Source organism: Brugia malayi (assembly GCF_000002995.4).
Source record: "Brugia malayi strain FR3 genome assembly, contig: Bm_v4_Chr4_scaffold_001, whole genome shotgun sequence".
Lineage (NCBI taxonomy): Eukaryota > Metazoa > Nematoda > Chromadorea > Rhabditida > Onchocercidae > Brugia > Brugia malayi.
The window spans coordinates 7,524,435-7,646,330 of NW_025062478.1; the positions used below are offsets into that span (position 1 = coordinate 7,524,435).

Sequence of the window (121,896 nt, forward strand, 5' to 3'; positions counted from 1 at the left end):
GAATATAGTTTTACTCTACAAAAGCTCCTTTTCAAATTTATATTTTTCAATTTAATATATGAAAATGATGAGAAAAAGTGAAATAAAAGTTGGAAAGACGCAAAAAAAGTTGGTTAGTGAAGTTAATTGCGAGAATTTATTCATGCAAAAATGAAGTTAAAGTATTAAGGATTGACAAATGTCGGTTGTTCGATTGGGATGAAGAAAGAGGACGCGTGACGGTCCTCATAAAATAAATAGCAGTATTTATAATCAATTTAAAATGAATTATACAAGTTAGAAAGAATTATAATAGCGATGAATGGTGCAGAGCACACTTCTTTCTCGAATTTCCCTTCAAAAAAGGAGAGATGTTTTTTTTATGGAGGACAAAGTGCTTTAGGAATCGGAGTGCTTTTTTTGATCACGGAAGTGAAAGGAAGATGGTTGTTATCAAGTATCGAAGGACGTAATCAGCTATCTACTTCACTTCTTTTCCCCTCTCTTATTCTTTTGAATAAAACTCCACTGTAATACAATTTTGTAAATAACTTTATATTCTGTAATCATTCAATTTGTCTCTTTATAGCAAGAATCATTGCTGTTATTTATTATTATCATTGCAGTCAGAATTTAATTTCAATTGCCTGCCATTACAACTTTACTATCAGCATTCTGTTAATACATAATCATTATCTTCATTACCATAGTTATCAGTTAAATAATTACCAGCTGATAAATTCATCCTTAGACATCTAATTTCATCTCTTTTTGTAAAAAAAAGAATGAGAATGACCATTGACGAAAATATAATCTGGCGCAATTTCCACTGACATATGTCTTCCGCTCTTCACTTCATTCAACCTCATTTCAGGCATAATTACTTTTTTTTCATTCGCCCTCGATCATTATTACCTTCGAGAAGAACATATCTCCAAGGCATTCTCCTGTCATTTCTTGTGACGATAGATCGCTTTCCTATTGTCTCGAAAATTTTCAGACTTAAATCTTTAAGATTCACTTTTCACCATTTTAAATGCTATGAACTTAATTTAATACTTGGATTCAACACTTTAAAATAAAATGAAAAAATCTTTTAGAACTTTCAACTTTCGAAAAAAAGCGCAGCTCAATTCCTTAACCAAGTGTCAGATATTGATAATATGAAAGTTAACATTGAACAACAGACTTTTGAGTAATATTTGTGTCTTATCACAAATATTTCAGGTTGTCCTACATTAAAAGAGATTAATTTTGAAAGTTTTCATTTTCAGAGGGACATAAAATAAATGGTTTCAATAAAGAACCAATGGTTATTTCCCTCGTCTCATTATCAAGTTTTTTGTTACAGAAAAAGATGCTATTAACCGAAGTTGTTGGATTATTTATTTGTTTATTTGTCAAATTGTGTTCGATTGCTTTCATAAATATCAGTGTTTAACTGCATATCATTTCAAGAATTACTTTAAATAAGATCAATAGACTTTCATAGCTAAGCTTGATTCACTTATCTTTTTTGACTTATACATTCTTATTTTCGATCATGAAACTCAAAACTTCCAAGTAAAACAAATCGTAGCCAAAATAGAATACACTAAATATTAAATTCTAACGAGAAAAATTCAATGTCCATTGTTTATTGTTTCCTGTCATGTTAGTCCATTAATTTTTCTCATTAAATTTTGTTCAGTTGTTGTTAAAAGAAGAAAAAAAAATTGAGAAATTGTTAAGTGATAAATTGAGGATTTGTTGTAAATGCAATAGAGGAAATAATTATGTGATTTCAAGTTCTTCAAAAAATATTCCGGGAACCAATCGAATCATTGCTTGGTTGTTGTGTTGAAAAGTAGGCAAAGAAGATTTTAATTGTTCTAGGTTGAAAGTAGCTTTTAAGTAGCCAGCAAATTGAATTTTGAAATTGGAGTCCATAAATCTAGCACTTCAAAGGACGTGTCTATACCTCCCACATAGTTTCTCACTCCAAACCATTCCATCGGCCGATGTTGCATCATTTAGTCCAATTTACGCATCCGATTTACCTTTCCAGCAAATCCTATAATATTTATTCGAATATTTTTTGTTCTTTTTTCATCCCAAATTAACCGCTTTGTCAGTTTTAGTATCAATCCTTAATTACATTCTAAACTATTCTTAATACTCAAATATGTGCTGATGCAATTCTACCTTCTCTCTTTAAGAATAGAAAGAAAAAAAAAAATTCTTTTTGAAACATTCTTTCATAAATGCAAGTCTATTTTTAATTTGTGGAAATTTCATTTACAAATGAAATAATATTTATTTCAATGATACTGCGAAAACTTTGCCTTCGAAATCAGTGAATCGTTTTCACGTACTTTAATGAATTTTCGCATGACATCTTATGTCATCTTTATAAAACAGTACAACTTTTTAAAATATCCTAGCATTAAAAGCTATAATTCGTCAAAATGAAAGAAAAAAAATAGTGATGGTTATTGGGAAATTTTTATAAACATAGCATTAAGTTATCGAACTTGGCCTATGAAAAAATGGAAGGCATACAGAACAGATAAATTAGCATTAATAACAGACAAATTGTCCTACGGTCAATTTATTGACTAATATTTTCACGGCACTTTATGCTAATCCGACAAACTCGAAAAATTTTTTGGAATTAATTATTCCAATGTTAATATGTAGGTACTTGTCACAGATTATCACGGATATATAGATAGCTTTTTTCTGTTCTTTGAGATCATCGCATTTATCAGGTCTTTAGGCTCTTTTGTTCGGATCTTGTATTTGCCTGGAAATCTTTCCTCATAAAAGCTTTCACTTCAGATGATTTGATCTCAAGTCTCAGTTAAATCTTAATCGTATATTGAAATGTTAAAATTTTTCCTCATTTATTGAAGTTTTATAACGAATGCAATCTCAGGAGATTAATAATGATTTATTGCTATTAGCTTTGTATATTGATCAAATTGATCAAGCTTAATAGTCCGATTTATGCAACTTTCTTTAGTTTTTGAAGTTCCTATTTGCATTTTGCTGTTGAATTAAATCAATTTCTGATGTGAATTTTTCAAACAGCCACTTCTCATTTCATATTTTCCGACAAATCCAAAAAAAGCATTCAGATGAATCAGATGATTGTAGTGGACTGTAGTAAAAGCTTCTATCAACACCGTATCACGATTTTCTCACATGCGCTACGGCTAAAATTTCTGAAACACTCACCAACAGCAACCCTGAGAAAGTAGTATTTCCTCATAAGGATCCGCTAACTCTTTATTATTTACCGACATTTATTTTATTATTAACAGCTTCCATTCTCATCAATTTTGTTATCATTTTGTAAATTCCATAATATTTACTATTTTTTTATTAGCATAGCAATGGAATTATGAATGTTGAAGTTATTCTGATTTCTGCTCGTTAGATTTAAAACTGAAGAGCTTCTCCTCCAATCAAAAAAGTTGAATTTATTCATCAGAGAGAAATTATCTTTGATTATTTAAGAAAAGACTTAGCGAAAAAACAACTCTGTGAAATGAACTGTTGCAAAGGCTTGAAATGTCACATAAACTTTCATAACCTCTTTAGTTACTCCAAAACTCAATTCGTTATTAAGTCTCTTCTAGCTAAAATAAATTCTGACATTTGCATTTGAATCATGCAATAGGAATTCTTTTTTTAACTTTAAAGTTAAATAATAATTCCATATTTATAATATTTTCGTAAACAGCGAGTTATTCTGTTTCACACTACATTAAATCAAAATTTCAAATCGATTGAATTTTGAAGTTAACGATGCATCAAAAATTTAGGAATCTTCATGTAAATATTAAAAATAGATTTCAAGTCAGTAATTTTTTCACTAAGTAGTAAACATTCAAGCTTTATTGTTCCTTGCTAGCAAACTTTTCGCCCACCTAAAATTTTTTTGAGGAAATTAAAATCTCATTCTTTCCTCTTTCAATTTGCTATCCAATTTTCGGAAGGAGATTATTGAAGAGTAGTGATGTCAAAGAGATTACTCGGACATGCAAATCGATAAAAACAGTGTCGTTGATGAGATAATTGAGGATTTAGTTGTCATGCCGTATCGCTGAAGTTCTTCTACTGTCGTAGATATATTTTCAATATGTTTCACGTGACTACAAATCAAAATATTAAAATTAACTCATTTTTATTCCAAATGTTTCATTATCCATCCGTTTTTCTAATTTTTTGTATGAATCGCTAAAAAATGAAAATTATCCAATGATTAATTTCGTCCCACAAAGCCATCATTAATTTCATTCAACTGTGCACTTTGCACTTGGGCCATTGTAATTAACTCAATCGTATAAGCATGATGATGTGTTTGTCTGCTCGATGTGGTGCTCTCGGTTATATCAGTTGTGTGTATGGCTATGCTGGAATTTTAGCTTCTGTCTCAATTTAGTTTAAATAATCGAGAAGCAATGCTCATAACATACCATATATGTATATATTAGCTACAAATATTGGCAGGATCAATATTCAGTATTTTGATTAATCAAACATTCTCGATCTCTTATATCAAAAAAATCTGCAGAGTTGGTCTTGGTTCCATTGTTTTACCATAGTTTATGCCACAGATAACTTTCAAAAGCATTTGACTACTTTATACCCTGAATAGTCTTTTAGGAATGTTAAAAACAATAACCATTAGGCAAATGAAAGACAGCACAAGATGGAATGGTTTCAAATTTTCCACATGGGTCACGGTCAAACTCCACAACGATACTTGATTCTGTCAACTTAATTACAATTAATCTTGAATATTGCTGTGCAATTCAAAACTGCGATTAACGTATAACGAGTATGCTAATCTGGTGAACAGATACTGCATGCGGCTTTTCTTTTGAAGTTACATAATTCTGCCAGTGCGCCAAAATGTCGCGTAAGGAAGCAAATCCTTTTTTAATTAGAGGAATTTGAATATTGGAGCAACATTCTTTTGCATGATACAATTTCAAAACCCATATATCTCTTTCAAATTTGTTTTGAATTTTTCTGAAACTTTAAAAAACAGCATTTCCTTTAAGTTCCAATCAGAGTTCGACTATGATGCTAGGCTAACCTTTCATATTTTGGTCTTACATGCATTTGAAATGACATAATATAAAAACAATCCTTTTAATTGGTTAGTAGGCGGCTAGCAATTAAGTTCGCTAATATCAAATAAATGAATCAACAAACAATTAGAGAAAAAAGAGGACTGATTCAGAAGAAATTTATGAACCACCACGACCTCAGTCCTCATTTCACTGCATCTGATGAAATGAGTCAGCCATCAATACATCGGTACCGTGTAAATGAGGAAGAATCTGGTGGAAAAGTTGAATGATGAGAAAATAAGATAGGAGTGTGATGAAGTATCAGTCACTGATCTGTTTCAATTTGACACAGACGAAAGTGAAATACCGATATCATTGATTAAGTCATCTTAATCAAATTGAATGCTTGTCTTTGATCTTCCCGTTTTTGTTATTGTTCATTTGTAAGTATGACCTTTTCTGTAATATATTCCTAAACTAAAAAGCTGAGCTGTCGAATTTCAGCAACGCGACCTTTGTTTTATATAGACAGGTCTTTTGAATCACATACTGAATTCCGAGGGATGTATAGTTCTGGAATTTTCCTTCACTTAGATTTCTGTTAAAAGTATGCATGAGACTTACAAGTACTCAAATTCTATCAGATCTACTTTCAATATCGAGCTAGTTTGATCGTTGGTTTTTGATCGGTATTCTTCTTAATGCATGATCTGTTGCCAGTACACCAGAAAATTCTAATTTTAGGAATGACAGCAAAATGTATCTTCGATCTTCCCGGTGTATCATTTAATATTTCTGATGATAACGGATAACGGTTGTTGATTACATTTTTTGCACAATGTATTTAATATGTTTGTTCCTTTTTCAAATTAAACTGCGCAACAAAATTTTGAATTTCTTAGCACAGTTTAAGGAATAATTTGAAAGTTTTGCGTCATTTGGGTGATTTTTTATAAGGAACTTAATGATATGATTGGTCGATCATCATGATAACAGGGAAAGAATTTGATCATTAGCGATATGTACAGAGAGAGAGAGAGAGAGAGAGAGAGAGAGTGGAGAGGACGATAAAGTTGAAGAGATATATCCATTTTTTGTAGTCCTCATTCCAGTATCAGTATGACCTGAAAGCGTTTCTTCCCACTCCGTTGCAGCGGTAAGGTCACGAGTGGATTTCAGGTTCAGTAAGGGAAGGAAGAAGAAAAATGGTTCCCAACGGCCATCTGTCGTTTTGCCCTGAGTGCAAACACAGTATGAACGCCTCTTTTCACTCCTCTCCCTCCACGGCCCTCTCCATACGTTTACATTTCCTGCCACAGAGGCGGGCGGTATTTTCCCGAAGGCGTGGCGTGCATGTATTATTGGTGAACAGTCCTGGAGATGGGCAAATACGGACGCGTGGGGCACTATGCCACACTATCCTGTATCTCTCTCCTGATAAGGTGGTGTATTTACTTATAATCAAATTATCCCTTTACTACTTTCTAAATCACTCGATATTTCATTTAGTTCATTTTTGAGTGCTTAATTGGTTTCCACTTTCATCATGAAATGTCTCACTTATCAAGTCATTATATCTTTCATTTAAGGTGATGTCGGGGCAGGATAATATCCACAAGATTCAGATTCATCTTATTTCTCATTTACTAATCCCTCCTTCTTCTCAATTGTCACTTCAATTTCTCTTGCCAATTTAGAAGTTCGCCATAGAAGTCCGTACTCTTTCCCGCTCATTCCCGAAATTTTTTCTAGACAGAATGAAAACGTTCATGTATACATAGAAAATATCCCTCCTGTTATCGTGAAATTTTGCTGCGTTTTTTTTTTTTTTGAGATATAGCACGTAGAGAATATCCGATCTTCCGAAAGACGGAGAAACGAGTTGATGAATTGATAATTTAGTAAGGTTATTATTCCATGATAAACAGAAATGATATTAAAACTTTATTTTCATTTCTTTTTGTGCACTTTGTCATAAAAACTTTTATCGACTTTCAAAGGAATTGCTGAAATTTCAACGTTTACTTAATTAAATTTCATGGAATTTCTATAATTTCTGCAGAATTTGATATGCGTTTCGAATTTTTTTAAAAAAAAGAAGAAAAAAAAATTTTTTTTCCTTATGTCATGAATGTCTTGCTCCTATTTTGCATAAATCTTGAATTTTATATATTTTGTATCTCAACTAATTTGTAATATTCAATTTTTATCTTACCCAGTTCAGTTCTAGTAAGATGAACTTTAACATGAAATTTGAGTAGCTGACCATCCGTTTTGATTATTTATCAAATATAACTTTGCTGTGTTTTTAATTTGGCATTTCTCAGTAACATTGCCATAGTTGTGTCCTTTCAGCGTTTTGGCTAAGCTTATTCTTTATGCCAACTGTTTTATTCTTTCAATCTCTGATAAAGGAAAAACGAATCTTTTTACTTCATTAAGTTGAATTCTCTCTCAGTGTTAACATAAGGAATAGGAGTTGTTCTTTTTATTATAATTTTATGAGACCTCTACACTAAATTTGTAGCATGAAGAATTGAAAACCATATTTAGTTTTTTTTTTTTTTCTTTTCCTTCCATCTTATTCAAATGTGAGATGTTTTACATCTTTTTTGTTCAACAAAGAAATATGTCCAGCGAAATTATAATTAGTATTAATTAGTATATAGAGAAAACACAGTTGACCAATACATCAAAAAATTTAGGAAAAAGTTTCAAAAACTTTCAACGAAAATTTCATGTCTCTAATATCAACAACAAAAGTGCATTAAAATTTATGATGGAATTTTTCCTTCTTTAGAATTTTTTTCTTCTTTTGCTTAATTTAATTTCTCAATTTCATTTATCCAATTTAAACCTCTAAATTTTCCTGAATTAGAAAAAAGATCTTGGTGGAAGAATAGATTTATCACAGAGTTATTGCATTGGTATAGATTTTTCCATTGCGATATTCAATTCCTCAATTCCATAGATATTTACAATAAAGTTAGCTCATCAATGGCTTTAAGTAGAAATGAAGTAACAGTAAAAGCGGTCTTATAGTTCAGCTCTGAAACCATCATATGTTTCAGAGAAATACTTTTTTGTACTTTAAACTTTAGAAATTTTTTTTTCATTTTCGAATTTTTCCCAAGCGATCTACCACTGTTCGTTCAATGTTTGCCTTGGAATGTGCGAAATTTCCTTCATATCTTCCATGAGTTGACTAAATTTCAGAGTTACACACTGGAATGCAATGGGACACTGTCACTAACTATTACGCATTGGACATTCAGACTTCAGAATAGAGTAGACTTAAGAAAATTATATATAAATATAATTATAAATAGACGACTAGAAGTGCTTCAATTCACCGACACTTTGTTGGGTTCGCAACATATTTTCTTTTTGGAATATATTTGAGTAGTTCTTGCATTTTTGACTGGGTTGAACCTGAAGGTTAAAAAGCAGCAACAAAAAAAGACGCACTGCGAGTTCGTTCGCAGCACCAGAATGCTCCATTATCGCGTATCGCCAATCTATATTATGATTATGGGATACAATATTCTTCGTTTGGTAAGGTGCTTTTGAATTTAAGATTTAAATTTAATTATTCCCTTGGTTAGCTTAATAATCATTTAAATTTGCTATTTCTCAAGGATTTTCGTCGATATTACTTGACATCTTTTGTAATGCATTGAATCTAGCACGTTTTTATTGTTTACTGCTACATTCATTGTTTAACAAATTTTTTTATTTGTTGAACTGTCCATTAAGCATTTAATTGTACGTGCTAACGTTCACGTGTTACACGTTATTGTATAAGTTCTATTGCACGAAGAATTCTCTGCAAAATAACATACAGAAGGATTGCTTAAAGTATTACTTATGCCATTGCGGCATCGGAAACAAAACATTGAGCCATTGATTAGGCGAAAAGATGTAAAAGAGGGGATGTTTAATCATAATCACTGATAATATAAGTATTTTCTTGATCAGAAAGCGATTGCTTTATTCAGTTGTGTGGAAAACGACTAAAAATTTGTGTCTGTTTTTCCCAAAGATTTTTAAATCAGGAAATTTCCTAAATCTTTTCAAATCAACCAATTATTGGGTTTTTTTTTTGCAGTGTTCTTGTGCAGGATCGTTCGAAATACGATTGGTTTCGTTGACAGTTGGCTCGAAAGAGGAGTTTCGTCCTGAATTAAGGATTTGTCTGAAGCATTTTGAAAAACGCATTAGCTATAATGGCGAATGTACATTTGGTGAAGTGACACTTGATGCGGAACGGTTACGTAACGGAACAAAGATTGAATTCCAGTTTGGTTGGCCAGTATGTGCTTATTTACTTTTTTCCTTTTTAGTGCCGACTGAAAGTAAACCTTTTGCCTGAGTGGTATTGGGAAAAAGTTTTTAAGAGCGTATGAAAGAATACATCCATCATTTAGTTTTGAGATGATATTCCATCGATTACTCCAACATGAATTATGGGAAGGAAGAGGTAAATCACATAAAGTTGAAGTGGAAGGTGTCGTTTGATGATGGTGACTTTTTTTATTGTGAAAATTCAAAAAGGATATCTCATTTACTCCTGCATGAATATAATGTGCACTTACCATACTTTTAATCTGTGAGTGTCATGGAGCTCATAAGCAACAGTTTCTATATATCAAAAATTTTAAAATACTGCAAATGAGTTAATGACAGTGTAAAAAATGAGATAGTTTATGATAACCATTAGAAGATCATTAGTTGTCGAGGAAATTGACTGGAATAGATGACAGTTGTGAACTGTTTCAATACACCGGATATGCAGTAAATTTCCACCGTATTTTCGCTGCAATTTGTTTCACCGCACGAGGTACTTTCAATGAGACACCAATATAATTAGAGTTAAGAAATACTCCAATTTCTTCCTATGAGAAAGTATGGATTGTTGACATTACCGCGTGAAACAACAATATCTTCCCAACAACCATTACTGTTTCAACACGTTCGCTGTTAGGTGTTATGCATGTATTATGTTCTTTTCGTGCTTCCCTTTTTTTTATGAGATTTTCGAGGGGTGAGGGTGACAGCAAAACTGTTGCTCTTTCATGCTTCATCTATATCCTTTCAACATCACTCTATCACACTAACGTCTTCCAAGGTTCTTTCTCACGGGTTTCTAGTAAATGCATTTGTATAGTGCAAAGTTTTGGCAGAAATAGTATGACGGGCAAAAACAAAACTGAGAGGTGCAGACATTTGATGTGCTTTGCATGAATCTCATGAAGGGGAAACATTCTACATATATTGTGAGAGTGTCTAATGTATTTATATGTGTGAAAGTATGCTCAATCCTATGAACCGCAGAAGTGTTGGCCTTATTTTGTTAAATTGATTGGTCAATAAATACAAGTTTTAAGATTTATGTGGAACTATTCGGTTAAATTAGTTTATTTTCTTTTGAGCCAGAATGGATGAATGGTCGAGGAACATGTTTATTCATAATGTTGAATCTTTAATTTTAGGAATCGTTTACGTTAATAACGGAAGCATGGAGAACCACTGGAAGTACGTTTACTTTTCTGTAATTTTTTTTCAAATGTTTTTTATCAAATCTTTCTATTTATCCCTTTAGCTACTCTTTTATCTCTGCATTTTACATATAGAAAATCAGCAACAAGGTGTGAAATTATTTAGCTGTGGAAGTGAGCAGTGCAACTGTTTATTCCGGATTAATTTACTAAGTCTCTACTTTTCCACCTCTTTATCAATTACGGCATCTTTTTGATGACCTTAGCTCAGTTAGTTATATCAGCAGTGAATCTTTGCGGTTCATTACTTTTTTTTCTGTTGTCAAATCTTAATAATCTATCTCTCTCCTACGCTCCATTTTCATTTCCTTTCCCTTTACCTTATGTACTTTGTAAGAGATTAATGCGTACAGAGATAAACATATAGTTATTCATGATATTAGCTCTCAATAACACTTAGAAATTAATGTCGCACTGAGGCATCTGAATGACTTGAGTGAACAATAAAATTTGTGACGCCATTCAGACTAGAATCAGTCCTTGATATTTTGTGGACAAATTCCTGAAATTTCATCCTTCTAATTCCAGATTTGAAAAAGTTAATGTCTCATAATGGCTTTCAACGTGAAAGTATACCTTCGGGCAAAACTTGGATTGAAGAAACGCTTGTTGGTACAAATGGTTTTCGAATGAGGATCGCTTACAGGATAACATGTGCTAATGATTATTATGGACCACGATGTCTTACATTTTGTCAGCCGATGTCTAGTACTGTTGGTCATTTCCAGTGTACATCGAATGGGTCATTAGCGTGTTCACCTGGCTGGGAAGGATCAAGCTGTGACATTGGTTCGTTCCACAATTACCCTTGCGAAATTATGAATTCAATAGAACATAACATAACAAGTTCATTTATTATTCTACTAATGCAAATTACTACAAATTGCACTACTGCAAATCTGTGAAGATAAAATTGTTGGTAATTTGGAAGGAACGATTTTGAATCAAAAAACCGTTTATGTGGGTCCTGAGACAAACCATCTTGTATAATTGCTTCTCATACCATATTCTTAACTAACCAAAACAATATGGCATAAGATTGCGCTTCACATCTCAAAATGTAGTATCCTTATTTTATGTTAACAATGATTCCTTTTCGTTTTAACTTTTTTTATAATAAGCAAACTTTAGTTTCTTTTTTCAAGCTTGAGCTTCACAGTGAACTTAGTTTTATTCTAGTTTTTGGCAAACAGTACCCGAGATATTGATTGGTAAACAGTACCCAAATTAGAATCAAAAGCAAATTGCATTGAATGCTATTGCTATTATTTACTCGCTTTCGTAGGAATGTAGATCATTGTTGATATGCATAATATAATTAAACGCACTTCTTTTTGGCTCTTCTGAATATGAAGCACCTCTCAAGGGTACCTTACCCACCATTATATTCTTCGTTTACCTCTCATAATTCTTTTTGTTTATTAACTGTACTAATGCGCAAATAACGAGGATCGTATTAACATTGATGTTACTTTCTTTCATGCAAAAGTATTAGTTCTTAGAATTTTACTAAAGTTTTTCAGTGTCATGTACTAAACTAATTACCGTTTTTTTCATCTGAAATTTGAGGTACTTTTTCTGATTGGCAGATCCTCGCTGTCATTAATGCGATCGTATTTTCTTGCCTTTTTCGAAGTAATTTGCCATAGCCTATTAATAGCTAGTAATTTATCTCAAATGTTAGAAGATATTAAAATTTATTCAAATAGGTGGAATTTAGCTAAGAGAAATAGCTGTTCTTCAATAAATTCTTAGTTAGTAAATGCCATTTTAATATAGAGAAAACAAGCTAAGGTTTAAAGGTGCATGTGTTACATAATTTTGACGCAAGTAGTGTGAATAGTTAGCAATTAGTATTGCTTCGAAGGCCATCTTCCATTGTATTTGTTTCTTTCTTTCCTTTGATTTTTCATTCTAGCTTTTCTGACCATCTGCTCATCTATCAGGAAAACGAGTCATTAATATCATATAAATGAATAAAAAAGACTGGTCACTACTGCCAGGTACAGAATCGTCTGAGAGAGAGAGAGAGGCGCATAAAAAAACCTTTCTTCATATGGTTTCCGACTTGCAAACTTTTGTGTTTTTTCTTCTTCCATTCCGATTTATGAAATATTTTAGCCAACCTGAATTACAGCGTTTATTTTTCGTTACTTTTCTAACCTAGTATAATTAATACAGCAAGAATAATGCAATCTTTAACTTGGAACATCAAAAAATGCTTTTACTTCAAATCTAATAATTCCAAAAATCTATGGATTTAAGCTATACAACTTTCTTGGATCCGTTTATCTTCGAATTATTCCTTCATTCTTCAACTTTCTCAGTAAAGTTTTTTTGCCGTTTTAATAGACGAATTATGACTGAATCAAAATATATCATCAGTTTTCACTTGTTTCGCACTCGCGTGATAGCCAAATTAAGGGTTGAAAGTTTTGATTAATGAAGAGATTGGTAGTTGTTTGACTGAAAATTATTTTCAAATGCAGTAAACAATACGTTCAAGCTTCAGCACGTTGCGATAATTGCATCAATGGTGCTTGCGATCGACCTGATTCATGTCGCTGTAAAACTGGATGGACAGGACCAAATTGCGATCAAGTGTGTTTTTTAGGTTTTCGCAGAAATCTCAGAAAAAGAAGAAATAATATAATTCAAAGACACAAGTGATTTTTTCTAAATTCAAGAAATATTCAATGTTGAATGCTTATGCTTGCAGTGTGTGCGATATCCGGGTTGCAAGCACGGCACCTGCAAAACGCCCAATCAGTGTATTTGCGATGAAGGCTGGGGAGGACATTTTTGCAACGAAGGTATTTCAAGGTTTACTGTAGTTCAAATCGGAACTTATAATTTTCAAACACACCAAACATTTTAGAATTTGATTATTTTTTAGATTATTAATGATTGAATATTTAGCAAATACATTCATGAAGTGTTGGAAATAGTGTTCAATTTAAGAATTTTCTAAACATCATATACTAATATACCCATGCTCAGTACTTGCTATTAGTACTCTTTTAATAAAGTTCAAAATAACAACTGATTTTGTGGTTTTAGAGAAGAAGTATTTTATAGATTTGAATTACTGCACACGACATCATCCGTGCAGAAATAATGCGACATGTAGGAATACAGGTCACGGACAGTATACATGCGAATGTCCAGATGGATATACAGGAACGGACTGTGAAATACGTGTACAGAACTGCTCATTACAGCCATGCTTAAATGGGGCTACTTGTTCTGTATGTATACTTTTATCTATAAATTTCAGGAATCGATTGTTTGAAGAACAGCAGAAATTAATTTTGATTATGTGTTGCCTGCTTGTGAGGATTTCAATGTTATTTGTTAAATACTGTTTTGATTTTGTGCCTTAAGGATATGCCTGGGAACACCTATATTTGTACCTGTTCAAAGGGCTTTACCGGTCGCTACTGTCAAGTTGCTGCTACCTCGTGTTCAGATTCACCCTGTCAAAATGGTGCTACTTGTGCGGAAATTGGTGGAGTCTTCCTGTGTACTTGTTTGCAAGGATGGACTGGTACTACCTGCGATATCGAGATCAACCCTTGTGATAAAGTCCATTGTTTTAATGGTCAATTTATTCCTATAGTTTCTGAAATTTTTTTTCTGAAAAAAAAAATCTTAACGGGTAAATATAAAAGCCATTCCAGTGGTTAGGTTTGATACTGCTTACCATGAACGAAATGCAACAAATTGACATAAAATTGCTGTCTTTCAAAACACTGTGATACGCGATACAGTTCAGGTTGCAGGTTATGTGTAGTATTTGTCGGTTAGTATTTATAGTCACAGCAGGGTGGAGCGCTTGCTAGTGCTAGTTGGATTGCACAAAGGTTTTCCGACGTGTTCGCCTGCTGAGTGTAGGAAGAGTGTATTGTTGTAAATGTTCATGCTTTTAACATTAAAAAAGCAATTAGTAACAAAATAAGTTTGTTGCTGGACCTGTTATTTGTGGAATTTTCCTAAAATTCTAATTTAAAAAAATCGTGCTCTATGTTGTTTAGTTGATGAGAATTTAACAGAGTGCTTCATTACATGGACCTCCCATACTACTCAACCTACTGTTTTGTTTTCATTTTTGAACTGAAAAAAAATCATGCTGAGCTGCCATATTGACCAAATTAACCTTGGTTTGATGGGGATATCGTATCGAAGTATTACCTTTATTTTCCTCATCGTGCTTTCTTTCCTTTTTTAAAGTAATTTTCAACTTTTTTCTGTCATCTTTGAATTGGAATTATGGGGGACATTATAGAATTTCCTTTCTTTCAAGGCCACTTATTCAATTCATTGTTGCGCTTTTTGGTAAAGTTGATTTAGCCAACCACTCCAAAAAAATGATTTAAGTAACCGGTGTGGACATTTACTAATAATGACTAATTTTTACGTATGATACGTACTTCAGGAGGGAAATGTGTTAAAAAAAACGTTGCCGGAGACTACGACTGTCTTTGTCCACTTGGTTTCACCGGAAGACACTGTGAGGAAAACTCCAATGAGTGTGCACAGGTAAGTTTGACTACTTGATTGCTAATTTCAAAGAATTGTTTTAATACTCGTTTTTTCTTTTTACCTCGTCCTTTGTTATGTACTTCGTTTTCTTCTTTTCCTTTTTCTATTACTATTACCGCTTTAGAGGATTATTTAAAATCTAAATGAAACTAACACTCAAGGGTTTGCGAGCGTTTTATGGTTATTTTAAATTTCGCTCAAATTCGAAATGGATTTTTAAAATGGAGTATTTGTAGCTCAATCCATGTATGAATGGCGGCCGTTGCATTGATGAAGTGAATAATTACAAATGCCAATGTCCAGATGGATATAGCGGTACATTATGTCAAGATTCTGTCAGTGCTTGTTTAAATGAGCCCTGTATGAACGGTGGCCAATGTATTGACATAGAAGGTGGAGGATACTATTGTAAATGTCGCATCGGATTTAGGGGAAGCAATTGTAAAATTGCTGAAATTGGATGTCATCGCAGTTCGTGCAGGTACATTCATGTTATAAGAAAAAAGCTCTTGTATTGTCTGGATTTTTCTTTAACGCTTTTTTTATGATCAAAAGAAGATTTAAATTCAAGATATTAACTACTTGGTCACTAAATACCATTTATAAGTAAAGCGCTAAAATTCGTTTTCAATTCAGATTTATTTTATCTTACTAGTATCAGTCATTCTCGCATTTGTAGCAACGGAGGTACCTGCGTCGACTCATTTCAAGGCTTTCGTTGCCTATGTCCACCGTGTTTCTATGGCGAAAGTTGTTTACATCTTCAATCAGAATGTCAACCACTTCAACACTATAATCGTACCAGAACTTTTGTCGTAAAAATCGAAAACGAACAACAGGTTATCATTTATGTTGAAAAAGTGCAGATAGCCATAACTGTGCAGTGAAGTTACAGACTTAACAGTAGTTTTCAAAATTTTTAAACACGGTTAAATCTACATAGAAGCTGTCAATTATTCACACAGTTTCATTCGTATTATATAAGTATAACTACACTGCTTTACTCCTAAATTTTATGTCACCAATATTTCAGACTTCAAATGGAGGATTGAACTTCAGAGACATGTTACTCATATTACTTTCTTCGTGTTGTATTCTGGCACTAATGTCTATCGTTATTATTTTTTATCGACAGAAATTAGCAAAGAGAACTTCTTCACTAGATCCAACCTTCCAGAATGACCGGAATTCAAGAATACTTTCGAAATATTCCGAACAAAAGCCATGTTTGTCCATATGCACAAACTTAGATGCCGAAATCAATTATTTTGAACGAGACGTGACAAACAAAATTCAGACAGTGAGTTTGTTTTTGAAACTTCGTGCAATATTTGAGTTTCTGATTCAATCAGTTCTTGTATTTTAATAAATTATTCATATAAAAGTGGAAGGAATTTGTTGAACAAAAATTAATAAAACTATAAAATAGAATTGTAGGAGGATTACATTAATGAAAATAAAGACGTATGTAATTGCATTTTTTATCATTAGAAAGCCATAGTAAAGTCTCACTCATTGTCACTGTACGTTCAGATAAAAGAAACGACAATTTGAATAGATTTTTTCATGTTTTAAATCTTTATATTCATTTTCATTTTTCCCATTTCAACAATTTTGATTCTTACAAGGATTTGTCTAAAGAATGTTTAAATTCAGGCGTTAAATATTGTGTGGTAATGCTAATGATAAAAATAAAAAAAGAAAAGCAACATGAAAATTACACCAATTTAGTTTCCATGGAACTTTGCTTGAACAGTAGCAATAATGCAAAAATTTTTGATGTAATTTAAATTGAAAATGTTTTGTTTCTTTATTTACAGATATCTGGTAAAAAAAAGTTAGCAGCTCATCCAGGTTGTGAACATCTCGATTATAATGAACGCTATGCGATCGAACCTACTGTCAACATGATGCTACCATCATTAAAAAATGTGGGATGCTGTAATAAGGTGGTTTTTTTATTCTTCAATTTGGAGAAAACATTGAAATTTCTCCTTGTTTGCATTAAAACACAGAACTAATGAAGAAATTCGCTAAATTACTTTTTTTTTTTTTTGTATATTTTCTACTGAGCTCCATATTAGGTGGATATACGTCATTCAAAACGTTTCGAACATTCACCTTTACCAACACAGTTATGTGAAGACGGTGGTAGTTACTATGAAGAAATTGATGGTGAATTATCAATACCGGAAGTGATATCGCAACAAACAAATAACGAGTCACAATCAAATATCGTCAACCGTCGGGTAACTCCGGATAATAATTCCAGACAGGTGCAAGATATCATTCATAAGGTAACCGATATACAAACTAATTTATAAGTTCCCTTTCTCAATCTCTTGCACAAATAATATGTTCATCTTTTATCTTTCAGTTCTTGAGGCTTAAATTAGTGAGGAAAATACAGAACTGTGAGTTGCTCTAAAGACAACTGATTATTCAATAAGTAAGACTTACAATGTTGGAAAGAATTACACATTAGATAATTTCTATTAGCCAAGTAATTGCTTACTTACAATCGAATATACTATTTGTTTAAATGTTGTTTAATTTTTTTAATTATTTATATGGAGGTCAATGATGTTGTGACTTTTTATGCTGCCACATGAAATTATAGTTGTATGTTGTTATTTCATTACTATTCACGTTAGTGTTGCATATTTGATGTTACTTTGACCTAATTGCTTGTGTTCATTTTATTTGTATGGATCTCGTTCGTTTTCCAGCCAGTGTGCCTCAACTTAAATTGGTTGCGTGCAAAATTTTCAAATGGTACTTATGCGGATTTCTTTTTAAATCTTAGTTTAGTCCATAATAAAACTGGTGATGATTTCATAGTCTTTTGGAGATTAAATTTAAGTTCTGTAAAGAAGGTTTCGGACTTATAAATTTAAAGTAAATTGGTTTTCGTAGAATATCGTTTTGAAATAGATCTCTTGAAACTGTGATGGTTGTTAATTGGGTGGCTTTTACTGTGCATGTTAGCACTATTACTGTCCTTTTATTTCATTTTTTTTCCCTTTTCCTTACAGTGCCTATCATATGTTTTTTTTTTTTTTTTTTTCTTCATATAAAAATTGCTTCCTTTTTTTTATTGATTTCTTTCATTATGATTTGTTTTATTTCTGCATTGTTAAATTTTCCATTTTCTGAAACAGACCTATCTTTCATTGTAATGATCCATGTTTGTAAACTAATTCTCCGGAAATCATCTCAGAATTTTTAATTTTCCATGATTATATTTTATAGAAAAAATTCGAGAGTCTTACAGGTCCAAGACATCACACTAAAAATTTGAGAGTGTTATAGGTCCAAGAGAACACAGTAAACTATGGGGTCGGGTGGTTAAAGAAAAATTCATTCAGTTCCGTAAACTATGTGGAAGTGAATAGTATGAGCTCTTCATTTTTATATTAATTGATTTCCAAAAAACGATTTAATATTTATAAATCAACTTTTAGCCATTAATAATGTAAATAATGAATTTAATTGTGCATATATTTTTAATTTGTATTAATTTTAAGCAATCCTTTTTAAACGCCTTTTTTCACTATTGATACTTTGTGTCTTCTCAGTTACAAAATGCCTTTGAATGGAAGGGAATTGAATGCTGTAGGTTGACTATTTTAGCTATATTATTGATAAATGATATAATGATGGAATAGAGTAATTAAAGATATTGAAACTTTCGCATAATATTGCTTTGAAGTATATCAAACATAAAGTTCTTGTTGTGGCATTCAATTTTTCTTTTTGTTTCCAATACTTTTAGCTATCTTTATTGGCCACATTTCTAAGAATTGCTTTACTTGTAAATATCTTTTTCACTGTTGTCTATTGGCAGCATGTGGTTATTTTTTTTTCTTTACATTTCACTTGTTACTTTTATATAATTATTTCAAATAATACGTATTTTTTCTTCTTCTGACGCCCTAAATAATCATTGTGGAGGTTTGATGAAAAGTTTGAAGCCTCTACGGTTCGTATTTTTCCTCTACTCTTTCAGTAATGATTTGAATTCAGTTTTTAAATCACTAATAATTGTGTCGCATGAATTCCCATAGTATAAACACTCTAAGATCATTCGTTCATATGTTACACCTTTCTTTTAAATGGCTAACCTGCGGTTAACAATTTTGTGTTTAGTTAATTTTGGTAGCAGGGGATACATTGTATATCAGTAATTGCTGGAAGAAGTGTTTATGCACCGTGATAGCTTCCGTTTTTGAATTAATTATATAAGTATTTCTGGGTACTGAAATGTAATTAAGCTTCGGGCCTCACGCGCTTCATTTCCAATACAAGTTGACTGTGAAATTGCAGTAGTTTAGCGGGTTAAAAAGTTTCGTTTCAATTAATGTAATGTTGCGGTAGAGACGAGTTTGTTGCCAAGTGCAGAATAATTGTTAGTAGAACGGAAGTTTCTTTTTTGAATGCTTGATGGGATGGCTTTGACGTTGCCGTTTTGATTGTTAACAGTGAAAGAAGTCTACCATTAATGTTTAGTGTAATACATGTGAAGGAACGATTCTCACACTTTTTCAATTAAATTACATCATTTAATGGTTGATAGTAGAATTGAAAGTGATAAGGAGAAAATGTGATCTCAAGTTGGATTAAGAGTAAAAGGAGGGACGAAGTTGTTAGCTCTATGCAAATTTGCTGTGGTACTTCTTACTTAATTTGTCTTATTTAACTTATCATGAGCAAAATGATCCTTCCTATAAATTGGAAGTAATTTTCGAATTAATAAGTGCATTTTTATAAAGTCTATGACATTTTTGGGATTTACAATCAAAAATTTCTGGAGTTGAAATGTATGTGTTCGTGCGATTGCTTTAATTTTAAATAATATTTAATGGGAATTTAAAAGTTTGTTTGATATGAGGAAATTACTGGGATCATTAGATTTGTCGAGGACAATTTATTCATTTAGCAAAGAGTTGAAGTTTTATGGAAATATTAAAAAGAGGAAACGCTGTCGGTAGTTGATGGCCGAGTGGTAGTATAGTAATACTATGCCATCAGGCTATGGTTCGCTGTTTACCTCGGTCGGTGATGAATAAGTGTTACCGCCCCAGACTGAATGTTGGTGTGGAATGGTATAGTTCTGTAGACCAGAGACCGAAGGGAGAATTCTCACGGTAGCATTTTGTTGAAGCTTAGGTGATAAAGTTTATGGTGATGGTACTATCACTATCCTTAAGGAATGGTTGGGACTGCAGAAGCTATGGGCTGGAAGTAAATATCGGGAACTACTTTACTAAAATTTTCATTATTAAAAAATGATTGATGAGGAAAGAGAGTTCACTCAGCAATAACTTACAAACTACACGGATTTCACTGTAAAAATGAATTAACATCTGTATGGCAAGTAATGGTTGTTGCGCACATCTGTTCCTTATTTGCTCTCTAGTTGGATGAGGATGACCTTTCCTTAGCAAGTAATGTTCAAAGATTTAGCGACAACCAAAAAGCATTTTGCTTCCAAAGGATAAATCAATCAGATTAGCACTAATCTAATTAAAAGGGGTCAAAAAACGGACAAAGGTTTAGAACTTTTTTAATGGTGTGTTAATAGCAAGCAACACTCATGAAAATAAGCTTTGTATTGTTCATACCGCTCGCTATGTAAATATAAGTTATACCTTTGTACTGCCGTTAAATAAGCATAATATCCGGAAGAATGCATGCTTTGCTTTTAAATGCTTTTTGTGCCGGAAGAAAAGGATGCATATATGGGACTTAATTAAACATTACACGAAAGCTTAATGACCAGTTTAGTTTATTTTCATATTTCCTCATTTCATCACTTTTTACTAAGACGGAAGGAAGTCGTCGAGCTGTTGAAATAACAGGGCGGCAGCGAAAAAAACTGCTCAAACATCTGCAATCGCAAATGACTAAAATACATTAAGCATCATGAAAAAAAAAGTGTTTTCAAGATTAAAAGGCTTTTTTTGAAATTCGGGTGTGAGGATTGAAATTTTAAGTCGCAAAAAAGAAGACAGGAAACAAAAAGTGCTGAAAACAGTATCTCATTATCGAGTCCTCACAAGGACTCAATGTAATTCACACCTTCCGGTCAAAGCTAATTTTTCCATTCCCCATGATTTTTAGCAGGAATTTTTGATATATTAGGGACTGTGTTAATCAGTGAAACTGTCAGAAATGCTCATTATACTTTATAATGGATGTCCCGCTGCTTGTGGAGCGAAATTTTCATACTGGGAAATTCCTTATACCAAATGGTATAAGGAATTAATGAAGGAACACAAATCATCAGTACAGAAATCATCAATAATTTTTTTTTTTTTTTTCAAGAAATCATCAATAATTTTTTTTTTTTTTTCAAGGACAGAAATCATCAGTAATTTTTAAACTAATCAAGAAGAATTAAATTTGCATGGTATATAATATCAAATCTTCACAAAAAACAGCAGCATTAAAAAGTTCGTTCTTTTGACTCAAATAGAATTAAAAGAAAAATAGAGTGGACAACTGTTCTAATGAATGCAAAAAATCCATTTTATATATTTACGCGTGCATATTTGCATACTTTCGCATCTATTTTTCTACAGTTCATTGATAACAACTAATTAAGGGATGGTAGTAATTAAGGTAATGTAGTGGTTGAAAATAAAAGAATCGCGTCGCATTATTGATTTTGAACAGAAAAAAATATGGCTCTAAGCTGTGGATGGCATACCCCGCACCTTTAACAATACCTAAAATGAAGCCAGACATTCTACTAAACTCCAAATTAGGTTGACCTTAAGGTACTTCGGTAATGACCCTTTCCATCGGAGAGAAAACGGTTATGATCCGTGGGAGAAACAAAGAAAAGGGACCAGCTCATCTGCAGTTTATAGGAAATTATGGTAAACAAAATTATCAAACTTCTGACTGTAGCTAATTTCATAAAATTATAAGAAATCGGTTCTTCTATTAGACTGAATCAAAGCAAAATTTCAATTGCTAAAACTATGCTTAAAACTTCTTTGAATGAAATTGGTGATTGAATAGAAATTTATAAATTAAGCGCTAATTTTTTTTTTTTTTTGAATTCATCCAATGTGAACACCCAAAAGCTTAAAAACAGGTATGACAAGAATCGCTAATTTATGATTAATAATGCAGATTAAGACTAATAGCGGTTCTATGGTAAACGGGAGTGTTGTAAATGATGATCGTAAAAAGGTCGTAAACAGTGCAACTGCAGTCTTGCTTTGAATGTGCCAACCACTTGCTGATTTACATAAACATATCTTAATCCATGTAAACATAATCCTTTGCTCTGATCTTTTTAATGAGCATGGGTTATTGAGTGAAGAAATAAGAAATCTAGGGAGGTAATAGGAACATTTTGAATTATTTCCATACCATATCTCAAGGATGAGAAATTCTGTTGTATTGATTACAAAATGATAAACGGTAAGCTGCCGGATTACATATTATGCCATCGAAGTGATTGTTTGCTAATGAAAATTTCCTGAGTTATTCTGATATAATAAACTGTTTTGATGGTCCGGACATAAACAATATTAAAGTTAGATGCTATTTTGAATTAAGTATTAATTACTATCGATGTACTCACCAATATTTACGCAATGCCATCGATTCTCAACGAGTTCAATCGCCAGCTTTTATAAATCCGTTTAGTTCAATGGAAGATGGAAATAAACAATGGTATGTGCCATTTCGGACCATGAATTTAACGGAAGCAAAATATGTTGCAAAGTGAAATTACTTGTTAGGTTTTTTCTTTTTTGATTGCTGTTTTTCAACTAATTCATTTTTAGACCATACAATGTGGCATTTTTTGGGTAATTGACTTTGCTGAATTTTGCAATGATTGCATGAAGTTTGATGATGTTAATTACATTGTGTATTTTGATGATATTGTAGAGATTGTTGTTGTTGTAACTGAGACTGTTCTTTCGACTTGTTTGATTACACGAGAGGCCTTCATTTCTGATTGTTTGGTATTTGTTCTGTTTCCATCATATAATTCCCATCCAGTCACTGCATATGTTTTCCACAGTTGAATAGTCTGATCGTTGCTTTGTGATCCCTTGAGATATCTGCTGCTAAACGAACATCTTTCACCAGAAACCTATTCAAAATGTTAGTTGCAAACTGTTGAGTTTAAATTAACAATTAAAATTTGTATTTGAAGGTCGAATTGTGGCAAAATCAATTACTAATGACAGGAAAATAAAGGGAGTTGAGACAATAAAATAATTTTACACTACCAAACTCTGTCAGTTTGCTTATAGTACAACTGGAAATAAGACGAAAAACCTTTGTTTGATCATAAGGCATCTTCTTCGGTTTAATGATTAACTTATACCGGTAATATTGAAACGTTTCTTGATCAGCTACTTTGGCCCGGAAACGATATATTTGTAAGTGATTAATTAGCAACTCATCACATTTAGCAGATAGTGGATGTTACGAAATCACATCAAATAGCCTCGACATGACAAAAAATGACTCTAACATGAATAAGCTTGACAACTGTTCCATTCAATTTCCTTTATTAATAGGCTTTGGAATATTGATATCGTGATGATGCTCTAACAACCTTTCCTTCTTCGTTTGTCCCATTTCCGAATCAATTGAAGATAGCGTAGCTGATACACATTATGACATATTATGGTCATCATATTCTTTCATTAGTATCATAGCTCCTAGAACTGCTATTTTCTTATCTTTCTTTACTAACCATGTTTTTCCTAAATAATTTACCAATCATAATTGTCTGTAAGTTGGCACTTTTATCTGTAAAATCTTCTGTGCGTAACAAGTGGTATAATCATTTAGCGACTAACTGAAACGTTTTAAAACTTAAAAGTTAGAACCTTGAAATAAACATTTATACCAAAAGTGTCAATCATGCACAAGCATTCAAAGGTTTTGTGTTAGTTATAGTTTCGAATTGTTTATATTTCTCTGAGACCAGAATGTAATATTAATTGCATGGTTTGCTTTAAAAGCATAAAAGATTTATAGATAAATAATATTTTGGTTATTCTGGATAAAAAAAAAAATTTAGATTCTCGGACATGAAAAATCACGTAACAAAGTAGGCAACATTATCACGGATTTTAGCAAGAAATAAAAGCAGTAATATTGACAGCTCAACTGTGGTCACTAATTTAAAGCATCAATAATTGAAGGACAATGTCAAATCATAAATTTTGCAGCCTTTTCCGTTGGACTGTTGAATGCAGAAGGTGAATGAGATGAAAGAACCGGACGTTGAATCACAGGATTTTCGTTGTTTACCAGCTTTTTCGGAGAACTATTTGTGATAATTTGTGTAGCAGCAGTTGACTCTAAACCTTTGGAACATTATGTTAATGGCAAGAAGAGATAAACATAAAGTCGGTTTATTAAATTTTAAGAAACAATATAAATAAGAAGAAACAAGAAGATAGATCGAAAGCGTTTTCCAAAGTTCAATGATTTATTTCATACACGCATAAACCTTCCTATAAATGGCTTAGTTAGAATAATCCAGATAAAGCAATTTAAATTATTGTTCTTTCTCGAAGTTATTAAACCATTGTTTACCTAACCCAACTTCAAAAACTGCAAAAACAGCTAGAATAAAATAACGAAAGTGGAAGAGAATAAGTGAAGAAAAATTACGCCGACAATATCTTAACTTCTTTCAACCCTTTTAATAGTGTAACATTACTTACTTTGTGTCAGTAATAGTGGATTTCTTTCACTGTCCGTAGCATCTAACACTGTCTCCATAGCATTTCGATTATTTTTCTTTTCAATAGTTTTTTTTTGGAGCAATTTTAGGTTGGAATCGTTGTCGAACTGAGTAAGGTCTAAATCACCAAGCTGCTTATCTGAAAATCTCAATTTTCCAGTTTGAATCAATACTTAAGTTGGAAAAAGGAAATCATTTTGTATGAAAAAAAAAAGGATAAACAGCATAAATTCATTGCATAAGTGCTGTTATGAAATCAAAGTATGAAGAATCAAAGTGCAGTTTCTTGGTGCTAACGCTGACATTATATTTATTTTCTGATTTTTTTTTTTTTTTTTTTTGCAGCACTGAGAATTCTATTCTTCATGTCTATAAAGACGTGAAATATTAATTAAAGTGAAAACAGTTAACATTAGCAACAACATTAATCAAGGTAAGTTCAAAGTGATGCCTGTAGGTGGTGACCATATCGTGGCACTTGCTGGGAAAGAGCTGCAACGCCGTATTTGCGGCTCAATACCAAAATACGATTTCCATAACGCAAATATCAGCTCATTACCAAAAATAACACCAGAATGGAGTGTTATCATCCGTACCACAAACATCCCATCATTCTTTAAATACATATTTATGAATCGCTTCACATCTTCCTCGCTTTCTACAAATTAATAATACCGATCAAAATCAATACTAGATGAAATTATTTCTGGAAAGTGACTTCATTCCATTTGAGCATGAGAAGCTGTTATACACTGAAATGTCCAATCGACTTATGCGCATATAAAGAAATGATGATTAAGCATCGGCCTTTTAATCACTAGGTTAAATCAAAAAATACAGAATTTGTTTCTGAAAATTCGTCTTCTTGAGTAATTAAAATTTCATTTAACTTAATAATATCGAAAGAAAACATCTGCTTCTCCATGAAATTTTGAAACCTAATCTGTACTAAATGCAACCCACCATTATATTCTTATTAATTAAGCAAATATTAACTGGACTAGTACTTGGTGCTGAAACCAATAAACATTTAAAAGAAATTGAAACTAATTCTCAACTTTGCACACTCACCTTGAGCATCAAAAGGTAAATCACTCATTTCCAAATGACGAATAACAAAATTTCGATTAGGATAGGGCACTAAACATACAGCAATCCAGAATATCAGACTACCAGCAGTAAAAATTATTAAAGCCAAGTACCTGTAGTTTTGAAAAAAAAAAATAAGGATCTCATAATGTAAATATTCTGATTGTGTCAATTTTATCTATAGAATTAACAAACATATAAAGATGATAGTGATGGAAATAATTACTATACTGTAAGCAACATTCTTCTGAAAAACCGAAAGCAAATCAGCCCTTATAGTAAATTAATAAAATAAAGAATATGTAACAGTATAATTTTAACAACATACCAAAACCATAAAAATATAAAAATTTTTTCATTGAAAATATTAATAACAAGGACGCACTGTATGGTGTGCTCTTGAATATTTCCCATCACACGAACCTAAAAATAGTTATATGAAAAAGCTTTCAACTGCTGTAGATAGGATCATGAATTTCAAAAATCCTTACATCAAAATCACATAGTGATACTCGTGGAAACATTCCCGACTGCTCCCATGTTGTACCATTTAACAGATCAAGTGCTGCTCCTAAACCATACCAGTTGTAACGATCTGTTTCAAGAAACCTGAAAAATTATCACGCAATAGAAGTTTAAATTTACTCTCTCTCTAATCTTATGATGTTTTTTTATCCAAAATTTTTGTTCGACATATTTTTACCAAAATAAAGGAAATGCAAATTTGCATTTCTTTTGACTAACAGAAATAACAAGAGAATTAACTTTAATTCGTTTAAATTCTCAGTAATCACTAAGTTCACAAAGATGAAGTCATATACAAAACCAAATCTCAGTTTAGAAAATTGTTATACGGAAAACCATCTAACCAACTTGTTCATGATTAGTAGTTGAACACAAGCGTTGGATAGGTAAAGCAGTTTAGTAAGTACATATGTATAAGTGACAAATGAAGCTGTATATGGTATGTTAAACACTCTTAAATACCGGTGAGGATGAATTTGCTTCTTTCGCAGTCTTCGATGAAACCTTAAAGCCCCCTAAACATGTGAAATCTTAAGCATCATAGCCATGAAAAGTTTTATTTGTTCTGTTACATCACTACAAAATGATTAATTTTAACAAAGGTTATCAATTAAGAAAAAAATCTGTTTAAAACTTTGAGAGACTATTAAAGCACTTACATGTAAGTGCAGAGTAAGTGATTTAATATTGGCTTTCTTTATTTCTGGTTTGATGTTATTCGGATCAGAAGATAACTTTACAATTTCATGTAATTTAATACCTTAAATAAGTAAGAATTGCAGTATAAGTCAAAACCATAGAGTAGTGCTTTCGTTAAACTAATAATTATTACTTCGTAGTTAAAATTTCGTAGGAAACTTTAACGCTGAAAACTTTCAACTGTTGAAAACCTCATACATACTTCATATCAAAAAAATGCTTGTCAATTATCCTAAGTTAATACTCCTATCTATATTCCCTTTAGTTCAAAATATGATAGGCTCCAGCGTTAAAAAATCATTGTTGATAGTTTTATTTGTGATACCAAATAATTCGTTTCTCCAATATCCAGATATGTTTATAATTAACAAGAACATACCAGAATGTCCAGCCATATATTTCCACACTAGACTAGGCAATCGAAAGCAGGCTGCTTCAACTAATAGGAAAAATGGCACCCACTGGTAGTAGGATATACGCCGTTGTTTTTTCTCCGTGGTTGGTACACCGGCAACTACTTCACGTATTGGTATATAATACGTATTTTGGGCCCAACAATAGTTCTCTGCATACTACAAAAAATCATTGTTTTATTTCAATTGAAAATTAAACCTACCCAAATTTCAGATTTCGTAATTCATCAATTAATTCGATAAGTCGGACATGAATCACGACAATGTAAGTATCATTTAATGGTAGAAAACAGAAGAGGTGACAAAGTTCTTTTCTGAATTCTCTGGATAGAGAAGAAGTTCCATAACTTCAATGTCTTCCATGAGAATAAGTTTACAGACTATTTAACAAAAAGGATAGCAACTACTCGCGTATAAAAACAAATCTCTTTGGAGTATTTGTAAAATTTAGTAATGTTGCTAAGAACTGCATAGAATATAAATAATGATGTTACATATTGGGAATCATCATTTTCTAAAAATTAGAGGAGAAGGTCACAAAGAGAAGGACGCAGCAAGACGCACTGTAATAAGCTGTAATATGAATGTGTATATATATGTATAACGATATGTATAATAAAATCTAAATGAAACTTCGTTGGCTTTCCGTTATATCGTTAAAGAAGCTGCAAAATTTTATTAAAAGTAAAATGATAATATAAGAATGTTGAATACTAAAGAAATTTCTAGTTTTAAATAATTATCTGCAGCGTACATATGAGACTGGAATATTAAATTTAGATTTTCCAAGTAGCACATCAAAATTATACAGCTTACCGGTTCACTACACTAGATCAACATTTCATCGAAATAATGCAAGCCTCATGCTATAAGGACAAAGAAGATATTAAAAATACTTCCATGATGGAAAAGATGTGTTGAACATGGCAATATACTGCAAGCGTTAAAAAAGAGATCATGTTATCGTGTGCATAACTAGCTAAATGAGAATAATGCAAAATTCGTATCTGAGAAAAACTAAATTGGGCAAAATTATGAAATCCAATAAGCGAAAATTTAATTATTGCAGATAAAAAAGAAAGAGGAGTGAACATAAAAAGATTTTAAATTGTAAGGGTTTCGTATCTTTTCTCTATTCTGAAAAATTTGCAAATCGGAACAATACTTACCTGTTCCCATGATCCACTAAAGATATCAGGTACCAAACATTCCACCGGTTTTCCACTAAACTGCTGAAATAAGTCGAACCTGACAAAAAGTAATGTGAAGAGAAAAGCTGAACTCCAGCACAGACATTAAGTTCAAGAACTAATATCTGAAGATTTGAAAAGCCTAACAATAAACATTTTCTAAATTCTTCTGCCACAATATAACACTCTTAAAGTCTATTATGTAACATAAATAAAAACATTATAGTTAGAAAAAAAACTTTGATAATAATAAAACGTAAAATTACATTGGAATGAAAAAACTTCCCATCATATGCAACAATATATGGATTAATATTTCAGAAGGAAGAGAAGTAAATAGGATAGTAAGCAGTACAAAAAAAGTTTTCTTTTTTAGTACCTAATGAATAAATTTTGTCGCATTTAAATTGAATCTTATTTAAAAAGTACAATGATAATTAAATTGTTAGTTCAATTATAGTACAAAAAAAAAAAGATTTACTTTGAAGCTAACGAGGATAGAGAATGCGATAAGAATGTTTGTAGTGAAATAGCTATGTAATCGATCGACAAAATCCCAATCATCTATGTCGCCAATATAGCGAATCATCGATAGTACAGCTGTTAATACCATCTTTCTTGGCTTTCTTCGTTGGTCGAAAGTAACAATCAAAAACAAGTCGACATTCTACAGCGTATGACGATATTTTATGTAAACCAATATCTGTTGCATATCTAAAATTGATACAATGGTTTGGTATTGCTTTTTGGTACAACGATGGTTGAATAAAATGAGATAGAACTAAAAAGGCCAAATTGCAAGTAAATTGCGCAAATTTTGGGGAAAAACCAAGCAAAGCCAACAAATATTGAGATATTATTATATTAAGAAAAGAGGAGCATATATTCATATGACTGAAATACCACTTGTTTAGAAATTAATTAAACCTAATCAGTTCCTCTAAATCCAAAACATCTAACCAAACCAATCAAAATTAATTATAACAAAATTAAAATAAGTCGCTAACGACCAACAACAATGACAACAAATTTCAAGCATACGTCGGACTTTTGGATGACTGGGTTGAGTGTGGTGTTTGAGAAAGTGATGTGTGTTGGCCCATTTTGAACAACTACTACTTGCTAGACTAGAACCTCAGTTTCATCCTTCCTAGATTTAAATCTTACAAATACTCAGAAGTTGTCATATTTAGCAAGACTATTTCTAAATCACTCATATCAAATATTTTAGCAGAAACATAAAGGGGAAGATTTCAACTTATTGTTTTACCTTGGGATAAACTAATATTTGCTTTAATGCAGAAACAACTGACACAATAATACATATAATCAGTGATGATAACTATAGACACAGGCAATCCAGTCTGTGAAGTGTAATTTCATTCTAATTTTCAGGAATGGTCAACAAAAATAATTTTTCTAATAATTTTACTACTAAATACTTTTCATCCCATAGTTACGATGAAAGTATGCTTCCGAAAGACACAACGTAATCCATTAACACTTTTTTCAAAACACATTCAAAACAGTAATTTAGTTGAAATTATGTTTCTCCTAAACAATATCGTACCCTACAGTGCTAATACTTTCATTCCACCCTATTTGAGATCGAAGAAATGTTTAACTGTACGACGACTCAGTGCATGACTGATAGATACACTGCTGATACAATGTGTCATTCTCTACGGGATTACTAAAGTATTGGTTCAAGTAACTAGATCAGAAATCCGAATCTAAAAATATTAAACAGGTGCAAGTATTACTGAGCAAGCTTGATTACAGGAAGGTTTGTAGGTGATAGAGTGCGCCTGAATAGTTCCTAAGCGAAATAACAGCTGAAAGCAAAGAAGATCCATTTCGAACACAGCAAAGTGAATCATTCCACTTTTTATGATGGCACGAAAAGTGTACTCAATGTCAATTCGATGGAACGCAGCAGACAACAGCTTTAAAGCTCTGAATTAATAAAAAATTAAAATCATGTAGGAAATACTTTTATTTTTAATTCAATAGAATTTACACGAAGTTTAAATCCAAAAACAGCACACTAGAATAATGAAACTATTGTTCACTTCTCATCGTGCGAAAAGTTCAGTTTCATTTAAAATCCAATTTGTCCGAATTTGCCCTTTTTATTTTCTGCACTTCTAGTAACTCATTACACCATCCAGAATCCAAAGGTTGTTCAAAGGAAAGCAGCAGTTAGCTTTTGCTGTTATGATAAGATCTCTGAGCTATGTTCGAATCAGTAAGATCTTTTACTGCATTCATTTGGAAATATTTGAAAATATATCATATTACGACAGGTAATTTCATTAGTATTGTGTTTGACCTATCAGTGCTTATACATAATAGATATATAGTGAAGAATAAAAATTACTCATCAATGTATCATCGATTATTTATTCTTTATATAAGTCGACAAATAATATCGATAAAAGTCAGTTGTCATAATAATGATTACGATAGCGTACTTTACGGAACTTCTCTTTTTAGTTTTTTCGCAAATTTTTGTAATGCTGGTAGAATGATTTTTTCCTCCACAATATTTATACCTTCAGTTTGTGGCAAATATAAATAAATGCAGTAGATGCACTGTAAAACATAACTGCATTGTCATCAAAGAAATACCCATCATATTTAAATTCGTGCTCACAGTCGAAACAAGTAACTGACTGGCCTCTCTAAATATTATGCAACTTTTTGACGAATTCAGTTTTTTAAATATGCTTGGGATGGATTATTAAGCCATACTACCTTAATGATCCAATAGAAAGGAACAAATTCCATTATCCGTTCGGCGTAAAAATCACTGAATGTGAATGCCTTATCCGTCAGTTTCTTTTCCATAACCGAAAATGGAAACAGTGTTTTTTCCTTCAATAACTTATCATTCTTTTTTAAAATAAAATAAGGATAGAATACTGGAGATATGCAACTTCTATAATTCGATCAGATCGATACAAATTGTTACATGATTCATATATATAAAAGGACTACGATCCTAAATGTAGAAATATACCTGAATGCTAACTATTGCTGGATAAGTAAAACAGATGATATTGCACAGGAGACCAGCTTCACTGCCAATAATCATATAAATAGCCAAAAAAGCTAACAAGCCATAAACAAACTGAATGTGATTAATTAATAAATACAGTTATGCGTAAAATCTAACGAAAATGACAAGTTTCTATTATTTCTATTGCAAAAGTGACTGGCTTCTATTATTATCTCCTATCCTATGATGTGGGAAGATGATACATTTTTAAAATTTCGAGTTTAAAAAATCGCACTAAATTTTGAAATTTGAAGCAAAAAACCTAAAATTCCAATATATTTCCAAAATGTACTGAAACCAAGGCAAATTTTCAGCAATTATACATGTTCTCTTTTGACACCACTTTTTTCCTCTGCATTTTTCACTTGAACGTCAAAATCCGGTGGCAAATTATACAATACTTTGAGCAGTTCCGGATGAATATCATTCATCGAATTTATTGCTGGATTTCTTTCTCGATTTTCCCTAAAAGTAATAGGCTATGGTCTGAGAAGTTCAGGACAAATGTACGAGCCAAACAGCATAACAGTCATGAGAAGACCTTGCTTACATTACACATAATCCAAAAAGAAGACAATATTTAGAATAAGGAATGCATTTTATAGCCTTAGAACTCAGTATATGCAGATTTTAGTACTGGTTTTCAGGTTATAATAAAAGACTCAAATTTTGTAAGAGAACTTTTTTTCCTAAGGCAAATGGCACAGTTGGAAGAGTTGAAGATCTGAAAATATCATAGGTTAATTAGAATTCACAGAAGAACAGAACAGTGACAAATAAAAAGAAATGTTCACGGGATGAAAGTGAAGATGGTATTGCCAAAAATAAAATGAGATCCAAGTGAAGTCACCATTGATCAATTATAGCTTCGTTGGTTCGCCCATATCTTCACTAAGTTTGCCTTCATGACTGCTAGATGAATGCAATAGTCTCAGAGACCGTCAAAAATTTAAAATCTTCCTTCTATTTTTTAAATAAAAGCCTTAGAGAACAAGAAATAAGAGAAATCTCATAATTTGCATTCATTTTCGGGAGGGATTGTTCCACTCGTTCTGGTAGCATGCAAGATTTCGAAGTGAGCCAAGAAAAGCAGCCGAACTGTATTATGCTTTTCCAAGCGCTAATGTCCACAGATGCACATAGTAATCAAACTGTAATTTTTTTTGCAGTACTAACAAACATGCGATGCTATGTGTTGTTAATATCAACATCAGCTATCACCAGATCTTCAAAAGCTATAAAATACTTCCTAACAGCGAGAGATACGACAGGGAGAAGAAGGGATGGCATGTAGTGTTAAGCTAGAAGTGTTGCCTGTCGCGAATATCGATGATACCTCCTCTCTGGCGGGTAACAGAAGGGTGAGAGTTGTTTTGCCAAGTTCGACATTGTTATTTCTAACTCCGAGTAATGGCATGGTCAGTTTTTTAGTAGAGATGGAAGAAGAAGGACAGGACGCTTACCGTATGACTACTCGTGGCATCACAAGGCACTACGTGGATTCACCAGTTTCGGGACACGTGGACAGTACCCATAGCTCAATGAGTTTGTCACACATCTCCTCGTACGTTATTTTTATGATTTTTCTTTGCTGTGTTATGTCATTTTATAATTTAAAGGTATTGTTACATGCATCGTGTCATCATTATTAAAAAGCACTGTTTTCTAAGTTTTCATACAGTGGTTTTGTTCCATGATTGGCCTATGTCAAGGAGAATGCGCCCAGCATTATAAGGAATTAATCTGACTTTAAAATGCCAAACTAACAGTTAGCTTAGTATCTTGATTAAAGATTTATTTGTGTTGTCTACTTCTTCCTTTAATATGAATAAAAACATGACAATGTTCTTTTTCATTATATTTAATGTTTCATGATGACTTGTATCCTACTTCAGTTAAAGATGTATTACTTGATGAAGTCTCTTTACCGACTCCGTGTTTTAGGGAAGATGAGCAACAGCATTCCGAATTTCATCTGGAATCATCAACAGACTCCCTGTTTCGAACACCATCGCTGACCACACGTGGTCGAAAACGTCGGTCATATGAGGAAGGTGTCGCTGTATCGATTGAATCACCAACCATTGTTAAGATTTTTTTTTTTTATGTCTTGTATTTCGTATTACTAAAGTTGTTTTCATAGAATGCTTATGTCTGGACAATTACGAGTCCTTATCCGTTCAGAGCAGAAGAGGACGTCCTCGAGGCAGTACGCGACCTCGAGGTGTTGGTCGTCGGGCGAGCGGGACATATTCTCAGGAAGATGCTGATGAAAGCAGTTTGTTCAGTATGGTTAAAAGTGGCAAAAATTTGCATGTAATAAATGTTTTTCATTAACGGTAGAATATCCAAAAAGAGGTTTTTTGCTACCTAATATAGAAAGCTTTTGGATGTACGAGTAATAAAATAATGTAATTTTCGTCATAACTAAGGTTTTAACTCACCAGTAACAAAAAATGTCTTTGATATGGTTATGTAAACAAATTTCAGACTGTAATTGATAATTGGATCGAGGAGTATGAAAGGCATCCGGACAATGCTCTTGTACAATTACAACAGTTTTTCATCTCGTGCTGTGGATGCAAGGGAATTATTTCGTCCGTTATGCTACAAACTATGGAGTATAGGTGATTTTGGCATATTTTCTTTTTATGATTTAAATGAATAATAAATTTGGATGAATTACAATCATTTCTTAGTTTGTATTTGGTATGCATCATAATTTATATCTTTTAATAAGAACGTAACATAAACATTGATGTACGTCATCACTTTTCTAAACTATTCGTATTTCTTTAATTTTGAAATTTTAGTTTTAAAAAATTTTTGAAGTGGGATGAGATAAGAGTGAAGTTTGTGGAAAGAAAAATTGTCCAGTTTTTAATTGCAGTGAAATAATTCGTCAAATGACCGATCAGTTTGATGAAGATACTGGTGACTATCCTTTAGTGATGCCAGGGCCTTTGTGGAAAAGATTCAAACAAACGCTTGCTGATTTTATTTTAGTAACTTTTTCTCTTAATCGTCCTTGAAGCGAAAAGAAAACAACTTTTATTTAAAACTTTCTTGGTTTTGGAGATCTAGAAAAAGTAATTCTGTTCAGCTGTTTATAGATTTAAGTGATGATCAGCGCATTTCGAAATAAATTCATAAGTTTGCATTGGAATAGTTTTTTTTTTTTTTTTTCAGAAAGTAAAGTTAAACTTATTTAACGAGAAAATAATTTCTCATTAAGGAGATGAAACACTGTCCGGAAATTTGTTAATTTGAATTTATAGCTTTTGGTCAATAAATGCAAATCAAGTTATGTGTTCGACCAACGTCTGATGGATAGTGTTATCCAACTACTTACTGGTCTGGCTGACAGTCAAGTGCGAGCATTTCGACATACATCTACATTCATAGGTTTACATCAGATTAGTTTCTTTGAAGAAATATCGAATTTAAGCTTTTGCCTTAGAAAATGCTTTGTTTCTGACTAAAGGAAATAAAACATCGCTTGCAGATTTGTTAATGCTTTTTTCTTATCATAACTTGGACATATCTGAATGGTCGTAGTCGTACTTTTCGAAATTTTAAGCGATTTGGTAATAATGAATTAACTGGGTATATGTTTCAGCCATGAAATTATCATCTGCACTTGTAGATGTTGCTTTGGAGTTGGTGGATCTGAAAGCAAAGAATATAAGACAGGTGCATTGCTTTATAATCAGTTTTCAAATCTTTTTTACTTTTACTTTTTTTATTAATTTTATTTTACAGGTTGAAACCGAAAAGGCAAAATTAAAAGCTGAAGGACCGAATAGCCGTCTTGATGTATTAATCAATAAAAAGGCTGAGGTTGGTTTTTTATTAATTTTCAAAACCTTTCTTGGATGTATAGTGCTTTTACTCAGTTCTAGATTCTATCTGTTTTGAATACTTCAAAAGTAATTTTTGAGCTATTCTATTCATTCATTTAGCGTAGCGTTTATCTCGTTATATTGCTGTCTCTTATTATCGATAGTGTGAGAATCAATTTTTCCTTTTTTTAGATTGATGATAAAACTGAAGATATCAGACAAATGCTAACCTACATTTTCAAAAGTGTCTTTGTGCATCGCTATCGGTACTTGGAATTTGCTTCTTGAGTTTTATTAAATTTTGACTCATAATTCTTTTGATAATATTTTTTTTTTTTTAAAAAAAGGCCTTGAAAACTTTTTGCTTACGAGAGTAATTTGGGTTTTAAAAGATGATTTTTGTATTTGCTAAAATTTTGGAATTTTTCTACAAATTAGCGAGCATGTTTTAGTGATGTTGTACCTGATATCCGAAGTATCTGCATAAATGAACTTGGCCAGTGGATGTCGGTCTACCCAGACCATTTTCTTGAAGATTCATATCTCAAATATATTGGCTGGTCTTTATATGATAAGGTAAGAATACCAAAATGATGTATTATGAAACATCATTGCTACCTGTTGTGACCTTCCTCTTCAGATGAGCGATGTACGTTTAAAATGCATTTTGGCACTTCTTCCACTGTATAGCCAACCGCATATGGCGCAGAAGTTGGAACTATTTACAAATAAGTTCAAAGATCGTCTTGTTACCATGGTCATGGATAAGGATAGTGATGTTGCAGTACGTGCATGTCAGCTACTGACAGAAATTTATCGTATCTATCCTGCGGCTTTAACATTAAAAGACTGTGTACCCATTTATGAGATGGTGTACTGCAATCATCGTGGTCTTGCTCAGGCTGCTGGGGAGTTTCTAAATACAAAAGTAAGTTTAAAAATTTCTGTATCCTTTCTTTTTTTGTAGCTTTCATAAATTAAAAATTAAAGACCAAATTTTTTGTTCAATAGTTTAGGATCATAAGATTTTACTTAGTGCAGTGCACTCTATTTATGTTTGTCTAACAAGTAATATGTCTTGGTAACTTCCAGGTATTTCAAAATTTGCAAGTGCTTGCACCAGAAAAAAATCGTGCCAGCGACAGCGCAAAGCAGTTGATTATTGATCTGGTCCAGTTCTTTGTGGAAGGCGATGTTAGCATGTTAATGCTTACAATTTGTTTTTTTTTTTAGTTTGTTAAATGTCTAGAATTTATTCTTACTTGCATTGTAGTGCCATGACCATGCAGCCTATCTTGTTGATGCTCTTATTGACACTAATCCAATGATCAAAGACTGGAAAACAATGTCAGACTTGTTATTATCTGGTGAAGGTTGGTAGCATTTCTTTTTTCGACCATAAAAAAGTGATATATTTAAAAAAGGGGAAAAAAGGAGAGTTGAAATATAAATGTTGATAAAGTGAGAAACTTATGATTAGCGTTTTATGCTGCGTCTCCTAACTTCTGAGCCAAGTTCATATATTTTTGGAAAATAAAGACTATAATTTTTTGCTGTAGTATTACATCACTTTAGCTGAAGGTTTCGAAAGTGAACTAATTGAAGTATTGGTTTGTTCTGTAAAACAAGCTGCTTCTGGTGAAAGTCCAATTGGACGAGCGCATTTGTCGAGGAAAGGATTGGTTGTTAATAAAGATGTTCGCTTGTTGCAAGAGGATAGAGCTCGACTTTCAGAAGTGCTTATTCCTCAATTGCCACAACTTCTTCAGCGTGTAAGTGTTTACAACATTAATCGATATATTTGTAGGCGTCTTCTCTTAATTTACTGCGGCTCATGGCTGTGTCTGAATCTGCAATAACATGTTTTGTAAAATATCGGTATTAGTTATTTGATTCTTCCTGCATTATCAGGCATCTTTTTCAGTTTATAGCTGATCGAGACAAAGTGGCAAATCTAATCACTGTACCACTCCATTTTCAACTTGATATGTACATGGCTAGTAGACTGGAAAAAGTAAACACTACGTTTTATTATTTTTTTAAAATTTTTCATGGTGCAGAATTCTTTTGTTTGAGAAGCAAACCTGCTACATCATTTTCTTGTTTTCCTTTTAGCATTTGGATGAGTTAATGAGTATTTTGGAAAGCATCGTTGAAAAACATGCAGATGATGAAATTCTTCAGTGCGTTGCAGAAATAATGTCTTACTTCACAACCAATGTTGCTGTAAGTCTTTTTATGCAAACACTTTTTGGCTCAGCTTTGGCATAACTTTCGACATGGGTTGAATTGAGACAGTATCTGAATATTTTATTATCGCCGCTGCAATTGTCTTGGTCTTTGGTACACTACAATTACGAACCACAGCGTGTTGATTTCTGTCCGTTTTTATCATATTTTGAAATTTGAAGTTATTTTTAGTTAGAAGTGTTTTTCATCCTTCTATATTCTTTTAACATTGGATTTCATTAGAGTTAGTTTGAGCTGGAATAACAATCTACTAAATTTTATCGGTGTTGCAGGTAGCACAGCATACAGAAACACACCATTTAAAAATGCTGGATGGTTTGGCTTTACAGTTGCGACATTCTATACAGCATTTTCATAGAGAGCAAACAGTGGATGAAGAAGACGATGCAGCTATGCTTGCAGCTTTTCGTAAAATTACGGCTTTTGCAATGCATGTTTTCTATATTTGATCTTTGCAAACTTTTACTTGTGCTAAGAGGAGAGGAGACGAAAGAATTTTTTTTTTTAGGTTTGAAGATTTGAAAAAGTGGCAGTTGTGGGATGTCGCACTTAGTGTGCTGACAAATGCAGACGATAAACAAGTATCACGGGATGTTGGCGAGAAAGCCGTTATTCTGCTGTTTGCCACTTTAAGCTGGGATATAAATCGTTTGGTTACTGAACAGGAACCAAATAAAGCGGTTAATTGTTGTTTCAGATTATTTTTATTCTTCAACATGTGGTTTTGTTCCAGGTATGATTGAGAATATAACTAAAGTATGGTACTAAAGAAGCATTACGTGCAATCTAGCTTGTTTGTATCTAAAAAGTAACTAGCTGAGGAAGGTTGTTTTCGATGTTTAAAACATTTTATTTTCAGGAAGCAATAAAGAAATTGCGGAAGCATAGGGATCAGTTCACTGCATTGGTTACATCAATAATGATGAGTGGTGCATCGGGTGTTGAAAATGTCAGTGATTTTATTTCTTTTGTTTATGTATTCAATTAATAACGGTGTTATCGGTTTGACCACTCACAAATTGAAGGCATTCTTGTGTTTTGTGGATGCTTTAATGATGTTCAATGGACTACCTGATAAAAGTTTGTCAATCGAATTGAATAGAGATATTACGCGAGCACTTTCAATGTTTGTAGAAGATAACGTTTTTGTGGAGGAGAATGATGCAGGTAAAACATTTGGTCATTCTTAGCAATCACTTATATAGTTTTAAAGGAACAAATTTAACTTTCGCTTAAGCGTTTGTATTGAAAAATTGAAGATATAGGGATAAAACATGGTTGTAAAATCTGTTAATGTGTATCCTTGAAGTGTCCACTATGATTTAAAATAGAATCATTTTGATTCTTTTTGGTTTATATTTGTTGATGACAATAGTGATTTAGAACGATCTCTGGATCAACAGACGCAAGTGGAGCTAATGCATAAGCGGCGCAAAATATTAGTTCAATTTTGTAAGCTGATATTGCATGGTATCCTTCCAATTTATGAAGCCTGCATAGTATTACAATTCTATACAAAGGTATTTGATTATTGGTGCTTTTTATCTTAACTGTTTATTTTGATTTCAAGCTCATATTCGCACATTCTTATGTATAATTACAGTTTTATACCGACTTTGGTGATATTTTAAAAACTTTACTTACAAAATGTCGTGATATGGACCGTTTGAGTTGTGCAAGAGCAGTAGCAACGGCGCTTTGTCATTATTATGAGGAAATCAAGGTATGACGCTCTAAATTTGGATGGTTTTACTTGGTTTCTTCATTTCACTGTTTGCATTTTTAAATCATTATTTATGAAGATTTTTTGTGAAATATTCCTTTTTTTTTAACTTTCAGGTAATGATTATGTCTTATTCTAACCTTTCCGTTTTAGCGTGCTTCCGAAGGGAATTGTATCGACCCAAATTCAGATGATTTTGCTTCCATTCGTGATCTGGCAAAGCGTTTTTCCAATCTGTTTGGTTCCGATCCAGTTAAAAGTCGTGAAGCTTTAGCTATTATTCATAAGTAAGATATCTAGACGATATTTAACTGTTACGTCTGCTAGCAATACCAAATCGTTAATTAAGTCCAAAAAGTTTAGCGACTGAATTTTCAGGGATGGTATCGTGTTTGCTCTAAGAAACGATGAAAGCATAAATCGAGATATGCCGCATACAAATCTAAGCTTTCTCGAAATTTTGTGCGAATTCAGCAGCAGATTACTCCGACAGGACAAAATTTCTGTGTAAATCTTTGTAGTACAAGAAAAAAAAAAAAAAGTGCTGAAGAAATGGATTCAAGAACTAAATAGCATTTGAAATGTTGCGATATGTATTCCAGTACACTGGGGAGTGTTTTGATCTATAACCATCAGTGATGGTAGATGAGTCAATAGAGTCGTTCTTAGATTAATTAAAGGAACAAGCTTTTGTTTCTGAGTTTCTATCTTAACTTTTGTCTGTTTTCAGTCTTCGATATTTGGAAAGACATGGTGAAATGTATGCTAAAGAAGAACCATATATAATTTATAAAGCCTCTTTACAAGTAAAATTTTAATATTCTGCATTCTTTATATTTTATCATAATGTCTAAAGGCATGGAGATATAGTCAGAAATTGTTCCTATTGGTTCCTAAATTTGATAGTGTGTATATTAAAATATTCAGCTGTATAATGACAGAGTAAGCGAGCAACTTGTAAAATAAAACTCATGTGTTCATTTTGCTTTACCACAGAATTAATAGTAGCATCATCTTGACTTTGTATATAGATAAAAATTTACCAAGAAAAGTTGGATAATGTTTTGCCAAAAAAAATTAGCTTTTAGGAGCGTAGTGACGATGTTTCGACTGTTCGTAATTTAGCTCTAAGGGGGCGGAGTCGAGGTCGTGGACGAGGGAAGGGTACGCCAACGTATACACCAGCAGCATCTGTGTATGGAGGCGATGACTAATTTCGAAATCAAAGAAATTAACGAAAAGGCCATTTGCTTTTTTTTAGTGAGTTTTTTAAATTGATGTCACGGTACATTTTTGTATGGAGAAAAATATGACTCTGTTTACTTCTGTCAATAGTTTTGTTCGTTTTAAGTGAGCTCCAAAAGTGGAAGTGATGTTCATGTTTAATTCAGACATGAGCAGTCCTAACTGTTATCTAAATCTTAGTAAACATATGCATTCATAAGTTATCAATTCCATTATCTACCCAGTAATTCACTTATCTATTCTCTCAAGCAGTGTAGCAGTTTTTTTAGCAAAAAAAAAAAAATCCAAATCTAACTCCTCATGGTCTATGTAAATCGCTATTTTGCATAAAGCTATTGCAAATATTATTATTGTGAAAATCGTGTTTCCAGTGCAAAAGAAAATATCTTGTTTCCTCTTTGTTTTTATTTTTATTTAAATGTCAGCAATCAGTACACTTAGTTTAGATGTATATTTTGTTAAGTTTGATTCACTTAATTGGGTTCTTATGAAAGTAATTGTCGGTTTTATCTATGTTATTTAAAAAATGTCAGCAAACTTTTGCCCTAGTTGGAATGAATGATGATTAATGATGCGTTTATATTATCTGTTGATTGTACGGTAGAATGTGTTACTTGAGAATTATTGTCTAACACATATTATTTTGATGTCATCAGGCGATGTTATGTGACTCCTCATCATTTGCCTCTAAGAATTGTACTTTCATGTGTGTTTTACTGTACCTGAAGATTTGAAATCTCGAATATTGGAAAAAGGGACTTTCAATTCCATTAAAAATAGATTTTAAAGCCATTTATATTTTTATAGCTTTTTGCAATTCCGGTTTTTATGAAGCAGAATTCCGTATTATTAATAGAGATAATCTATGATATGGTATTGCTTTATTTCATTATTCCACTATAGTTTGTCTTGAAAGTTTTAGCTTTTTGTGACAGAATATACTTTCCGTGTATGTTTAAATTTATATGTTAATGGGGATAGGGTGCGTACAGTATTATGTAGCATGCCATATCAGAGAATAATAAGCGATAGGTGGTTACAAGACGGCATACATTCTTGCACTTCTAGATGGTTTGTATGTCCATTTATTTACATCATGTCATGTATCTCCAGTCTTTCTGTCATTTACTGCATGTTGCAAATGCCTTAGCGATATGAGAAATGGATGTCAGACTAGGAGGACCCCATCATTTGTCCTTGCTACGCTAATTTTCTGATTATTTGCCAAGATGATTTGTTTGGTTTCTACAATGGAACGTTGATCACTGCAAATGCACTGTAGATATGCTGTAATAGCATTAAGATAACATGTGGTGACTGGTTTATCAAAGTATCTCTGCTCGAAATTTGCTGTAATATGCTTTGCTTGTGTCTTAATTAGCTATTTAACAAATACTGGTGGAAGAGCAAAATTTTCGGGACTGCGAAACGAATTGAAAAGCGGAGAAGGTGCAAATAATGTGAGGTAATAATATGATGACGTCGATACTGTTACTGCACTGATAAGGGACAGAGGAACACTACCGCATCTGTCATGTGCGAACGGACTCTTGCGGTAAATCTGTGTCCGGATGGCTCCATGCCAGTGTTTGTCTGGCCCTCAGTCGTTGCAGATTATTCTTCCTGCCAGCATGCCTCTGAAATTTGTCTCAAATCTGACCAACAGAAAGATAACTTCTCGATGTCTTTCAAATTATTGTTGGTAGAATGGATAATTCAATTTTGGTCACAAATTTTATGTACTTTGGCTAAATTGTTCTGCCAATTTCTTTTATACCTGATGGAAAAAAGGTGGTGAAGGATTGATTTGATGGGTCATAAATGTTCGTAATCTTTTTCTTTATTTAAGTATATCTGAGTGCATTAAAGTCATACTTTTTCTAGCCATCAATACTTTCTTAGAAGGGAGTGGATAGGAAGGCTTTCTGTTTACTTAAAGTAGTTTTTCGATTTCGTAATTTTAAAACATACAGTTTCAGTGCTAGAGAAAATATAACGAAGAGTATATGGAAATCTCATTTGATATTGCTATTCAGGGAAATGTCCCAAAATATGCGGCTGGGATGGAACAGACATCCATTCTTCAGTATTTTTTCTTTTTCATTTCAACTTCCCATTCTTATTAACTGTTGCTTGCTGCAGACTGATGTACTAATTATTACTCTTCCAAGGATGCTGTTGTTTTCTTCCATTATTATGGTTGCCACTTATGTACTGATTCTACGTCTATAGTTTAAAATAAGAAAATTTTTAAAGTTTGAAAATTTCAGAAAATTATGGATTTATTGATTTTTGAACGTAAGCGTGGAACTGTAAGGAATTGTAAAAGACCTGTATCTGTTCCGATTGGTAAATATTACGGGACATTGAAAGGTGAACAAGTTATAGTGTCAGATTTGAAATCAGCAGATGATTTAAATGCATTTGGATGTTATGGTGAATTTTTGCAACGACGTGAGCCACGTGTATCAATGGAATGTTTTGAAAGTAATGCTCATCAACAACACCAGCAAGAAAGGTGCATTTAAAAACCTTACCTCACTGATTGTTTTAGTCACAATAATCTCAGTTAGCAGTACGTTATCAGATTTACTTTTAACGAAACCTTGATTATTTGTTGATGTGAAGCATACTGCTACTAAAAGACAAGAGAAATTTGTAACCTTAAATTTCTAGTTTTTTTTTAGTTTCCTTGTACCATGAAAACTTCTCAAAACTTTAACTCCTGATATTTGAGAAAATCGTGATTTTCTCGTTAATTTAAGGCATCTGTAAATAATTTTTCTACTTGTTCCAACTTTTTTGTTGATTATTTTTATAATGCTACAACCAATTATTTCGATTCCTGTCTCCGTTTCTTTATACTTAAAATTTTTGTTCTTCTAGTTGAAATATCTTTCAGTTTTGTTTTGAATTGTGCTTTCTAGTGTCTTAAATTGATGCTGGCTATTTTATTACTATTTTCATTACTATTTTATTTCGACATGGACAGACGAAAATTTTTACTCATGCTTCCTTACTTGGTGAAGTCAAATTGGCTGATAGCATACGCAGCACTGAGATAAATTAGACGATCATCAAGTAGTTTCAAATTTGAATAAAATTTCTTCTCTAATATGTCAGATTTTCTTGTTTTTAATCTTACTGCTCAAATTATGTTCCATTTTCCATAAAGCCACTTCTTTCAAACATTGTCGGACTTATTTATCATACTTATTTAATTGAACATTTTCGCTCTTTAACAGTAGGAATGTGTCGACTACTCTATCCATGAAGCAGTTTTTCTTCTTTCTGATGTCTTAAATGATATTCCATGCCATTCATTTCCGTGATTATATTACGTAATCCGAGATAATGTGAGAAATAATTGGTATTGCTGAAATTATTACAACAGTTAAACGATTAAGTTGACTTACTACATTGGAATTTATATTTGGAGTACTTTTTCAACCAGTAGATGATATAAGACTGATGGAAAGATACTTCTGCAACTTTCTAATCACTTTCATCCTATACATCTTATCTATTTTATTTAATATAAAGATAACAGACAATTAGTGTACACAACAGTTGAAAAAAAAAATCTATCACTGATTTTCTTTGTTTTGAAAATCTCTTCTAAGGTCGTGGTTACAATAACTGATAACATAGTCTTTGCATTAATCATTAAATATCAATTTGTTTTCTACTCGTTATTAACACTCTTCCAAAGTCGTTTTATTTTGTATTATTAACAGTTTCTCTTTAAAATGTTAACAGTTTCTCTTTAAAATGTTCTTAAATTTTAAAGGCTCGTCAAATCGAGAAATAGCAGATAGGACGCATCGACCCAGGCAAATAGTCTTTTTAGACAATTGTCACAACCATTATTTTGTTAAAGTAATTTTTTTTTTTTATTTTGTTAAAACACAATCATTATTTGTAAAACATATTTTTCTTGTGGCTTACTGTTTTCCTGTTACCTTTTTCTTTTCCATTTAGTTTTGTCCCATTATGCCAATATCAAGCCAATTAACTGCTTTTAAATGGAAAATTGCTTCCCAGTCCATGCATATTTAGTCCCATTTCAATCATGCTATCTATTCATAGCTGTGAAATTATGCCATAATAGCTGCCATCCTAACTTTTGTTTTGTGTTTTTCTTTTTTGTATTTTTTAATTTTCAGTGCATTAATATAACCGTCATCAATTAGATTCCAGGCTTTTTCTTTTCTTTCTCTCTCTCTCTCTCTCTCTCTCTCCCTGTCTCTTCCTTTCTATGAATTCATTAATAATGAAAAGATGAAATTAGATACGAACATATATTTTATATTATGCTTTTGTAGTTGATTTGGTCTTCGGTCGATGAAGAACTTAATTGATAGGAATGATTTTATTGCAATTTCTTACCACGGATGCAATTTAATGTAGAAAGGAAAGTAGATTTTCATGAGAGATTCGAATCCACAACTTTTTTAAATACAAATTACTGTGTTTATACGATATTCAATATGTGTAAATTTGATAATAAGCTAAGTTTACAGGAGCGGAGTAGGTACTGTAATGTAGAGGATCGAGTATGGACTATCTAGTATCCATTTATCAACTTCTTGTCTTATCATAAGCGTCGCTTATCACTTATCAACCTTTTCGTCTGATATAATCGTCAGCACAATTACATTTGTCTGCTTACTTCTTCCCATTTCTTTCTTGCTTTTTTTCCTATGCGTATTTACTGAGTCGATGCTTTTCGAAAATGAAAAGCTTGAGACACTGTATTGAAGTATTAATTTTTTTTGTTTACTTTCGGTAATTTAGATAATTCTTGTTTACTTTCTGCTTTGATGGTGATCTCTAACCGAAGTAGAATGACTGTTGTGATACTTGGTAGCCGTTTATCAGAAATCAAAACTTGTTTGACAAGAAATGACTTCTAATTGTTATTTAGCATTCATATTGTTGAATTGTTAATACCATTATCCGGATATCATCTAAAATTTATTGAGTTTTGCCAATGAAAGTGTAGCAAGTCGTGGTAATGTCAATCATCTGTTTTTATGATACGTTAGATCCATGATCGGTCATTTTCTGAAATCAGTATTCATGTTTTCTGAACTTTGACACAAAATGGAAATGGTAAGTGTGCTTTCAGTTCGTTTTTGCGTAGACTAAAAAAAAATCGTTAAATCATATAAAAGTATTTTTAATAGATAGTAACCAAAACGACACCTTCTTGATTTGAGCATGGCTTTTGGTAAAACAGAGTTGCCAATACCATTGTCCAACAATTGAAAGAATAGTTATCCAATATTTGGTCTTTCAATTTTTTACAGAGTTATCTTCTATTCATTCCTTCTGTTAATGCAGATGTAGAAACAGCAATGCTGCACTCGCTACATCTCGGGAATATGTAGATGTTCTCTTCTCTACTATGATTATTAATCTTAAAAAAAAAAAAAAAGAAAATGATTGTTCCATGTAATTATCATGAAAGGATTTGGCGCAACTGCCTTTTGCAATGTTTAGTTTGTTCTAAGTGCTTTTTCTTTGATTGTTCCTAATTTTTTTTTAAAACCCACTTTGGTCTGACATTTAAGGCCTTTTTAAGCACTTCCCTATTTTGACTGGAATGATTCGTACAGAATCTTTCCCACCTTCCTTATTTTTCCTCTATTTTCTTCCTACAGTTGATGATGCTAATGTTAACAACAGTCTCTCCATATTATTTGAAATACGTTACTGTATAAAGCGACTTTTTATAAAGTTTTCGTGATTGGAAAAATTTTTTTACTAATTTGTTTGTTGCTCAGAAAATACGTTAGGGTATTTTAGATCAGCTAAAATTTGGAAAAGATTATGGCCAACTGATAACTCTCTTCGTTTGAGTATGGAGGAAGCAATGTATCTCAGTGCGGAAATCGGAGTCTTGCAAATATCTGCTGATAACGGACAAGGATGTATGCCGGATGAAGTATGGAAGACATTCTTTGGTTGTTATGGAATTCGCTTTGTGAGACGCTATGCAACTTACCGGTATTTTAGACATCAGGGTTGGGTCGTGCGATCTGGCATTCATTGTGGGGTGGATTTCATGCTCTATCGTGATGGACCCGAATATTATCATAGCAGCGCGGCGGTTCGAATTGTTTCTAAAGGAAGTAAACGTGATGCATCAGCCTTTATCGCACTTAACAGGGAGTTGAATAGTATAAAGAAGACATTGATAGAAGTATTAGTGGTTGTTCCTGAAGACTGTAATATTGAGAGCATCGATTCCATCCGCTGTATTTCTGTTATACACTCCAGTGCCCTCACATGGAAGACGTCTGATGATCGATGATTTTTTTCTTCTCGAAAAATTAACTCCAAATTTTCCAAATATCACACTTATGAATAAATAAATGAACCATTTGAAAGTTATGAAAAAAGTATCATAATAAAATACATTTACTAATTTCTTAATATTTTCTTGGATAGTATGCTTGATGACTGCTGGATGATTTAAAGATATCCTCATCCAGTGTTTAGAGGCTGTCTTAACTCTTTTAAAACTAGCCATCAAAAATAACCGAATCTATATCAAAAATTCTTTCTTTTTAGTAGTTGTCGCTTAAGTTCTTGCAATGAAGATTAATTTAATTTCATTTGTGAGACTTAACAGTGTTCCTCAGACGATGATTACTTCTAATTTTTCAACTACTATTTTTGTACCGTTATTTCTATCAATGTTGCCATCTGTTTTAGTGTATATTAAATGAAAAGGTAGCAGAAGTGTGTGTGTGTGTGTGTCATGGTGTTAAAGCCATTTTGCATCTTGCTTGCTTCTTGTCTTTTAAGTCAACCTTGCTTTGATGAATATGACTATGTACTATACCATATTCATTCATTTGTGTTATTTTAAAAAGTATTGTGATTTTCTGTTGTATAATTTTCGTTGATCATAAAATCATTTGCTAATTTTTCTCGTTGATTTTCGTTTGGCACTACAATTTCCTGAATTCGCTTTTTAATTTCAATTGTTATCCAATCTAATTATATCTTCAGTTTCTTCAGATTTAAGCTTCATTTGTTATATTATCTTTGGGGGTAGGGTTTAGACTGTTATTTTATTTTATTTTTTTTTTTAAGAAATAATTTTAATATTCGAGCCATATATGTAGTTGTTTGGGTAGATTAAATAAAAATTCGAGAAAACAGTTCCCTTTTCAGTGCAATGAATGTGCAAGTTTACGCCTGACATGATCGGAAAAGAAGAGGCGTTGGCTTTGGATATTCTATTTTTCATTTAGCATTGTTAAATTTCTGTCTAGTTTTGAAAGTAGACGAAGAGTTATTTATCCCGTTCAGTGACCGGAAAAGAGAAATCATCATTGGGCCGCGTTAAATTGGTCATAGTTTTTTATACCTGGGCATTGTTCGTGTACATACAGCATTTTCGTTTGTAACATTTCTCTGGGGTGTTGTCAAGGTGGATGGAACGGAAGACGGAAGGATTGAGTTTTTTCTGTTAAGTGGGAATTTCTTATTCTCCGAGCGGAGCTGTCATACTCTTGAGCTCTTTTGTATTCAGTGATATGCCAAAAATGCATCTATCGCCATTTAATATGCAGTACAATTTGCTGTCATAAACTTGTTTTGAATTAAGAAGGTTCTATCGTAGATGATTTAAAGATTTATGTTGTGTGATAAAATTAAATTCTGTAGTAACGGAATATGCTTTAAATAATTCTAGTGTTTTTGATAATTTTATTCTGTATTTCCTCATTCTTTCCCACTTTACCATCTTTCCTGTTCAAAATCTATTACGTCTCCAAGCGTCCCTCCAATTTCTTCTGCAAATTAAGAAATATTAGTTGATTTTTTTTACAGATTAAGGAAGGATAATTTTACAAAATGCCTTTGATTGATATGGCAGAAGCTGTAAGCCGTGGAGACATTATTGTCGACGAAGTAGATGCCTTGAATGCTGTAAATTCTGGGAAATTGAGTGAAATTGAAACTGCTCGGTTTAGTCCATTGGTTATTGAGCATTCACGACGACGAAGTAGCGGAAATGGCTCTACAATTAATCATGCAGGTTGCTTTTTTTGAACCCATGAAGTAAATTTTTATTTGCTATTTTGTTATTTCCATCACTTTACCACATATGTTTATGCGAAGCAGCTGGAAATCAATATTTATAGTTCGTTCAAGAGAACTGTAAATATTAAACATTGATTTTAGCTCTAAGCTTTCTAGAATAACTAAAGAAGCGTTAAGGCAAATGTTGCAGATATTCATCACTTGCATTTCGTATGCAGTGTTATTTGTTTACTGCTAACAGTTATGTTAATAAGTTTCAATTATCTTTTTCAGATCCATTACCATATTTAGATGGTACTGAGCCAGGAGATACAAATGGGGCTGCAGGAAGTGATGATGAACATACATGGAACAATGTATTGGTGGATGAAGTTGATTTCGTTCATGCTGTTGAACGGGGTCGTATTAATGGGAATGATTTACATATTATGGGCTGCCGAAGCAGTGGTTAGTTTAGAAAAAGAAGTTATCGCAGCATGATGGTTTTGTCAAGATTGATAATTTAGAATTTCATATTTTATTCCAAAATTCGTCTGAATTTTCATACCAATAATTCCAGTACAGTACGGATGACTGATATTCGAGCAAACTGCATTCAGGATACTCTTTCTTTACACTAAGTTCATTTGAAAAGTGAATTGAGTTTAGAACCGTAAATTATATTTTATTTTGATATTGTCAGATGATACATGGATCCCTCAGCGTGTGGTAGATGATGTGGAAGAATTTGGTGATATTTCACATGATGAAAATGGTTGGAATAGAGTTTTGGTTGATGAAGTTGACATTCTTCATGCTGTCGAACAAGGATCCAGGATTGTTAACCGTAGTGAATGTCGTCTCAGTTATATACATCAGGGTATGTTTTAGATTTATCAATTGAGAGTGAAGATGCTTTTTTAGGCTTTTAACTATACTTGGGCTTCGGACATAGATTTAAATTGCGGAGTCTGCCTGACTAGATTTCTAAAGTCTTCTTTATAAAATTTCGGAAATATAGATATGACGCTATCACTTATCTGAGTCATTCGCACATTACGTTTGTTAGTTTAATTTGTCTTTGAAATATTATTTAATTAGTTGTTGATAGGTGTTTATTTAATTTTTAACAGAAAATGGAACTGAGAGATCTGAAAGGAACAGTAATATAATTCAAAGAGAGGAATCAACAACAGTGAATGGGGAATCATCATTTGAAATTGATAGGACGATTGGTATTGGCCGTCCAGATAGAGGCAAACAGTAATTTTATCAAGTGCCTTATTTGATAACTTTTTCTCTTATTAGGTTTGTTGTTCGCTTATTCTGTTGTTATTCTTATTTTTTTGTGGACATCAGCCATGTTTAAGAATTTTCATAATGTCTGACTTGTTCAAGCTTTGTTAGTTTTTGTTTTAAGTATGATATCATATGATGAGGCTAACATTCTACTTTACTCATTTAAAGCACAACATGTATTTGTCCGATCGCTGCTGTTTCATTTCACTCATGAAGTTTATCAATGTTTTATAAGCAACCTTTTCTTTCACATCTTATTCGTCTACCTGTTGTTGTTGGAATGTTATGTTAATAGCTGCTAGATAATATTTGGTTGGTGGAGAGTTCTTCTTTCGCGCTAATTACCTTTAACTGTGTGGTAATTTCCGGTAATGAATACTAGCTAGTTGAGTTGAAAATAAAGGTGGAGAAATAGCGTGAGCTGATCATTAGGGGAGTGACTGATTATTGGATGTTGTGTTCGAAATCATGTTGACATACATGATTCATTGCTGTGGAAACTTCATGTAACTGTGGGTATTGTTTTCACTTCTCATGCATCTTTTATACATCACCATATATTGTTTCTAATTTTACAAATTACGCAAATGAAATAGTAATTAAATCAGTGGGCACAAAATGCTAGACAGCTTAAGGATGAAGCAACATCCATTTTGTCTGTATAAATGATTAGTTTTTTAGCATTATTGTAAGTTGGCACAGCTCAAAATATCTGTTTGTTTATTCGTTATCTAATGTGGTATTTGTTTTTGTAACCATCAGAAAATGTCTTTCACCTGAACTGCTGCGTAATTCAGGTTGGTTGCCTGAAATCTTCTCAACTTTCATAATTTGCTATCTTTCACTCGTTTTATAATTGTTACTGTTTTCGATAATTTTTCTCTAGATCAAATTTTTAAGTAGACATCATAGCAGAAAAATGCCTTCTCTGCATTGGCATATACCACAGTATTTCTATAACTTACTGAAAGGAATTTTCTAACAAGCTTTATTTAGAAAGATTATAAGACTTGTTGTACTTATTTGCTTTGAAAAAAATTGACTGAAGCGAATTTCTGTTTTTGACAGACATTGAAACACTCCTTTCAATGTTGAATGGAGTTCTTCCTATTTTTTATTAGATTATTGTCGTGAAGTTTTCATATTGATAGTTTATCAATGATATTAAAGTGGCTGCGCATGTTATGGTATTACGCGATATGCTTATTTATATTCCATGTTGGAATTTTGCATAATTTTGCCTAGATGAGTATTCATTATCCTTATTCTTTATCTTTATTTTGCTTACAGCAAAGTTTTGGTCGTGGCGCGAATTCGTTTATTCTTCAGTCTGTTCTGTTTTATAAAAACAGTCATTTGATCATATATGTGTTGAGAGCATCTGCTGTGCTATGAACCAGTCAGTAAATTTTTCTTGGACCGTATTAGCATTTGTTATGGCAGTCTATGATCTTCTTCATTGTTTATTATTGCATAGTCATTTTATATCTTTTGAATCATGGTGATTAATTTTAAGGAACACCAATTAATGGAAAACGACCATACTCCAAATAATCAGTAGTGGTGTTTTGGCTATCTCCAGATTCTTAATTTTAAAGTTATTTGACCTGATAGGAATTTCCAAAATAAATTGAATTTGATTAAAATGTAGCACATATTTGGATTCAGAGAACTAATTTTGTTGCTCCCTAAATTAAGAGATTGAAATCTGAAAATAAATTATTATTCGCATTTTCTTAATTTGTTATTAAGGAAAAATGAATATTTGAAAATATCCCATTTCCTAACGAAAGTAAAGATTAGTGACATGTAGAGGTTGTGTTAGCAGGATCTCTTTAAACATTGGCAATACTGTACAAGAGGCTCTTGGTTCGAAATGTGCTTGGGTTGGTTTGATTCAGCGGTTGCAATTGTCTAACAAAATTGTGATATCAGTTGCAATTGATATCACAATTTGCATTTTGCTGATTAAATAAGGATATCAATAGATGATGATGCATCGGACATTTTCTCGTCATCGGTTAGGATCTCGTCATGGAAACTTATTTTTGCTTCTTCAGTATCGCCCGTTGAATCTTTAAGGACTTCTGTAAGCGTTTCTTTCTAATATTTGAATTAGAATGGTATATTACCGTTTGTTTATGTTTTAATCAATTGTGGAGGAGAAGTCTGATTAATCATTTAAATCTTAGAAGGATTTACGAAACGAAAAACTTTGCTTTATTCGCCGTTAGTCGAAATTAAAAAGCTCTGCTACATTATGCAGCAATTACTTACCTTTATTAATAGATGCTATGTGACTGTCATCCTTGCTAACTCGTCCAATTTTAAGTGCATCAATGAAATCTACTTCATCCACTAATACTTTATCCCATCTCGTTGTTTCAAGTGTGTTTTGTGCTGATTCCAATTTTCCGCATGGGTCCGAAAGTTCTATTTTTGAAGTTTGGGTTTAGTTTTCTCAGGTATTTGAATTTGAAAATTTTCTAGTTTGTTTCGCACACCGAGAAATATTCTTGAAGGCCAAGAAATGAAAATCCGTAAGTTGTCTTATTGCAGGCTGCCATTCTATCGATTTCAGTTGAAGAATGGTATGACTTGAGAATTGAGTTTTATTTTACTGTGTTAATGTTCAGCAGAGATACTTGTTGATTTTTAGTTATTTGTAATATTTAATTGATAACTTAGCTAGCAGGCAGATTAAAATTGGTCGACAGTCCGACAAGCAGATCTCCTTCAAAAAGCTATCAAGAAATGCAATTCTTATATTCTAATGTATAATGATGAAATGATGCTGTACTAATTAAATAACAAGCACAAAAAGAAATAATAAATGACATTATAGAGGATTAACATTAAGTAAATCTTGAAACTGAGTACTTCAGCAAGTTAGTTTAGAATAAAAAGTTGCGAGTTCATACTTTTGTGTGACTTAGAATACTCCTCCAAAATGGCACTAAATCGAGCACCATCACTTGCGCTAAGTCGCCCTTTCTCGACTGCTTCAATAACATCAATCTCATCTACCAATATGTCACCCCGAACCACCGCTTCTGCTAAGTCTGCCATCGATATCTAAGTTGGTTTAATAAATATCCATAGCATACCAAAAACGAAAGCAATATATTTTGAAATGATTTGCAATACAAAACTGACCCACCGATTCTGACAAATTTAGAGCAAGAAATGAGAGATAAATGCTTTTCTTCTTTTTTTATGAAAATCTGACAATAAATAAAGCGAGCTTCTTGAGTTGGAAGGTATATTTATTTATACACCTTCTACAAATGGTTTAAGTTTTTTGAGATTATTTTGAGATTGATTGAATTAGAAAAGTGCATGGAGTTCAATTTCCATCATATATTCACGAATTACAGTGTCAAGTATTTTATAACTTATTGAAGTTTTCAGTTACCCCAGCTGTGGGATACTCAAACATTGATTTTTTAAAACTCAGTGGTCACAGTTTAGATTGGTGAAATTAAGAATTCTCTTATTTTCACTTTTTTCTTGCTGTTAAATCATCATCAAGAAGTTAATTTATAAATATAAATGCAGTAGAATTTATTTCACACAGATTTTACTTTTTGTATAAATATTTCGAAGTGATTAAGTTTTGATTCGAATTTATAATTCAATTTAACTCATTCTTGCTGGAATTGTTGCAACATATTTTTTTCTTTAATTATCTATTTGAAACCTAGACTAGATATTGCAAAAATCTGGTTGATAATACCTATTTCTTGCGGTTTTTCCAATTACATTTTCGTTCTTTTTACTGATATTGTAATTTTATTACTGCTTGAAGTGGCACTTGTAAATCTGACTGAACAGATTTCCCAAACAGATTTTTAAAATTTATGCCGAATTATTTCTTTACAAATGTAAGAAAATACAAAAATTTTACTTACTTTAGGGATTTCCTTTACAAGCGAATCATGTCGTTTTCTGAATGAAATCCGATGTTAACCCTTACTTGTAAAACATTTTCCTGATACAACGTCATCAGTTGCTTGCATTTTCTCATATCCATGGTAACGAAATAAATAATCAGCAAAATGTTACACGTCCATTGTTCTTAGCTTTGTTTTGTTTTTTTCTTTTCAGAAAAATGTTATGAATTCGTTTGCAACATTTATAGTATTGTAGCATATGATTGTGGTTGCTTTCAAGATATATATAATTTCTCTTTATGAATAACAAAGCAGGTCCTCGAATAGACTCCACGACACCCACATCATTCTACTGCAGCCCTAAAAGTAAGTTACAAAATAAGTTTCATATTTGTGCTTTTTTAAAAGTCATTAGCTGAAAGCTGCTTACGAGTTCTGCAGTTGAAATTTCATGGCATAGAACTCAGTATATGTACTCTTATAATATAATATTAACTTGAGAAGCACACGCAAAGAGTTCATCCGTAAATAACCTTCTCGACGCTCTTCATTTTTGAAAAAAAGTTTCGAAAAATTCCAGTAACTTTGATCTAATAAATTGAAGTATTAACATTTTAGGAACTTAGGTGATTTTTATGGCTTCTATTATGTAAAATGAAGTACTAAATTAAGAATATACATTCCTCAGGTTATCATTATATACCATTCGCCCAAAGGAGATTTCAGTTGCAGTCAGCGAAATTTAAAAGACAAACTGGCAATAAGGTGATTTTATAAGATACTTCTAAAATTTTTTCCTGATTGTATTCCCAACATTTTTATTCCTCAAAATGAAGCTAAAATTAAGTGTAAGAAAATTTGAATCATTAAATACGAATTGGTCTATCAAATAAAAAATGCAATTGTAAAAGTTGGAGAACTTTAGGGCAAATTTTTAAATTGATGTGATGAAACAGCTTAATCCCTACTCAATAAGTGAACATCAAGAGTTGTGAGCCGTCCTTATTTGTTTACAAGGCAGGACGCAAGCAGTAAGGATTCACCAGTATTGTCAGCAAGTTCCAAAGCAGCATTTGCAAACACAAATCAATCAAATCGACCAGTAAATTTACAATTCAGAAATAATCAATCACAACTACCCAATCAACAGCTAAGTAAGGCAAGCATTTTAACATTGTATCAGCGAACTTGATTGTGTTTCTTTTCTATTTTGAAAATTTTGATGAAAAAATACCCATAAGAATCTTCCAGGAAATGAGAAAAGTAAGTATGATTATCAACGTGACTATAATATCTTCATTTTCACTCTCATAGTATCATTGGAGTAGGGCCGTTCCTATTTAAAAGAAGTTAAAATTCATCTTTTCATTATATTTTATCAAGAAATCAAAAAAATTTAAAGTTTCACTACTCTAGTCGCACCTTTGAAAGTCTAGTTTTATAAACAATTTACATATAAAGAACTGATGATTTAGTTTGTTAGACAACAAGTAATGATAAAGCATAGCTGTAGATTGAATTTATATAACAACACTACTTACAGAAATTAATTAATTTACCTGAGTCAAAGATCCGACCTCAAACATTAAAATTGGTTTATAACAATGACGGCAAAAAAATGCAAGAAATATTGGATCAGTTCAAAAGTGAAATCCTTGATGATATCATCCAGTGTGGTGTTTACACGGATAGGTATAACTATTATTCTCTTATTAATGAATCTATTTCTATTAATAATAAATAAAAATGTTGATGACAATGGCTAGCACTAGATTTGCCTAATCCTATAACAAAAAAGATGCCTGAGTTATGACCTATTTCAGTGTTATCCAGGATTGTATTTCAAGGAACGTAATGGAAAATTCAACTCTTCCAATGGTTTATTTGACATTACTCTTCTTAGAAATTATATCTTCCAATTTTAGTACTATAAAATTGGCATAATATTTTCTTGGATATCCATTACGATAAAAAGGGATATTAATAGCTTCAAAGATTGTGTTACATAAACTCTTGGCTCCACCTATATTTGAATAGATCAATTAATTGATAAGTGAAAACTTGCAGGCGAATTTACTGGAAGCAGTTACTGGATTACTCAGAGATATTGGTATATTCAGCATCGAAATGAATGAGATGACTTGGATGGCGAGTTCAGAAGTTGTTATAAATGATTAAATTCTTCATGAATAACTGCGATGATAAGATCGTCTGATTTTCCGACTGTCATTAATTTCTGTCTATTTTATATAAATTAATTGCCTGTACGAATTGGAAGTAGTTACACCAGCTTCTGAATGAATTTTCTAATTTATAAGAAATCATTAAATAATAATGTTCACTACATTTCAGCCTACAGGTGATGGACTGCTTGATTATGAGGACGAAGAGTTTGAGAGTGATGAAGGTGAATCTTTATCTATGATTCGATCTGTAGAAAGTGATTCAGATAAATTGACAAGAGAAGATAAGTCTCTAATATCGAATTTCGGATCAGTATCGGTCAGGACCACTGATTCATTGATTATATCAAGCATTTCTTCCATAACTGATACATCTCATTAAACGCACATGCAATGCAAGGGAATTTATCTGCTCTCCGATAATATTCTTTATCAAACTGTATGCTGAATTTGCTGAATTCACAGTTTCTAATTCTAATTCAGTAACACTTATTTTTGTTATGCATACAGCACATGTGATAACTCATGAGCTTTTTGTGAATTGAGAAATGCATATTGTTGAGTAATTATCATAAGGTGAATAAATATTCGTTAATCACCTGAAATTGAAATTTCCAACAAAGAAGCTTCAAAGAAAGAAAATTAACTGAATCTAATGGTAATCTCTATCTTGTTCGATCAAACATAGACAATTTCCTTTTTTATCTATTATTATCAGATTCATTGGATGATGCTAAACCTGTAAATGATAAGTTATCAATCAGTACACATCACATTGACATAAATCAAATACGCACAATAATGGCGGTCTTTTATTCGCGAGGTAGAATATATATTTTTTCATTGAAGAATGGAAAATGTCTTCTAATGAGTCGCAAATGAAAGTATGATAGAGACATAGGAATGTGAAATTATTATGTTCTGCTGTATCAATCATTCTTACAAAACAATATATTTCCTTTTCCACAGATGCTTATTATAATCAGTGAGTTTTTTGCTTATTATCAGACAGTAATCATCATTGTTACTCTACACCCAATTTAAATCATCAGAAGACAAATGATACTTTCTTGAAAAAATAGCTTGTAAAACAGAATTTGGTGTTCAAATCAATATTTGGAAGATAAAGTGAAATGTGTTTGGTATGGACGAGTAATACACGAATTTTTGACAACGAATTTGAAAGTGCCTTAAATGAGTCTCCTAAGTGCTTTAAAGGAACAATTCTTTCCTTAAATCAATACATGAAGATTAGTCTCTTTTGTTTTGGTTTATTCTCTATCTTTTCATTTTCCTTCTCCCTCTTCTTTCTCGACTTTCCTCCCAGAACTGATGTCAAGCATAATTTCAGCACTGACTTTCGTCATTTGCATAGGTTTGTTGTTCGATATTTGAATTAATCATTGAGATTAATGATTAAGTCTCTAAACTGAATCATCGGAATTTATCGTAAGTTACAGTAACAATTCATTCATATGCTGACTACCAGACATTTTTTTATTTGATTTATATAAGCATCAAAGATAGGAAGGAAAAGTATCATTGGTGACAATGTGACAAGAGCTATTTATAAACTAGCTTGAAATGAATTCCAGTCTTTTTATTTGTTACTCATTAAATAATGGATCAAAATAAGTTTGAATTATTCATTTTTTTTTTTTTTTTTTTTTTTTGCGTAAGTAGCTTTTATTGTCAGTGAATAAGCTGTAATTGAAGTTTTTTGATACTTCTAGATCTTGTTATTATCGCTTACTGTTACTTACCTTTGAAAAATACTGAAAGTGGTGAATTTGGTCTCAAAGACAAATATGGCATGCCGTGCTTATTGCTTAAATTCTCAGCTCAGTTATATAATTTCAACTTAAATGGTACAAATATTGCTGCTAAGGTAATGTGTGTTTCAAATGCTCGAAAGACAGGTAGAGAAAAAAATATTATAATCGGAATGAGAACTGAGAATCTGGAAAAATGACGAATAAATTTTTCTTTCTTTTTGAGATTATTTTTTGATAAATGTCGCAGAGCATCGAACTTACTTTTTTTTTATAAAAATTTGCATCTCTTCTTGATTGGTCTAATAAGTGCTTCAAATTAAAATGTCTGTTCAGGTACCCGAATTAACATCACCGGAAGTGAAATTGAGTGGATATTGTGGTGGTAGTGATGACACAAACAACAGTAAAGTTGAATTTAAGGCAAGTTGGAAAAAAGAGGGACGGAGGAAGCAACTTATCTTATCCTTCGGAACGGTAAACTTAATGTCTCCTCAAATGAATTTGCATACAAAATATAAATCTTTTTTTAACTCACCCAATAAATGGCCACAAAAATAAGTGAGCACAAAAAAAAAATCTTTCTTTCAAGGCTTATGTGGAAGATCCAGTAAATCATCTAAAAATGCTTCGGTGGCAATTGAAAATGGTTACCTATTCTGAATCATATTCCAGTAAGCTAAATCCTTATAAAATCAGTTTTTGCTTTGTTTTTTTTTTGTAAATAGGTCTTTTTTTTGTTTTCAAGTTTCTTAAAGAAATCGCACAAATTTTTGAAGGGCAATCAGTCGAATTTTCATCGAAAGAAGTGATGATGAGCGCTCCGCTGAAGCAGAAATTTATTTGTCACGACAAACTAAATCTAACACTTACTAATAGACATTTCAAGGACTATATCCTCGAGCTGAATCCAGAAATTAGTGCGCAACCGTACCAAGTCACTGGCAAACATCCAAACCGTACGCTATATTTTAGTACTTGTTCCATCATTACTAGCTTTCCTTAGCTCACACATTGAAAAATTTCTTATTTCAGTATTCATCTGTGGCAGCACACGGCGACGAACGCTGGCGAAAAGTTTTGAGAGTCGGATGACAATTTTTTCTGGAATAGTCCTTTGCATAACATCGATTTCGCTGATAGTTGGATACAGTTTCCGACGACAGTCACATCCTACTAGAAAGAAACTTTATGAATCACTCACTTAATTTTCTCTCTTATCCTTTTTTATAAACATAGTTACGGGATTTAATTTAAACTTTATGGCTGTGAAAGAATGAAATTCAACTGCAAAATAATTTAAATGATGCTTTTGTCTTTTATAAAATATTATTATCACAAGTATGTGCATAAAATGACGCTTATTTTGTTGATAGTTCATCATAGCAATGTTTAATCTAATTTGCAATCTTTCCTTGCAGCGACTTGATAACTTTTATTACAATTTACACTTTATTCACTGAGAACTTCCTAAAGCAAAGCCTTATCGCATTTGTTGACATATCTTTCAACAAATGAAGTATTAAATTTCATCAAAAATATTTGAAAATTTATGACAGTGAAAGCATCAATATAATTGCGGCATTCGAGAAAGATAACGTAGCAACAAAAAAAAAAAATCAAGTCAGCAATGTAATCGAGTATCAATCACACATTAAAAAAGTAGAAGCAATTTTAGCCTACTGACATACGTGGATTTTCAATTGAAAAACTTTCGTTTCGATTTACTTCCTCCCCTTTCACCTTCTTCTCCTGCGTTACCTATAATATAAATGTGTTTATTTCTCGTAAAAAATAAGTTTATTTGATTTTTATTTAACTTAACAATACTAGCTCTAAAAAAAGACAAAATAATACAATATGGGGCATTCCGTTTCTTCTTGGATTCTAATGAACTCAAAAAATATTTTTAAATATCCATTTTGTAAAGAATGAATAGAAAAAGTCAACAGAGGAGAAGGAAGTGGAAACCAGAAGCATATTACAAGAAAAAAGTATTAAAATTAATATTTTGAAATAAGTCTAAATATTCGGGTGAAGAATTTTCCTTAATTGAGCCGATTTGTTTGTGCAATAAATTATGGCATTTTCGAGGATTTTTAAGCTTAAGAATTAATGACTTAGTTAGTTTTGGATATAATAAAAATTCTGAATCCGAATTTTTTTGATTTGATAATTATTCAAAAGAATTTAAAACTTCGATGGTGAGTCCGAAAAAAATGAAAAATACCTTTGTCACGTGGAAATAACTGCCCGGTTCAGAACCAGTAGGTCGTATCACGAGATCGGCTGTACTACGAGCTTCGCCGGCAATATTTTCGGCAAGACAAGTGAATTGTCCACTATCAGCCATTTCAACTCTAACAATAATCATGGAATGTATGCCATTACCCTCCTAAATAAAATCTTGTTGTTCACTAACAGAATCTAAAAGATCTAAGACTTAGTCACACACAAAACAGCAACTGTTCTGTAGTGTGCCTTCTCAACTTCGTCTTATAATCATTTCTAAGTTTTGTAAATCATTAATCTAATCACAGTACTACTGCTACAGTAAAATAGAAAAAGAAACAGCGACTGACATCGATGAGGCGAACTTCATCACAATGTGGAATAACCAGACCATTCCTCATCCAGGTTATTGCCGGTACTGGATCACCAGTTACCTGAACGGTCCATTTCAATTTATCACCTTCTGCGACTTCTTCGCTAATTAATCGCTGTACAAAGTCAGGTGCCACAGTTTGTGCTAAAACGCATAGTGGAAATTTTTTAAAAAATATGAAAGCAGCTCCAAATATAAAAACAATTCAAGCGGCTCAGTACAGGACAGGTAGACAAAGCGCACTCAATTTATCTTTAAGATTGAGCTAAGTAAATGAATTTAACAAAAGAAAGATTCATTCTTTATAAGCGAGCTCCTAGCTATTTTGTTACCATTGGGATTGACGTTTAACACTAGAATTACAACAGGAAATATAAATTTATCAAATTAAAAATTAGGAAAATAAAGAAAGTGCTACAACATACGCCTGACAACAAGTTGGGCACTTGATGTGGCGACACCGGATGAGTTCTTGGCGGTACACATATATTTGCCGGAATGTTCAAGCTGTGAAGTAGGAAAGGTCAATGATACATGACCACCTATGTTGGAGAAAGTTAATTCAGGATTGGTGGTTTTAGATATTGGAACACCGTCTTTCTTCCAAGTAACTTCAGGACTAGGCCATCCTTAAAATATTGCATAGACTACTAATGTATTAAAATTAAGACTAAAGACCAAGAATTTAAATCTGATGCTATGAACAGAAAGAACCAATATATATATAGTGATAAAAAACGAATAATTTTTGCTCTTTGAATTTCGGAAGCGAAAATAATCATGGTCTTTCAGCTTCATATATGTTTTGAGACTGATGGTAGGAAGTAGAGAAATAATTCTACTCATTTTGAAAAGTAAAAAAAAAAGTGAAAAGATGTGGTATAGAATTGCCTTCTGTGACATTCCACGAAGTAGCCACGTTGCCCAATTAAGAATGAATTGAAATCTTAACATTTTAAGAGTATGCACAAACAATTTTTGCTTTTTCTGCAATTTCTGCTTGTAAATTATTAAAAATATCCATTGTATTCCTCTATTATTGCACCCCATATATTATCGTTATTATAAATCTTCTCTCCCCGATATAAAAGCAAGTCTGTCCAGACAAGGTTTTATCCTCGATAAGCTCAAATTCCTATGTATTTGCATAAACTGCTAAACTTTATTATTAACAAAGAGGTGCATTGTCATTCTAAATTCACATGTAGCTTCATAAATACATCTTTCCTTTATGCATTTACATACTGGTACTGAAAGCTATTTTATCTTCTGAATATTTTAAGTTGAAGTAATCAAATGAGCATAAATTTGCAGAAAAAAATCTAGAAATTTTTTTACCGATGACAATGCCTTGGAACTTAGCTTCATCACCGCAAGCAGCTACTGCAGACACCAAAGTCTGCGTGAAATGCGGCGGTCGACCAAGTTCTCGGTTCTCTTCAATATCAAAACGATCCGACAAATTGTGCTAAAAGTGAAACAGTGTGCATCACTAATAAAAGACATATAACGTATAAGCTAATAGTCCTCTCGTGAATTTGATTTGCTACAGGAAATTATTTATCATTCATAAATACAAATACTATTTAATCTAATCGAAGTCAATAATGAATGGAATAATGAAGGATGATAAATTCTCAAACATGATGAAATAGGTTCAGTAATTAATTTTCTTTGAAAGTGTGGCCTGAAATGATTAAGAAAGGACAGTCGAAAGTAACACGAAATGTATTCAGTAAGAAACTGAATATCCAATAAGTTTTATGGACGGATGACTCCATCAGAAAATCTTAAATAAAATGAAGCGAACCGGAAAAATTCAAAAGTAGGAGTGAGATCCCCTCAAGACTGATCTGAGATGGAAAAACATTTAAAAATAATAGCAGAAACAGCCGTCAATATCAATTTTGCCTAAAAATATGTTAGCAAGTAAAAAAAGTTTAACCTATTGGACGTCCAAAAGCTTAAACTGAATATGATTACCAATTTAACAAATTAACGAAATAAATGTCCTTACACTTATTCCAAATTAATTCATCTCACAATTTATTCATTCATTTCTATCCTTTTATTTTGATAGCAGTTATGTGAATAAATCGAAAAATAATATTCCTAGACAAATGCCACCAACTTTGTTCAGAATTTGCTGATGGAATTAATTTAAAAAATATAAATCCACCTCAGAACTCTTTCATATCAGTTCCACAAAAACTTCCACATCAATTTCAAGAAATACCAATATTAAAATAAAGTTAAAACTGACAACTTCAAGTTAGTCAAGAAAATTTAAATAAGTTGAAAGAGTTGGTAAGGGTGATAAATGCATCTGAGCAAGTGATCATGAAATTTAGGGATGAAAAAACAGTAAGCAGTAACTTGATTATTTAAGTTTGAAAAAAAATCAAACAATATATTGGCGAAATCATCCACGAAAGTTAATAAAAGATACTTTCCATCGATCTATACTTACTGATGATTTTTTTCAATTAAACTTCTTAATATATTTCGAAGTCAAATCTTACTTGCTGGGAACATGTTGTTTGTAATTGTTGTTTCTTAGCTGGGGGAGGAGAAAGAAATCGTGTGGAATGTTGTTTGGCTACTAGGCGACGTTGCTCCTCTTCACGCATCCTCAAATTACCATTCACATACTCCAACTGCAGAAAAAAAAAACACTTGAAGTTTTAAATTTTCAATCACATCAATAATTCTAATCCAAAGGCCAAATTAGGATTAGTTTGATAAGACAATTCAATTATTTGGTAATGTATATTAAATTTCGAATTTGGTTTGTTAATATATGCTCTAATTAATTCAAATTCAGCAAAAAAAGCGCTGTGGTGGAACGTGGTTTATTCTTCATAGATTTGCAATGTCGCACTGAAGTCACTATGACCACTCGTTATTCCGTGTAGCAGTAAATTTCCAGTTACAGCTTGCTAGAAGAACCATACAATTTTTGAGCCATCTGGCTTTCATCTATCAGCATAGCACATCATTCCCAAGCAGAATATTTTTAATTGTTACTTCCAGAAAACGAAGCACTAAGATCAGCCAAAGGAATCTATATGAGAAATCTTAAATGTAATACTCTATGAGAAATTTCAAATAATTGTAGAAAGTAAGCAGAACTCTTGTTTAAATTCTTTCTGATAAGGTCATAATAGCAAACGCTGTTCATCGGTTTCTTAACCGGCCAAAAAAAGGTTAGTGATTGAGAATAACTTTTCATTGGATGTGACTTAACTGAATAAATATGTCTTGTCATTCTCAACTCAGAAATCAAATCAAAATAGCGTTAAAATAAAATTTCAAGGATAAGATTTCATCTATAGCATATAAAATTTGTAAATAATAGCAAAAGTTCCTTTTACTGGAAAAAATTTTCCAATAAAAATAGAATATTGGAAAAATGAAAATAAATTTTCTAATAGTTCCCTTTCTCCTCTATAATAATACCATTACTTCAGACTTTTGCATTGCTTTATTCTCGAGAAAAACTTGGTCTTTTGAAAAAAAAAAAAGAGACCTGTTGTGAGAAATATTCATCGGGTACCCGTTGTTCGTACTCATAAGCACCATACTCTTCGGTTACATGAACATGCTACAGAAAACAACAGCCAATTATAACCAATAAAAACAACGTTAAAAAAATTAGGAACTTCGATCTTATTTGCTTCTCATTTCTAAATTACAAATGGTTTGTCCTTTCTATTTTGCCCAATTCAACAGAATTTTTAGTAAGACAAATAAATTGTACAGTGCAAATTCTGGCCTTGTTACTAACCTCAACTGTGGTAGGTTTGCGGGATCGCGGTAGCACACGCACCACAAATAGGGATTCTGTTTCGCCCCGTATGTTCTCTGCTGTCATCTTGTAAACACCAGCATGATCCAAGCGAGCCGGCTCCAATATTGCCGAATAAGTATCACCAATATTTGACAACTAAAATATTCCTCAAATGAATTGTGACCAAATGTTAGAGGTAGCCATGAACTGAAAGTTAATTGATTCGTAAAAACTGTAGAAAAGTTTTGAGTTATCACATCAACATTTTGTTCAATTCGAGAAACATGATTATTCTGAAGAAAAATTGAAGGCTCAAAAAACGAAATTTGACCTTTAATCATAAGAGTTGGAAAATATAGTTCAAAACAAGCACTTTTGAAAAAGATTTTAAAATTCTTAGAGTTAGGAGAGTAATACACATATAGCAGTCAACACTGAAATTTACAATAATACGGTGACACGTATAAATAATATGTGTATAATATAACAATTATTAAGCGTATACAGTAAACCAGCACAGCAATACATATACATAACTTCAGTGAAACGTTCACAGTATAAAGGTAAGCTAATAAATGTACAGTAACAGTCACGGTGACAAATGTATACAGTATAATCACAATAGTATAACAATCAGTACAATAATAAGCATAAAATATTTTTTTTCAGCATCATCAGAAGCTGAGAACAACATTCATATAAATTCATTATTTCTGATTCAAATCAAGGCTTAGGTAATTCCGTATTTTGTCTAAACAAATATCGTGATATATATATATATATATAATTTACCGTGCAGAACTTCGAATTAATATTGATGATCTGATTGTTGAAATACCAGCGCACTTTGGGGCGTGGATTACCAATCATCAGACAATCCATTTTAAATTTCTCGCCTTCTTTGACAATATATTCATTCTGGAATGGTCGAATGAATTCCGGAACAGTAGCGGTGGGACTGCACCCTGCAACATAAATTTTGATACATTTGATAAAATTTTGATATTTTTCAGAGAATTTTGCAAGATCATATTTGTAAAAGGATCCAAGAATTGAGAATGAAACAAGATGTTTTATCACTGCTTAACATCCTCCTCGCAAATTCTATTGGAAATGAGTTATGCCTAGGAAAAAATACTGCAGGAAGAGAGTCTCAACTTGATAGGGTAGTAATGAACTGAAACACTAATGCTTGAATTTCTAAATCAATATCTTTATTATAATAGAGATGCAAAATAAAAAAATCACCAATTTCGGTGACTAATTTTTCAGCGTATTCTTCAATTTCTGAATGATGATAACGATGTTTGGGTATGGGTGGTGGCGTCGGGGATGACATTATTGCGGAGTCACTCCAAAAGCCTTCCGTCTGGAAAATCTAATTGACTTCTTTATTATAGAAAAAGAAAAAATGAGACACATTTCTCCAGGTCCAATTTAAATCAAATAAAAATTTAAGAAGATTTAAAAGCATAATCGAGAAATTGCTCACCATAGTTTGAACAATATTTGTGTCCTTTTGTTCCAGCGATATCCGTCGAGATTCTACGTGAAGTGAGGCGCCTGATCTTGCTTCACCTACCTTATTCTAAAAATAATTACTTGTTTTCATGCCCAGTTTATTATACTTCCAATCTCTCTTTGTAATTTGACAGTGTCAATAAAAGAAGACAGTTCCACTACTCTCTGCAAAAAGGATATCTGCACCTTTGCAATAACAGTATACATCCCCGAATGTTTAGGAAGGGCATTTTCGATGACAACTCTATACCATCCATTGATATCGCTTTCCGTACGTGCATCCAGAGTGTGCAATGATCTGTCGTTATGTTTCCAATGAACCGTTGGTGGTGGTTCACCAAATACGCGTACCTAAGTAATACCAAGCATATAAAAATATTGAATTTTTCTCTATATACTCTCTTTAAAATTACAAAATTCGGAATCATAAGGAAAACTCACAAACCTCGAAAACAGTTCGTTCACCTTCCTGGACAACTTGATTGGTAAGTGGTGGTGCAAACGATGGTGTAATCAAGGGAAACTTTGGCTCTGAAGATGTTGAAGGTGGTATCATAATACTTCTTGGAGTCGATGGCGATTGCACTGTTAGACGGCAAAAGTTGGTAGCTTCACCTACAGTGTTCGTCGCTTTAATTGTATAAAGACCAGCATCGCTCATGTTTGTGTTCTTTACTTTCAATGAGCAGTGATCGCCTTCAAATCGAAGTTCGATATGTTCCGATTCCCTTATCGCATCCTCATCTTTATACCAAACCACCTGCAATGACTGATCAAATTTCTACTCCTAAACAATACTGTTTTCAATTCTAGAAAAAATAAAAGGTGCATTCGTAATTCCAAGCCTAACCCTTTAGAAACTTGAATATACTCAAACAAATCCATTAAACTCATGTCAAAATATTCCAAGCTTAGTTCAAATAAAACGAAAAAGTGAGTAATATTCACTCCAAAAGCTCGTTTAGCACTGATATATATGCAGTGATATAAATAGTGATGAATTACGTACAATGAGAAAGAATATATTACTGAATCATTGCAATATCACATTATGAATTACGCCTGCAATCATCTTCCACTCATCAGAAATGCAATTACTCGACAATTTGTCACTATCAGCAGGTAGTCTAGCAAATTAGGAGATTTGTAAAAAGCCTTTATTTTCAAAACTTAAAAAAATAGTACCTTTGGCTCAGGGACGGCTATAATAATGCAATCGAGAAAAGTTTCATCACCCTCGTTCACGGTAATATTGCGCAACTGTCGGATGAAACGCGGTTTAAATGATTCCTCCATTTCTCGTCCCATCTCGCTCCGAGCTATAAAACTTCTCAAAATATCCGACAAAACAGTCGCTTTTCATCACTTTTTTGACAGAATTATAGCCATCAAAGTACAAATTTTATAAGCATTTAAATCATTTATTTTAGCATATGTTCAAATCTTTCCACTTTTCAATCTTATTGAAATATTTATTCCAAAATTCAGAAAAATGGAAAAACTGCAAAGAATTTGAATTCATTTTTAAAGTTTTGAAGTTAATCTGCCATGCCTTTATCTCAAAATTTTCATCCAATGATTTGATCTACAGAATTTAGTTATAATTTAAAATGTTAAAAAGTAATTAGATATTTGAACATTATTTTTGTAAAGCAAGATAATCCAAAGAGATATGAGAATTAAACTATACTTTTTCCTAGTGAGAGTAGCAGTACTTATTTCATTATGCGCACTTTTCGAAATAACTTTGAAACTTACATTTGACAACGAGCTTTGCAGAAAATTCGGCCAAGCCCGCAACATTTTGAGCACGTACCGTGTAAACGGCTGTATCTTCTATAAACGTTTCATCGATAGTTAAGGTAGCAACCCCATTGACAAAAGTAGTGCGATAATCAATATTATCTTTCACATCTCGACCATCCTAAAATGATTAATAATGGAAAATCGTAAAAAATAATGCTGATTCCAAAATATCTCCATTTTAAACCATCTTACATAATACAAATGCAATATATAACAGAAATTCTACTAAAAGTTTTGTCTGGAATACCACCTACGATAAATCAGGTTGAGATGATTTTTACTTTACTGATCAATACAGAAATTTGTATTAAGAGAAAGAACATAACATACCTTAAACCATCGTATCTCAGGTATTGGTTCACCTTTGATATAAGCTGTAAATTCGAATCTATCACCTTCATCGATTTGTGTATCACGTAAATGACTTGTGATTTCTGGAGCTTTCGTCATTCCCCTACAGTAGACTTGAAGTAAAATAAGTGAGAAAATGATGTAGTTATCTGCTTTGTATACTATCTGGTTTGTTAAGTATTTCTGACGAATATGCATAGTTATTTCAATAATCAATAAGTAATCGCCAAACAGCCTTAGGTTCGACAAACTTCCATAAATTCACTTTTTTCCTATCTTTTGTCCTCATCCCAGGACCCATTTAAAAGTCTTGATCTAATAACAACAATAAATTTTTTGTCAGAAAGCTGTCGAAAGTTAAATTCTTGAAATTCAAAAAGCAATGAACTTTGTCGTTTCAATTCGTTTTTCCACATCTCGGATTCTCTCATTTAGTTGTATAAACCGCTCCTCAATTTGCTCCTGGCGCCTTTTCGATGCCATCAATTTCTCAAACGCTTCTTCACCTATAAAAATGTTTGATGTCAGAAAAAAATAATCCTTTGCAATTTTTTTTTAAATCATTTTTTTTTACCTCTTTTCAAATCTTTCCTTAGCAATTTCCTTTCATTTAAAACTAGGTCATATACTACGCAGTAACCTTACTTAAAAGCTATAATTTTACTCGCCAGAACTATTACCTTCAGTTTCTTTCAGAATTTGCTCAGCTTTTTCGATCATTCGTTTTTGTTCATGGAAACGTTCCTCAATTTCTTCAATTATTTTCGTCACTTCTTCACATTGTTCAATCACTGCTGCACTTTCTAATTTCTCCTCTATAGTACGAAATATCTCTATCGTTTCCTTTTGCCAAATTTCGACCTTGGAAGAAAAAGAAACTCCCATTTTGAAACTTCGTTATTTTGCTTTAAAAGAGTTAAATCAGATAGATTTTCTACAATAGTTCGTTCCATCTCATAAATTCACACCTCTTCAACAATTCGGATTATTTTCTGTTCTTCTACTCGCTTATCTTGCCATCGTTGCCAAGTTTCCTCGATCATTCTTTGCCGCTGTTCATGCTCATTCAGCACATTGCGCACTGAATTTATTGACTGCTCAACATCAAGTCTTGAATCCTTTACCTTTGCTGATTGAGCTGTATCAATAAACTGATTACCTGAAATATTTCGACAACACTCCTGAAGCCTTAAATTGATGAGTTTAATGAAAAATTTTTTCTAATTAAGAAAAAAAATGTACGAATTACATACATTATCAGTAGTCAATTCTCCATGAATAAAAAATTGAATGTAGAAAGTTGTAGTAATAATAGTTATTCCTTTTCCATACCCCTAATAATGAGTATTCTTTCATTAATAAAAAAAGCGGAAATCGTATAAGTTTCAAAAAATTATTATAAACCTTGATGTTTTTCTTGCCTAATTGTTTCTTCGATCATACGAAATACTTCTTTCATTTGTATGAGCAATTTTTCGTTCATATAGGTACGATTTGAACAAATCAAGGTATTCAAACTCTCAAATGAACTCTCGAGTTCCTTAGCAAATTTTTGCACCTGAAACACCAATTATTTTGTAGTATCATCTATTTTAGGAAAATATAAGCTCAGATGAGTGCTTCCTAGACTGAAGTTATGCAATGACATATAAATAGCTGAACCAAATAAGTACTTGTCCATTTGTCTTATCTTCTACGCTAAGTTTTTTTAATTATTTTCTTTCCATTTAATTAATTTCTTTCAAGCATGTCTCTCTAGCTTTTCTGTAATTTCTCATTAAAAAATTTCGCAACTTTTACTTCCTCGAACTTCGAATGAGTCTTATCCTGTTAATTGTATACTAAAATAGTTGTACAAATTTCCAACCTGCTGAAAAGCAGTGCCAAGGTTAACGCGTTCATCCACCGCTTCTTTTAATGATTCGTATCGTTGCTTAAATTCTTCCAGGCGCTGACGATCAACTGTGCCTAATTCATGGGTTTTGCTCCACAAACCATTCAGCTCAAATCCTTTGTTCTATATAAAAAAGACAGATCATCTGAATGGAAGTTAGTACGGAAGCCAAAATAATTCATTCTATGAAAAAGGCTTCTTCCATCAAATTTCACAATTCAAATTAAAAAAGGGTACAAATCTCACTCACGATAATATCAATGAACATATCCTTGTGAACTTTATGAAACTGAATGGCATCACTCAAACTGCAACCTAATCGGCCATTCACCGCAAATGATTGTTCTGTTTCTGTGAGCCATTTTTCGAAACGATATAACTGAAACGAACAATCAGATAAAAAATAAATGAATTTATTCACTTTCTATTCATCATTTTATTGATCAAATTTTACTTTTCATTAAATTTTATGAACAATCATTACTAGAATAACTAACAAACCTGATCCTTCATCAATTCTTTACTTTCATCGATCCGTTCGTAAGCCAAATTCTCAATTTGTTTTAGCTTACTTTGTATATCATTTATGAATCGATTGACACGTCCATCAATATTAAAAATTTGTCGCCCGTCGTCAATTACCTTTTCCGCTTTTTGTCTCGCCAAAGGCGCCAATTCTCCAGCCATGGCTGCATTAGCATTACGCATATCCGTTTCCATTGCACTCAACTGATTCAACATCTAAATATATATGTATTATCGATAACTATTTAAAAGAACTTTCTTTTCCTCATCTCCGTTCGAGCATTTAGTGAAGCGAAGTTCACTTGTTTAATCATGCTATATTTTATTATCAACAATATTCTAAGTACCATTAAGCAAATATTTTTTATAAATTAATTCTTCGAAGCATTAGATTTGTCACTATTAGTAGGTATTAATTAGTCAAAGTAATTACCCTTAGTAATTTACAATCGTGAATTGAGAATTTCAAATCTTAGAAAAAATTAATGAGAGCTTTAATATAACTATTTCTGTTAACTTACAGTATTTGCAGCTGCAATCCATGCAATGACTTTATCATTTTCATCTTTTCTTTGCTTCAGTTCATGCATAAATTTGTCCAAATCGGTTTGCAATACCATGACTCGTTCGTGAAGATTTGCGTTTGTACCACCTCGATCGATGGTCAGTATAATATCTTTTAATGCTTTAAGTTGTTTCTGAATATGATTATTATTCCTTAGGAAAATGTCTTCTAATAAACAAACAACATATTACCTATGTATTCCATTTGCTTGTTGCATTTTAGACTCAAAAATCTGATCAAGAAATTTTCCTCCAAAAAAGCACCCCTTTCAACTCCTTTTAACAATAATCTAGCAAAAAAGAGTAAATTTAAATTATGACTGTACTCACTAGCACTTGCTGTATCAATGCATTGATGTTTTGTCCATCACTGAATTGCATCCGTGCCTGTTTAAGCCATTTTTCAATTTCCTCAATATGAGACAAAACTGCTCCACTTTCATCAATTTGCATTTCTAGTTTGGGTCGTTCGTTCTTCCAGGACTCTTCAAGCAATTCCCATTCTGTCGCCATCTGTGATTCAACATTAGAAGTATGAATAGAAGGATGAAAATAAATGTAACTACCGCGCACAATAAATTACAAATTCCTACTTTTCAGCAATAAATTTCTATTTTACTTAATTTGGTGCGCTGCTATCATGACTTGTAAAATTTTTAAGTATTACTAACAGCAGTAGCCAGATTGAAGACAAATAAGTATGAATGGATTTGAATTAACTCCACAAATATGAGTTCCACCAACGCAACCACAAAAAAAAAAAATGACAATGAACATGGAAAGCCCCACTAGTAATAATTTATTTACAAAAATAACGACCAACAAAATGTAGAAGCCAATATTGGTTCGCAAAAATTTTTTGGTTGTACTCTCAAAAATAAATAAAGTCATTGAATGTCGTTTGATTCATTAATTTAATTTTTTAAACTAAATTTTTTCACTATAATTTTCTCGAAAATTATCTTCAAAAAATATGGAGGCCAAGCATACCTTTAACATAGTTTTTTCGATCAGTAAGCAAGCTTGGGCAGTTTCTTGGACATTTTCTACATTATCAGCCATAGAGCCCAGTACTCGAATTTGTGTTATCACATCCGCTCCACTATCTACAGCTAATGCGGTTATATCGATCAGTTCTAAATTTAGGAAAGGACATGACACGAGGTTAATCATTAAACTTTAACATTTTTTAAAAATTTAATCAGAATTTTTGAACTGACTAGATTAGTTTTAATTTCTATGAAAGCACTTTCCAATTTTGGCTTTTTGGTCTTTTAAAGAGCTATGACAGAAGTTGGTACAGTTTCCATTCAAACAATTAAAACATCTGAATCGTCAAATTACAGAAAAGCCAATTCCAAAAATAAAACAATAACCATCGATGAGTTGTTGAATTTGTAACAAGATATTGCTTAAATCGTTGATATCCGGTTGCTCAATCGTTATGCGAAGCATATTTCCCACTTTCAAACTAATCTGAAGAGAGTAACAGCAATAGGTCGTTTACAGATCAGAAGCAAATCCTTTAAAATTTGCGCATCACGTATCAAAAATTCAAATCATTGAAAAATAAATAAATACAAACTCCTTCATGGCGTTGTGCCAGTTCATAAAATCGCTTTGTCTCAGTAAGTAAAAATCCTCGCATGTGAAGTTGACGGTTCAACTCTTTCCAAGCTGTACCCAAACTTTCAGCCATCGCTTCATAAACATGGACATCGGGTTCCTTTTGCTGTATTACTAAATTATCTGCTCGAGCAAGCAATTCTTCCACCTGATCTTCTTTACTCTGAAAATTTAATTTAATTAATCAACTAATTCAGTTTTGCATTAGCACATAACTAGTATGGTTTGACTAATTATTCTTGTTGAGTCACTGCTTAATTCTGGATGTTCGTTAGTTAGCCATGTTTAAGTGACATCATTTCCTGAAATCTTTGTTGAAAATTATTCCATGTTAAAAATGATCAACCAGACATCGCAAAATTTTTTGTGTAAAATGTGCAATCACTTATCGTTTCTGCAACACATTTATAATAATGTTAAATAAAAGCACTGATTAGGGCATTAAATACTACAGGATTCATTAAGCAAAAAGAGATGAAAATAAAAGAGAATGATAACAATGAGTATCTTAAGTCGATGCATTAGATCTTCATGAGTTGCTAACAAAGCATCGGTTTCTTCCACATTTTCTCCAAGTTCAAGCATTCGCGGTTGCATTTCATCAATTCGAAGACATGCATATCCAACACTCTGTAAATTGTTTTTTTCATTTCATCTGATAAAAAACCACGATCATCAAAAACTCTCAAAAAAAATTGTAAAAAAAGGTAGCAAAATTAAATTATCATGTAAAAGTTTATTTCTCTCCTCTTCTCCCAAAAAATAAATAGGATGGAAATTCAATGATTTAAAGAAAATAGTTGAGACGTCGATTAATAATGATCTTTCCGCAGCTAGCAGAACTTTGGAAGACAGACCAACAATTCTTGAAACAGGATACTATTGCATGGATTTGAAAAGACATATTGAAAATAATTTAATCAATCTAATCGACAGAGATTCAAATAGACAGAGCGAAACTATATAAAGCTTAAGATAGACATAGCAAAACTATATAAATCTTGAAATAGACATAGCAAAAAAACTATATTACATTTCCGTTTCCTAGACTAATCGCACTACTTAAAAAGTGTGAATTGTCCCCAGTTGAAGGCGCAAATCTTTTCAGTTTGATTTACCTCCTTTTCTCTGTCCTTGGTGGTAGAAAAGTTAACGACTCCTTAACTATAACTTTTCTCAAATTATTTTGTGACGCTTCTGTTTAATTTATGATTATTTAGATAAATGTAAATTCTCTCTAATTCGCTTATACAAAAATATTTATTAGTCATACGAGGCATCTTTCAGCTCCTATTAATTTTATCGACATCATACTTATTTACGCAGTAGTCTCCGGTTAAAGGCGTTTTGCGTCTTTAGTTCAATGTATGAATATAAATTTCTCCATAAAAATTAAAGAATAAGTAGGATTGTAGTTAATAATGGAAAACAAGACAAGTTAACTTAAAGTAATAATTAACACTGAGAATAAAAACTATTAAATCTCACTTGCTAGCACTTTAGTAAAAACTCTGATCAATTGGAAATTGGAAAGCATTAGTTTATAGCGCGAAAGTTGTAGACTTCTATTTTTAAAATTATAACGAATTCGCAAAAAAAAAATGTATTAGTTTATTGAGTAGAGTGTGCTCGTTTATTGAATTTGTGCCACTATATTTTATTTTTATTACAGTAATATTTTGTTTTTTTTTTTTATATTATTCATTGAAACTTCGTACTCATTCATTTATATAAAAATAGAAAATGAAGAAAATACAATCGTAAGAACATTATTAATCCATTTTTAATGCTCCAAACATAAAACAAACGAGTTTTGGCCTTTTTCCTTAATGGGTTATTAACCATATAATTTATATAAAGTTAGTAAATGTATATTTTTGTAAAATTTGTAAAAAAAATATTGTAAAGTTTGTATATGTTTACCATCGAAAGTACGGTGTTTTTTTGATAAGACCGAAATGAATCAAATCTTAGAACCCGAGAAAGTGGAAAATGTAAGATATGTACGAGATGTTCTTTACTACGACACACTAAAATATCTAATTAATATATAATGATTTCAAATTCTAATGTTTCAAAGAATTATTTTAGTGTTAACGATAAGCTGATACTATAAAATAAGGAAGTGAAACGAAAAGAACCTTAAGCAATGCGACAACAATTGTTGCTTTTTTGCCAGCATTTATTGCAATCGTACTGATTGTCGTAGTAGTTGGCTGATTTGAATCATCCATCCCGTTGCGCATTTCAATTGCAATTATTGTGGACTTCTCAACACTACACACGTTTCAAGTCGAAAATAACAAGAATGAATGAAGCAGAAGTGCTATCCACGATGCTTCCTTTGTTTTACCACTCAAACTCTCGAGGAGATACGCTAGATCAAAAACACGACAACGTCGGATAACAAGAAGCACAGAGACTGGAACACAGACACATACACACACTTAGACAGACAGACACACTTCGGTGAGCCTCACAATTTCAGCCAAATGAGAAATATATCTCAGAATGATAGGATGCACTGATTTCACTTTTCAAAAGAGTGAAAAGCAGTCTTGCAGATGAGAGATAAGCTTTGGGACTACAAACAGACATTAACACATTATCACATAGTGATTCCTTTACTATATTTCCTGCCATTGTTATCCTCGTAGATTGAGCAGAAATAAGACAGAGCAATTTCAACTTATCATTAGCTTTCTCCCTCAACTATTTTCAAATGATCATCCGTAAACAACTGGCGATTGTACCAAAAGCGCCCCATACTACTACTATAACTATCCTACACATGTTATGTGTGTGTGTGTGTGTTCAAGAAATTTCATGCCAATATCATGATACTGTTTTCCCAAAGACCTTACTGGTAGTCTTGATCCACTTCGCTATCACTCTGAAATTATAAAAGCAATGAACTCAAAATAATATGTAGTGCATATCTAATCCTTCCTTACTATCAGTTCGCTGGACCACCTCAACATTCATGTTGAAATTATTATTAATGTTATAGCTGTGAAAAAAAAAAAAATCACCGACTGTTATACATAGAAATGATAAGCTTGACTACTATCTGCGAATTATGAACAATCTTTTCCTTTCGATTTTAAGCGCTTGATGAAATAATTCAATAATTCAAGTTGCCTACTCCAAACAATTGCTTTATAACTTCATCTTTACTCGTAAAATAAAAGAAATAGTCAAAGCAGAAATAGTCAAAGCAGATATCCAAGAACAGTAAGACAACCAAGAACAGAGCGTAAACCCACAAATCACACAGCATATAGCCGCCCAGAAGTGCCATTATTACAGCAGATATTAGACGGTAGGACTAACGCTGTTGTAAAGTGTTGGAGGATTGTACAATCTTCAGATTACAGCTTTTAAATATTTCGGAATCTAATATATTTACTTCAACTCTAAAATACAAATTGCAGATGCGACACTTGTAGAACTTTGTATACTCCAAATAAAGACAAAGTTATTTAAGATGAAGACCAGCAGAATGGGCTCATTTTATGCATACCTTATTATAATGACTTCCATCGCTTAATCGAATCTTCAACCCCAAACTTTATTAAAGTTACGTCGTTCAAACGCATAAAAGTCGTAACACAAAAGAATGTATCTTTATTGGAATAAACTTCATGAACACTCTATAACATTCTGTAATAATTCATTAGAAAATTAATGAAAGTTAGAAGTCCACTATCATCTAGATGGAGTGAAAAACACTACACGAAATAGAACTTTGTAACTACTTTTTAACACCAACTGGAGTTTTTTCTTTTAATGGGTCGTATTTCGCAAAGTACAACTCATCTTGAAGACGCTGTGCCTTCCCACGCCTTTTGTGCAAAGATATATGTTCTGGAATTTGATGTACCAACATGGCTTTCCAAATTTCTGCTGCAAATTAGGGAATTCAGCATTTCATAAAGAGAATGAAAGTGAAGATCTTATAAAAATTGAAATGTGTTAGTATCACTAAAGCATTTCAAAAAATAACTTGCTTATAAAAAATGGAAATCACGAATAATTTAATAACAGTGCACCAAAAAGAAATCATCTACAAATATATGGCAGAAATAACATACGTGGAAACTTAGCTATATATATTGGAATCAGTATTGACATCCATAGAACGATATTTCTATTAAACGGACACAATTTCCACCACCAACGAAATGGAAACGCTCGAAACTATAACAAATTTAAAGTATATAAAGTTAAATTAAATTTTTTGTTGATTGGCGGTATCAGTAACTATTTAATACAGAGTGATGTGAGGAGATCACTAGAGGGGACATTTTTGAAAAGTGCAACCGAATAAAAACATGATTCGATAGAAGGAAAAGCAACACATTTAGCTGTTTCTAAGAGACATTTTCCAGCAGTATAAAAGATGTTTATATATTTTAACTAGTACAAAAAGTTCATGCTTCTTCGCAATTTCAAGTGCAAGTACAGAGGTATTATTGCTTTTGAAGGAAAAGTATAATGAGCCTTGTATAATGTAATAGTTCTATCGTTTCTAATCTTTAATTTACAATTCCTTTTAGCCGGTTTCTTATTCCTATTTTCAATAAGTTATGTGTAGCGAAACTTACTCTTTCAGCAGGTGTACACGGGATAGCCGATTGACGTGGATGAATATCAGTAGCTGGAATAGGAGCATTAGGGCTAGCGATAACTTTGGCAAGACCAATAAATGTCTCACCCCACCATTTCGCTTCACGCACTAATTTATCCAGCATACCTGCAGTGTAATGAAATTAGCAAATTTTAATAGCGATATTTCGATATACCTTGATAAAACACTAATAAGAATAAGAGAGATGACATGAGTCGTCAACAAAGTAAGTGTACAGGCAAAAATAATATTAAGCGTGGCAAACATTACGCTTAAAACGAGCAATAAAATATTAAGTACTGAGCGAATAACAAATCCCGCCTTATGCTTCTTCTTAGAACTATTTCCAATCATTTTTGCAATGTCTCACGTTCTCATAAATGATCCCTCATAATTTCGTCCAGAAAATAACAAGGAGAGGACAAATCGATCTATGCCAAATGCTTTCTCAGCAAATGTCTCACGACCCTCCCCTCCGAATTGTCGTATGTTTGAACTTTACAACGGTTCAAGGAGGCAAACGCAGCAGGAACCTTCCAGAAGATTCGATGAGTAGCAGCTGGACAGTTGAGGTGCGGGTGTGCGCTGCGTGGAGAGTGTGGTTGGGCATCCGGCAGTAGTCCGGTTCCGGTTCGGTGGATAGCTGATATGATGGTAGTGCTGGTAATTTGGAATGTCATTTCTTTTCCAAGTTTTCTTCAAATTGTTTTCAGGTTAAGATCCAGAGCACATTATAATGGCTGCAGTTGATGGAACTGATATCACTCCTGAAAAGGTCACTCTTGATTTACTGAATTTTAAAAACTAACACTTCTTTTCACTCGTGGATGCTTCTATTATTAAACATTATTTATTTACTTGCTGAAAATTAATTCTGTTCTTTGAATTTGTTAATTTGATTTCCATGTGATTGGGAAGTGATTTTTCCAGCGTTATTAGATGTTATTTTTTTATTTTTCAGAATGGCGGTGTTTTGAAAAAAATATTAGTGGAAGGAAAAGGGGAACATCGTCCTTCAAAGGGTGATAGTGTGTATGTGCATTATGTAGGAATTCTTGAAAATGGCGAGCAGTTCGATTCGAGCCGTGATCGTAATGAACCATTCAACTTCACCTTGGGCAACGGGCAGGTAATATGTGCGCTTTCTCTAATATACACTATTTCTTCAATTAATTTTACAGGAGAAATTGGCACTTTATCATTTTAACTGGAAGTTCTTTGTTGCTAATCCAAATTTATTCATGGCGATGACGTATGTAATATAAGGAATCATGCATAGTACCTTGCAGGTTATCAAAGGATGGGATCTTGGTGTTGCGACAATGAAAAAGGGCGAGAAATGTGATCTCATTTGTCGGGCCGATTATGCCTATGGTGAAAATGGTAGCCCACCAAAAATTCCTGGCGGTGCTACACTTAAATTTGAAGTGAATTTTTAATTTATTTGCATTTCATAAAGCTGTATGAATGATGTGAATATGATTGTGGAAGGAAAGAATTTTTTTTTAGATTGAATTACTGAGCTGGCAAGGGGAAGATATTTCGCCAGATCGAGATGGTACAATCACCCGATCAATCATTGTAGAGGGTGAGAAATATTCAAGTCCTACTGAGGGTTCAACTGTTAAAGGTTAGTTTTGTCTCTTTTTATTTCCTGGTGGTTAAATTTGTTTACCTATATTTTCCAGATTATCTTTCTAAGTAATGCGTGTTTTCCTCGAAAGGGACTTTGTGTCCTATTCACAGTTTGAAGGATAGTTGCTGAGGGATCAGCGACAGTGGATGAAGTCGGCATTTGTTTCAGTATGTGCCGTTGGTTCATACAATGGTCAAGTGTTCTACGATAAGGAAGTCAGCTTCATTTTGGGAGAAGGTTCTGAGGTAGTGAATAACAAACTTTTTATTTCCAGTTAACTTATTCTTTTCATTAATTTATGCAAATGATGATAATAGGCCGAGGATAAGCACTAAACCAACATGCAATGATCACAACCCACGAGAGCGATATACTGATGCTTTCTGTTTGTGAGTGAAATACTAAGTCCTGTAAGCTCAATGTTATATGTGTTCAAAATAAGTATTTTCAGGTGGGTCTACCGGAAGGTGTTGACCGCGCTCTCCGCCGATTCAACAAAGGCGAAAAGTCCATAATTCATCTCAAAGGCAGCCGTTTCACTTTTGGTGCTACTCCACCTCCAGAATATGGTTTACCGCCTCATGCTGAAATTGATTTCACTTTGTTCCTCAAGGAATATGATAAGGTGTTTTCCGGTATTATATCTGGATAAAATTTTTTAATGTGACACTTTTTCAGATTAAATTCTGTGAATTTTAATAAATGCTAGAAGATGCAAATCTCGTTTTTAGGTAAAGGCGTCATGGGAATTGACTGGTGAAGAAAAGCTTGATGCTGCAGAAGCTGCGAAAGAAAGGGGTACTATGTTTTTCAAACAAGGCAAGATGCGCCTTGCAGCTGCAAAATATATGCGCGTTATTGAGTTGTTGGAATATGAAAAATCATTAGAAAATGAAGCCAAAAGCAGACGGGATGCGCTGTTGCTTGCTGGTTACCTTAACAGGTTCTTGTGTTCTGTTTTTTTTTTTTTTTTTTTTTTTGTGGAGTTGTTTTTTGAGGGTATCCAAGCTTTAAAAAGCTCGTATCCAATGTCTTCTGATTTGAAGTTTCTACTTAACTCTTGTTTTCTTTGATTTAGCGCCCTCGTATATGCGAAGCAAGATGAAACAGTGGAATGTATAAAGAATTGTGACAAAGCACTAGAAGTTGATCCGAAATGTGTGAAAGCATTATATCGAAAGGCTTTGGTAATTTTTTTAAATAAGATGCTACAGAAATCCAAGCTTTATTACTCGAATGCATTTGTTTCATCTACCACATTCAGAATAGATTAACTTAAATTGTTTTATTTCAGGCACTTCAAGAGCAAAACGATGCTGATGAAGCAATTATTGAGTACAAAAAAGTACTAGAATACGAACCTGACAACAAGGTTCTCTATCTGCAGTGGCACAGTGATCTCATTAGTTGTATGAAGTATCATTTGTTCAGTGATATCATCATAACTCATAATTTTTAGGCAGCGATAGCGCAAATAGCGGCATGTAAGAAAAAGTTGGCAGAGATTCGTGAGAAAGAGAAAAAGCGATATAAGGGAATGTTCGAAAGATTTGCTGCTAAAGAAAAGGTGGTGTTTAACTGCAACTTCGAAGTTTCTGGAAAGTTCAATCCGGAGTAGATTTATAGCGTAGTTCATTTCAGGTTGAAACGAATGAAGATTTGGAAACTGCAAGCCCAAAATCGGAAGTGGTGAATTGAGAAGTAATGGAGTTATTGATTTTTACTGTTCAATTGATCTATTTCACATGCGTTCCTTAAATTTTGAGCGTATTTGTTTCAAAATTATTGGTTACCACTGTTTATTTCACCACTAATAAGTGTTAAATGTTCTTGTTTTGAGCAGATAAAAGCAGTTTTGATTAGTTTACTCTACATAAGAGGAATTTTTAAAAAATCTAAAGAAAAGCTATGGATGGAGTGGATTACTTTGAAATGCTATAGGTTCATGCTCGCATAAAGTGCGTTCATGGTTGTTTTTTCTTTTTAAATTATAGGCCATCCCAATTATGCTGGGTGCATTCTTATTTGGCTTGCTAATGACGCAATAGTATAATTGTCTCCACGTTTTTGCAGTGGTAAGAGTCGAGAGTGGCTAATCATTTATAGCCACTACTTCTTTAATTCCCCTCACTTCTCACCATAACACTATGTTAAATCTTGAATCTTTTTTGAAGTTTAAATGATAGATTCTATGGGCCTTGTTAAACAGCAATTTTGGAACAAATGTTAAAACAAAATATGACAGGCGAAGGAATAACTGCTAAAATGATTAGTTGGATTAAAAAACTTACCAGTGTTTTATAGATTCCATCTCATCCTTTAGAAAGTTTCAGCTAACTGACGAAGTTTTAATCACTTATCAAATAAATTAGTTGTGCTTTTGCTAAGATGCCGATCTGCCAACTATTGGGCTAGTACATTGTGTAGTGGAAGCAAAAATGTTTTTGGAAACAACCTTTATGATTTGGTTGAATTGTTATTCGGGGGAGAAGTTTGATGTCAGGGAGATGTGTTGGATGCCAGCTAAATATTTGGGCAACAATTGAATAAACTGATTCGGAGGATTGGATGATTTTAAAACTGATCTAATTGACAATAGTATGGTTATAAAATCTACATTGATGTTAGACAATGATCCAAACAAAGGAGAGGAGGTGCTTGCATGGGCACCAGTTGCTAATAAAGAGCTTATTAGATAACCGCATGATTATGATAGCTAACAAAGAACAATGTAGATATCCTCATGATTGTAAGGATTGCTAACAAAGAACGATGTAAATTGTTTCAATATGTAGAAGCATAAATTTGGAAACAAAGAGTCCGAAGTATAAGCATTATTTGCGGAAATTACGTAGATATCTTTACTACAATTTGCAACTCATATTTTTAGATCGCGATATTAAAATCCGCGACACATTGAACATCTTAATATGCCAAGAGGTTTGAATAGTAGTTCTCTGGGGACTGGACAGGAAATGGTGCATAACGGAATCACAATTTCAGAATGCAGAAATCAAATGCATGCAGCAGCAGCAGCGGTAATCAACAAAAGAACAAAAATTGAGTCCTGTATGAAGTTTGCATTAAATTCTATTGAATACCCTATTCATAAGGCATTAAGACGGAAGACTACTTAGAGAAAACTCATTGCTTGTTTTTCAGTTCACTCCATTTATGTGTACGTTCACGCAAGGTATTCGTGGAGATTGTGTATTTAAAAAAAAGGAAAATTATTTCAAAGTTTAACTTCAGTCACTTTTACAGGTCCACTCGTTTGAACTTCTTATTCAAAGTGCCATGTCCGTTAATTCCACGTTTTTATGTTAATCCCACGCGTTTTATTTCATATAATTGATGCAGTTACAATGAATAAAAGAATCTATTGGTATCAATTAATATAATTAAAGCAGTTAAGGTAAAATGCTTCATATATACCTGTTCACATGCATTACATTTCGATTTCGTACAGCAACATATCTGTCCCTTAATATGTCGCTGCTCACATCCTTCTATCCCATCTTTGCAAAATCCAAATTTTTTACTTCTGTCACAATCCATTACCTGCAGATCTTATCAAATTCATCAAGAAATTAAACAACTAAATGGAATAACTATAAAATCAACCAATCTTTTCTATTCCTTGATGATGGGCTGGCATCTATAATAACAGTCAATGTTCGATAAAGCAATAAATTGCTGAATCCGTAATGCAGTCGGTAAAGGTGATAAGTAGTCTTCCAGTAAGCTCGTAATGGAATGGCTGTCAGGATTTTCAACAAGAATTCCAAAAGTTCTGTGGAACTATTCAGAAACTAACAGTGATACCGTTTGGCATCACTTGTTTGTAACAGAATTCAGTATTCGAATCGCACAGAATCATTGTTACTTTGTTGTTGATACCCGAGTAGCACAATAAATTCTCACTTAAAGTTGACATGCACTGTTGCCATATAATTGCCAGTACCAAGAGTTTGGTACAAAAGCTGGAAGTTGGCCCAACTAAGGATTGAAAGGATAGAGATACTGTCACTGTAATTTTAACTGATGAATATTGTCATGGAATTGTCTGCAAATGAAGCAATTCATTAATTCAAGGCAGTTTTGATAAATGTTTTTGCTCGCAATTAAACTGGTGGATGATGATACCTGCCCATAATGAATATTCTTTGAATGAAGTGAATTTTATACCAATGGTAGATTGTAAGTCTGGAAAAAAGGCATTCATTCAGTAGAATGAACTGCAGAATCAAACGGTTTCACTCAATACATCTCAAACATTTTCGAGCTTTCAAGGCTATTTACTAATGACTGGTCTAGAACAGTCTGAGAAGTGTGAGGAATAAATGGACCTAACCGATCAATAACCGATGTATGCCAGCAAACCAGGTGTAAAAGAACACGAATGAACGATTGACAAGTGAAGACTGAAAATAAAATTTGTCTGTTTGTTCAACTCACTTATATATTTTGCATCCTTGTTCTGTACGAAATAGCTGTCACTGATAAATATGCAGATTTTATGATATGGATAAATTAGTTTCATACTTAACAGTTGTATAAATATGCAGGTTTAGCATCACAACCGGATTGCTAAACACAGTTGATGTCATGTTATTTTTCTTTTGTAAAATGATAGCAGTAGTTCAGCTGTAGATTATTATAGATTTGTACCTGGAAGATCGAGAGTTCATGATCAGATCTATTGGGACCTCCTGGATAGATACGTATAATTGTAATAGTAGGTATCATAGCTCTCCTTCTCATAGTGATATTACACGATTGTGATACCGCCAAGAGTTTTGTTAGTTTTAATGACTTTCTTATTTACACAACAAATAATCATGGCTTGGCTGTCAAAATCAAAAACAAAGATTTTTTACTCAAAAAAAAAAAAAAAAACAATGAATATTGGCAGTGCTTTTGACTTCCATCTTCGCATTGTGACTTTGTTGGAAATATTTTATTTCATGTCTGTTAAAATCTGTTAAAAAGTTAGGGGATCTTTCTTTAACTCTCATAATTTATGTAGATTCTCATGATTACCTGGAAAGGTTATGTAAAGTAGAAGGAACATAAAAGCGTTCTTTGCTGTTTCACGCGTTAATCGGAGAAAGAGTCAATCGTTGAAGTTGTTAATAGTCAATTTATTAAATTATCAGAATCAAATTACCAAGAATCGAAAATTATCAAATTATATGATTTAGCAGATATTATAAAGTTACATAAATTCGAAAAAAAAAAAGAAAAATAAGTTGGAAGAGCATAATTTCTAAATAGTTTCTAAAGATTTATTAATATTAAAATAGTATACTTAGTTGACAACGTTTAACTTCATATTTACATCACACTATTTCTACCATTTTTATCTTTCTTTTTTAAATCTGTTTCTAGTCTCAGTTCCGGATTATTTCTGAATGTTTCCTTTTTATGACTGGATATTGATGATATCTCTGTCTTGGTAAACGTTTCTGGTTTGCTGCTCTGATCAACTGAGTCCGCTGAATTAATCGTTGCCGATTTTATTGTTGAACTTGTTTCCCACAAAATTTTAGGAAAGTAAGGAGTTTTTCTTTTCGGCGATCTTTCCAGTGTTTCATTTGAAGTCAGTGGTAGCTTGAAATTATCAATTATTAAAAAATATTGTGGGTTAACTAAATGATCAATCAATAACCTAATGTATTTTTCTTGGAAATTAACAAAAGATAGTAAGGCATAGCATTAATAGTGTTGCTTTCTTTACTGAATTTATCACATTCCCATTACATCTTTTAATAGTTTGATTAATTTTGATTTTGTCTACATGATAAATTGCCTGTGAAAATCTAACGCAAACTAACGATGTCTTGTGTTTCCACAAGTTCCAATTCACTATCCGTTTGCGTTCTCTCTGATCCCTCTTCTGCTGTGCTGTAATAATTTTTTGAAAATTAATATAATATAATTCATATAACTTCGCTGTTATTATGGTACACTCTTCAAAGTTAAATCTTCAAATCGTCAACAACAGTAGTATTCATTATACAAAAAGGGAATTACGACTTAATTATTTACCATGCAAATTCTTCCCAATCAGTTATGTCAAATACTTTTTCATTAAATGTCACCTTGTTCCTGCAATGAATGTTTTCCTTTCCAGATGTTTACTAAAGTTGGTGTTTGCAAAAAAAAAGATGTTTACAAAAAAATTTATATGTTTTTAAATATATGTGCTTTGATATCCTCTATCCGACTATACATACTCTTCAGTTTTGTAGAAAGTAATTAAAGAAGATATAAAATTAAATATTTTTTGAGAGTAAGATTAAGATCCGTGAAAATGTGGCTTTTGGAGGAAAAAATGAAACGTGCGATGATTTCGGTTTGTTTCTTTTCTTGCGTTCTTTTTCATTTGGCATCGACAATGCATTGGCAAGGAATGTGTTTTTGCGTAATGTTTGACAGTTGAAACCTTCTCGTTTCTCGAGTTCTTCGAGAGGAGCATACGGATCGCACTCGGGTGTTTCGGTTGACTACAATTTCTAGATTCTTTAATAATTTGAGAAAAACAGGAGACAAATTTAATAAGTGAAAAAATTGGAATTGAATATTTTCCCAAACAAAAATAAAAATTGTGTAAACAATTTAAATTTTTAACTTCTTTTGGAAATTTCCTTCATCAATTATTAAAGTAAAAACCTTCATAAATGACTTCTGGCTAGATTCATTTATATCTTCCTGTAATGAGTAATGTTTTCACTAGTATTGGAAGTGAATTTATTGCCAGTACATATAAGAGACGAAAATTCTCTCCTGCATCTTTAAACAGGAACTATAACAAACGGAACATTTAGAAATTAGCCTTATCATTGCCATCTCAGGAAATAATAATTGATATTGCATACAGTGTTGACCGAATTCTCTCTCAATACTCAACTTTGGGACACTTCTTTGAGAATAATTTAAAGTAATATAAAGTTGTAATTTATAAAATATATGTGAAGACGACACTTTATTTAATTGCCGGATCATATCGTGACATACAAATAATATTTCCTGTTCATTGTACATATAATTCTCTGAATTTGGTTCTTCCAATTGCTATAACAATAACCATTAACTTTTTTATAGGATGAGAACACTGATAATATTTAGAAAATGTAATAATTAGATGATAATTAGATGAAAATCAATCAATAGGAAAACAGAAATGCATTTTTTATCACTATCAGTTTTAGATTTATATATTACCACTTCGTCATCCACTTCATCCTGATCAGCTTCGTTTTTAGACATGGATATGGGTTTTGGATAGAGTGTATCGTCGTCCGCATCCAATTCACATTTTTGAACTCTGACATTTTGTTTACTGTCGTACTTATTATTCCCGCTCGCTTTTGGCACTTTCTTCAATTCTTTCAGTGAGAAAATGAGATCACCTAGAAGTATAGAATAAACTTCAGAAATGCGTCACTTGTTGATGGATAAGAAACTTATCAAGAAATATCTGAAATGTTTCGTGAGAAAAAATCACAATTAATAAAATACCTTTCTTTATAGACAAGTCTTTCGCAGGCTCTTTGAATGAATGAATTCGATCTATAAGCGCTGAGTTGGGTTCGACGCCAAGCGCCTTAATGCATAGAAAATAGAATGAGTAGTAATATGTAAACTGTGAATTAATTATAGCACATCTCGTGCAGTGTTAGCTATCATTAATACCACAATTCTGGCAGAAGTTCGTGTTTCACTATTATGATTTTTTCAAGAGTAATAATGACAAGAAATAAATTACAACAACCTTTTGTATTTCTTCAAATTGACTCTTCAGTTCTTCTTTAGATAATGGAATTCTGTTTCGTTGTATTCCCTTCCTAATTGTTCGGTTTTGCGGCGAATTTTTTGTTTTTAACTATCAAATATTGCTTATTTTATACAAACAAATATTTGTGCCGAATTTTTTAGAATTAATGCAACGATTTGAAACTAAAAATATTAGTTGTAACTATCTGCGATGCGATGATAAATATAAATCATACCGATAACGGCGATATTCTAAAATAAAACTTTCCTTCAATTCATTAAAAAAAAAGAACGCTTGGCCTCATATTACACTAAAGCATATGTAATCTTCCTTTGATTTGTTCTTTAATTAAAATATTATTTCTGCTAGCTCTTCCGTGCTATTGCATTCCATTTTTTTTTATTACCAGTCTAGGACTGGTTGGAAGATCTGAACAATTCATTAATGAAATTTCCTGATACCAGTATAATTTTTTGCTGATTTCAATTTTTTTTTTTTTGATATGCTACGCTTAGTTTAGATAATGACTCACTGGCGATCTTTGTAGTATTGAGACTGGAGGTTGAGTCTCGAGCCTAACTTCTGACTTCTTTCTGCTGCATAAGCACATCGATCTTCAACAAGTCATTATATTTATTAAATGTTTTTCATCGACCACCTTTATTACTTATGCGTTACGTCGCAAAATAGTGCTTATATATAAGCTGGTTAATTTTGACATCAAAAGTTAGCCTTCCCTTTTTCTTAACTTTAAATTGAATTTCGGTACTTTTCATGACAGCAAAGTATGATGGTCTGATAGTAAATCTACTGCTTTTCCAAAGAAAGCTGAAAATTTATGATTATACTACAGTTTTTGAAGTTTAATTCGTAAAATCACAAGCGGTACTTTGAATGTGAAACTCGAGCTCTAGAAAGAAATCGAGAATACGACAGATTTAAACAGCAAATAGAAAAATGACAATGAAAATCAGAAAAACAAATGTCGTTTATTTGAATTGAATGTTTTATGCTAATTATAAAATTATATAAAGCAATAAACTTATAGCAATACAGATTACAGTGAAAAATATATGCTGATTTGAAATTTAATCCGATTTCGTCATTCAAACATTAAGCTTTCCTTCTTTTTCTAACTTTCTCTTTTATTATCTTATATTATTAGTTAGTTTGTTTATACATTTTCTTCTACTATCTGGGACTTATTACTATTTTCATTCCTCTGCATTGTATTATTTCGGGTCCATTAGAAATTAAACATTTTAATCGTAGGCAGCCATTTTGTAACAAATTTCAAATATAAAAGCGAAAGAATTACGAAACAGAAAATACAAAAGTTTTCATTAAATGCAAAAATTAAAGTTTTTAATCTGAGCGAAGAACAAATGGATTGCGTGTAGAATTCACAAAACGTAAAAATTTTAGTGAGAAAAGCTGGAAAGTAGTTAAAAATGTAAATTTTTATTCAAACATTTGCTTTCATCATTGTAAATTATATATGCAGGCAAGGTCAGTAATTAATCTTCTGTATTTTTAAAGTCATTTTCAATTCATATTAGATTTTCATCAACTAAGAGAAGTAAATTTAATCTAAATTTCTACCAATTAAATACAATGCATTTCAGTCCGGCCGAACAATTTCTCACATACGATGACTAGTTTTTGTTGATCATCAAAGAGAAACAAGAATGCATACAAAAACTATTTCCTAAATTGACGAACATTTATTTATGAATTATTTTATTATTCAAGGAATAGAAGGTTTATTTTTCTAAAATAAAATTAAAATTTTTATTTCCATTGATTATAACAAATAAAATAGTCAAGCTTTGGAGTGGTAGTAATATGTAAGCTTACTTAATTTTTCTGTGATTTTCAATAAAACAAATATTTAGCGAAGATTACCTATTATGCTAAAACACTGAAATAAATTATATCACAATATTATTTTAGATAATAAAAGGGCAAATACCGGCAGAGTAATTTTGGACATGAAAATAGAGTGAGCAGAATTACAGAGGTTACTAGAGCAGCAACATATGTAACCAAGATTAGGAATTGTTTCACACGTTTCAAATAAGCGATACGTTTGACAGATAGATGATCCACCAGTACCATCACAGTACCTTGCCTGAAGAAATCTTTACATTCTACTTTTCAACATTTTATAAATATGTGAATTAAAAAAGCGTTTTCTTCTTTTTTTTTACAAATTGAGCCACAAAAGCTTTCTTTTATCGTGATTGTCGAATCATTTGTTGTTGCTTACATAATGAAAAAAATAATTCAACAAATAATGAAATTCAGATGCAATGAGAAAGTATTTTGGCAAGTATATGTAATAATAGTGTTAATTTATGAAAACCATTGACTTGAGTAATGAAACACTTAAAAACTCTAAGAAATTAAACGAGTTAAATTAATACCGTATCAAAACCAAGTGAATGCTTGATACAATTTATACTCGGACATTCAGTAATCTGCAGCTGACTTCCTGAATAGCACTGAATTGCTCCAGTGGCGGGTAATGTCAACAAAACTAATAATAATATGTAGATTGTCATGCCTGAAATATCACTTTTAACTAACTTTTACTTTCCACTGATTACAAAAACATGATTGCGTTATTGATAATTTTGTAATTATTCAGGTAGATAAAAACTATGAACTTCATAACATAAGTAATAAATCGAAAAAGTAGAAGTAAATAATAATGAATGGTTTCGTGATGTCTAAATCTAAATAAAAATTCAAAAAACGAGACAGAAATCATCTCAAAAAGTTTAACTGTCAGAAGAGTAGAACAGTCATTCAGGAAACATTAAGTATCATTAATGTGAAAAAGGTGGGATACGTTCTCAGTTCATATTAAAATCTTCGAAGAACTATTACTGCCATCAATTCTTTCTCAACTGACTAAGATTCGCTAAAACGTTAAGAGAAAACTTATGGTGAACCTATATCACATATACCTCTATTTACCTGTTAGTCATCTATCTATACTTCTGTCCCTCATTAGTAATAATTGAAATGAGTACATTTAGGAGTAGCAAAGTAACTAACAGATAAGAAAATTCAGAGTGACATCTGTCAAAATATAGGAATAAAAGAAACTGTTTGAGGTTGAAATGTGATTTCATGATGAAATGTCAATCAACATAAATGTGAAGTTGATGAGCCGAATAACCGAAAATGGGCCCACCGCTAGTCATATAATTATATAATTTTAGCTTATTAGCATGTTCAAAATCTTAGCCACTCTAACGATTATTCTACTTCGATATTTCTGAGTTTAGTGAAAGAGAAGAAAAATAGAAGAAAATGCTTAAGGCATCAAAAAATAATATTTAAAGATCTGCATGCTGGCGATAAATAATATCATTAAAGAACCAAAGCAATTATAATTAGAAATTATCAATCTCAAAATTATTATTTTTTTTTTCCAGTAAAAATAATTTAAATACAATTATTTTCACTGGAATTGATCCTAGAAATAAATGCATGCAGTTGATCAGTACTGCCGAATATTCTTCCAATTTCCTTTCCATATTTCAACAAGCAATAAAGTTCGACTCACTACTGCAATATTCACCTTTCATATATATAAATGAAAGCTCTATGTGTATGCTAATAATCAGTCGTGCTAGTTTATACAAGCGTATCTAATCTCGAAATTTAGGAAACGGAAGAGGAATTCATCAAATCAGAGATGTGAGAAAGAGGTCTGATTACAAACAAAAATAATTTATGCAAACAGGAAATGATGATTGTAAAATGAATAAATTCAAGGTCAGCTGTTGTTGAGAACTGAGAAAGATCAAAATATTTAACATGAATTTTTTGAATCATCATTATGCACTTAATGCGATATAATGTCGTGAAATGCTTCTTGATTTGAAATAATATGAATTCATATTCTTCAAATTTCTGTCACTAAGCACACAATTCAGGACTGTTTTACTATATGATAATTTTCAGTTTAAATTTTCGTCAAAACAGTGGCCGTTTTTGTTAACAGTTGTAATGCAGGGAAAAAAGTTATTATTCTATGAGAACAAAAAAGGAATGAAAGATTAGTGTTGAAATTCAAGTTCGGTTTTTCATTATAAGTTTAGAAAACGCCGGAAATATAATTTAATTAACACGCAGTATTTATGGTATAAATGTAAATTCGATTTTTATGAATTATATATAAACATTACTTATGAAAAAAAGAAGATTAGATCACTTGAATTTTTTTTGTTAGGAACCAATTTATATTTCTTAATCTATTTTCGATTGCCTTTTTATAATGCGAAAATTTGACAGATCAGTTCTAATAATGTATTAAATCTCAGTAATCTTCACTAGTTTTTTTTTTTTTTGATTCAACGAAATCTATTAATTAAGAAATTGTCATCTTTATTTAAATGGCAAATGAAAATTTTTACTTTCACAGATATTTGTCTAAAAGTTTTGAAGATTTTGTTGGAATTTGTTTTTTTTTTTTTATTTCAATGTTTTACTATTATGCTAGTTTTTGAAATATTTGAACTAAGATATTTTTTTCATTTAAATTAAGATATATTGATCATTATTTATGCTTTTTCCAATGTTACCAATGCCTATAAAAGATAAGGAAAAACAAAGGACTTAAACAGATACGGGTTCTAATATTAATATCATTCGAACTGTAACATTCGATAAGTTACAAAGTAAATTCATCACTTCTGAAAAATAACTTAGCTTTTTGGAAAGCCATGATAAACCAGATGGTAAGGGAAAAGGAATTAAATCATCAATAGTTCGAATCAATGACTCGAAATAAGAGAACCTGTAAAGTATTTGTGGGATAAATAATTCAATTGATCGATGGCAAATGCAAGTTTGATTTCTGTTGAAAAATGCACTGGTGGCAATTCATGCCGAAATATCTTAGAAAAGTATAAGGTAAATAAATTGTTTGTTTTGTTTCTTGAAAACTGATTAACATTATCGACCTATTTGGAGTTATGAAGAAATCAATCTGCAGCAAAGAGTCCTTCCTTGTGTTCCTAATTTCACAACAAATATTGGAAATAATATGTGTTGTGAGAAACGAAGGATGAATTAACCAATTATCACATCTAATTTAATATTCTCAGCAAAAACGATCAAACTTAAAACGAAGAATGAATGAGAAAAAAAATGAGAATATGATGTAAAATGCAAATCTGAAGCAAAAATGAGAATCTGAATTGTATGCCAATCTAAACATTTTTTTTTTAACAAGAAGTGAAACCAGTCAATCTATGCACTAAAAGAAACAAACAAATTAAATGAGTTAAAAAGCTTCGGCAAACGATAATAATCAGTCATTAAGAAGCATAGAAATCATAATTTTATTCATCGATAGAAGAATTATTTCAATATTTTTGTATTTTTGATGATTAGTACTGTTAAAATAAGGTATTTCAGATAACTGAAGCGATTGAGTTATACTTGATCTGTCTAGTTTTTAGTTTACTATCTATTAAACAGATTTTGTAATATTTTTTTTTTCAATTTATTATCAGCAAATTGTAATCCATTCATAGATGATTTCGAATTTTTGAGCTCATAAATTTGCTTATTACTGGCTTATTTTAAAAATCTTAAAATCTAAATCTTTATTGTATAATTTGCCTGCGGAATAACTTTTATCTTCCCTACTGGTTTCTTTGAAAGAATTTCAAATTATTTCATTAACTAATGCACAACAGTGTACCTTCATCTTTCTTATAAACCTAAATCCTATCGAGTCTATTCAATCATAATTTAGGTTTTTTCTAGTTCAGTCATTATAACCATTCAGTTATAATTAGAGCGACTGAGAACTTTAAATCTGAGATCTGAAATCCAGAAGTTTATAAACAATAATTAATTTCGCAATAACAACATTTTGGAGTGAAATGAGATTTATTTAGAATTTCCATTAGTAACCGTTGAGTGGTCAAAGTGCCTATTTTGTATTAGATAATAAATTGGCATCCCCAGCAAAATATCCAGTTGCGGTCCGTTCTCAATTAAAAAGTCTTTTATCTACAAGATAAAATGCTCGATGTGTTTGCCAAACCGTTGACTTTCCAATGAAAGAGTAAAGAATGAATGAATTATTCAGCTCTCATTGCGAAAAGTTGCAGTAATTCGTAAGAATGCGATATTAATTAAGTAGGGTACGTAAAGCAGGTCCTCCTCACTTCAATGAATTCTCAATAACTGCTCAAGATGGATGACATAATCTTAGTTTTACATAGAATTATATTTCCACACTTCACTCTTCTCTTACTGTTTAATTTCCCTACCGAAATACCGTCCAGTCGACTGATTAAATGAAAACGATCTGGAAGCGGTGGACAAAACTGTAGATATGGATTTACAGTTTCACCAATTAAAGAATTTACCGGTTCCAGCGGTCATGATTAAGTTGTTCAGAAAGTGCAGATATTCCTTGTATTCTTGCGCGTTTTTAAGTTTCTGCTTACTTTAGGAAGTTTTCAATTGTTAGGAAATGTACAATTTCAGTTTGTTTCCCCTTTTATTCATTGACGAATTTCCTTCATTTTTAGATAATTCCAAAATGAATAATTAGTTTTCCTAAGATTAGCGAAAAGGATTTAAATTTTAACCATTAGACACTACCCTCCCCTTCCCCTCCCCTCCCCCCTTATTAGGAGACTCTTTTGAACTTAACAGACATTAATTATTCAGTTTCTCCATTAGTCGAAATTGTGAAATATAAACAGTTTCGAATACTACCGAAATATGAATATTCACGGAATCTTTCTCCACAGTGAAATTTCCTACCGAAATAGTTAAGTTAAATTTCGCAATAACAACACTTTCAAATGAAATGAATTCAGAGATCATAGGTCTGACAATCTATAATGGAGTATTATAAGCCTAGCAGTCCATATATTAAAGTAAATGAATCATTTTTCATTGGATCGGTATGTACTGCCACAGAGAACGGAGAGAGTAAAGGGACAGCAGAAGGAGAACTGAGCAGATTTCTTGATTGCATCTTTTTTTGAATACTAACAATAGCAAATGATAGGTGTTGTGTACACTACAATATATGAATGAAAGAATTGATGGAAGAGTGATGAGAGATTTCAAAAAAGTTTCACAAACAATAAATAAATTGAAATGAAATGAAATGAAGCATGAGAACTACATTGCTGATCATAAAAGGAGGCCACTTCTTTGCTGACTACCGTTAATTTATTCTTTCACTTTTCCCATTCTTTTCTTTGAACAATTACGACAAACATTTGTTGAAGATTTTTGGATGAATGCAATTTCTGTCAAATGCAATCATCTCTCTAGAAGAGTAAAACCGTCGTTAAACTGCAAAAAAAAAAAAAAAAAAAAAAAAAAAAAAAAAAAAAACAGTCTTTTACTGGTGAATACAATTTTATTTAATTTTAATTTTAACGATTTTTTGATCGAATTAAACTTTTGGATTACTATTAGTTCCAATGCAAAAACGATTTTTGATGAATTATTTATTCAATCTTAATTCTGATTAATTATACATTTAAAATTTTTTATTTTTTCATACAATTTAATTAACTGGAGTTAATTACCTAGGGTTAAATATCGCAGCAACATATCTTAAAAGAAATGACCTAACAACAGTTCGCCGTTAATCAATTTTATCCGTCCCAATCAGCGCATACGGGAAGGATGGAATAAATTGCCTTATTAAAGAGGGAAATGTTAGCAGTGTGATATAATTTGGAAGTTGAATGATGATGAGAGACTAATAAATAAAATCAAATACAAAAAAGTAATTGTCAACAAATGAACAACATCTGCCATAATGAAACATATATTATTGCATTGCATCCTATCAGCAAAAATTTTATGAAATATATAAATAGTGCGAAATAATTTAGTCACAGAATTACAGAGGAAATAAGCACTAATTTGCTGGGACAGATATGTGCCCTCTCTACAGTTGGATTATAATAATCCGAACACTTACAACATTCCCTGCCAGTACCAACCGTTTCATTTCTAGCAATTGATATCATCATATATAGAATATTTACTTATTTAATGCGTACAACAGAACTAAGCTAATTGCTCGTTTTCACCTCATAAATGAACTCAATTGGTAGCAAAGTTTTGAAAGAACTTTTCCGATAATTCAATTAGTAGAAATTATTGGTTAAAACTACTCTAATTAATAGAAAATATTGAAATCATCAATTAACAGAAATCGTTAATCAAAACTACTCTAATTTTACTGTATTACTTAACTTATCCGATTTATGCTTCTTTCTCTCCGTATGTACAACTATTCATATATTTCAATAATCCAATTCCAATTAAATTCCCTTTTTAGGATTTCAGGAATGTGAACAGTAAATCAGAAATGTTCTAACCAGGGAACCAGAGAATTGCTCTTTAATCAATAAGAGAACATGTCAATTCTTATCCTAGAAAATACGTATGATGATGATTAGAACGGATAAGAGGTATGAATTTAATTTTGCCCGATAACAAACCTAAAATGAAAATATGAGAACAACGGGTAAATGGAATGAATTATCGTTGGATGATTGCAAACATTACTTATGTTAAAAGAGCATAGAAATAAGGTGGAAACGGTTGTGTCCTTGGAATCAAGGTATACTCTTTTGTGTTCGCATAAAGGACCATAGTTACAATACATCAGATTTATAATTACGCTCATCCAAACATAAACACTCATGGAGCTCTCGAAACCAATCAGCTGAATACCATGAAAATCAATGCTATACTAGCTCAATAAATGGCTTCTATTAAATTATACTAATCGTAATTCACCGCTACCAATAGAAAACTCAAGTTTCTCGATTACTTCGATTACTTAGTATGTCAAAATTCTGTTCTGCGCTGTGTCTGTGGGTGTGTTTGTTAAGTGCGGTACCAAACAAATTGTTAGATGAAAAGATGAAAAGGAAATAAGGAAGTTGAAGAAGTGTAATTGCAACAAATATACTAAATAAATTTCATTAGGCTCTATACTGAAAGAGAAAAGAAAATGGGATAGGAAATACAAACTAAATCAAAATTTGTCAAGAAAAATATGCCAGAGGAGAACTATATAATCGGAAAAACTGTCGATAGAATTACAAGTACTGATTTATAACAGACACTGTAACAAAATGTCAGATAATAATTTATCAGAAAATTAACAGTGGAAAAATGAAAGCAAAATCAGTGCAATTAAGAATTTAACACTTCAACAAATCAAGATATTACCAATACAAAAATACTACTTCATAGATTCTATTGGCACCTATATTCAGTCCAGCAATAATATAATTATAATAAAAATTAATACTTTTATTGATAGACCATTTTTTACGATTTTTTTGCTCGTATTAGTACTCGAAGCTCGTACTCTGCATCTGTTATTCTGAATTTTTGATTTTATATAAAACTGCTAATTCATTAAAATATTTAAATGCTGCCACCATTACTTTCAAATGTTTATGACAAAAATGCCATCATGGTGCAATAAATACACCGTTAGTAATACAAATAAATTAGGATATCCAAATCCTAAATAGCTACGCTTTTTACCTAGATTCTTTTCGACTACATCTCCCATCTAAGTCACTACTGCAACTATAATTTTAATACGAAAAAGTACTGCAACTATAATTTAATACGAAAAAGAAAATATATTTCCAATATAAATAAATAATAACAGTAATAAAGAATAAAATGATGTCGATATCGCTTTCATACGGATAACTGAACCGTTCATCATCAATGCAAACGTTTCGCAGAAATCGTGAATCTTCTGAAAAAAAAGCTTTTGATTACAACCTTTTTAAAAAAATCAAAATTAAGTTCAATACAGTGATCACCACTATCTTGAAATTGGTTGCTTAATCTTTCTTATAAAAAAATCTACACTTCAGTGGTTGCTTCTTTATTGGATAACAGCAATTCATTTTCTAATTATAAATGAAAGAACTTTTCAAGAGCAAGGAGAAGCAGTGGTGTTCTTGGGTGCAAATCTTAACAAATTATGCATTCTTCAAACGGCAGTCAAAATTAATGCGTGTAAAAGTGTCGAAAATTTTTTAGTAGACTTTTTCTGAACAAATATCGAATATCACTCGTCATACATTTTTATTCTGAAACAATTGGCAACACTCAGTCTTCCAAACAGAAACATTTCAGATCTTTTTACTCAATTTGTCCCAATCCTCTAATTTAATTCATCTTAAAAGAAAGAAAGTACCACTCCTACGAAAAGGCCATATTCTGTCTTACAACTTCATTGAATTTTTCAATTCCCAAAAAAAAAAAAAAAAAAAAAAAAAAAACCACAGGATTCGAATTATTCGAATGCAAAGCATAGCATTCCAAGATTATAAGACTAAAAAGGACTAATATACAAATCTATACTTACACGAAATTATGTAAAAGCTATTAACAACGACTATTAAATTAGATTGGTAGCAGTTTTAATCAATTATAAAAGCAATGTCGGCAAGGATTCTGATGCGAAAAAACAATTGCGTAATGTCACTTGTGGTTACAGCAACCATTTTATTACCAATATCTTCTTCAGATTCTTTCACTTTTACATTCAAACTTATATTTTTCAAACCAAATAAGTTAAATTCTTCGAGGATTTATGTGTCGAGATAGCATTATAATGATTCAAGAAATTAAGTTAAAAGTAAAAACATAACAAACATATAGTTGAACCATATATGTTTCATCATTACTGATAATTCATTGATTGTAATACTAATGTTGGTGGAAAAGAGTAGCGATATATAAACTTAAGCGATTTTTCATAATATTTTAACACACGTAAAAAACGAAAATTTTTGTATAGATATAGCTCTTCACAATTAACTGTAAATACGACATAAAATTATTTCATTATTATTGATAATTTATTGGTAGTAATATTAATAATGATGGGAAACCTGCTCAGCTGCTGTAATACACTCGATAATACAACGTTTTAGATCGCCACAAAGAATACGAATTGTCAAATTTCAACAAATATACACCTCGTCCTGGATATACGTGACTACCAGCGTATACCTTAAAATACAGAATTATGAACTATAACTGAAATTTGATAGTGGGACTGGAAAAACCAAGTGTTAACATTAAGTCTACCAAGAAATTTGTGCTTCATCACCAAGTAATTATTAATCATTTATGAATAGAAAATTTACATTCCAATCATTTAAACAAATGAAAAATTTGATCAAGCAAGCGGATCCTCGTTATATATGTCAGAAAAAACTTTTCGCTGAAGATATCATTAAGAATCATGGAAGGAATGAATCTACGAAACCGTGGAAGGGATAGTGAATACATTATTAAGCCAGCATCTAAATTCCCATGATTTCGTTTTCTTTCGCTTCAAATCCTAATGAAAATAATGTGAACCTCTTCATGACAATCACGTCGATAAATGGGGACAATTTCATCGACATGTGGTTTGTTCTGATCCGTTTCCTTTTCCCTTACAGAACTACCGCTTTCTACGTCATTGGTCCTTAACTCTACTTGCAAAAACTCTTCGTCTGCCTCTTCATCGGACGATTCCGACACATGAACTGATACCTTAAATAGTATATAAAAGTAATTATGCGGTTCCAGAAATAAGGGTTCGATTTGGAGACCAGTAAAAAAGTAATCATTACCACTGCAAAAGATTTGTTTAGTAACAATGAACTGATTCAAAGAAATTTATCTTATTTTTCAGTACAGCTAGTAATGACATTTATATATTCTTGACTTCATTACACAGTAAAACTTGCATAACAGTGAATTATGTAATTTCCACGTAAAAACGATCGATGTTCAAATGGCCAAGTTACCTTCAAATATTTTGAATCATTCAGAACAAACAATCAGGCTTATATCATCAAACTTTAAAAATGCTTACACGATTTGTTTGAGAAATTGTCCATTCAAAAAAAACACCAAAACCAATATCGTAATGATCGGTTGCAAATTCCCAAAACAAACAACTGCCCTCCTCATGAGTTGGTACACGAACCTGCATCAGAGTGAGTTAAGAGTTATAAATAGAGATTTTGCTGAGTTCTTAATACCAATTTCATTTGGAAATTGAACACTGAGATATAAAAAAACATTAAAACTTATTTACCTAAATGCCTTATCGAAATTTATTTTCCATATTACCCATTTCACTTCTATTCAAGAAACTAATTTTCTGAACTTATGATAACATGAGCGGCTATTTTTTTTTTTTTTTTTTTCATATGCTGGCCAATATCTCCAAAAGTAAGTAAATAAGTTGAGCGGAAACGAATGAAAATTTTCAAAAATTCCCTCAAAATTTTAATGTATTAAACCTACCGTTACTGTTTCACCATGTCCAACTTTAATGATGCTTTCACTACCTTCTTTCCGGATAGCAGTCTTGAATTCCATAATATCTTGACGATTCCACATTGATGCTGGTGCTATTGCAGGATTTGCTGGAAAATTCAACAATTAATTATAACCATTAGACAATAAACTTTTACTATAGTAAACCATGCTGACTAATCTAGTAATTATAATAACTACAATTTTTTTCTATCGACACAAAAAAAAAAACAATGCAAACTTGAAACGAAAAGGTACATCATGAATTTAACGAAAGATCCGGACGGCACTGAAACATAATCTATAATTCGGTATATTCACGAGGTTCTAGTGAATACAATTCGTAATGGACGTTCAAAAAATTTTTAGACCTTTAATAAATGAACCAGGAAATCATGCCAAATTTCTTTATCATTTTAAATAATCTAGCAAGATAAAGAATAGACAAATAATGTGATACACATAAGCATATTTAAGCATTAAAGAGAATAAAGAAAAGTTGATGAAGAAATCCCACACCAAAACCACTACTCAAGCTATTTGAATACACTTTATCTATATTATTTTTCGTATGTTACAAAAGACGTTTGCTATTTACATTTTTATTATGTATTCTGTTTTCATCTTTATTTCCCTTCATTACTTCAATTGTCAATACAAGACGTATGGCGCCATGCATGTGAAACATAGCAAAACCCATTATGAACGAAAATCGATGATCAAAAAAGGAACGAATTGTTGACCTAAAAAACAAAAGAAGTCAAACATCATTAACACAACCGAATCTTACTTCCATTTGATGAATTATGAAAAATCAACCTTTCAACCTCTTTAGCAAGTGCCATTATCCCCATCTAAGCCTAAGCCTAAGCCACGGTATATTTTTGCGCTGTTACCGCGTCGGACCGCTTAGTTGGGTGACCAGCAATGCAGCGGGGTGTTCCCGCGTTATTCTGCCTTCAGATGCTCGTGACTTCCACGTTACGTCCCAAATGTACAAGTTATGATTAAAAGTGTATTTCATTTCAGTACAGTTAATAAATATTCTTGAATCAGCAACTACTGATGAAGAATGACAGTAAGTATATCGAAGCAGAAACAGAATCCGTTTCTTCAAGGTAACCTATGTTCTCATAAACAATGTCATTTCACCCTAACCTGTTCGTTTTTTTTTTTTTTTTTTCAATATTCTTGGAAACTTTTTATTGGCAGACATAACTCCAATGAAGAAAAGAAAGAAAGGAAGGAATTCCAAATTGGTTCATGCTCTGTGTATTACGGCCTTGATACACATCACTTACTGATAGTGTAAGCACGAAGCATGTCCGTTCCAAATAATGAAATGCATTAACACTGCCTTATTATGACCCACTTCTCCTTAGATATTCTTTCTAATGTGCTGCTCCAGCCAATTTAAGATTTTGAACTGTTTTATTTATTTTCTTAATCATTTCTATTTTTTAAAATTATTTCTTGAAGTCAGCGAAATGTGCACTAGTTCTGAATTTCCCTTTTTCTGATCAAAACAGTTAGCATCATTTTGTTGCTCGATCCTAAATAACTTGTCTTAAACTTCTTCGGGAAATGACATTATAACAAGATAACCTATCCTCCTTCACGAAATTTAATGTGCGATTCATCAATTTTTCCAAATAAAACGCTCATACTAACTCAATTTTTTCTCAATTGAAAAATAAAAGAAAAAAAAAAACAATACAGTAAGCAGCATGCTTTACCATTCAGGTTGTTTTGTTATTCTATCTTCCAGATAAATTTTTTTTTAAATCGTAAATACAGCAAAAACTATTCAGACTTTCGAAGAACAAAACTTAGAAATTAGGTAGGAGAAAAGTTTTTTAAAAAGTTGAATAACAAACAAGACAACCGGCATCGACAATAAATAAGAAAGCAGCTTACAGTAACAGAAGAAACCCATTTGATCATGAATTGAACATACTTCAATTTAAAAAGTGAAAATTGAAAAGTATAAGAAAAAGAAAATCATCCCTAAAAAGGAAGTTTCTCTAGCCTTACCTTCATTTATAATTACAGAAAGGGAAACAAAAACTAATCATTTTATTGCTCTTTCTTCCTTAAGATTTTACTACCTTTTTACCCAAATGTAATAAGTATATAACCAACTACATATTGTGCATATGCATAAATCCGTAAAAAAGTGTACTCGAAAAATTTCCAACGATCCAAATATTTCAAAATTTTAAAAATATAATAATTGGAAAAATAATATATAATTATATTAACATAATAGATATAATAGAGGACAATGTAGTGAATGTTATAAGAAAATTTCAAATCAGAAGTAACTGCTTAACAAAATACAAAATCTCGTAAGACCTTCTTCACTTAATAAAAAAACAAGTATTAAATTTTTTAAAAACGGATTTCTTAAAATGGATTTGTTTCTAAGATGTTTCTAAGGTAAATATTTTGGCACAGCTAATATATCTACTATGGATGTAACTTGATTCATTTTTGTTACCATTTTGAAATCTACAATAAGAAGGGAAAATGAACTAACAAGGTAAATCTTCACCGACTTCTTCATCAGAAATATCCGAATTCTGATTTCCATTTCCACTTTTTCCACTATAAACTTTACTCTGCGTGTTATTTTGCCCATCCACACTTTTTGTTGAAGTAAACTCGCTATCCGGAGATGCGCCAACTACCTTAGCTTGCTGTGCATATATTTGAGCCATGTATTGCTGATAGTGCTGTTCTTGCAGTTGTTTGATCAGTGCTTCTTGCTGCAAAAATAATTACCAATTATTAAAAATTTTTTTGGACTGGAATACTTTTTACACATTCGTTTTCTTTTTTCCTACAAAAGTTTAAGAGATATGATCACTTTAAACAATATTTAACAGTTAATTGCTTGGTAATTATATTGCCACTTCACTTTGTATACACTCTTTGGTCCCACTTTAAAATGTAAATATTTTTTAATTACAAGCTAAGAAGTTGTAAGTAATGCTTGAAAAAAATGCAGAAGCTGAAAAAATTACATCTACCACTGGATGAATCTAATCTGCTGAACCTCATTTAGCTTACTCTCAGAAAACTTTTCAAAATTCAAAATATACAACCATTCTCGGCATTCAATGTATTGTTTGACTTTTTCAACGTATCCATTATTCATCACTAATATCATTTTTAAATTATCGTGAACATCAACTTTTTATCCACTTTGTTTACAGTATTCTAGAATTTCTCAATTATTCAGGAATAAATGCGTACTTTCATTCGTTAAAAATCACTTAGCCTTACCTTATGAAGAAAAAGCTATTGGAAATGAAAAAAGAAGAGACTGGAAATTAAAAAAGCTGACTTTAACAAGAAAAATAATACTTGCGATAACTTCTTTTATATCCTGTGAAATAGAAGACAACTGAATTCTCCGCTCAGGTTATAAATAAATAACTAAGGTTTATTTCCAAATGAAATTTATTTATTCTTTTTTTGAGATGAAGGATGAACTAATCCCACTTGTACATATTTTTTTTTTATAACTACGACATTTGTTGTTCTCCAAAACATGCACTTTTAAGGCAGATAAACTTAAGGCTACATAACTGATGAATGACGTAATATCCAATTCTAATGGTCCTCAATATTTCTAAATCGAGTCCACTTCATTCAAACCTGTGTTGGTTGCATTTATTCATTCACACTCTCAGGATAACAGCTCTCAAATAAATTTACATCAAGAAGCAATTAATCATTGATAAAGCAGATGAATTATCCCTGAATTAAATACCACACTGTTTCCAAATGTCCACATCACCTGATCATCTGTTCCCGACATCATAGTCTTTCTAAATACAATGTCTGTTTAGTACGATATAAGTACAAAATCAAGGACCATCCAAAGCATAATAAGCAATCTGAACTTTTCAAAAGATGAGAGGACGCACAAAAGACGTCATTCTCATCATCACCATCACAACTATCAGTAAGTAGCAGTAGTGCTAGCATTAGCAGCAGCAACAGCAGTAGTATTAGTAGTAGTAATAGCAGTAGCAGCAGCAGCTACGTCAGTACCTATGATTGCTTCAAGTTAAGCTGAACAAACGTCAGGCAAGCTTATCTGCTAGTTTCATCCTCAAACTATTCCCCACATCTCATTCTCATCAAAATCAACTCAATACCTCAACTCTATCAAAGACTTCAGCAAGTGGCAATCCCCATTTCGCTTATGCTTTTTGTTGAAGCTTAATTGCTTCCTACGAATTCTAATACGGATATGACATTCCTGGTTGATTAGAATCATTCCTGAAGTTAAAAAACAAACCTTGTGGCTATTATAGACTTCGAAGTGTACTCAACTTTATGTAACATAGTATCAGCTGGCTAATCCACTCAACCAACATAGCATTACTCCGCCAATATTTATTTCTTTTCTTAAAGAAAGGAAACAGTATAGATGAATGCTTGATCATGAAGAGAATCGGCAAAAATAAGCAAGCTTTTGGAGTGTTTCTTAAAAATACCACAAAAATTTGCATAATTATTTCCAGAAAAAAAAAAAAAGACATTGCCATAAAAAACCATATCCAACTGTCCCATATGTAATGCAATTTTTTATGCCATCAAATAGTACCTTGGAACTTTTTGAATAGAAACAGTTTCCGAATTTCTACTTCAATTATAAATTTTAAAGTCTCATTCAAAAATTAAGAGCTCATAAAAAATGAATAGGAAGTTCGAGAGTCTAATTTCGGATAAAAAACCATTTTCAAGTTTATTAATATTGCTGAAAAATTCGAAATGTCAATTTTAGATAATTAGAAAGTTTAGTCATTAACAATAAGATGAATGAGTAAACAAAAGGAATATATAATCAAAAGGGCCACGACTGATAAGCAATTATTAATAGAGCAGAAATTAAAAACAAGTAATTATTAATAGAGTAGAAATTATTTTGCAGAAGAAGAAAAGAAACAATGATCGACAAACTGCACGAAGATTGCCTCATATCCATATTCCAGAAGTTGGACTTCATTGATCGCGTACGTCTTGAGGTCGTGTGTCATAAATGGTTCGAAATACTACAGGTCCATTTTAAATCAGTTCATCAGTGTTATCAATGCACTGGGATTCAAATAGAAAGGATAACTATATGAAAATTCTCAAAAAAAATTTGCGATCGTTTGTAGGGGAATTTTAGAGTAACACTTTTTCAATAGAGAAAACTCATCGAAAACAAATTTGAAGATCTGCACAGCAAACAAAATATGGCAAATTACGTGGACAGATACAATATAATTTTGCTATAAAAGATGGCATTAATATTTAAATAGATGGATAAAAAATGCTTCATTACTGTGCAAATCATTAAATAAAATAATGCTTTCCAATTCACGCAACTTTATTCGAACCAAATTGTTTGGCAAATAAGCTTTTGTATTAAATTATCAATAGCAAGAAATAACGTATCGAAATATTTTGACTTTTACACCAAAAGAAGATATAATTATGATATAACTAAACATTTGACTGGGTTTAATACTTTAAGGCACATATCCTAAGCATATTGATTTAAGTATCTGCAAAAAAGCTAAAAAACAAACCTCATCATTATCTTTAAAGGTTGTTTTTTGTCTAATGCTGCTGAATGAAAAAAACATATTTATTATATGAACAAACTCGATTAATACTTTGCAGAAGCAAGCAACTTATGCGAACATTAAAGAATTGAATATGGCTGATTTTTTAGTAAATAATTCCAGTGGATACTTTCAGCAGGTATACCTCTAATCTAATCTATCCTAAATTATTTTTCTCCTTAACTCTCCAGAGAATGAAATGAATTTGATGAATATAATACACTTCCTCTACATAATATAAACATATATTCTATCAAGAGGCTCCGGCCTGGACTTTCAAACTCTTCGGCTGAGAACAATCGATGAACGTAGACTAAGGCTTGTTGTTATCGACAGACAACAAGGCACACTTCCAGTCTATTCATCTTTCACCCGAAAATCTCATCCACTTGTCTTTGAATTTAAAACTATTATTGTTAAATTACAACCAAAAATAAATCATGACAGTGAATCACAAATAGAAAAAAGAATTCAAGATACACTTGTTTGTATAAACAGAAATGTAAATCTACATATTCGTTTTACTGCCTTCCATTTTCTCACAAGTTTTCTTAACAGTCTAAACTCCAATTTTTCAGGAATTCATCTCATTCGCACCAACGGTTATTGGAGTGGTAAAACGTTGCGGACGTTACGTTCGGATGATCAGTTTTGGTCAACGATGGCTTAAAATCTCACAGCCTATTATTGACGCTATTGCCGAGTTAGTCTAATTCTTAAAACAACAAAAATGCATATGTGTTTTCATCCATATTCAGTATATGTGATATTTCAAAGCTCTTTTCTAATTTAGTTATTGCACTCGTCTAACAGAACTTGATCTTGGCTGCATTATTTTGGATGCTGATATATCCATCTTATTGGAGAAGACTGGCGAGAATTTGGAAATATTTTCATTGGAAGAGACTAGCTGGGTGAATAAAGATGATGGCGATAAGGTTTTAAGTATTACTTATTGACGAACAAGTGAATTTCAATGGCTTACAACTCTGGTTTCACTTCCACTTCTTGAATCTGTATTGCTTGAGATAATAATTGTTTCAACAATTGGAAATAAAAACAAGTGGCCAATACAATAACTGTTGTAATTATTGATATATCTTAAGCAAACTATGCGTTCTATTTCTTATATATATAAATAAGAAATAGAACGCATAGTTATATCTTATTATCTTATACTAACAAATTTCGGAAATGTTTTCAGGTGCAAGATTTCTTTCAGCGAATGAAAAGACTGAATAAAATCAATCTCAGACGAGCTTCATTTAAATTGAACAGACTTCACGAACTTCCTTCCTGCCTCAAGTAGGTCTTATCCTAAATTCTTCAGAGAAGATTTAAATACATATTTCTCATTGTGATGAATGAAGTGAAAACTTACAGAAGCATTGAGATCAGTGGAGCGAATTCACTTCCAGCCGAAATCTTAAATGTATTTCTCGCCCTACATCCAAACCTGACTGAACTAGAATTAAGTCCATTATCAGTAACAGATGATATGACTTTATCATATATCAGTGGCCTACCAGCACTACAATCTCTCCACATAGGATATATACAAAAAGAAGCTCAAGTTCTTCCAATGGAACCCTTAGCATTTTGCAGTACTATTCAAAACCTACACATTCAGGTAATAATTTTTGACCGTGCCATAACCGCACCTAATAGTACAAGTCACAAAAAATAATTATAGTGAACTCCCAAGGTGATTTTACGATAACTTTGGAGAACTATCTCTACAAGTGAAAAATCTCTTAAAAAACATTAATCAAATCGCCGATTTGGATAGAGTGTAGAAGTTGTGTAGTGAAAACAAAAAAACAAAACCAAAAACAACGTACAAAAGGAAGAAGTTTAAATGAATGATAGATTTTAAATAAAAGAATCAGTTTCAGAACTGCACTGCTTTGACAGGGCAAAGTTTACGACTAATACTAGAAGGACTGGTGAATTTGCGATCACTGACAGTTATGAGTTGCTCAAAAGTGTTTGATTATTCTTCGTTATCACAATGCCGTTTGCTAGATTCGTTAAGTATCGGATACTCGCCCCATCTCTCTGATGAGGAACTAATTCCACTAGCTGCACACAAGAGGCTACGCTCACTGACACTCAACAAGTGCTTCAATATCACCAACAGCTCCGTACTAACTATAATCAGAGAATGCACACTGAATAATGTTAGCCCATTAAGCCTGACTACCTTCTCAGTTTCTTGCCACTGATTACTATGAAAATAGAGAAGAAAAAAGATTTCTACTCAACAATCTTTTCGTTGTTTGCTTTTACCTGAAAATAACAATTTGGTCGAAAACTCTTATTTAACTGTTATGAAATTCAGATTGCACTCATCAACTGCGATGGAATAACAGATGAAGTGCTTTACTCTTTAGCATCAATTCAGTATGTCATTGAAACGATTTCTGTACAAGGATGTGCTTGCATTACCAGGTTACATGAATTTTACTGGATTGAAAAAAATTTAATTTTCACTATGAACAAAGATTTTTACCATACCAACAAAGCAATTGTGTTTCTAAGCGTCAAAGGTTGTGGTTGTTTCCTTTTAAGGACATAATTTTACTATTTATTATAGCAAAGGTGTAGCAGTTCTTGCACTAATGAAAAATATTACAAAACTACGAGAGCTCGATATTAGCTATAATAGAAACATTGATGATATGGCGATACTATCAATTCATAACGGACTTAAACTAAAAAAAAGAGAAAATGAACAAAACTGTGCAAATGGAGACAAGGAAAACGAGATACAACAATCTCATACTTCCAATGACCTAGTAAATAGTATTTCTCTATCCATTCTCAATTAAAAATAAAAACTTTGGGACGATAGAAAGTATACAGATCAGTGATTATTTTATCAGCCTCAAAAAATCCATGCAAAAAAAGATACATGCTAAAATAAGTGATGATTTGCAATCTTAATAAATAGTGTTGCTTAATTCTTTAAGTTAGAAATTATATCTATATTAGAAACATTACTATTAATAATAAGAAAAGTATTGATGCATTTGTTGCTAATCAAATATTTCTTTCAGTTGACAATTTACATATTCAAAACAAGCGTTTCGTTCCGGATTGAGTCTCACGTGAGTGATTTGATCAATTTATCAAATTAAACTTAATCAGCTACTTTCTGTGTATTTTTTAAAAGGTCACTGAAAGCGCACAGACATTTAAATTTATTCAACTTGTTTGAGGATTAAATATAAAATGTTTCTGGATAATTTAGAATAATTTAACCGAAATCCCCAGTGTACCATCGTCAAGCTTCAACTACAATCTCAAATAACTCCCCTATTCTTGACAATATCTGAGATGTGTTTTCATCTTCAAATTATTTAAACAGACTGGCCAAAAAGTTTACAATTTTGAAATCTGTCCTTAGATTCTCCTGTGCTTTTATTTCTTAATTCTTTAAATAATCCTCCGTTTATTTAATTATTTACTGAGTATTCATAGACAAGTCCTCTTATCAAAAACGCATTCAGAAATTTTTTAAGTACTTCATTTGTCAAGCAGTTAAAAGTATCTGCATATATCAGCTGCATCCTATTTCTTAAGCAAATCATTTTGAAAATTATTTTCATAAATATTTCTATAATATTGCTTATTCCATTACTGCTTGGTTTCATATAAATTTCTTAACGATACAGTGCAAAACTGAGCAAAGCGTTGTAACATTCGCAACTGATACTACTGCTATATGTTTTTCCTCTTTTGATAATCAATTGATATCCATTTGTTTCAATGTACATCCATTATATTTTTTAAATTTTAATATGCGGGTATTCAATTATGACCTTCATTATTTGGTTCGTTGTTTATTAGATAAAGGACAAAATATTTGTTCTAAGCCTACTTTACAAGAACATCAATCCATGATAAAATCTACAAAGAAAATTGACTGAAGACAAGTTTTCCATTACTCACAAGTTCACATCTAAATTCAAAAAATTCGAAAAATTCAAACTGCTGTAATATACCTGAATTATACATACGAATCACAAACAAATGCGCACAGTCATAATTATGCGTTCAGGAATATAAAGCTGCAAAATTAGCCTAGATAAAGTAATTCCAAACCTGGATAGGGTCGCCTACAAACTGTTGTTGAGCATATGCCCGAAACTGATGATATGTCTGACGATTGAGAGCTTCCTGAATTTGTTGCCTGCAAAACAGAATATATTAAATTGCTTTATAGATTAACATTTATGCAAAATGATTCTAGAAAAATGACAGTTGGATTTCATATCCCAAGATTCAAGAAACTAACCAGCACAGAGTCAAAAATTATTAGGTAGAGTGAGATTAAATAGGACGTGAAATGAAGACTATTGATCCAATGTTACTATTTTACACACAAGTGGGAAGATTCGGAATTTTGAATGACACGAAACCCACCTTATTCTTGCTATCTGGAAACACTCAGCTCGAATCAAGTAATTTCAAATTCAGTATTCAAACCCAAGATTTCCTTGTGTGTGTAAAGTCAGTCAACGGATTGAGAATTAAAATTTCCTGAACATAGTAGTCAGCTGCAGCGTAAAAATTGTATACTTTATATAATTAATAAAAAAGATAAAGTTTATACCGTTGTACTTCAAATCTTTCCAAATCATTCATTGCTTGAAAATCAGACTGGACCTTATTCTCCTCGTGTTCTTCACTGCAAGCGGAAATGTCCCAAAGCTTGAACTTTTAGTTTATCAAATGAGAAAATAAAGCTTAAGCAATCGTAGTACCGAAAACGATACTTTCAAAGTGTTAAGAATTCGTGTACCGCTTTCAATATGTGCAATCTCAACAACATGAAATAACAAATAGATCTGGAAATAAAGCTACCTTTTGAAATTCACTTGTGACTGTAAATGTTCGTTGACAAAATCACGAAATGATGGACAAACAACATCGAGTAGCGTAATGAATGCTGACATTGCATCAGAAGTACTTAAGGTACCCAAATCTTTCCAAGCTTTCCTGAAATGTGAAATCTGATACCGATTGATGACTATAAAACATTCATTTGACAAACAAGAAATTATTCCTTACAAACTGAAAACAAACTGCTATTTTTTAATTTTTAGAAGTAACGTGCTGTCTAACAAAAACAAAAAAAAAAACACACAAACCATATTAACAATTTAAAAAAAAAGTGATACCGTACTTCTGAGATTAGTCTGGTTCAATGTTTCTGATTTAGAGGCCATAGGATAAATAGCAGGTATGAGATAAAAATCATAAAATTATAAAATTTTGCAGCGATAAGAAAAGCACCAGGCTCACGAAACTTCCAAATTTTCCCGAAATTTTGGTAGTGGAATCCATTATTCTCAAGCATATATAGGCCAGGATTATCAGTCTTCGAAATTTTAATTTGGCAGATTTCTAGGAGAAAACTATGAATTTATTGAAAGTGAATTAACTGAAGCATGCTTAGTTATATATATATATATATAATTTGTGAAGTGACACAATGTGAGTTGACAATAATGAGCCGACGAAAGAGAAGTGGAGAGAAGGATGAATGTTAACAAGCCTGTGAATGATGTAAATTCGTTTGAAAGGGTTCAGTAAGAGAAAATCTTTAGTCTGTGGCTGCTTTTTGGGATGAGCTGTTGATATGATGATGGGCCGATTTTTCTGCTTTCATGGGGACTGCTCTAAACCGTCTGGATATAAATCGGAACTGGTGAAAAATAACGGTTAGGAGCCATTAAAAACTGAGAGTTGTAGGCAGAAACAGGGAAAAATACGCCAAGAATATGATAATATTTATATCAGGAGGGACATTAAAAGAGACGACACAACACACTGACAAATCACATATAGACTAACGATATGTTTTTAGAAGATGTAAAAAAAAATGAAAAAAGGATGCAAAAATTTTAACTCAGCTCTTAGGTCAGTACCAACGCTTAATGAAAACTTAGAAAAAATTCATAATACAAGCAGTAAGCAAGTTTGTACCTATTGTTTAAAATCAGTATATTACCTTTCTTCGATAGTGAGAAACACAGGCTTTGCACAGATACAAAATACTTTTCAAATAGTAATAGAAATATCAGTAAGAGCAAATTTACCAAGCTATACCTGCACTTTTTTATATCTACAACTTTTTATGAAGCTATAGATATAAACAAATTTTAGAGTAGTCAATCTGTCTTCTTCTTTAAGTAATGTTAAAACTTTACTAAGTTTCAACACATGGTGCATATATTAGATACCCAACATAAAAACTACAATATCACATTTGGAGCATTTTTATATTGTGCATTAAACGGACTAAACGGAATAATTTGAATAACTTCTATCAAAGTTCAGAATGCAGAAATTGTGCATGAAATAAATATATCTTATTAAACCAACTCTTTAAAAAAACTGAATTATGGACACTATTACTAACAATTATCTATTTCATGTTCTTTCTTTTTCATTTGTGAACTCGCTCTCACTAGATTGACAAGTCATTAGTATACACAATATTTTTATTACTAAATTCTTTGCATCGACAAACACCTTTATATCGATTTCTCACTCCAAGAATTTTTTTTTTGTTACTCCAAGATTTCCAAAAATCTCAACACAAGAAATACCATATCTATTTTAAAAGATTTTCTTTCACCATATCAACATAACAAACAAATGTTCCTACGTAATAGAAAAAAATCATTTTTTGGAAAGCATATCGCTACGACTTGTCATGCATGATAGAAGTTTTTTTACCCAATTGAAGATTGTAAAAAAAGTGGGCAAGGAACAAAAGTAGATAAAAAAAAGTAGAGAATAAAATTCAAAAATAATTTTCGCACACAACTGACGGTAGTAAACCATTTTAACATCAACGTACACTATTAAAAAAAATGAAGTGAAGCAGTAAGCAAACAAAAGCTTTTCGTATGCAGGTGCATATAGAAGTGTGAATAGTTGTTTTATGCGTATAAATGTATGAATAAATATATATTTTTCATGTTATAAAACTGTAATATCCTTATATACGCGAGTATGTTTAGCTCTTCCACAAACAAGCTACAATCTCCACTTAAAACAAATTATCCACTAAGTAATTGAATTTAATCAAAAAAAAAAAGAGTCACTAGAGAGGTTCACTGAATGAAATACTATCGATTAATAAAAACAAGTGAAATCCAAAGAAAATCTGAAGATCAACAAATATGCTGCTAGGTGTATTGAATTCCGCTGTCCATTTTGGAACAGATAATTCTGCTTCAGGAATAGGCTATAAAACTAATGCAAAAAGCTTACATACAAAAAGTATTCAACGAAACAGTGTATGACAAGAATTAAAGTTTCTTGAAATTTCTACTAGCAGACTTACGTTCTATCGCTACCAACAAGGTCAAACCATCCAGAATCATCTGCAGTTGCATCATAAGGACCGTAGCGTACCTGCTTTGAATATGCCATGAATAGCAATCGTTTTTCGTAGGGTACCATAAGCTCACAACTGTGTTTTCTTCCTTAAAAAAGGTAAAGGTGTAGTAATAACGATACTCTTATATTATCATCCATGACAAAGCAAAAGAGATTCTAGAAGCATCTAATAAAATATTTCTGCATTGACTATTGTGGCAAAGAATAATAAAATCTCAACTGATACTATTGGTAGCAACTAAGGATATCATTTCCAGTAGGATACCTCGATAAAAAGATATGGCCAATTTGTATATATCTTCCAATGGCGCTCCAAATTTGTTCATAATTAAGTCGGTTTCTCCAATAGCCATATCACCGTCTCGTTCAGATGCCCGGTTCTCCATAAGTAATTAACCTAAACAAATCTAAGAAGACTAGAAAGACAGGCGTACCAAGCGTCAAAAGCGAAATGAATGGGCAACGATATTTTGGTGCGGTAAAAAGTGTGAAGAACAAGATGAGGTTCACGACGAATAACTGACCAGATTATTAGCTTTATGTAAGCAGACAAAAATTATGTGAGTGAGAAGCACTATCGCGCTTTTCACTTATCAATATTTCCTTTCACTTCAGTTTTCAAAAAATAATTTATAAAAAAAAATGGACGGGTAGAACAATGTAGTTTAAGAGTAATTTAAGAGACCTCTCCCCTCCGTAAATCTACAACAGTCATCCACGAAGTTGGGAGAGAAGGGACACTGCCACGCATAAGTACAGAAAATAGAAAAGAAATGGTACACTGGAAACAGAACAGAAGAATGGAGTCGGCCAAGCCGCACAATGCCGGTGGTCATGTAGAATAGTGGCACGGATTACCATGGAATTCTTTTTTGCAATGACAGATCGTTTTGTGGGTGCAATGGCAGAGTAGGGTAATAGAGTAGTTGGACAATGACCGCTTCTCATGTTTGAGCTTACTTCCCTCCACAGGGTTATCCGTTTATTGCGAACTCTATTTCGGGATGGAGAGATTGTAATTTCCCAATTAATTTTAATTTTAAAGATGCACAGTCAGTCATCGGATGACCGCAAATTAGGAGTTATGTCCGGAATTAAGGACGTAACATCAATCGTACAAACATTGCCTTCGGGCAGCTCTACATCACGTTCGGTCGTTAGCCAGCAGAAATCGCTTCCAGACTCGCAAGCAGTTTTACTTGCCAGTGGTTCCGTTCCACCAGGCACCTCACTCAGGTTATTTTTTTATTCGTATAAAATATGAATTGATGCCTTACTTACATGAATTGTATGCATCTGCATAGCCTTGCATAGTCAACGTCGAAGTAATCCTAGTGCATAGCAATCCTTATATTTAGTCATTTTTAAACTAATTTCAGAGATTTTGTGAATGACCTAGACAATTATGTACCAACAATACCTGATGCTGTTACAATTCATTATATGAAGAAAAGTGGAGTTGATTGTGCAGACTCACGGGTTATACGTTTATTCTCACTTGCAGCTCAAAAGTTTACATCAGATATTATTTTGGATGCTATGCAGCAGGTATATTGTTCATTGCAGAAGTTAAGGAGAAAGAAGGTGTCTTTTTCCCAGTTGTATAATATTTTCTTCTTGTCTTGAATTGTCTTATCTTTTTTTACAAACGAAATTTTCCTCTTACAGTTAGAGAAACTATAGAAACAGTAATGTTCGTGAGTTTAATTGCACATGACATTGTTTTTTTACAAGAATTCTTAAATGGATGACATTGCTTAGCATTTCAACGTTTGAACTTAATGCTGAGACAATTTTTGATTATTTTAGGTTCTTTCAAACATTAGCATGTTAGTCACTTTTATATTGTTCATTTCTCGGAAACTCTTCAGGCACGTATGAAAGGGTTGGGACAAACAAAGAAAGGTACCAAAGAAACACGTTACACGCTAACTTCAGAACTATTGGAACCCGTGCTTGCTGAATATGGTATCGAATTGAAAAGGCCACCGTATTTTCAGTGACTGTCACTGAATACTAAAAAATACATAAGCATAGAATTTGAGTTTTGTTCTGTATAATCGTCATGTATTTACTTTAATCATTTAATGTACATACTCCATGATTTTATTGTTCACTGGAACTGTGGGATCATTTTGAACAACTTCCTGTAACACGTATCAAAAATAGTCTTTTATATATAAATCCTTTTATCTCTTCCTATTGCCCAGATACCCTTTTAATGGAATCACGGAAACCTTAAAATATGGCGTTTTTTTCAAATCTTAAAATAATCTAAATCGCGGTTTTCATTTCTTCTCGCAGAAAATTTCAGATCCTTTATCAATGAAACTGCCATTAATAGTAATATTTTTGGAAGTATTTCATATATCTTCTGCATACTTCTTTGGAGATATATTTTTGAGTATTTTCTGTTATAAAAAATTGAGTACCATGAAAAAAATTAAAATTCTTAACTAAATATGGTGTCTCTTGCAAACAAATTCATAATTTTCATGATTCAGAATACTGATAAGGATTTAATTTGCATGGATATAATGGACTTGCTGGACTGCTCTGGAAATAAAGTTACGAAACCAAATTTTAGGAAACAACCATGAGGTCTAAAGTGTTTGTTTATAAATCATGCAAAAATATGACCCATTTGGCGTGTCGATTTTGCAATGATGAATCCGCGGTTCATGTTGTTGATCCTCTGCTGGATTTACATTATCGCTTTAAAGATATGAAAAGGCTTAAATGCATGATTGAAGCGAGGTAAGCTTAAAATTCAACCCGAATGATTGATAAATTGTACTGGAAAATAGGGGATTGAGTTTTAAAAGAAGTTGAAATTCGTAGGACGATAAATGCTATTGAAAAATTTTATATTGACCTTTTATCATTGCAGTATTTTAAAACATTCATTGCCAAGCTTATACACAGTTTTAAAAACTTCGTAATTTAATAAGTAGCAAATAACTAGTTTGTATTGCGGTATTATGATCAATATGGTAATGCAAACTGTTTATGACTGTTCATTTTATATTCAGTTATCGCAGTTCTGATATTTAACGAAAATACTTGTTGTTTTAGAGGATTGAAAATTGATGTTGAAAGCGTTGCTGCAAATTATAATAGATGGTGGAATGTTTACACAAAGTGGCGTGATTCTACTGCTAAGGTGCCTTTTTATTCATTTACTAGTCCAAGTGCACAAATTTTATTTCAAAAAATTCGTAATTTTATTTTATTTTATTTTTTTTTCTTTCATAATAATTTATTGAATACGAGATGAGATGGCATCAAATTAAAGTTTTCATGTAAAATTTGCATGTTTTTATGTACAATTTTATAAAACTGTTTTAGTCGCAGGCAGAAAAGTTATTGCGTAACCGCGAGTTAAGGCAGTGCATGCTGAAAGAAAGTGAGGGATTGCTGGATGCTTTGAGGTTACCAAATGATTTATCAGCCGATACTATGTGTGAAGTTACCGCTCCTTTGTTCAGTGAAGTTGACTATGAACAAAACAACAGGCATATATTTTTTTTGCAAAAAGCGGGTATGATAAAGGTATCATATTCACTAATAGATTTTTTAATATTCTTTATAATAGGGCTCTCTCATTCACTGAATTCTAAGTATGACTGAAAGTAAATCTAAAGCTTTGGATTTTTTGTGCGGTTCTATTAATTTGGTAATCACACCAGAATAAATTTAACTTTACTTTTTGCAGGTAGAACCTTCAATTTCAAATGCACATCTCATAGGACTCCCAGCTAGTTTGCAGTATTTTCTGCAAAAGTTGTTCCGTGAAGAACTTACTGGGAATATTCTTAATGTAATAGTTATAATTTTTGACGAAAATTTATGTGCCTTTTCACACTGATAAGGCTGTATCGTAACCTCTTGTTACCTCTCGAAGAGATTCAAAATTAACCATCGGACTTTTTATAAGTCTACTATAATTCTTGCTCTATTGATCTCCTGCATTCATTATGCATACATAACTTCTTATAACCCGACTTTTGCATAAGAAATAGCTAAATGTTGTGATTTTTTTTTGAGTGTAATTTTTAGGTTTCTCCACCCTACTTTGTGCGTGGTGCAATAATCGATGGTGTGAATATGTCAAAGGAGTCTTTCCCGCTATTTGCCAGTGATGCGCATAAAAGATCTCTCTATTTGACAGGTATTTCTTTTATTTAATAATTAACTGCAGTATTTTATGCATACTATAGCTATTTTTAATTTATCTACTTTCCACACTTCCACGAAGCATTGCAACTTCCACTACAAAGCTAAACTTGCAAAGACTTAGTTTTATAAAAATGCTAGATGTTTTTGTATAATCTTTGCTGAAATAGGAGAATATTGCTGTACATAACACTTCAACTGTTTATAGCTTAATCAATTCATTACTTAATATTATTAGCCTATTCAGTATCTTCATAAATCATTTCCAAGTCAAATTAACAGAAATCCTTTATCTGGATTAGTTTCATTATTTTCTAAGCGATAAAATTTTAATCGATTTTTTGAATGAGATAAAGAAAAAAAGGATTTTTTATGGCTTCTGCACAAACATCTACGTTCTTACTGTCATTGTAAGCCATTGATTTAAAAACCCTCAAAACATTTCCTGAAACTTTGGTCGATTCTTGTGAGACGATAAATGGTAAAATGCTTGAATCATCAAATTAAGTTCAAAGAATAGTAATTTTAGGTCATAGTATCCCTTCGCTGGTTGCTTTGTTTGTGAAAAAATCCTTCACGATGAAGACAAATAGATGGCCTCTTCGTTTGCTAAGCAGTGGAGCTTCTTATAACATTCCAGGCAGCGTACCATCTTCCATTCTTAATTTGAATAATATTTCACAACGATTAAAGATAGTGCTGCTGTCACTGTGTAGAACGGACGAGGAAGAAGACAGTGAATATAAATTTCTGACTAAATCAGTACAAGCTATTTTGGAAGACAAATTATCTCTAGAAATTGCTTCATCGTTTGTTCCTGCTTATAAATTATTAAATTTCGAATCTGGTGCAACTGGCTTGTCAACTTCAACTGAAGTTGAGGTAACTGTTTTCTTAAAATATTTTTTCATTTTTTTAATTTTTATATCATTTTTTTAAATTTTTTATTTTTATATCTGAAAAGTAGTAGTTAAATATACTGAATTTGTTAATTTAAAAAGTTTAATTTGATTTATGCATTACTCTGGTTTTCTGTATATTTTATTCGATTTAACGGAAGCATCATATATACGGACCTTTTGCATGGCTGTATTAACTTTCGTTGAAGTCAATTAATATATGTTCTATAAATCAAAAATTTGTCATTTACTGTTCAAAGAAGTATCGAGATTGTTTACTAGTAAGATTTCCCAATATTCAGATAGCTCGTATTTCTACGATTGGTTCATATATCTCCCGTCGATTATGTATTTTGCTTGATTCGAAACCGAAAAATGTTGATTTTGTGCGAATGGTTTTTGTTGACATTGATCTTACAAGGTATAGAAGGATCTTTTTTTAAAAACATTGCTTTTCGAATGAAAATTTGTAGTATGTCAAAATGTAAATCTTCTATAAATTTGCTTTTTCAGAATCGTTGCTTCATTGATCGAAAAACATGTGATATCTGGAGAGTCTGTGCCAGAAAGCATCAATTCTTTTCTTACTCGCTCACTTATTCAGTCTTTAAATTCTCAGAAATCATGAAAGAATGGGAATTCTATCATGTCATATGTTCCTTTAAATAATTTGTCTTAATTATCTTTATTGAATTTAGTTTTTCTGCTATTTCTCAATCATCTTCCTTGCAGTGAAAAAAATGATCTTTCATTGTTAAAGATCAAGTGACAATTCCTATTATATTTGATAATTTATAAAAGTCAAAGAAAGAACTGTGACCAAAATTCTACATTGGAAATAAATTTTTCTGGCTTTGTACGCTTCGTCCATTTCAGAAATTCAGTATTTGATTATGTTATAAAATCTATGTGTGTATGTTCTTTCATGCAGGCTTAACCATGTAGTACTTAAGTTTGTCTGTTAGACAATCAGAGCCAGTTCTGCTTTGTTTCGATTGGAATATTTAATTTCTTACAGATAATTCGATTTTATACATTTCTTTATTCAGTCTTTTGTTTTGTTTGTAAAATAAATTCGTGTCTATTTTATTTTTTGGTTCGATGCAAACAAATTTTTGCTTTTATGTGTTTCCTTTAATTATAAGCTTTTCCTACCTGTATTCATAAACTTTGTAATTCTTGATGACATGCGCGTCTTATAATTACTTTGATGACAGCCGCAAGTTGAGTGATGTCTTACATCAAATCGTTTTGAGGTACAGAACTTTTATATTTGTGCTGAACTGTGCCAATCACAAGAATAGAAAATATGCTTGAAATTTGATCTCAATTTATTCTTGGTATTTTCGTAAGACAAATGGAATCGTTTCATACGATAGGATGGATTTATGCCCCAGAAATCCTTTCAAGAACGACATCAGCAGTGTGCTGATGAACGTATTATACCGATGCGACGAAAAAGAATGATGAAAGGATGTGCGATATTATATGAAAAGGTGTTTGAAGGAGTGTTTAGGCACTCGATATGCGTTTATTTGAATTTATCGTGGCAAGGTCACTTCAACTAAAGGAATTTTTTTTCTGCTCTGTGATGCATAAAAATGACTCCTCAAACGACATTTATGTTTTTTGTAGATCTTCTGAGGTTCATCTGAAGATGGATGGTCGTATTTTTGTAGCTTTTTTTTGCTTTCACTTATTTTCATTCGCTTTTTTTCATTGATTTTCCTTTTTGAAGAAGCTAATTTTTTCTTTCATTTCTTTTGCCATTTTTATCTTATTTATATTTTAAATTCAAATGAATACTACTGTGACTAAGTTTGCAAGAAGTCAGAGTTTTGTTGGAAGTATAGATTAAGGTGACGTAACTACCATCATGGGTTTTAACATTATTAGTGATCGAGGCTACCCATCAAACTGATATTTTTGTATGTTCTGGTCTTGAACCGGTTTCAAGTGCGTTGCTTAGCAGTTAAACTGTTTTTCTCTAACTCATTTTCATTGTAGATGCAATTTGTTCTCTTTCCACGTTATGACTCTTCCGTATTTTTTGGATTGCATCATTTTTCCATAAGTGATTAATTAACATTATGTTCTAATTAGAGTTCTTTATGGTCATCTTGTATCTGCCAGTATCTAACTTATGATGAGTCTTCCTCCAGTTAAATAGATCAAATATAATTTTACCTGTCACTTCGAGTGTCTGAAGTAATTATAGAGCTAGTCAGCATTGCTTTGCATTTGTTTTGACATTTTGTTCTGGTTGTTTTTTCCTCCTTTAAAAAAGCGACATTTCAAGAACCAGTCCAATTGTATTGTTGTTTGGAGTTGAAGCATAGAGCGGTAAAACTGTTGGAGATGTAATAAATTGGTAGTAATCTTGAGATGACCTATTTGCATCTTTCTTCTTCAGCTTTTCTTTATTGCTCTTCTCTTTAGTTTCCTCCTTCAATTTCAATTTTTTTTTTTTTTTTTGAGAATGTTATGTATTTCTTAATGTTTCTGCGACATCACTGATTGCTTTCCTTCCAAAATTTTTTACTCTTTATTCTTGAGTTTTCAAAATTCAGGAGTTTAAATACGATGAGATGCGAACAAAAGATTTAGTACAGAATGATGTGAAATAAATTGATGCGACAAATACGGAGCTCTGCAAAGAAATTGGAAGCTTTCTGACCATTTCATGAAATAGGTTTGCCTCGTTAGATCTCCAAAATGCAGAAGATGTACGTGTCCTCATATGTCAACCTAAGGATCTTAATTTAACTTAGAGCAGTTAGTAAACAATAAATCTAGGACCAAATTCACTGTATTTAGTTTTAGTGGGGCATTGGAAGGATTTTATTTCACTAATAGAATTTGCTTCATCGGTCAAAGTCAAAGTTCAGCAAAAATTGTCATCAACCTTAGCCAAAGAGTGGTACTGGAAGGTAGTGACCAGGCAGTCACATACTGTGTACAAGCGGTGGGTTAAAAGTAACTCTGCTGTGAAATATTAAAGTGACACTTTCTTTTTCCTTTCAAAATGATATTCAACATCTTTGGTCATTTATTTTATCATTACTATTACTTAAATTCTTTAAATTGCATAACACGTCAGTAATACGTGAAGAGGAATGGATGGATAAAGATTGGAATGAAGAGAAGAAGGATGAGTAGTGCATTCGCTGGTGACCATGTTAAGTAATTTGCGCTGCGAAATTTCTTTTAAAAATAAGTTACAGCCTATGTTTTCATGAGATGTTGACTGTAGGTGAGATATTTATTCAACTTTTCAGTTTTTAGCCAATAAATTGAAATATTTTCAACTATTCGATCAAAAAGTCTGCAGTGCTTGACAATTTCTATGTGTACTTTTAAAAGACTAAATTATTTTTCAGTTACATTTTTCCCACTTACAGTTGGCTGCGATTATGCTAGGAAAATTTCATCGAAAGCTGATGTACTCCAGAATGTATCGTCGATAAAATCATCAGTAAAAGTGTAGAATTTTTAAAACATTTTATTAATCCTAATAAATTTTTGAGAAACGACATATCAAAAGACGCAAAATCGAATTCACATCTTCTGCTGGAGTAATCAAAAAATCTAAAGGAAAATCACAAAACTGATAAATTTTGAAAACCTCAATTCTCAACATAGAAAGCAATAGAAATCGATATTTCCATTGAGTGGAAAAAATCCGGACGGAGAGAATTGTATGGTTGAATAATCGAATGTTTTCGAGACTTGATTTCATTTTCACCAGGTCGAAAAAATTATAAACTTTTGGACCTGCATAAAAGCACGTACGTAGAGTAATGGAAAATATGCCTTGGTAGTATCAGGTGAGTGGGTTGAAATGTTTTTGCCTAACAGTTGTTCCCAGAGGCTAATATTACTTCTTATGATTTTATACAAATAGTTGAATAAAGGAGATTTTAGACAGTGATGAATGTGTGTGTCCTTACTGACATAATAAGCAACTTCTTTTTTTTTTTGATATTTGTTAAATTTGATAAAATAAGAAAAGAAATACAGGAGCTAGAAGAAATAAGAAATGAAGGAAAGGAAAAAAATAGATAATGCAGTGTTGATTGGTGCGGAATGCAGTTTGATATCTTCTCCATCGTCTTCCTTTCCATTCTAAAGAGGCATTTATGATTTCTGTGCTGATTCGTCTTTTATTTGCATGCCTGACAACAGGTCACATTCTTCCTTCGCTTTCCACTTATTTTTCTCCTCCCAATCATTTCATCATGGAGATTTACTGGATACTGAAGTATAGGTGTATGAGATCACGAATTCCTTCTACTGGTGTCATGTGTATGTTTCATTAGAGGCATTCTTTAGAGAGAGTATCATTGCTATATCGTTGTAGGCAGCTTCCTTCCTTTACAACTCCAGTTCGCCATCTCTTTTTTCAGAGAAGTTTTCTACCGTTTCATTAATGACCATTAAATCTTTTGAAACATTTCACATACCATGCCGTATACCAAAATTGTTTCTTTACCATTTCCATCTTCAGCCAATTACCGTTTTTGCAATGATTTTTCTTTATTATTGTCTTGTTAGAAATTTTTCACAAATATTC

At 32.0% G+C, this 121,896-nt stretch overlaps 19 protein-coding genes across 28 annotated transcripts; 9 read left to right on the forward strand and 10 right to left on the reverse strand.

Moving 5' to 3' along the window:
- Positions 1-8,537: 8,537 nt before the first annotated feature.
- Positions 8,538-17,469, forward strand: Bm7108 (EGF-like domain containing protein; the record flags this gene model as incomplete). Of its 2 annotated transcripts, none has more annotated exons than XM_043082025.1 (14): positions 8,538-8,600; positions 9,154-9,357; positions 10,538-10,580; positions 11,132-11,392; positions 13,110-13,204; positions 13,323-13,416; positions 13,682-13,851; positions 13,988-14,204; positions 15,039-15,142; positions 15,382-15,626; positions 15,825-15,984; positions 16,179-16,445; positions 16,966-17,094; positions 17,230-17,469. In XM_043082025.1, 14 exons carry the CDS (start codon positions 8,538-8,540, stop codon positions 17,467-17,469), a joined length of 2,292 nt encoding a protein of 763 aa, XP_042937959.1. The 2 variants fall into 2 exon arrangements, with proteins under 2 accessions (XP_042937959.1, XP_042937960.1); XM_043082026.1 differs by having other exon boundaries at positions 13,116-13,204.
- Positions 17,470-24,337: 6,868 nt separating this feature from the next.
- Positions 24,338-29,407, reverse strand: Bma-inx-10 (Uncharacterized protein; the record flags this gene model as incomplete). 4 transcript variants are annotated; one of them, XM_001901652.1, is made up of 11 exons in its annotated part: positions 24,338-24,489; positions 24,859-25,017; positions 25,357-25,536; positions 25,950-26,080; positions 26,296-26,390; positions 26,459-26,576; positions 26,841-27,007; positions 27,152-27,252; positions 27,571-27,763; positions 28,774-28,836; positions 29,276-29,407. In XM_001901652.1, the coding sequence occupies 11 exons, from the start codon at positions 29,405-29,407 to the stop codon at positions 24,338-24,340; spliced, it is 1,491 nt and encodes a 496-aa protein (XP_001901687.1). The 4 variants fall into 4 exon arrangements, with proteins under 4 accessions (XP_001901687.1, XP_042937961.1, XP_042937962.1 ...); XM_043082027.1 differs by having other exon boundaries at positions 25,330-25,536; XM_043082028.1 differs by lacking the exons at positions 28,774-28,836; positions 29,276-29,407 and having other exon boundaries at positions 25,330-25,536; positions 27,571-27,586.
- Positions 29,408-31,269: 1,862 nt separating this feature from the next.
- On the reverse strand, positions 31,270-32,286 carry Bm1444 (Uncharacterized protein; the record flags this gene model as incomplete). Of its 2 annotated transcripts, none has more annotated exons than XM_043082031.1 (4): positions 31,270-31,389; positions 31,552-31,671; positions 31,817-31,927; positions 32,257-32,286. In XM_043082031.1, the coding sequence occupies 4 exons, from the start codon at positions 32,284-32,286 to the stop codon at positions 31,270-31,272; spliced, it is 381 nt and encodes a 126-aa protein (XP_042937965.1). The 2 variants fall into 2 exon arrangements, with proteins under 2 accessions (XP_042937965.1, XP_042937964.1); XM_043082030.1 differs by having other exon boundaries at positions 32,179-32,286.
- Positions 32,287-33,291: 1,005 nt separating this feature from the next.
- On the forward strand, positions 33,292-40,884 carry Bma-scc-3 (Uncharacterized protein; the record flags this gene model as incomplete). 2 transcript variants are annotated; one of them, XM_043082032.1, is made up of 26 exons in its annotated part: positions 33,292-33,419; positions 33,800-33,941; positions 34,040-34,171; positions 34,346-34,482; positions 34,746-34,860; positions 35,134-35,260; positions 35,475-35,548; positions 35,618-35,695; positions 35,890-35,963; positions 36,150-36,273; positions 36,338-36,625; positions 36,790-36,891; positions 36,971-37,070; positions 37,273-37,469; positions 37,622-37,711; positions 37,813-37,923; positions 38,220-38,377; positions 38,456-38,627; positions 38,807-38,896; positions 38,973-39,114; positions 39,331-39,467; positions 39,551-39,670; positions 39,824-39,957; positions 40,049-40,177; positions 40,401-40,476; positions 40,759-40,884. In XM_043082032.1, the coding sequence occupies 26 exons, from the start codon at positions 33,292-33,294 to the stop codon at positions 40,882-40,884; spliced, it is 3,303 nt and encodes a 1,100-aa protein (XP_042937966.1). The 2 variants fall into 2 exon arrangements, with proteins under 2 accessions (XP_042937966.1, XP_042937967.1); XM_043082033.1 differs by lacking the exons at positions 33,292-33,419; positions 33,800-33,941 and having other exon boundaries at positions 34,145-34,171.
- Positions 40,885-43,191: 2,307 nt separating this feature from the next.
- Bma-tsen-2 (Uncharacterized protein) lies at positions 43,192-47,234 on the forward strand (the record flags this gene model as incomplete). Its single annotated transcript, XM_001901650.2, has 2 exons — positions 43,192-43,433; positions 46,727-47,234. The coding sequence occupies 2 exons, from the start codon at positions 43,192-43,194 to the stop codon at positions 47,232-47,234; spliced, it is 750 nt and encodes a 249-aa protein (XP_001901685.2).
- Positions 47,235-48,787: 1,553 nt separating this feature from the next.
- On the forward strand, positions 48,788-50,222 carry Bm10567 (Uncharacterized protein; the record flags this gene model as incomplete). Its single annotated transcript, XM_001901648.1, has 4 exons — positions 48,788-48,971; positions 49,250-49,423; positions 49,659-49,835; positions 50,089-50,222. The coding sequence occupies 4 exons, from the start codon at positions 48,788-48,790 to the stop codon at positions 50,220-50,222; spliced, it is 669 nt and encodes a 222-aa protein (XP_001901683.1).
- A 2,000-nt stretch (positions 50,223-52,222) lies between these two features.
- Positions 52,223-53,323, reverse strand: Bm10566 (Uncharacterized protein; the record flags this gene model as incomplete). The annotated part of the gene is made up of 3 exons (XM_001901647.2): positions 52,223-52,341; positions 52,532-52,687; positions 53,176-53,323. 3 exons carry the CDS (start codon positions 53,321-53,323, stop codon positions 52,223-52,225), a joined length of 423 nt encoding a protein of 140 aa, XP_001901682.2.
- A 1,123-nt stretch (positions 53,324-54,446) lies between these two features.
- Bma-unc-46 (Uncharacterized protein) lies at positions 54,447-59,310 on the forward strand (the record flags this gene model as incomplete). The annotated part of the gene is made up of 12 exons (XM_001901646.2): positions 54,447-54,513; positions 54,836-54,912; positions 55,169-55,306; positions 55,691-55,839; positions 55,971-56,025; positions 56,215-56,307; positions 56,500-56,587; positions 58,064-58,218; positions 58,439-58,579; positions 58,695-58,776; positions 58,882-59,061; positions 59,138-59,310. 12 exons carry the CDS (start codon positions 54,447-54,449, stop codon positions 59,308-59,310), a joined length of 1,398 nt encoding a protein of 465 aa, XP_001901681.2.
- A 466-nt stretch (positions 59,311-59,776) lies between these two features.
- Positions 59,777-75,030, reverse strand: Bm3485 (Uncharacterized protein; the record flags this gene model as incomplete). Of its 2 annotated transcripts, XM_001901644.2 has the most annotated exons (30): positions 59,777-59,863; positions 60,333-60,497; positions 60,685-60,851; positions 61,133-61,336; positions 62,046-62,175; positions 63,230-63,364; positions 64,237-64,311; positions 64,495-64,653; positions 65,290-65,462; positions 65,746-65,866; positions 65,990-66,085; positions 66,205-66,369; positions 66,464-66,778; positions 67,204-67,337; positions 67,777-67,942; positions 68,155-68,278; positions 68,564-68,681; positions 68,856-69,036; positions 69,144-69,334; positions 69,580-69,733; positions 70,043-70,192; positions 70,320-70,448; positions 70,571-70,810; positions 71,116-71,292; positions 71,489-71,671; positions 72,149-72,294; positions 72,535-72,634; positions 72,744-72,947; positions 73,283-73,414; positions 74,926-75,030. In XM_001901644.2, 30 exons carry the CDS (start codon positions 75,028-75,030, stop codon positions 59,777-59,779), a joined length of 4,626 nt encoding a protein of 1,541 aa, XP_001901679.2. The 2 variants fall into 2 exon arrangements, with proteins under 2 accessions (XP_001901679.2, XP_042937968.1); XM_043082034.1 differs by lacking the exons at positions 73,283-73,414; positions 74,926-75,030 and having other exon boundaries at positions 72,744-72,857.
- Positions 75,031-76,538: 1,508 nt separating this feature from the next.
- On the reverse strand, positions 76,539-77,538 carry Bma-ril-1 (Uncharacterized protein; the record flags this gene model as incomplete). The annotated part of the gene is made up of 3 exons (XM_001901643.2): positions 76,539-76,690; positions 76,879-76,984; positions 77,392-77,538. The coding sequence occupies 3 exons, from the start codon at positions 77,536-77,538 to the stop codon at positions 76,539-76,541; spliced, it is 405 nt and encodes a 134-aa protein (XP_001901678.1).
- A 612-nt stretch (positions 77,539-78,150) lies between these two features.
- On the forward strand, positions 78,151-80,748 carry Bma-fkb-6 (the record flags this gene model as incomplete). 2 transcript variants are annotated; one of them, XM_001902796.2, is made up of 11 exons in its annotated part: positions 78,151-78,189; positions 78,376-78,543; positions 78,704-78,841; positions 78,924-79,044; positions 79,219-79,295; positions 79,502-79,675; positions 79,782-79,993; positions 80,129-80,237; positions 80,345-80,422; positions 80,510-80,617; positions 80,692-80,748. In XM_001902796.2, 11 exons carry the CDS (start codon positions 78,151-78,153, stop codon positions 80,746-80,748), a joined length of 1,281 nt encoding a protein of 426 aa, XP_001902831.1. The 2 variants fall into 2 exon arrangements, with proteins under 2 accessions (XP_001902831.1, XP_042937969.1); XM_043082035.1 differs by lacking the exons at positions 78,151-78,189; positions 78,376-78,543 and having other exon boundaries at positions 78,737-78,841.
- A 1,662-nt stretch (positions 80,749-82,410) lies between these two features.
- Positions 82,411-82,987, reverse strand: Bm590 (Uncharacterized protein; the record flags this gene model as incomplete). Its single annotated transcript, XM_001901642.2, has 2 exons — positions 82,411-82,611; positions 82,868-82,987. The coding sequence occupies 2 exons, from the start codon at positions 82,985-82,987 to the stop codon at positions 82,411-82,413; spliced, it is 321 nt and encodes a 106-aa protein (XP_001901677.2).
- Positions 82,988-84,387: 1,400 nt separating this feature from the next.
- Positions 84,388-87,440, reverse strand: Bm10565 (Uncharacterized protein; the record flags this gene model as incomplete). Its single annotated transcript, XM_043082036.1, has 9 exons — positions 84,388-84,663; positions 84,888-84,957; positions 85,102-85,161; positions 85,399-85,559; positions 86,071-86,127; positions 86,278-86,465; positions 86,575-86,659; positions 86,828-86,938; positions 87,363-87,440. The coding sequence occupies 9 exons, from the start codon at positions 87,438-87,440 to the stop codon at positions 84,388-84,390; spliced, it is 1,086 nt and encodes a 361-aa protein (XP_042937970.1).
- A 1,326-nt stretch (positions 87,441-88,766) lies between these two features.
- Positions 88,767-89,394, reverse strand: Bm6440 (Uncharacterized protein; the record flags this gene model as incomplete). The annotated part of the gene is made up of 2 exons (XM_043082037.1): positions 88,767-88,961; positions 89,257-89,394. 2 exons carry the CDS (start codon positions 89,392-89,394, stop codon positions 88,767-88,769), a joined length of 333 nt encoding a protein of 110 aa, XP_042937971.1.
- An 8,386-nt stretch (positions 89,395-97,780) lies between these two features.
- Bm17766 (Uncharacterized protein) lies at positions 97,781-103,031 on the reverse strand (the record flags this gene model as incomplete). Its single annotated transcript, XM_043082038.1, has 6 exons — positions 97,781-97,897; positions 98,252-98,428; positions 98,754-98,867; positions 99,191-99,312; positions 101,742-101,970; positions 102,981-103,031. 6 exons carry the CDS (start codon positions 103,029-103,031, stop codon positions 97,781-97,783), a joined length of 810 nt encoding a protein of 269 aa, XP_042937972.1.
- A 629-nt stretch (positions 103,032-103,660) lies between these two features.
- Positions 103,661-107,969, forward strand: Bm10564 (Uncharacterized protein; the record flags this gene model as incomplete). Its single annotated transcript, XM_043082039.1, has 11 exons — positions 103,661-103,698; positions 104,151-104,277; positions 104,888-104,968; positions 105,408-105,532; positions 105,623-105,767; positions 106,034-106,134; positions 106,213-106,459; positions 106,725-107,009; positions 107,171-107,280; positions 107,426-107,627; positions 107,889-107,969. 11 exons carry the CDS (start codon positions 103,661-103,663, stop codon positions 107,967-107,969), a joined length of 1,542 nt encoding a protein of 513 aa, XP_042937973.1.
- A 946-nt stretch (positions 107,970-108,915) lies between these two features.
- On the reverse strand, positions 108,916-112,634 carry Bm6521 (Uncharacterized protein; the record flags this gene model as incomplete). Its single annotated transcript, XM_001901637.2, has 5 exons — positions 108,916-109,024; positions 109,448-109,522; positions 109,699-109,833; positions 112,193-112,334; positions 112,514-112,634. The coding sequence occupies 5 exons, from the start codon at positions 112,632-112,634 to the stop codon at positions 108,916-108,918; spliced, it is 582 nt and encodes a 193-aa protein (XP_001901672.2).
- A 659-nt stretch (positions 112,635-113,293) lies between these two features.
- Positions 113,294-114,251, forward strand: Bma-taf-10 (Uncharacterized protein; the record flags this gene model as incomplete). Its single annotated transcript, XM_001901636.1, has 3 exons — positions 113,294-113,484; positions 113,628-113,796; positions 114,120-114,251. The coding sequence occupies 3 exons, from the start codon at positions 113,294-113,296 to the stop codon at positions 114,249-114,251; spliced, it is 492 nt and encodes a 163-aa protein (XP_001901671.1).
- Positions 114,252-114,883: 632 nt separating this feature from the next.
- On the forward strand, positions 114,884-117,951 carry Bm4779 (Uncharacterized protein; the record flags this gene model as incomplete). Of its 2 annotated transcripts, XM_001901635.2 has the most annotated exons (8): positions 114,884-115,005; positions 115,324-115,411; positions 115,597-115,800; positions 115,964-116,068; positions 116,308-116,419; positions 116,954-117,306; positions 117,626-117,744; positions 117,837-117,951. In XM_001901635.2, 8 exons carry the CDS (start codon positions 114,884-114,886, stop codon positions 117,949-117,951), a joined length of 1,218 nt encoding a protein of 405 aa, XP_001901670.1. The 2 variants fall into 2 exon arrangements, with proteins under 2 accessions (XP_001901670.1, XP_042937974.1); XM_043082040.1 differs by lacking the exons at positions 117,626-117,744; positions 117,837-117,951 and having other exon boundaries at positions 117,118-117,140.
- Between the last annotated feature and the right edge of the window lie 3,945 nt (positions 117,952-121,896).